General features: G+C 45.0%; 4 protein-coding genes across 36 annotated transcripts in view; 2 read left to right on the top strand and 2 right to left on the bottom strand.

Annotated features, from left to right (window-relative positions):
- The first annotated feature begins 5,816 nt into the window (after window positions 1–5,816).
- Window positions 5,817–44,933, top strand: KATNA1 (katanin catalytic subunit A1). 3 transcript variants are annotated; one of them, XM_008249907.4, is made up of 12 exons: window positions 5,873–6,119; window positions 16,862–16,922; window positions 17,428–17,602; window positions 19,550–19,707; window positions 22,357–22,537; window positions 31,618–31,739; window positions 33,143–33,248; window positions 34,013–34,171; window positions 38,996–39,122; window positions 41,723–41,857; window positions 42,179–42,305; window positions 44,580–44,933. In XM_008249907.4, the coding sequence occupies exons 2-12, from the start codon at window positions 16,891–16,893 to the stop codon at window positions 44,776–44,778; spliced, it is 1,521 nt and encodes a 506-aa protein (XP_008248129.1). In that variant the 5' UTR covers window positions 5,873–6,119; window positions 16,862–16,890; the 3' UTR covers window positions 44,779–44,933. The 3 variants fall into 3 exon arrangements, with proteins under 3 accessions (XP_017193829.1, XP_002722481.1, XP_008248129.1); XM_002722435.5 differs by lacking the exon at window positions 16,862–16,922 and having other exon boundaries at window positions 5,818–6,119; XM_017338340.3 differs by lacking the exons at window positions 16,862–16,922; window positions 17,428–17,602 and having other exon boundaries at window positions 5,817–6,119.
- On the bottom strand, window positions 5,937–15,580 carry LOC138849767 (filaggrin-like). Its single transcript, XM_070074521.1, has 2 exons — window positions 15,490–15,580; window positions 5,937–6,805 (listed from the first exon to the last, which is right to left on the bottom strand). The coding sequence occupies exons 1-2, from the start codon at window positions 15,578–15,580 to the stop codon at window positions 5,937–5,939; spliced, it is 960 nt and encodes a 319-aa protein (XP_069930622.1).
- GINM1 (glycosylated integral membrane protein 1) lies at window positions 39,401–79,451 on the bottom strand. 31 transcript variants are annotated; one of them, XR_011388459.1, is made up of 11 exons: window positions 67,380–67,586; window positions 62,165–62,224; window positions 61,556–61,652; window positions 57,555–57,752; window positions 55,754–55,905; window positions 55,122–55,278; window positions 53,941–54,074; window positions 52,305–52,468; window positions 48,567–48,670; window positions 47,494–47,623; window positions 39,401–40,268 (listed from the first exon to the last, which is right to left on the bottom strand). XR_011388459.1 is itself a non-coding variant. In XM_070073444.1 (11 exons), exons 2-11 carry the CDS (start codon window positions 64,958–64,960, stop codon window positions 40,174–40,176), a joined length of 1,227 nt encoding a protein of 408 aa, XP_069929545.1. In that variant the 5' UTR covers window positions 64,961–65,052; window positions 67,380–67,513; the 3' UTR covers window positions 39,401–40,173. The 31 variants fall into 31 exon arrangements, 29 of the variants coding, with proteins under 29 accessions (XP_069929545.1, XP_069929532.1, XP_069929552.1 ...); XM_070073444.1 differs by lacking the exon at window positions 47,494–47,623 and adding an exon at window positions 64,895–65,052 and having other exon boundaries at window positions 67,380–67,513; XM_070073438.1 differs by having other exon boundaries at window positions 39,828–40,268; window positions 47,494–47,564; window positions 53,941–54,071; window positions 67,380–67,578.
- Window positions 79,452–92,897: 13,446 nt separating this feature from the next.
- PPIL4 (peptidylprolyl isomerase like 4) overlaps window positions 92,898–142,022 on the top strand; it is a 51,900-nt gene continuing 2,775 nt past the window's right edge. The window contains exons 1-13 of the mRNA XM_002722436.5: window positions 92,898–93,072; window positions 97,220–97,287; window positions 97,375–97,439; window positions 98,641–98,758; window positions 99,402–99,544; window positions 100,046–100,142; window positions 101,554–101,670; window positions 105,436–105,560; window positions 106,950–107,016; window positions 116,262–116,373; window positions 121,142–121,238; window positions 128,532–128,679; window positions 140,393–142,022. The exon at window positions 140,393–142,022 is cut by the window's right edge and continues 2,775 nt beyond it. Coding sequence (XP_002722482.2) covers window positions 93,003–93,072; window positions 97,220–97,287; window positions 97,375–97,439; window positions 98,641–98,758; window positions 99,402–99,544; window positions 100,046–100,142; window positions 101,554–101,670; window positions 105,436–105,560; window positions 106,950–107,016; window positions 116,262–116,373; window positions 121,142–121,238; window positions 128,532–128,679; window positions 140,393–140,638 — 1,473 coding nt within the window. The 5' untranslated portion in view covers window positions 92,898–93,002 and the 3' untranslated portion in view covers window positions 140,639–142,022. The remainder of the gene's footprint in view (window positions 93,073–97,219; window positions 97,288–97,374; window positions 97,440–98,640; window positions 98,759–99,401; window positions 99,545–100,045; window positions 100,143–101,553; window positions 101,671–105,435; window positions 105,561–106,949; window positions 107,017–116,261; window positions 116,374–121,141; window positions 121,239–128,531; window positions 128,680–140,392) is intronic.

Below are 142,022 nucleotides of genomic sequence, written 5' to 3' on the forward strand. Positions count from 1 at the left end.
CCGGGACAGAATCCGGCGCCCCAATCGGGACTAGAACCCGGGGTGATGGCGCTGCAGGCAGAGGATTAGCCTAGCGAGCTGCGGCGCCGGCCAAGATTCATTTTTAATTGACTTCATATACAGAAGAACAACACTATACTAGGTAAAGACTTCAAGAGTTTGCACACACATACACACAACGTAAAAAGTACTATTTGAGAACAAGTTTTGCAGTTAATTCTCATAGTACAACTCATTAGGGACAGAGGTCCTACTTAGAGAGTAAGTACACAGTGACTCCTGTCATTAATTTAACAATTGACACTCTTATTTATGACATCAGTGATCACCCGAGGCTCTTGCCATGGGCTGTCACAGCAGATGCTCCTTTTCTGATCCAGCTCGCTGCTAATGCACCTGGGAAGGCAGCAGCAGATGTCCCACGTATTTGGGCCCTCCCACCCATGTGGGAGACTGGGATGGAGTTCCTGATTCCTAGCTTCAGCCTAGCACAACCCTGGCTGTTGCAGCCAATTGAGGGGTGAACCAGTGGATGAAAAATCTCTTTCTCTTTCTCTCCTTCTCTGTGTCTTTGCCTTTCAAATAAATAAACACATCTTTTTAAAATAAACATAAAAATACAGTGACTTTAAAATAAACGTTTCCACTCCCAATTCCAACTTCTTGCTGATGTGCAGCCTGGGAGGCAGCAGGTGATGGCTCAAGTACTTGGGTCCCTGCAACCTCTGTGAAAGACCTCGACTGAGTTCAGAGTTCCTGGCTTTTAGAATGCCCAGCCCTGACTGATGCAGCCATTTGGGGAGTGAACTAACTGAAGATACCTCTTTCTCTGTCTCTCCCACTCTGCCTTTTTTTTTTTTTTTTTTTTGACAGGCAGAGTGGACAGTGAGAGAGAGAGACAGAGAGAAAGGTCTTCCTTTGCCGTTGGTTCACCCTCCAATGGCCGCCGCGGCTGGCGCGCTGCGGCCGGCGCACCGCGCTGATCCGATGGCAGGAGCCAGGAGCCAGGTGCTTTTCCTGGTCTCCCATGGGGTGCAGGGCCCAAGCACCTGGGCCATCCTCCACTGCACTCCCTGGCCACAGCAGAGGGCTGGCCTGGAAGAGGGGCAACCGGGACAGAATCCGGCGCCCCGACCGGGACTAGAACCCGGTGTGCCGGCGCCGCTAGGCGGAGGATTAGCCTATTGAGCCGCGGCGCCGGCCCCACTCTGCCTTTTTTAAAGTAAGCTACTGCCTGGGACACCGACATCCCAGAATGGAGTTTCTGGAATCAAGTCCTGCCTCCACTTCCAATCCAGCTTCTTACTGATGCATCTGAGAGGCAGCTGCAAGGCGGAAGATGATGGATTTCTTGTACCCATTTGGGAGATCCAGATAGAGTTCCTGGCCTCAGCCTGGCCCAGCCCCAGCTGTTGCAAGCATTTTGGGGGTGAACCAGCAGATAGAAGATATTTTCTCTCTGCCTTTCAAATAAATAAAACTTAAAAACAAAAATATACCAAGCCGGCGCTGCGGCTCACTAGGCTAATCCTCTGCCTTGCAGCGCCGGCACACCGGGTTCTAGTCCCGGTCTAGGCACCGGATTCTGTCCCGGTCGCCCCTCTTCCAAGCCAGCTCTCTGCTGTGGCCCGGGAGTGCAGTGGAGGATGGCCCAAGTCCTTGGGCCCTGCACCCCATGGGAGACCAGGAGAAGCACCTGGCTCCTGCCATCGGATCAGCGCGGTGTGCCGGCCGCAGCGCGCTGGCCACGGCGGCTATTGGAGGGTGAACCACGGCAAAAGGAAGACCTTTCTCTCTGTCTCTCTCTCTCTCACTGTCCACTCTGCCTGTCAAAAACAAACAAACAAAAACAAAAACAAAAACAAAAAAAAAACCAACAATATACCAAGAGTAGTGGCATAGTTTGAATGTGATTTGGCCCTAAAACTTATGAGATGAGCCAAAGGCGATCAGGTCATCTGGCCATACCCTCAGAAGTGAGTGCTCGGAAGAGGGTTGCTATGAAGCCTGAGTTCATGCCCACCTTCTTTCTCTCTGCTTCCTGGCTTGGCATGCGACCCTTCTTCCACATTGCCTCCCTCCATCATCCGCCCTAGGGCCTGCACCAGAGCCTGCATCATTCCACTTGGACTTTCTCCCTCCAAAACTCGGAGCTGAATAAACCTCTCTTTCATTCATAAGTACCCTGTGTTAGGTATTTTTTTAAACCTTGATTATTTATTTGAAAGTCAGTTACATAGAGAAAGGAGAGGCAGAGAAAGAGAGGACTTCCATCCACTGGTTCTCTCCCCAGTCGGACGCAATGGCTGGAGCTGGGCTGATCCAAAGCCAGGAGCCATCCAGGTCTCCCATGTGGGTGCAGGGGCCCAAGGACTTGGGCCATCTTCTACTGCTTTCCCAGGCCACAGCAGAGAGGTGGATCAGAAGTGGAGCAGCCAGGACTTGAATTGATGCCCATATGGGATGGCAGCACTGCAGGGGGCAGCTTTATCTGCTACACCACAGTGTCAACCCCAGGTGTGTATATATATATATATATATTTTTTAATATATATATATATTAAGATTTATTTATCTGAAAGGCAGAGTTAGAGAGAGGCAGAGGCATAGAGAGATCTTCTATCCACTGGTTCACACCCCAAATGGCCACAATAGCCAAAGCTGGGCTGATCCTAGCCAGGAGCCTGGAGCTTCTTCTGGGTCTCCCAGGTGGGCACAGGGGCCCAGGGGCCCAAGGATTTGGGCCATCCTCCACCGCTTTCCCAGGGACATTATCAGGAAGCTGGATCAGAATCAGAGCAGCTGGGACTCAAACGGGGCTTTACCCGTAAGCCACAGCATTGGCCCCTGCGTTAGGTATTTAATTGTAATAACAAAAAGCTGCCTATAGAGGTAGATATGGGGATGGACAGACATAAATGAAAGCAAGGTCACCAACAGCTTAATTGTGCAATGTAGGTAGTGGATATATAGATATCCACAATAAGATTCTTTCAATTTCCCTGTACAGTTGGAAATTTTCATAATTAAACGTTGGGAGGCAGACAAAGGGTAACTCCGAAATCTGAAGTCTGTAGAGAACGCGCCAGACTCGTCAGCCAAGGGAGTGAAATTAGTGAGTCCTGAAAGTCCCTTTTAGAGTTCTCTGATGAAGTGGAAAAAGTCTCTCACTTTCTAAATTTTATTTATTCTACAAGTATCTAACTGATGCATACAATATGCCAGATTGGTTCTCATCCAAGACTAGGGAATATTTTTTCTGCCAAGGGTCATTTGGATATTTATAATACCAACTGTAGGCCATACAAAGCAAGTGAAAAATTAGCCTGCTATAGATGTACTGCATTTTAAATCCTGCATGGTAAGTACCTTAGCAAGGCCAGAAGTGATGATTTCTTAGTTCTTCTAGGCTCATAGGCCAGACACTCCCCATTCCTGTACATCAAACAGACATATATCTGACTTCATTAAGTTTACTTAATTGGACAATAAAATATATAAATTATATGTGTGTGTGTGTGTGTGTGTGTATATATATATATATATATATATATATATATATATATAAAATGTCAAAAGGTGGTCTTGAGGCTGGTGCTGTGGTGTAGCAGATAAAGCCACTGCCTGTACGCCAGCGTCCCATATAGGCTCCTGTTCATGTCCTGGCTGTTCCAATATATCCAGCTCCCTGCAGATGGCCTGAGAACAGCAGCAGCAGATGGCCCAAGAGCTTGGATCCCCGCCACCCCTGTGGGAGACCTGCATGAAACTCCTGGCTTTGGCCTAACCCAGCCCTAGCTGTTGTGACCATCTGGGGAGAGAACCAGCAGAGGGAAGATTTCTCTTTTCTCTCTGACTTTTTAAAAAACTTAAAAAGGTGGTCTTCATGGCCATTCCACTTCTGTGTAATTCCAGCTGTCAGACAGTCTACCAATCCATTTTTCTATATTTTTGTCCTCTCCAAACCTTTCTACTCCTTGATGCCAAATTAATCTTCCTTTTGCTGTCTAATTTATATTAAAATTCTCAGTGGTTCTTTTTTGCCTACTGAATAAAGTTTACATTTTTTTGTTGTTGTTGTTAGCACCTGCCTTTCTACCACATGGGCAGCTGTGGTAGACAGAGCTGTGCCATTTATCTCTTCTGCCACTGCCGAGACTCCCAGCGCCTGCATTCACTCAGCTGTGGACATAGAGAGTGCAGAAGAGAAAAAATCCTGTTCTTTGAAGTCTCTGTGATTTAGGGATTCCTACAGAATAACCTACTCTTCTCTGAAAGTACTAAAGGTAAGCTGATCTTTTGAAAGAAAAATTTTTTTTACTTTAGAAATCTGCACAGGTATAATTTACATAATAAAATGCACGCATTTATGTGTACAGTTCTATGAGTTTTATTAAATATATACACTTGTATAACTACTACGTCAGGGAACATTTGCTCAAAACTTTTCTTCTTGCCTCTTTGCAATCAATTTCCTCTCCCTCATCTCTTGGATGCAGTTTCAGGCAATCAACTGTTTTTAAAATTTTTTAAAGAAATTTTTTAAGTTTAAAAATTTTTAAAAATCAACTATTACAATTTTTAAAGTTTTTTTAAACATTTTACTTCAGAATAGTTTTAAATTTACAAAACAAAAACTATGAGATGGTAATATAAAGAGTTCCCATATCCCTCATAGATTAGTTTAGCCTGTTTTAGAAATTTCTGTGAATGAACTCATACACTATTCATTTTTTGTAGCCTGTATCAGTCCGCTTTTTGTCACTGTAACAAATACCTGAGAGACCTACTTGGGAAGCAGGAAGATTTATTTTGGCTCATGGTTTTGAGACCAAGAGCAGGTAGCTCCAGCAGTCTGGCCCCTGATCAAGCATGGGGCCGCAGGCTCACAAGAGCAGAAAGTGGACAAACACAGCCAGCTTGCTCATCATCTATGATAGAAGCAACCAAGACCCAATCACAGAGCTCCACTCTAAGGACCTAATCCAACCTAACCAGTCTCCAGGAGTCTACCTTCAGACACCAGATCTGAACTAACCCATCTTTAACCCATTAACAAAAGACTCAGGATGGAATCCTTAACACCCGGGCCTTTGGGAGACAACTCTTACCCTAACCACAGCAGGCCCTTTAATGACTTTTTGAATTAGCATACCTTCGCATTCATATAAAGGAAGAGGGGCAACCGGGACAGAATCCGGAGCCCCGACAGGGACTAGAACCCCGAGTGCCGGCGCCGCTAAGAGGAGGATTAGCCTAGTGAGCCACGGCGCCGGCCAGAACCTATTATTTTCTACAAACCTTAGACCCCATGACACGTCCTATGTGGTGAAACACTTATATCCAGTGCTCGACACTCTGGCACCAGCAGTCGCTCCACGAACACGTGGTGCCTGAATGGATGTATTTCCCACGCACCTGTATCAGTCCTTGGGAAACGACCGGCAAGCTTTCCTGTCAGAAACTGAAGGACAGCGAGTCTGAAACGCCTCCCCCCGGCCACAGGTTCATGCCCTCTCTGTTTTATTCCTGTGGGGCCTATGAGGAATTCTGAGTCCTAACGCTGGGGTTTGTCAAAAACGAATCGCAGGACCCTTGACACTCACGGGTAAAACGGACACTCGGACTTCCTAACCTCCGAGGAAGGTGGCGGAAATCAAATGGGAGGGAAAATGAGTCAGCACTTGAAAAAAATACTGAGGCACACGAGGTACGCTAAATTAGGGTCCCCTACAGCCCCTCCTCTCAGGCTGAAGCGAGCGGCGCGGGACTGCGCAGGCGCGCGCCGGCACGGGCCACACCCCCGTCCAGGGCCCCCGCGCGGCGGCGCGCACGCCACCAGACGTGCTCGCTCTCGGGGCGTCGCGCGCGTGCGCCCGAGTGGCCCAGCCCCGCTCTGGCACCGGAAGTGGCCCTGGCGGGTTTGCCTTCAAATTCTAGGCGAGCAGAAGCAGCGCTAGGCGGTGGGGGCGGTTGGAGGGTGCAGTGCCGCTCCGGAGAGCAGAGGGCCGGGTGCCGGGTCTGTTCCGGGTCCTCCTAACACCCTGCCCGGATCTCCGCTCGGCCCTTCCGCTCCGTCTGGCTGTGGGCGGCTTCCCGAGGAGCCTGGGCCGCCGCAGGTGAGTGTTGGCCGGAGGGACTCCCGACTGCCCAGGGCCGGGTCGTCGAGGCCTTCGGGGCCGCCGCGCACCCCGCCGGGAGCCTGTCTGTGTCTGCGCCGCTGTCTGCGGTCCCTGCCGCTGTGGCTGACACTTGGGGGTCAGGTGACACTTCCCCCTGCCTGGGGAATCCTGTCTGGGGCTCCTGTCGGACCCTGGGCCAGTGCCGTCGGAGAAGTCACCGGCTGAGAGAACGTGTGTCCGGCCCGCGCCCCCTGAGAAACCCCGCAAGCCTGGACCTTGGGAAGCAGCGTGCTTGCTCCAGCGGGTTGGGTGGGCGTGCTGTCGTGCAGCACGGTGGTCTTTGGTGTTATCCCGAGCCCCGTGTCCTCGGGGAAGGCGTAGCTCCCTTCCTGGCTGAGTGTTGTTCGGCCCCTGTAGAAATCGCATCCCTCGAAACCTTCGTTTCGTACAGCGCGCGTTACAGTGACAAAGGCAGGCGCGGGTCCTTGAGAGCCTCGGGTGATCGCAAGCCCGTATCTCATCAAAGATGGTTTCCTCTTCACGGCTGTGTGTTGCCGACTCCGACAGGCCGCTTCTCCTGGAAGCACCAGCTGCCGTCAGACCTGCAGTTGCTGCTGAAATCATTCCTGATGTTGCAGAATGTGCGCGCTCGATCTTTGCTGCGTGGTCACAGTGATAGCCACCTTCGTAGGGGTCAGGAAAGAGTCGTACTAAATGTCTCGGTATACCGCCAGATTCCACCCCACCCCCAGCAGATGTGTTTTGTTTTGTTTTTAAGCCATCAGTTCTTAAGGGAAGAAATAGTAGCAAAATTCTTTGTCTTGTATTCGCAGTAACAATCCGCGTGGGCTGTATCGTGTTTTAAAAATAAGAATGCCCTGCTGATGCATTTTTTTCCACATCCCTAGACTGTGAAAAGCTGTATAAAGCTCGTTTGTGGCGCTGGTTGTTCAAGACGCCTTTCTGTTTTGTAGATTATTAGGCATTCTATATAGTCTACAAGCGGTCCTGCGTATTATTTTGAAATGTGTATCACAGTTGTGACAAGTATTGAGGGTTAGAGACTCTGTTAGAGTTTACTGTATTAACAACATTGTTAAATTTCTGTTTCTAACAAATGGTTTGGGCTTTTATTTTCTAAGCTACTTGGCTGTCTAAAAAAGATAACATATCAAAACAATGTGGACACTGGTGATAACACACTAAATAGATATTGCATGTGGTGTTGATTGTTAGGGCTTTGAATATGGCTTTTTAGTTACGTTTTAATTGTACTTACTGATTTGTTTTGTTCAGGCAAACTGAACAAAAGTTTAAAACCAGATAGACATTTGGGGGACCTTTTTTCCTGAAATTTCTTTTTGGTGGTTTTTTTTTTTTTTTTTTTTTTGTAAAATAATAATAATTTTTGTCTTGCGTGACTATTCATGATATGATTGTAAAGGTTAAGAGAAATGTATGCCATGCTGTGATTGGTCATGGGCCGTTCATTTGTTGAACGTATTTATAATTAGCAGTGACTGACTGCAGTTCACATGTGCTTGCTTTCGTGGCCCAGAGATGAATGCTCTGAAAATTGTTTACTAACGTATTGCCACTTGGAAAGCCACACACGATTTGTTCACTGAAATGCTGGGAAGCTGTGTGATCTGTTATTTTTTTGTTTTAGGAGATCAGTTTTGCAGATAAATATTGTTTAAACACCTCCAGACTTCCGACATTGATGCTGATTAATAGTAGTCTATCCTTGTCTCCTCTCACGAAGCAAAGAAACAAATCTATCTAGAATAAAATGGCATCCTGTCCAGTAAACAAAAAGGGTTTCAAGGGCTGGTTCTGAATTTATTTTGTCTGTTGTGCATTTACTTGCAATTCAGTGAGTGCTTCTTGCCTATTTCCTGAATGAATGACCTGTGAATTTTACAGTAGAAGCTACAATATAGTGGAACCCAGCCTGAGGTCTCTTGTTAAATGGGTGAAGTAGTCTTCTTATATGTGGAATAGAGAGGCACCCATTATTTGATGTTTAGGAAGAGAATGGGAATCATGAACGCAAATATTTGCCTGTTCCTGTTCAGTCTCTTTGATCACTTCTTTAGAAAAACAGTACTTCAAGTCTCTTTGTGGCCTCACTGTACTGCATCACATCTTAAGTTTGCTAGAAATTTTGCTGAAAAATTCAATTTTTAGTATTTAATTTTAAGAAGATGGCTGTTATTGAATTAAAAGTTCATAGTGCAACTTGATCAGTTTAAGTAAATTAATTTAACCATTAGGTAAATCATAAATACTCAAGTCATGTAAGCAGAAGGGTGGTCCTGTAAGAAAAATGTGTAGGAAAAGCTGGCTATGAGATAGAGCAGGCATGGTCTGTGATTATTTTTTTCTCTAGTATGTGTAACCAAGGGTCCGAATTTGAGACAGTCTCATCTTCGTGAGTGTTCTATTAACCCATTGAGTTCCAGGTTTTCAGTTCTGTGACTATTTCAACAAAATTGATCCTGGTGCTTTAAAGTAGGTTAGAAATCATAATCTAGAGTTTTTATATTCTTTATTACCATTAAGAATGAAAATACAGATTGTCCTATAAGAGGGCACTGGGACAATATGGTATCCTTTACACAAATAAGCTGGCTATAAATAACAAAAAAGTGACTTTCATGACTTGTCCAATTATTTTTGGTGGAAAGAAGCAGATGAAGGGACGGGCTATATTCCATTTTTGACAGTGTGTTGTTGGTTTCACATGACATGACTTACTTTGACATCATCATTGTTCTTACTGTTTGGGGATAATGCAGCCTCTCATATCAAATATGATATCATCTGGGACAGTGGTAGGTCTGCGAGGGTTACACTTTCTTCCTCCTGATGGTTTTCAGTGCATCATTTCAGATACACTGAGCAGATATATCTCTCTCTCTCCCTCTCTCTCTCTTTCTCTTTCTCTCTTTTTTTTTTTTTAATATTTTTTATTTATCTGAAAGAGTTACACAGAGAGCGAAAAGGAGGCAGAGAGAGAGGTCTTCCATCCGCTGGTTCGCTCCTCAGTTAGCTGCAACAGCCAGAGCTGCACCAATCCGAAGCCAGGAGCAGGAGCTTCTTCCAGGTCTCCCACATGGGTTCAGGGGCCCAAGTACTTGGGCATCTTCCACTCCTTTCCCAGGCCATAGCAGAGAGCTGGATCGGAAGATGAGCAGCTGGGACCCAAACCAGCGCCTATTTGGGATGTCAGCACTGCAGGCGGCAGCTTTACCTGCTATGCCACAGAGCCAGCCCTGCGGATGTCTCTTGAAATCCAACAATTTTATGAGATCATTCTTGTCTTTGTTTACAAATTTGTGAATAATCCATGCATTTATTATATCAATTATTTGAGTGAACAAAAGCCAGTAACATCTTTTTACTTTTTTTTAAGACCTTTATTAGCAGGTGCTTGGAGTTTGTTGACTTTTTTGAAAAAGTCAAGTTGTAAACTTTTATTACAAATTAAAAATGAGATTCTTAAAAATCTCATCTTGGGCCGGTGCCGCGGCTCACTTGGCTAATCTTCCGCCTGTGGCGCATTCACCCCGGGTTCTAGTCCAAGTCAGGGTGCTAGATTCTGTTCCAGTTACTCCTCTTCCAGTCTAGCTCTCTGCTGTGGCTCGGGAGTGCAGTGGAAGATGGCCCAAGTGCTTGGGCCCTGCACCTGCATAGGAGACCAGGAAGAAGTTCCTGGCTGCGGCCAGTGCAGCCGTAGCGGCCATTTGGCGGGTGAACCAACTGGAAAGGAAGACCTTTCTCTCTGTCTCTCTCTCTGTCTCTTTCTCTCTCTCTCTCTCTCTCACTGTCTAAATCTGCCTGTCAAAAAAAAAAAAAATCTCATTTTGACCAGATATGAAACAATTTAAAAACCTTTACAGGTGTATTGAGAAAAACCAGGCTATTTTTTAAAGGTTTTATTTATTTGTTTGAAAGGCAGAGTTACACAGAGAGAGAAGGAGAGGCAAAGACAGAGAGAGAGAGGTCTTTGATCTGCTGGTTCTCTCCCCAATTGGCCACAACAGCCGGAGCTGCACTGATTTGAAGCCAGGAGCTTCCTCCGGGTCTTCTCACTGCTTTCCCAGGCCATAGCAGAGGGCTGGATCAGAAATGGAGCAGCTGGGACTTGAACCAGTGCCCTTATGGGATGCCAGCAGTGCAGGCAGCGGCTTTACCTGCTATGCCACAGCTCTGGCTCCAAAACCAGGCTTTTTTATAAAAAAAAAATGTTTGTCATTACCAAAAAGAGACATAATTTTTTTACTTCTTTAATAGAAGTGGAATATTTGGAAGACAACCAATCGTGTATGTCCGCTCCACCACTGAAATTGTTACCAGTTCACAGTACCTTTGGTTGAGGCATATGGGCTCTACTCTATTTCTTTTTTTCCATAGTTGAACTTTGCCAGATGGTTCCACTGTACTGTAATTCATTCTAGCAATGTTACATTTATTTTCTAACCATGAGAATCTCATTATTTATATTAAGGCTATAATCATACTACTCTCTTGTCAGTTTCATAAAACACTTGTTTAGTCTGCTTTCCCTTGTGGCACCTGTAGTATGGAATCGAGTACTTCCAGGTTGTACCAGCAAGTCATAACTAGTGAATAGGTAGTCAAAAAAAAAAAAAAATAGAATGTTATTGTGGATTCTCTGACACTATAGGGATTTGTAGAACTACCATATTCCCAAGTGCATAGGCCACAGCTTATCAGTACATAACCAGAAGTCGTAACACATTAGAGTTTGTCGGACAGCAAGGTAGTATACTACACAATGCTGAGCAGTTTACATTGTCCCAGGGTCCTCACTACAGGATTGTAGGACAGTTATTTTTAAATACTGATATTTGAAATGCAGGGAATTCCCAGAAGTAAAATGACAACCTAGGGGCCGGCGCTATGGTGCAGCGGGTTAACACCCTGGCCTAAAGCACCGGCATCCCATATGGATGCTGGTTCGAGACCAAGCTGCTCCACTTCTGATCCAGCTCTCTGCTATGGCCTGGCTATCGCATGGTAGACCAGGAAGAAGCTCCTGGCTCCTGGCTTTGGATTGGCGCAGCTCTGGCTATTGCGGCCATTTGGGGAGTGAACCAGCAGATGGAGGACCTCTCTCTCTCTCTCTGCCTCTCCTCTCTCTGTGTAACTCTGACTTTCAAATAAATAAATAAATCTTAAAAAAAAAATGACAACCTAATCGTAGAAGATACTTTGATGAAATGCATTTCTTTTCTTCTTCTTCGTCTTCTTTTTTTTAAGATTTGTTTTGTTGCTTGACAGGCAGGGTTAGCAAGAGGGAGAGACTGAGAAAGAGATCATCTATCCTCAGGTTCATTCCCCAAGTGGTCCTGGTGACCTAGGGCTGGGCCAGTACACAGCCAGAATGCCTGGAACTCCATCTAGGTCTCCACGTGGGTGCAGGGGTCCAGGCACTTGGGCCATCTTCCACTGCTTTCTCAGGCACATTAGCAGGGAGCTAGATCAGAAATGGAGCAGAGCCATGACTGTAGCCAGCATGCATATGGGATGCTGATATCACAGGCAACAGCTTAACCCACTGTGCCATCACATAAATGCATTTCTTTATATTACATATCAGTTTGTTCAGTTAAACATTAAGTAAAAGTAACTTTTGCAGTAAAGTTTATGCCATTTTTGGAATGAATTTAAAAATAATTTCAGTTGCTCTAATCACAGATTACTTTTCTCAAAAGAAGAGAATTTTAAAAACACATGATTTCAAATGGTATATTTATTGTTCAATTTTAAGATTTTATGCATGTCCTATGTATAGGTCTGTGGGATATAATGAGTTAATATTGAACTAGTAGGTAATGTTTGTAGTTCATACTTGCTAAAAGTTGGTCTACTAGCTTTTTAAAGATGTATTTTATTTATTTGAAAATCAGAGTGACACAGAGAGGGGGAGAGCAGAGAGAGATCTTCTGTCTGCTGGTTCATTCCCCAAATGGCTACATGGGTGGGGTTGGGCCAGGGCCAGGCTGCATCTAGGAACCTAGAACTCCATCTATGTCTTCCACATGGGTGGCAGGGACCCAAGTACTTGGACTATCTTCTGCTGCCTTCTCAGGCACATTAGCAAGGAGCTGGATCAGAAACAGAGCAACCAGGACTCCAACTAGTGCTCTGATATGGAGTGCCTGGGTTGCAGGCTGAGGCTTAACCTAATGTTCCGCAATACTGTCCCCTATTGGCTTTTTTTTCCCCAATAGAGAAATTCGGAAACAGCCAACCAGGACTCAGACCAGTGCTCTGATATGGGGTGCCTGCGTTGCAGGCTGAGGCTTAATCTGGTGTTCCACAATACTGTCCCCTACCAGCTTTTTTTCCCCAATAGAGAAATTTCTTCAAGTATTTCCAGATATGGTAGTATGGTAGTTTTTGTCCTCCAGTGTAATGTTAGGAATGATAGGATATATTCTTGAAAATTGGAGGATCTCATAAATATGTAGTACGGACATTGATTTGAGAAGAAGGATGTTTTAGGTTTAAAGAGTATTAAAGAAATGAGAAAAATCACTTTTGTCTATCATTTAGTGTACTATGGCTACTTTCATACTGTATTCTTTTAACACCTTGTTTCTTTGATAACGAAGAATGTTTCAGGTCCTTTGTTAATGTAACCTTGGATTGACTTTATGTTTCTGTTTGCTGGAAATGTCAGTCCATTGACTCCTAAGGAGTTTTTTCTGACAAGAAAGGAGCTTAAATACAGAAGGCCTAGAGCGATTTCTACAAGGTAGGGGCCATTGAACCAGGGCCCTGGAAAAAAAACAAGAAGACTGCCTGTATATAAGTAACAACTAATTACAATTTTTGTTAAGTAGGAGAAAGAGAAAAAAGATAGGGATATGGAGGGGGTCCGTTAAGGAAGAGAGGGGAAAGAATGAGACGCTTGATATTGAAGCTCGTCTGGATCAACCCTGTACTTCCAGCAGCTAGCCCCAGTCACACTCTTCTAACACTTGCCCAGACTAAGTGTCACTGTGAGGCGTGGACAGAAGTAGTCACACGGGGATCAAGTGGAAATCCTAGCTTCATAGGGATGAACAGGGATCAAGGAACATAATAGTGCTAGGTCAGGAGCTGGGCAAAAGCAAGAAATCTTGGTAGTTAAGACAGCAGCCTGGCAGTGCTCATTCTTTCAAAGATTTATGGACAAGCATGGTTCTAGCTGCTAAGGATACGTCAGTAAATGACAGAGACACATAGGTCCTGACCATGAAGCTTTTATTTAGATGGAATATTATCAGTGGTCATGAGAGCGTCAAGAGAGTCATCATTTAGGTCATGGGATTTCTCTCCTTCTCTTTTGGACCTCAGATGCCTGGTCTTTGAGTTACTCATAGACTTCTGTTCATAGTTGTACTGCTTCATAATAAATTACTCCATAACTTAGTGTCTTGGACATTTATTACCCCACAGTTTCTTTGGGTCAGGAATCTGGGCACAGGCTGTAATCAGTCATCAGCCAGGGCTGTAGTCACGTCAGGGCTAAAGAAGGATTCACTTCCAAGTTCGTTCACAGGCTGTTGGAAGGATTCAGTTCCTCACTCTTTGTTGGTCTGAAGCTTCCCTCAGTTTTTTGCCACGTGAACCTTTGCGCTCGGCAGCTCGCTACATGTTACCTGCTTTCCCATTGAGTGGGCCAGCAAGAGACAGCAAGTAAGTTGGAAATCACAGTGAGAAACAGCATTCTATTATTTTTGTGTACATGTTAGAAGCCGACATTCAAGAGAAGGTAGTTACATATGGGCATGGAAACCAAGAAGCAGAGGTCACTGAGAGCTATCTGGGAGGCTCACTGTGACAGTCCATATATATAAAGTTCTTTTGTTGTATTTATATACTTTCTGCAGCAAAAGACTTTATTAATGACTATGGGATGCCTGGTAGGCCAAAACTTGTATATATTTTTAGTTTCTCTGTTACTCTTCATCCAATTTCTATGTTCAGATTTCATCTTATTTTTTTCTCTATGTACTTTTTGGGTTGTTCTTAGTCTTTTTCTTTCTAGCTTCCTAAGAGGATGACTTGCTCAGTTATATTCACTCTTTTATGATGGTGAGTCGTGGTGAGTCTCCACTGAAGTGTTCAATGACTCCCCAGCATTTTGATATTGTGCTCTCACCCCAGTCCTACCACGTGGGGATCCTTAGCCTGGGAACTGCTCTTTGCTAAGAACAGTGTTTCTTGGTTGTTATCTGTGAGTGGAGTGGCAGCGAGACCACTCTGAAGAGCTACTGGGTTGACCTCGCCCCTCTATCCAGGCAGAGGTTTGGCCCGAGTTGCCCTGCTGTCTGTGTCTGATACTGGGCTAGCACTGCTGATTTTTGGCTCTAAAATGGGAAAGGAATAGGGTGAACAATGATTGGCCAGGGCAAAAAAAGTCAGAAAGGACACAGTTAGAAAACTCTGGCCTGTTTCTCTCTGGGCTGCGAGGTATCCTCCCCACACACTAGCATCCAGCTGCCCCCATCATTTCAGTGGTTTTTCATCAATCTTCCTTAACTGCCTGGGACTCTTCTAGGATTGGTTTTCAGAGAGAGCATTAACAGCTCTCTTGGTTTCTTTTCTTATACGTGAAAATTGAACCTGATACTGAGATGAAAGATGTTGGGTTTAATGATCTTAATACATTATCCTAATACATAGCTTGTGACATGTATTCATCAAGCCTAACGAGGTAAAGAATCCATAGTTATAATTTAGCTGGTTAGAGAAGAAAACTACCTAAGGCTGGCAGAGAGTGGAAACCTGAGGTGGCTGTTGTGATTTTGATGTCCCTGCTTCTCCACTGAGGTGGTGGCGCCATCTCCCACTAATCTGTCTAATAAGGAGTATATGCCTTTTTCTGCTCTGGGAATGCAGTGCTGATTTTTAGCTCCTCACCAGTCAGTGTTTCTTGTCTATTAATTTTGCATCCTATAATCTTCTTAATTCTAGGTTGTAGCTACATGACTACCTTCTCTTGTCTTTTTGGTCCTAACAAATAGTGCATCTGACTGAAATTCCTGTTTGGCCTGTCATCATCATCTTTGCCCTGCCTCCTGGTCAGATATTCTACTTAAACTCAAGAAATATATTTGGCATGCTTTTTTCACAGGAACTCCCTTCTAAGAGTGAAGAGTTTAAATACATAGAATGTAAGAACTGTAGTCTCTCTCAGATTTAGCTCTGTTGCATAACTTGATCTTAACCATGGTGGGGCAGGAGGGAATATCCAAAAACATCATTTTGGAAAAGTTCTGACTAGATAGTTCTGACCAGGTAGAGGGGTCTCCATGGAAGTTATTTCTGTTCATCTGAGACACACCTCTTTGGATATCCTCTTGATGTACAACAGAAGTCAAAGTCTCATTTACTTCATACTTTTTCCTCTTCTCAGCTTTCTGGTGATCTCTCATGATTAGTTTCCCAGGCTTGAAACTTCACTTTCAATGTCTCCCTACACAGTGAGTTCCTAAATACACAGTAATCTCAACAGTTCTTTCACCATAAGGATTTCAGATTTGCTTCTTTTTATCCCCTTAGCCTCAATCCTAATCAAAATTGTTGCCATCTTTTAAAAGCACTTAGATCTTCCTGAACTTCACTCTACTATTTACAGTTAATACATACTGGCACTCACTGTCAACGTTAACAGAAGTCATATCAGGTGCATCTTTCTGGTGCTGTGTATGCATGTCCATATCCTACTGAGTTCAGCGGTTAGGCTTGGATCTTGTATATGGAAAATAATGGATAGCCTGTATTGAAGAACTACTTGTGGCAAGATTATGGTAGGTACTTTGAATAGTCATTTATTCTTTACAATAAAACTCCTGGAAGTAGTTAAGTAGTTACTATCCTTGTTTTACAGATTTTAAAACTGAAGCATTGGGCTGGTGCTGTGGCGTAGCAGGTTAAAGTCCCATATGGGCACCAGTTCTACTCCCAGCTGTTCCACCCAATCCAGCTCCCTGCTAATGCATCTGGGAAAGCAGTAGAAGGTGGCCCAAGTGCTTGAGTCCCTGCACCCACGTGGGAAATCCAGAAGAAGCTCCTGGCTTTGGCCTGGCCAAGCCCAGTGCTGTTGTAGCCATTTGAGGAGTGAACTAGCAAATGGAAGACTTCTCTCCCTGTCTGTCTCTACCTCTGTAACTCTGTCTCTCAAATAAATGAAATAAATGTTAAAAAAAAAAAAACTGAAGCATAGAAAAAAGTTAGGGAAATTGACTAACTGGAAGAATTATAATTCTTTTTTTAAAAGGTTTATTTTTAATTCATTTTGAAAAGCAGAAAAATTTATTTGAAAAACAGGGAGAGAGAGAGAGAAGGAAACACAGAGCGAGATCTTCTATCCACTGGTTCATTCCCCAACTGGTTTACTCCAGCAACTACTGAAGCTGTGCTATGCCCAAACCAGGAAACTGGAAACAAGAGCTTCTTCCAGGTCTCCCACGTGGGTGCAGGGGCCAAGCACTTGGGCCGGCCATCTGCTGCTTTCCCAGGCACATTACCAGGGAGCTGAATCAGAAGTGGAGTAGCTGGGACTCGAATCCGTTGTAGACAGCAGTTTAATCCACTGTACCACAATGTTGGCCCCAGAATTATAATTCTAACCAAAGTGTTTCTAATTTCAGAACACATGTGTTTTCTTTAATACCTCCAAAGTATGTATCTAACTTTCAACATTCATTCTGCAGATGTTTAATAAGACTGATACATCTTTTAGATGCAAATCCTGCTGTCAAAGAACTTAGTCAAGTAAGTAGAGAGACGTGAACAGATGCCTTGAGAGGAAAGTCCCAGTGACATGCCAGGGGACGTTAGAAGAGGAAGAGTTTATTTTGATCCGCAGAGTTCAGGAGGATGTCCTGGAAGCACTGCTGTCTGGGCTGGGCTTTGACACAGAGGGAAGGTTTGGATGAGGCAACTGAAGTGCTGTTTTGAAGAAGTAGACCAGGAGAAGCACCTGGCTCCTGCCATCGGATCAGCACGGTGTGCTGGCCGCGGCGGCCATTGGAGGGTGAACCAACGGCAAAGGAAGACCTTTCTTTCTGTCTCTCTCACTGTCCACTCTGCCTGTCAAAAAAAAAAAAAAAAAAAAAAAAAAGAAGTAGAGATACAGGAATGAGGCGCAGAGATGGGAAGTGAGGTCCACGTGGACGTGACTTCCCTGACGGAGCCCTGGAAGGCTACTTTGAAAAAACTTTTTGGAACTTATTTTTAAGAGATACACAATATGAAAATGTTTTTTTTTCTTTTTTAGCTTACAGTTGAGCATGAGTCTTCTCATGATTAGTGAGAATGTAAAGTTGGCTCGTGAATATGCGTTGCTGGGAAACTATGATTCTGCCATGGTCTATTATCAGGGAGTTCTTGACCAGATGAACAAGTATCTATACTCAGTGAAAGATACATACCTTCAGCAGAAATGGCAACAGGTAAGACTCTGGGCTGCTGTACCTTTTAATTGTGTTAACAAGAGAAGATTGAGATCCATTGCCGGTGGAACATGCAATTATACCTTAAGAATGTGATTTGTTACATGGATTTGTATTTAATGTTACTTGAAACTCGGTTAATAAGCACCCACTCTCACTGTCAGCAGATTAAATATATACGTGTGTATATATTTAATGGTTATACATTATAAATGTATTTAATACCACCAAACTGTACACTCAAGAATACACACACACACATATACACACACAATTTAAAAGGCAGAGAGACAGAGTAAATCTGCTGGTTCACTCCCTAGATATCTGTAATAGCCAGGACTGGGCCAGGCTAACTCCAGGAGCCCAGAACTTAATCTGGGTTTCCCACATGGGTGGCAGGAACCCAATTGCTTAAGCTGCTTATTGAACCAAGGTATTGTGATGTGGAATGCAAGTGTTCTAACTACTCCAACTACTTAACTACTAGACTGAACATCTGCCCTTATATGTGGTTTTAAAATTGAGCCATGGGAGCTGGTGTTGTAGCATAATGGTTTAAGCTGCTGCCTGCAGTGCCAGCATGCCATATGGGTGCTGGTTTGTGTCCTGGCTGCTCCACTTCCAATCCAGCTCCCTGCTAATGCACCTGGAAAAACTGAAGTCCTTTGGCCCCTTTACCGACATGGGAAACCCAAATGAAGCTCCTGGCTTTGGCCTGGCCCAGCCCTGGCCATTGTGGCCATTCAGAGTGAACCAGCAGATAGAAGATCTCTCTCTGTCTCTCCCTCTGTAACTCTGTTACAGATGAATCCTTTTCTTAAAAAAAAAAAAAAAAAAAAGCCATGGGGCCAGCGCTGTGGCGTAGCGGGTAAAGCCGCCGCCTGCAGTGCCAGCATCCCATATGGCCACCAGTTCAAGTCCCGGCTGCTCCGCTTCCAATCCAGCTCTCTGGTATGGCCTAGGAAAGCAGTGGAAGATGACCCAAGTGCTTGGGCGTCTGCACCCTGGTGGGAGACCTGAAGAAGCTCCTGGCTCTTAGTTTCTGATTGGTGCAGCTCCGGCTGTTGCAGCCAGTTGGGGAGTAAACCAGTGGATGGAAGACCTGTCTGTCTGTGTGTGTCTCTCTCTCTCTCCTGCCTCTCCATCTTTCTCTGTGTAACTCTGACTTTCAGATACCTTGGTTGGGGCCAGTGTTGTAACATAAGTAGGTTAAGCTACCAACTGTGACTGCAGTATCCATATGGTCCCCAGTTCATATCCTGACTGCTCTACTTCCCATCCAGCTACCTGCTAATGTGCCTGGGAAAGCAGTGGAAAATGGCCCTGTCTTTGGCCCTTCTACCCATGTGGAAGACCTGAAGAAGCTTCAGGCTCCTGGCTTCAGCATTGCCCAGCCCCCACTGTTGCAGCCATTTAGGGACTAAGCCAACAGATGGAAGATCTCTTTATCTCTGTTTTTCCCTCTCTGCCTTTCAGATAAATAATTTTTTTAAAAAAATATTGGTTGTATGTGAATTGAGTCCTTTGTCCTTTGAAGCTATAAAATATAAAGCTATAGGTTGTGATCCATTATTGTGTTGTAGGTTCTGATCAGCGTTTTAAATTATGTAGCATAGAAACCATTAAAAAACAATGTTTAAAAGTTTTATTTTTGTCAAATTTTAAAATTATAGCTGCCTTTTAACTTATATTATTTGAGTAAGAATTATTAGTAATGTGATTTAATTATCCAAGTTATTTAATTCATTTTTCATAATAATTTTGCATTTGAAGACAAAGAAGAAATAAACCATTGTGAAAAATTTGACAGAATAGCTTTGTGTGGTTTACTAGATATCTGATGCCAAAATGGAGGTTTCTGACATCTCTAATAAGTGGCCCTACTTTAATCTTAGTTGTGATTTGTAAATTGTGGAGATGTAAAAGGACCTTCTTCTTTGAAACCAGGTGTGGCAGGAAATAAACGTGGAGGCCAAGCATGTGAAGGATATCATGAAAACGCTGGAGAGCTTTAGACTGGACAGCACTCCCTTGAAAGCAGCACAGCATGAAGCTCCAGCTTCTGAGGGCGAAGTCTGGTCCTTGCCTGTACCTGTGGAACGAAGGTAAGTGGAGACTTTATAAGAAACCAGTTGGCTCAGAAAACAACAGTGGTTCTGTCTAGGAGGAAGTCTGCGAGACTGAGAGGAAGGGGAGGAAGTTTTTTACTGAATATCTGTTTATAACTCTTGAGTTTTGTATCATGTGATTCTGTGCCCTATTTTGATAAATAAAATATAGGTGGAAATAAGCTAAAAATATGCTTTCGTGAATGAGCTGAAAGTAGTCAAGACAGCATTATCATATAGGAGAATGGAGCTGGGAATTGAAGTTATCTAGGCTTTTTACCCTTATCTGTAGCTTTTGGGAAATATTGATGCCTTCTGGGCTTTGAGTTTTCCTTATGTGATGTGAGGCAGTTAAACTCACTGGATCTCAAACAAGATGTCCCAGAATACTACTATTAAGCCATACAGCTGCTAACATTGAAAAATGGCTTTTTTAATTCACAGAGAAAAATTAAAAATAAAATATTCTAAATTTTCAGATTTTTCTTTGGCATTTCCTCCCCCCCACCACCACCAGCTTCTTACTACTGAGTACCACCGAATGAGCTCTTAATGAAACTGACATTTGCAAAATGCTCTAAACAGCCAGTCATGCTTAGTTAGTTTCACTGCATGTTTTTTAACTGACAAGTATGCAGGTGGATGCTTATTCTCTATCTCACTTAATAGATTTCTTAGTATTGTGGATTCACATGCATGACTTACCGTGGCTTTCTAGAAAGAGCAGTTATGACTTCAGGTTCTTTGTTTTCTGACCAGTTAGAGAACCTTGTATTAAGATGTTGCTAAGGCCGGCGCCGTGGCTCAATAGGCTAATCCTCCACCTTGCGGCGCCGGCACACCGGGTTCTAGTCCCGGTTGGGGCGCCGGATTCTGTCCCGGTTGCCCCTCTTCCAGGCCAGCTCTGTGCTATGGCCAGGGAGTGCAGTGGAGGATGGCCCAGGTGCTTGGGCCCTGCACCCCATAGGAGACCAGGAAAAGCACCTGGATCCTGGCTCCTGCCATCGGATCAGCGCGGTGCGCCGGCTGCAGCGGCGGCCATTGGAGGGTGAACCAACGGCAAAGGAAGACCTTTCTCTCTCTGTCTCTCTCTCTCACTGTCCACTCTGCCTGTCAAAAAAAAAAAAAAAAAAAAAAAAAAAGATGTTGCTAAGAGGTTTTTTAGTTTCAGCGTTCTGTCATTGTAACTGTAAAGTTTGGATTTTATTTTGTAATAGGAGCTGAATATTTAGCACCCAAAGTGTTGTGAGCATGTTAGGCTACATATATTTATTCATTTGTTCCTCGATGAGCCTTCTCTATAAGCCATGTTGTCCCTATATATGAGATAAAATAGGTGCAGTGAGGTTAGCAGTTTGTCCCCAGGATCACTAAGCTAGTGATGCTGATGATTGATCTGCGGATGATTCTGGTGGAGATAGAATTTGAACCCAGTTCTGGAGCCTGGGAAATCCAGCGTCGGGCTGCTGCCCAGTTTGGTACTTGGTGAGGATTCTCTTCCTGAGTAGATGGCCACCTTCACTGCCTGCTCACGCGGCAGAGAGTGATCTCTTTGGTGACGGGGTAGGACACTAACCTGTCCTGACTCACCTTTATTTCATTTTGCCTTGGTTACTTTCTTACTCCAAATAGTCATATTGGGAGTTGAAGCTTTAAGATAATGCATTCTGGAGGTATGCAGTTAGTCTGGAACAACTCTATTTCTTTTCTTTATGTAATTGGTAAGATCTTTCCAATGCATTGATGTGCCCAGTAAAAGATCAGTTGATTTTTAGTGAAGTATTTGATCACATCGGCCTCACAAGCAGAAGCAGTAGGATTCTCTTTCAGGGGTAAGGGGATGTTAAGCCCTAAATAGGGTCCCTTCTTTTTGCTTGATTTGTTTCTTTTTTTTTTTCTTACTTTGTTGTTGTTGTTAAGATTTATTTATTTGAAAGGCAGAGGGATACAGAGAGAAAGAGAGAGAGAGAGTTCTTCCATCCACTGATTCATTGTCTAAATGCCTACAACAGCCAGTTGCTGGGCCAGGCTGAAATCTGGAGCCAGAATTTTCATCCGAGTCTCCCTCATGGGTAGCAAGGACCCAAGCACTTGGACCATCATCCTCTGCTTTCCCAGATGTGTTAGCAGGAGGCTGGATCAGGAGCTGCAGTGTCTGAGGCCCGTATCACAAGCAGCAGCGTGGCCCACTGCACCGCAGTGCCAACCCCATTTCCTGATTTCTCTGATCTCTTTTCCTCTCCCTGATTTTTGAATGCTCTGAATTACTGTGCAGTTCTCTGACTTTATTTGTTGATTATATCCGCTCCTTCTTGTAATGTATTTAACTTGCTTCTTTTCAAAGCTGTTATTTTTCTATTTGTCTTCATCTGTACTCATGCCTGGGAGAATCATTCTTTCTTCAGCTGTGTTGGTGATTCTCACTGGTAATCACCTGAACTGTATTCTCGTTAAATCCCCACAGCAGGCATGTCAGATTTAAATTTTAGATCTAGCCTTCACCGTCCTGAAATTCGTTCACTACGATCTTGTTCAGTTATTGCCTCTATAGACTCATAGATGCTAACTTACACACTATGTGTGTTTACCCATATCTGGACCAAAAGCCAGAGGTGCTTACAACTTTAATACCTTGTGTTTGATTAGACCATCACCAGGACCTAGAAAACGCCAGTCTCCTCAGTACAGTGATCCGAAACCACATGCTAACCGGCCAAGTACAGCTGTCAGAGTTCACCGTCCCTCCGCACAAAATCTTCACAATGACAGAGGGAAAGCTGTTCGTTGTCGTGAAAAGAAAGAACAGAATAAAGGAAGAGAGGAAAAGGTAAATGTTACTGATTTTCATAAATGAGAGTTACTTACAAACCACAAAATGAAGGCTACAAATTTCTGTAAGTTTTAGTCATCAGTGTGCAAGTGTTGTCACAAAACCTTAGCTGTACTGCATGTGCGTGGGCTGGAATCAGTCAACAGATAGTTTTGGCTGTTTGTAACTTTATATTCTGATGTAATTTCAAACTGGTGAACAAGTCCCTGGAATGGTATCAGGAGCTTCCTTACATTCTTTGCCTAGTTTTAATGGTTATTAATCCCTTGGATTTGCCTCTCTGATTTTTTCATTATATTCTCCGGATGCCTCTATTTTCCTAAGTTGAGAATAACTTGTAGGTGTAATGCCCTTTACCTTTTAGTATTTCAGTGTATATGTCCTTATGTACTGGGATATTCTTTTACATAAACACAACACAATTATTAAAGATAGAAGTGTTATGTTGATATTGAACTGTTAACTAATGCTCAGACTCTGATGAAATTTGCCTGTCATCCCAGTAGTGTCATTTATAGCTGTCTACCCCTTCCTCCTTCCCGGATCATGACCCAACACAGAATCACAGATTACCTGTCCAATATCTGTAGTCTCTTTTAAATGTAAACACTTCTTTGGCCTTTGTCTTTTTTGGTCTGGCATTTTCAAAGAGTATTTTTATATTTTTATTTGTTTTAAGAGGTAGATGGCCGGCGCCGTGGCTCACTAGGCTAATCCTCTGCCTGCAACGCCGGTACACCGGGTTCTAGTCGCGGTTGGGGTGCCAGATTCTGTCCCGGTTGCTCCTCTTCCAGTCCAGCTCTCTGCTGTGGCCCGGGAGTGCAGTGGAGGATGGCCCAGGTCCTTGGGCCCTGCACCCGCGTGAGAGACCAGGAGGAAGCACCTGGCTCCTGGCTTCAGATCAGCGCGGTGCACCTGCCATAGCGTGCCAGCCGGAGCGGCCATTGTGGGGTGAACCAACGGAAAAGGAAGAACTTTCTCTCTGTCTCTCTCTCACTGTCCACTCTGCCTGTCAAAAAAAAAAAAAAGTAGAGTTACAGAGGGAGATACAGAGAGAGACATCTTCCCTTTGCTGATTCACTCCCCAAATGGCAGCAGAGGCCAGAGCCGAGCTGATCGGAAGCCAGGAGCCAGGAGCTTCTTCCAAGTCTCCCACGTGGGTGTAGGGGCTCAAGCACCTGGGCCATCCTCTACTGCTTTCCCAGGCCATAACAGAGAGCTGGATCAGAAGAATAGCAGCGGGGACTTGGACCGGCACCCATATGGGATGCTGGTACCACAGGCAGAGGCTTTAGCCCACTATGCCACAGCGCCAGCCCCATGGGCTATGTATTTTGTAGAATGTCCTCAGTTTGGGTTTTTTCTGATGGCTGGACATGATTAGATCAAGATTGTGCGCTTTTGGCGGGAACACCCTTGCAATGGTCTTCTGTTCTGTCCATGTATCTCATAGGATGGCACAGGGTGTCTCTTCTATTATTGGTGATAATTTGGATTACTTGGTTTTGATAGTATTTGCCAGGTGTCTCCTCTATAAAGTTACCATTTTTTCTTTGTAATGATTTAGGAAAAGATGCTTTGAGGTTGATAATTATTCTGTTTCTCATCAATATCCAGTCTATTTGTTTTAGTATCCAGTAATTCTAGTATGAATCAATCATTCCTTTCTGATTGCAAAAATCATGATTTTCTAATGCTGCTATTCTAGTTGAGTTTTTTAGCGTTCTATAAAGAAAAACTTTGTCTTCTTCCCCTTTGTACTTACATAAGTATGGACTTGTGGGCTCTTACTGTATACAGTAAGTTACAATCTGGTACTATCATTATTTTGATTTGAGGAATAGGGGATCTTCGATGCTGGATCCTGTGTCTTTTTGATATGTACCCATCATTCTCTGAGCGCCTTCTTCTTTTCTGACCCCATGTGATGTTCCAGGCTCAACCTGTATCTTGTCTGCCCTATTCCTGGGAGGCTTGGTTCCTATTCATGAGAAATAGTATTTAGAGACCAAGATTTTGATGCTAGTGAATTTCTTTGAGGGTTTATTAGTAATAAGGAGCGCATCGGAATCTAGGAACTTAGCTTCTGTCTTCTCTACTTCTACCACTTCTCCCTCTCCTCCCCTCTCCTGCCCAAATAGCCACCACATATGGAGCTGGGCCAGGCTGAAGCCAGGAACCTGGAACTCTTATCAGGATCTCCCACATGGGTGGCAGAGACCCAAGCACTCAGGCCATCTCCTGCTGCCTACTCAGGCACATAGTGACCTGGATCAGAAGTGAAACAGCCAGGACTTGAACCAGCACTCATATGGGATGAGTGGCAGCTTAACTGGCTGCACCACAACGCCAACTCCAAAGTAACATTTTCTGCTACATAGGAAGTGCTCAGTAAGCATTAGCTATTATTTCCCCCAAACATTCCAGGTAACTTAGAGTTTACTGTGTTTGCCGTTAGATTACACAGGTTTTCCATTATGTTGAGGTTTTTTTTGTTTTGTTTTGTTTTGTTTTTTAATTTAATTTATTTGAGAGGCAGAGTTACAGACAGAGGGAGAGACAGAGATAAAGGTCTTCCATCTGCTTGTTCACTCCCCAAATGGCCACAACAGCTGGAGGTGAGCCGATCCCAAGCCAGGAGCCAGGAGCTTCCTCCAGGTCTCCGGCATGGGTGCAGGGGCCCAAGCACTTGGGCCATTTTTTATCACTTTCTCAGGCCATTAGCAGAGGGCTGGATCAAAAGAGGAGCAGCTGGGACACAAACCAGCACCCATATGGGATGCTGGCACCACAGGCGTAGGCTTAGCCTACTATGCCACAGCACCAGCCTCCCACACCAAACCCTCCTTTTTTTATTTTAACATTTTATTTATTTGAAAGACAGAGGTGTATACACACACACACACACACACACACACACACACACAGAGAGAGAGAGAGAGAGAGAGAGAGAGAGAGAGAAAGTTCTTCCATCTGCTGGTTCACTCCCCACATGGCTGCAACAGCTGTAGCTGGGCCAGGCTGAAGCCAGGAGCCAGGAGCTTCTTCAGGTCTCCCATGTTGCTGACAGGAGCCCAGGACTTGGGCATCTTCTACAGCTTTCCCAGGCACATTGGGAGCTGCATCAGAAGTGGAGCAGCTTAGTCTGGTATGCCATACCAGGCTCAGTGAAGTATTAGCTGTTAGTTGGAAACATAATTTTTCTGTTGCCCTTTAGTTTCGGTTTCTCCAGAATAGAGCAGAGGAAGAATGGATGCTAGAAAAGAGTCCCTCGGCAGCGGTCAGAGGAAGTCTTCTGTCCAGCTGCAGTTCCAGCATCTAGATGGTAGAATTATCCTGGTAGAAGGAGTCAGAAACTTCCTTCTACTGAGTGCAGGTCTGTCTTTGTTACTTGTAAAATTCTGCTTAGGACTTAAAGCAAGGGGCATATGAAGGCAGAGAACAAGTGTATAGAATAGATTTTCTTCCAAGTTAGCGTGTGGAACTCAGTCTGGGTCTCCTACATGAGTGACAAGGACCTAACAAGTTGAGGCATCACCTGCTGCCTTCCAGGGTACACATTAGGAGGAAACTGGATTGGAAGTTGAGGCAGTCATTGAACCCCAGGCACCCCAAGTGGCAGCTTAATCATCACATCACTGTTTTCACCCCAGTATCTCTTTATTGGTGTGTTTAGATGTTAACAAAATTGTTAAGACTTAAATCTGCCATTTTTTGTTTTCTGATCAGTGTTTCTTTTTTTTTTTTCTGTGTTCTTTCCCACCTTCTTATGAGTTACTTGAATATTATTTAGAACTCTACTTTATCTGTAGTGTTTTTTAATATGTCTCTGTATTGCCTTTTTTAGTGGTTCTTCTAGATATTTTGTAAACTTAAGGAACTTAGAGTGGTTTATTGTTGGTGTCATTGGATCATTGGATAGGTTTGAGTGAAGTACAGAAATCTTATCTTTGTATCTTTCTACCCTTCCCACTTGTAATTATCCTAAATTCTTTTTTCTCTATCATTCAGAAACACATCAGACAGTACTGTAACTTTTATTGTAGTTGTCAAACATAATTTAAATCTAAGGAGAGGAGAGAAGGCCTGTTGTTTGAGAGGGCTTCAAGAAAATCAGGGAGGGGCCAGTGCTGTGGCATAGCAGGTAAAGCTGCCACCTGTAGCACAGCATCCTAAATGTGTGCTGTTTCAAAACCTGTCTATTCCACTTCCTTTTTTTTTTTTTTTTTTTAAAGAATTATTTATTTATTTGAAAGGCAGAGCTAGAGAGAAGCAGAGGCAGAGAGAGAGAGGGGTCTTCCATCCACTGGTTCACTACCCAGATGGCCATAATGGCCGGAGTTTAGTCTGTTCGAAGTCAGGAGCCAGGTCTCCCACGTGGGTGCAGGGGCCCAAGAACTTGGGCCATCTTCCGCTGCTTTTCCAGGCTATAGCAGGGAGCTGGATTGGAAGAGAAACAGCTGGGACTAGAACTGGCACCCATGTAGGATGCCAGCACTTCAGGCTGAAGCTTTAACCCACAGTGCCCGCCCCTGTTCCACTTCTGATTCAGCTCCCTGCTAATGTGCCTGGGAAAGGGGAGGAAGATGGCCTAAGTGCTCAGGCCCCTGCATCCATGTGGGAGACGCTGAAGAAATTCCTGATTCCTAGTTTTGGCCTAGCTCAGGCCTGGTATGGCTGTAGCAGCCATTTGGGGAATGAACCAGCAGATGGAAGATCTCAATATCTCTTTTTCTCTCTTCTCTCTCTCCTTCTCCCTCCCTCCCTCCCTCCCTCCCACCCTCCCTCTCTCCCTCTCTCTCTCTCTCTCTCTTCCCCCCTCTCCTCCCCGCCATTCCCCTTCTCTCCCTGTAACTCTCTGCCTTTCAAATAAAAAAAATTTAATGGGCGCCGGGTTCTAGTCCCGGTTGCTCCTCTTCCAATCCAGCTCTCTGCTGTGGCCCTGGAGGGTAGTGGAGGATGGCCCAAGTGCTTGGCCTCTGCACCCGCATGGGAGACCAGGAAGAAGCAGCTGGTTCCTGTCTTCGGATTAGCACAGCGCCAGCCGCAGCGGCCATTTGGGGAGTGAACCAACAGAAGGAAGACCCTTCTATCTGTCTCTCTCTCTCACTGTCTGTAACTCTACCTGTAAAATAAATTTTTTAAAAAAAATTCAGTGTTCTCAATTTGGGGAATTTAAAAAAAAATTTAAAAGAAGGATCATGGAAAAATGAAATTTTTTAAACCCTCCCTTGTACTTATCTATATTTTTGCTTACTCTATTGTTTTTCCCTGGTGTTTAAGGTTCTTTCTTACATTGTTTGTTTTCTGTTTAGAGAGTTTCAGCCATTTATTGTGGGTTGGTCTTCTGGCAACGAAATTTTCTTTGATTTTGTTAATCTAAAAAAATTTTATTTCCTCTTAATTTCTGAAGGATATTTTTTGCTGGGTATGGTATTCTGGGTTGATGGCTGTTTTCTTTCTGCAACTGAAAAATATTGTCCTATATTCTCCTGGTTCCCTGATTTTGTAAGGAGAACGAAATCTACTTTCATTAGAATTGTTTTTCTGTATAGGCAAGGCATTGACTTTCTTTCCTTTTCTATTTTTAAGATTTTATTTATTTATTTGGAAGTCAGAGTTACACAGAGAGAGGAGAGGCAGAAAGAGAGAGGTCTTCCATCCGTTGATTCACTCCCCAATTGGCTGCAATGGCCAGAGCTGTGCCGATCCAAAGCCAAGAGCCAGGAGCTTCCTCTGGATCTCCTACGTGGGTGTAGGGGCCCAAGGACTTGGGCCATCCTCTACTGCCTTCCCAGGCCACAGCAGAGAGCAGGATCGGAAGTAGAGCAGCCAGGTCTCGAACCGGCGCTCATATGGGATGCTGGCACTTCAGGCCAGGGTGTTAACCCCCTGCGCTGCTGCGTCACAGTGCTGACCCCAACACATTGATTTTCCCTAGCTGCTTTCAGTTTTTCCTTTATCTTTGGTCTTCAGGTGTTTAATTATAATGTGTCTTGACATGAATTTCTTTGGGGTCTTCTGTTTGTTTCTGAGGATTTCTGCTTTTATTTATATCAAGAATATTCATCATTGCTTGAAATCTGTCAAAAAACTCCAAAATCTGTCATTTGGTCTTGGCATCTATTAGTTGTCTTTTTTCATTAAGTTTGAGATCTTCTTACTTCGTGGTATGGTGATTTTCAGTTGAAACCTAGACATTTTCTATTTTTTAAAAAATTTATTTATTTATTTGAAAGGCAGAGCTACAGAGAGATATTTTCCATCCACTGGTTCACTCTCCAAATGGCCACAATGGCAGGAGCTGGGCCAATCCAAAGCCAGGAGCCAGGAGCTTCCCAGCTCTCCCAAGTAGGTGCAAGGGCCCAAGGACTTAGGCCATCGTCTGCTCTTTCCTGGGCGCATTAGCAGGGATCTCGATTGGAAGTGGAGCAGCCAGGTCTCAAACTGGCGCCCATATGAGATGCTATTCTACTATGAGTCTGAAATCATGTGTTTTTAAAATCAGTAGGTTTAATTCCTACATTATGGTAAATACAGTATTTTAGCAGTACTGCTAAAAGGTGAGCATCATAAGTAGGTGTGGAACTTAGAACACCTCTGATCTATTACCTGTACCAAATACCTGAGTTTAATGACCCAGTCATTGGGTTAAGTTCTTCGCTTCTTTAGTTTCATTGGCTTTATCTACTATGCCACAGCACTGGCCCCTAGACGTTTTTTCATATTATAAGGCTAGATGTTCTGTTTAACTAACTTCTGACATTTTGACAAGGAAAGTAGGGGTGGCACTGTTGGCAGGTGGAGGTAGAAGTCCAGGTTTTGACACCAGGGTACAGACAGGGGCCCTTTCTGTGCTGGCAGGCTGTGGTGCAAGTTCTCCATGTGATCTCCAGTTTGTGGTTGGGTGGCCTTTTCTGATTCTCCACAAGTACTCCTCTGACACCTCCCAGTGCCTCAGGAACTCCTGGGTCAGGGTGGAAGTCCAGGTGCGTGCTTGCCACTGACTAGTGGGGTTGGTGCGGGGGAGGTGGTTAAGGACCAGCTTTCTCTTTGGACTGTGGTAGCACCCTGCTGGGGATTGAGTGCCTCATTACAGGTTCACAAAGGTGGGAAGTCTAGGTTCCCCACTTGGCCTTTGCTGGCCTGGGCCACACCCAGGCTACCGCTCCTCTGAGGTGTTTGAGTAGAATAGAGTGTTGTTGCTATAACTTCTCTCTTACAAGGACTTGAACCAGCACCCATATGGGATGCCAGCTGTGCAGGGGCAGCTTTGCTTGTTACACCACAGCACTGGCCCCTTGACTGAGCTTTTGTAGCTCTGTTTCTCCTTTCTGTCTAGTTTAGGTTTGTTTTGCTTTGCCCATCAGGGTTGTGTTCTATGGGAGAAAGGAAAGAGGGCTGAGCAGTGCCTTCTGTTTGTGTCTTCCTTGGTGCACATTATGTGTCCCTGATAGAGACAGTCTTCTTTATGTTCCTCATAGTTGCTAGCGTAGAACAGATAGTTTTCACTCCCCAAAGTTTGTAACAGGGCTGGGTCAGGAACTAGGAATTCTATCCAGGTGTCCCACGTGGGTGGCAAGAATTCACCTACTTGGGCCATCACCCACTGCCTTCCAGGCTGTGTTAGCAGAAAGCTAGTATCGGGGAGAGGGGCTGGTGTGGAGCAGTGGGTTAGCCGCTGATCTGCAATGCCAGCATCCCAATCCAGCTCCCTGCCAATACACCTGGGAACACAGCAGAAGATGGCCCAAGTAGTTGGACCCCTGCCACCTATGTGGGAGTCTTGGATGGAGTTCCAGGCTCCTGGCTTCAGCCTGGCCCAGCCCCAGCCATTATGGCCATTTGGGTAGTGAACCAGCAGATGGAAGATACCTCCCCCCTCATCTCACCCTCCTTCCCCATCTTTCCCTCTTTCTAACTCTGCCTTTTAAATAAATAAATAAGGGGCCGGCGCTGTGGCGCAGCAGGTTAACGCCCTGGCCTGAAGCACCAGCATCCTATATGGACGCCATTCGAGTCCAGGCTGCTCCTCTTCCAATCCAGCTCTCTGCTATGGCCTGGGATAGCAGTAGAAGATGGCCCAAGTCCTTGGGCCCCTGCACCTGTGTGGGAGACCCAGAGGAGGCTCCTGGTTCTTGGCTTCGGATCGGCACAGCTCCGGTCGTTGCAGCCAATTGGGGAATAAAAGTGAATCATCAGATGGAAGACCTCTCTCTCTCTCTGCCTCTCCCATCTCTCCCAGGTCTCCCATGTGGGTGCAGGGGCCCAGGCACCCAGGCCATCCTCCACTGCTTTCCTAGGCACGCTAGCAGGGAGCTGGATCTGAAGTGGAGCAGCCCGCGGGACTCAAACTGCCGGCATCATAGGCAGTGGTGTAACGTCTACACCACAGTGCCAGCCCCATCACCATGTCTTTCATCACAGAGATTATCAGATACCCAGCTCACAACAGTGGCTCGTTACTGAAGGGAGATAGCAGTCTTAATGTAGGAACTGTGAACTGTTTCGAGCTGGCAGCTTAAGCAGTGTTCAACAGTTGACGCTGTGTTTCTCAGAAATCTGAACATCCCATAGTATCTTGTGAATTTGCCATGATGCCCTGGGCACTGCAGTAAAGGTTGGGAACTGGCCCTAATGACCATCATCATGGAGCATGAGAGGAGTCTCACCTAAGGCCTAAGGTGTCTTCAGGAGGGTCATGGGAGTAGTGAGAAGGGCTGCTTTTAGGAGCACTGATGAGAACCAAGTAGATAGCTAAAGACTGAGCTGTAGCCTTGCTAAATAAACTATATGTCCTTGATCTCGTCTTCTTGAAAGTGTTGAGATAAATGTCACTTACCTGATATTCACTAGTCACCACAGTCAGTCAATCTATGAATTTTTTGATGCTGGCCAGTTCATATGCATGGTCATTTTTGTTACTTTAACTCTTGTCATACATTTAGCTAAAAATGAAAATTGAGTATAAAACTGATGTTGATAGAGAAAGATGACTTAGAGTCTTTGTTGCTATTTTTATCACTTGTTTCATTTGTATTTGAATCAATCAAAATCTCTTTTTTTCCCTCATGTAGAACAAATCTCCTGCAGCAGTTACAGAACCAGAAACAAATAAATTTGATAGTACTGGATATGATAAGGACTTAGTGGAAGCTCTGGAAAGAGATATAATTTCTCAGAATCCCAATGTTCGATGGTAAGTCCCATTACAATAAAATAATTCGATGTTGATAATGTTCTTTGGAACAGAAAATGGAGCAGATGTGGGCATTCACTGAAGATTGTCCCTGGGCAAGAGCAAGATTGTATGCACTATGAGCAGCACATAAATGAAAAACTGTACTTTGCTTCAGCATGTACCAATTTTTTTGTGTGAGTTTTTTTAATAAATAAATTATATACAAAATGAGGGGGCCAACGCTATGGCGTAGCGGGTAAAACACCACCTGCAGTGCTGGCAACCCATATGGTCGCCGGTTCAAGCCCCGGTTGCTCCACTTCCAATCTAGCTCTCTTCTGTGGCCTGGGAAAGCAATAGATGATGCCTAAGTCCTTGGGCCCCTGCACCTGCGAGGGAGACCTGGACAAAGCTCCTAGCTCCTGGCTTCAGATCAGCACAGCTCCAGGCATTGTGGTCAATTGGGGAGTGAACCAGTGGATGGAAGACCTTTCTCTGCCTCACCTTCTGTCTCTGTGTAACTCTGACTTTCAAATAAACATTTAAAAGAAAATGAGAATAAGAGAAATTTCATGATCTTTCTGAGTCACACAGTGGTGAAAAGGCAATGATTGTAATACATGGATGTTATGTATTATCTATAATATCGTATGGATGTTGGTTTTATTTCCTATTTTATTAATATTTCTAATCAAAAATTGCATTTTAATGATGCAATAAAAGAACTATTGATTTAGGGAGAAAAAGATTTGTAGTTTATCACAATAATTATAAAATCTCACTTTCCCACCATGTTAGAAACATTCTATTACATATTTTCTGGTTGAACCTTGGTGATTATTTCGATAGTTTTGGGTAATACATAAGTTTTTTGGTGGTTGATATTTATACAATGAAGATATGTTTTCATTTGCCATGTGTATCAGTAGTTGTAGAGTTCTAATGGTAGGGATGACCTCGCTGCAGTCTTGATGTTATTCTGTGACTTTGGTGTCTACCCCATAATAGAGTTGGGGCCAAAGCAGCAGTCTGGTAGTCTGTTCTACTTTATGCCCTCTTTATTTATTTATTTTTAATGGCTTATTGTTGCTAAGTCATGGAGCTTATGGAATGAGCACTATAAGAGAAGGAATTCCAAGTGAGATGGCAAAATAGTACTTCAGAGTGGGCCTACAGACCTGCACCCTCATGAGCCAAGCTGAAAACCAATACTGTCTAAAAATGAAGACACATATTGTGCTCTCTGAATACGTTGGTTGGCAGGGCGGGCCTTTACAGGGTACTGTGCACTTGTGTCCAGAGAGGGGCTTGGTGTTTGGTCAGCAGTGTGAAATCCTGCACTTCCCGTGGTTCTCAAGAGGGGCTACATGGAGTTCACTATGTAATCTAAGGGGTTTTTGATAAAATGTCCTCTTTTTCAGGGATGATATTGCCGATTTAGTAGAAGCTAAGAAGTTGCTTAAGGAAGCTGTGGTGTTACCAATGTGGATGCCAGAATTCTTTAAGGGCATTCGGAGACCATGGAAAGTAAGTTTATCACTGTCACTGCATCATCAAAGTGAATCACAGTACACTGCTGGAGAGAGCCAGTATTAATCTGTGTTGGGGAAGTGCAGGGAGAAAAGGAAGTAAAAAAAAAAAAATTAAAAGGTGTATGTTATATTATTCAAAATTTTGTTTAGTATTTAAACTGTTGCAGGGTTCCCAGAATAAGCAGTAGATGCAGTGTGATCTTTGGAAGTTACTGCACAGCAGAGTAGAATGAGCTCATTTGCCAGTGTGCCTCGTTAGCCAATGCAGATTGGATTTGTACTGGAGAAACCCGACGTGCATGCACTTTAATGAGTGCTTTTTAAGGTCATGGGCTAATCTGAAAGAGACTCAAAAAGTTTCTTGGATTTGGAAAATGTGCTAATGGGTAACTCTGCACTGACTGATATTTTAAAAATCCTTCAAAGACTAAGTGGTACAGAATTACAGACAAATTTTGTGTAAACTATTTGAGAATAATAACCTAATTTGCCTAAACATGAAATGTATGCAGATACCATTGATATCTATCTTACAGTATTAATATTATAACTACTCCTTCTCAGCTCTGAGTTCCAAATCTTTAATAATGTGGTTATCTTCCTTTTGTAATGGAAAAAGTAAGTTTGTGTTGAAATAGCCTTCTGCTTATCTGTTTGTCTTTTGTCTTAATGTATACATTGGTTGAAATTTGATACTTAGTAATGAAATTCTCATGAAGTAGAACAGTAGCAGTGCTTACAGTATTATATTCCCAATAGGGAGTACTGATGGTTGGCCCACCCGGCACAGGAAAGACCCTCCTTGCTAAAGCAGTAGCTACAGAATGCAAGACAACATTCTTCAACGTCTCTTCATCAACTCTGACTTCCAAATACAGAGGAGAGTCCGAGAAGCTTGTCCGTCTTCTGTTTGAAATGGTGAATGTTTGAGACAGCTCTACTGGTTCCTTACCTCTGAAAGGGGAGAGAGTGAGTTGTAGCTATCTCCAGTGTACTGGGAAGCAGGCAGGGTGACATTCTCTAATGGTTCCTTACCTCTGAAAGGAGAGAGTGAGTTGTAGCTATCTCCAGTGTACTGGGAAGCAGGCAGGGTGACCTTCTGCCCAGGATGTGAGATGCCTGTGCTCTTGAAGTCTTGAGTTTCTTTCTCCTTTCCGCCAGAGTAGACTCCTGTCTGTTGGTTTATTGACCACTCACATTATGGGATCAGCATTACTAATGTACTATGATTCTGAAAGTGTGTGCTTTTAAAATCAGTAGGCTTAGTTCCTACATTATAGTAAATACAGTATTTTAGCAGTACTGCTAAAAGGTGAGCATCATAAGTAGGTGTGGAACTTAGAACACCTCTGATCTATTACCTGTACCAAATACCTGAGCTTAATGACCCAACCACTGGGTTAAGTTCTCTGTTTTAGTCTCTCTTTCTCTCACCACCACAAATCTTAGTTCAAGGTAATTTAACACGTTCTGTTAGACTTTAATGATTACTTCAGTCTGCCTCTAATAGTATAGTTATATGTAAAAGGACAGAGACTGTTACATGGACACTGACAGAGATGTGAATTCTTGGTTATAGTAAGCAAAACTGAGATGCCTGTGCTAATATTCCAGACCTTCCTTCTTAAGCTCAGAATAAAAGGAGACTAAAATTTTCACAATTTCAGGTTATCCATTTTCTGAAAAAGCTTTTGACTATTTCACTCCCCATTTTCTTTCAAATTCATAACCCATAAGGCAAATTATCACATGTTCTTAATGGCATGTTAGTAGTCCATGGCACAATAGGCATCTGATAGAGGATCTCTTAGATTTTCAGAAGATAGTTTGTCCATTAGTTGAAATAAAACTACATTGTCAGGGCTGGTGCTGTGGTGTAGTGAGCTAATAAGCCTCTACCTGCAGCACCGGCATCCCATACGGGCACCAGTTCTAGTCCCAGCTGCTCCTCTTCCGATCCAGATCTCTGCTGTGGCCTGGGAAAGCAGTAGAAGATGTCCCACGTGCTTGGGCCTTTGCACTCATGTGGGAGACCCAGAAGAAGCTCCTGGCTTCTGATTGGCCCAGTTCCAGCCGTTGTGGCCATTTGGGGACTGAACCAGTGTATGGAAGACCTTTTTCTCTTTCCCTTCCTCTTTCTTTCTGTAACTCTACCTCTCAAATAAATAAATAAATAAATAATCTTCAAACAAACAAACATAAACAACATTGTCAATATTCCAGAATAACTAGGCCTTTGGAAAAGCAAAAAATCTAAATAGAGTGAATGGTTAAGTGTAGGTTCTTGAGTCAGGTGACCTGGATTCAACTCCCACCTCAATCACTTTCCTGTCTGGTGAGCTGTGGGCAGATTCCTGGCTTTTCCCATCTTCAGTTACTTTATCTGCAAGAGGGCCTACTGTAACATCTGGAGGTTAAACAAGCTCATGTGTGTAAGTTGCTTAATTCAAAACCTGACTCAATAAACATCAGCTGTTACTGTTGTTAAATTTTCTAACGTAGGATTTATATTTAAGAATACTAAGTCGTTTTCTGCTATGGAAGACTTTTTTTTTTTTTTAAAGATTTATTTATTTATTTGAAAGTCAGCTACACAGAGAGAGGAGAGAAAGAGGTCTTCCATCCGGTGGTTCAGTCCCCAATTGGCTGCAACGGCTGGAGCTGCGCCAATCCGAAGCCAGGAGCCCCGGGCCTCCAGGCCTCCCACGTGAGTGCAGCGGCCCAAGCACTTGGGACATCTTGTACTGCGTTCCCAGGCCATAGCAGAGAGCTGGATCGGAAGTAGAGCAACCGGAGCCAGCGCCGTGGCTCACTAGGCTAATCCTACACCTTGTGGCGCTGGTACACCGGGTTCTAGTCCCGGTCGGGGCACCAGATTCTGTCCCGGTTGCCCCTCTTCCAACCAGCTCTCTGCTGTGGCCAGGGAGTGCAGTGGAGGATGGCCCAAGTCCTTGGGCCCTGCACCCGCGTGGGAGACCAGGATAAGTACCTGGCTCCTGCCATCGGATCAGCGTGGTGCGCCAGCCACAGCGCAGCGGCCATTGGAGGGTGAACCAACGGCAAAAGGAAGACCTTTCTCCCTGTCTCTCTCTCTCTCTCACTGTCCACTCTACCTGTCAAAAAATAAAAAATAAATTAAAAAAAAGGAAGTAGAGCAACCGGGACACGAACCAGCACCCATATGGGATGCCAGCGCCTCAGGCCAGGGCATTAACCCACTGTGCCACAGCGGAAGACTTATTTACTTACTTGAAAGTCAGAGTTACACAGAGAAGGAAGGAAGGAGAGGCAGAGAGAGGGAGAGGTCTTCCATCTGCTGGCTCACTCCCCAACTGGCCACAACGGCTGGAGCTGTGCCAATCTGAAGCCAGGAGCCAGGAGCTTCCTCTGGGTCTCCCACGCAGATGCAGGGGCCCAAGAACTTGGGCCACCTTCTACTGCTATCCCAGGTAGCAGAGAGCTGGATGGGAAGTGTAGCAGCCGGGACTCGAACTGGCGCCCATATGGGATGCCGGCACTTCAGGCCAGGGTATTAACCTGCTGTGCCACAGCACCGATGGCCTATATTTTAAGATGACTTAAATTTGATGAAAATGTGTCTAGGACTACTCATGTAATGTGTAAGTACATACAAAAACTTATTTTTGCTGTACTGTCAAGAACTTTTACTTTTTAAAGATGTATCCATTTATTTGAAAGGCAGAGTTAGCACAATCTTCCATCTGCTGGTTGACTCCCCAGATGTCTGCAATGCCTAGGGCTGGTCCAGGCTGAAGAAAAGCTTGGTTGAGGGTATTTGGCACAGCAGTTAATAAGACACCATTTGAGAAACTCACATTCCACATTGGTGTGCCTGGGCTGAGTCCCTGTTGTGCTTCGGATTCAAGTTTCCTGCCTATGTGCACCCTGAGTGGCAGCAAGTGATAGCTTCAGTATTTGGAGCCACTCCACACATACGGGAGACCCACATGGACTTCCTGGCTTCTGGCTTCAGCCTGGCCCAACCCTAGCTATTGCCGGCATTTAGGGAATTAAGTCAGTGGATGGGAATTCTCTCTGCCTTTCTGCCTTTCGGAATAAAAACAACAACAAATCACAAAAACAAATCCCCCTTGGGACACAGAAATTAAATTGCTAATTGACCAAAACTTTAAAGCTCTTTAATAGTAAAGGGAAAAAATGGCAATTAGAATTTCTTAGAGGGGCAGGCACTTTGGCACAATGGTTAAGACACTGCATAAGGGGGCTGGCGCTGTGGCGTAGCTGGTAAAGCTGCCATCTGCAGTGCCAGCATCCTATATGGACGCTGGGTTGAGTCCTGGCTGCTCCACTTCTGATTCAGCTCCCTGCTAATGTGCCTGGAAAATAGTATAGGATGGCCCTAGTGCTTGGGCCCCTGTAGCCAAGTGGGAGTCTGGGAAAGAAACTCCTGGCTCCTGGCTTTGGGTTGGCCCAGCTCTGGCTGTTGAGGCCATTTGGGGAGTGAACCAGCAGATGGGAAATCTCTGTAATTCTGCCTTTCAAATAAGTAAATCTTAAAAGACACTACATAGGATGCCTGCATCCCAGGAGTACCTGTGCATAAGTCCCAGCTCTGTTTCTGGTTCCACCTTCCTGTTAATGCACACCCTGGGAGGCAGCAGGTGATGACTCAAGTACTTTGGTCCCTGCCACCCACATGGGAGTTCTGAATTGAATTCCTGGCTTTGGCCTGTCCCAGCCTTAGCTGGTAGGGGCATTTGCAGTGTGAACTAGTGAATGGGAGATCGGTCTCTGCATTTCAAATATAGTAAATAAAAAGAATTTCTTGGAGGCAGCCTATATGATTTTATTTAAGGTAATTTTTTTAACCATTTTTATAGAAGTTTAGAATACCAGCTAGTATCTGTAAATGTTATCCCACCATAGTTACCCACATTATACAGTGTACAGAATAATCTGTGTAAAGGATAATCTTGAATTTATATCAAATATTCACTTATTGAAAAATCAAAAATATATTTGAATAGCTAAGTCTGCATTAGAAGCTCTATTTTGGGGCTGATGTTGTGGCGTACCAGATTAAGCTGCTGCCTGCATTCCTGGCAGCCCATATAGGCAATTGTTTGAGTCCTGGCTGCTCCACTTCTGATCCAGCTCCCTGCTAATGTGCCTGGAAAAGCAGCAGAGCATGGCACAAGGGCTTGGGCCCGTGTACCCACAAGACCTAGAAGAAGCTCCTGGCTTCAGTCTGGCCCTGCCTTGGTAGTCTTTTGGGGAGTGAACCAGTGGATGAAAGGTGTCTCTCTCTCTCTCTCTCTCTCTGTTCTTCTAATTCTTTCAAGTAAATAAATAAATCTTAAAAAATATACATATTGTATGTTAGTCAAAATCCATTCTCCCCCCATATTAGGGCAAGAGAATGATGCATAGAATGGCAGCCTTCTCATGTGTTTTCTGATAGGTGACTTATGGCTGCAGTGGCCAGAGATGGGCCAATCTAAAACCAGGAGCCTCTTCCACATCTCCCATGTGGGTGCAGGGGCCGAGGTGCCTGGGCTGTCTTCCAGATGTTTTCCCAGGTGCATTAGCAGAGAGCTGGATCGGAAGTGGAACAGCCAGGACTCAAACTAGTGCCCACATGGGATGCTGGCGCTGGTGCCACAGATGGCAGCTTAACCCACTACACCACAGCGCCAGCCCCACTTGTAGGTTATTTTAAAAGGAAACAAAAACTTAGTGCTGCATGGTTTCTTCTTTTAGGCTCGATTTTATTCTCCAGCCACCATATTTATTGATGAGATAGATTCCATTTGTAGTCGCAGGGGGACCTCTGAAGAACACGAAGCAAGCAGAAGGGTGAAAGCAGAGCTGCTGGTGCAGATGGACGGTACGTACGCGGGCTGGCCGGGCGGGGCTCGTGCCGCCCCGGTGGGTCAGCTCTCCCCACAGTGTCCCACCTCCGAGGCTTCTAAGGCTTGTTCCTCACTCCACGTACATCAAAGGGGGCTGGTGCACAGTGCCCGCACACACAGTTCTAAATTTAGTACACTGCCAGTGGCAACCTGTCAGAAATAGTGACCATCTCCAGGGCACCTTTTGACATATATGGTGATCTCTTTTTTAGCCATGGTGAAATAGAAATAAATACAAATAAAGCAGCCTTGATTTTATATCTTTTGAAAAACACTTTAATAGGTAGCTTTTTTTTTCTTAAAAAATTCATTATTTATTTATTTGAAAGAGTTACAAAGGAAGAGGGAGAGACATAGAGAAAGAGATCTTCAGTCCCGCTGTTTCACTCCCCAGATGACTTCATCAGCCAGAGCTGGGCCAGGCAAGAAGCCAGGAGTCGGGAGCTTCATCCAGGTCTCCCACACGGGTGCAGGGACCCAACCACTTGGGCCGTCTTGTGCTGCTTTTCCCAGGCCATTAGCAGGGAACTGTATGGGAAGTGGAGCAGCCAGGACATGAACTGGCACCCATGGGGGATTCTGGCATTGCAGGTGGTGACTTTTACTCTCTATGCCACAACGCCAGCCTCAATGATGAAATCCATTGTGAGCCATAGTTTTAGCATATCACAGAAACCCAATTCTCTCTCTTTTTTTTTTATTTGAAAGAGTTACACAGAGAAAGAAGAAGAGGCAGAAGAAGAATCCGCTGATTCACTCCCCAACCGGCTGCAATGTTTAGAGTTGTGCAGATCCGAAGCTAAGAGGGTTACAGAGCAAAGTAGAGCCAGAGAGCCTGGGCTAGGGCGGGGCGGGGTGGGGGGTCTTCCAGCCGATGGATCACTCTCCAATTGGCTGCAATGGCTGGAGCTGTGCCAATCCGAAGGCAATGGTCTTCCAGTCCATTGGTTCACTCCCCAATTGGCTACAATGGCCAGAGCTGCGTTGATCCGAAGCCAGGAGCCTCCTCTGTGTCTTCCCACAGATTCAGGGGACCAAGGACTTGGGCCATCTTCCACTGCTTTCCCAGGCCATAGTAGAGAGCTGGATCGGAAGTGGAGCAGCGGGACTCAAACCAGCACCTGTATGGGATGCCGGCATTGCAGACAGTGGTTTACCTGCTACGCCAGAGCTCCAGCCCCTCAATTTTTTTAGATTACAATATCATATAAAAGGGAGCTTAAAAAAGTTCATGGAAAATTCATTCAGGTTATCTTTTTTTTTTTTTAAAGATTTATTTTATTTATTTGAAAAACGAGAGTTACAGAGAGAGGTAGAGACAAAGAGAGAGGTCCTCCATCCGCTAGCTCACTCCTCAGATGGCCACAGCTGCGCAGATCTGAAGTCAGGAGTTTCCTCCGGGTCTCCCACACGGGCGCAGGGGCCCAAGGACTTGGGCCATCTTCCACTGCTTTCCCAGGCCATGAGAGAGCTGGACCGGAAGAGGAGCAGCCAGGACAAGAACTGGCGCCCATATGGGATGCCAGCGCTTCAGGCCTGGGCTTCAACCTGCTGCACCACAGCGCCAGCCCCTACGTTATATATATATATTTTTAAGATTTATTTGAAAGTCAGAGTTACACAGAGAAAGGAGAGGCAGAGGGGTCTTCCAATCTGTTGGTTCACTCCCCAATTGGCCACAATGGCCAGAGCTGCACCGATCTGAAGCCAGGAACCAGGTGCTTCTTCCGGGTCTCTTCTACTGCTTTCCCAGGCCATAGCAGAGAGCTGGATGGGAAGTGGAGCAGCCAGGATTAGAACCGACACCCATAAGGGATGCGGTGCTTCAGGCCAGGGTGTTAACCCACTGCACCACAGCGCTGTCCCTGCCCCTAGGTTATCTTTTAATTTCATATTCTGTGAATGGGTTTTTTTTAAAGGTTTATTTACTTATTTATTTGAAAGTCAGAGTTACACAGAGAAGAGGCAGAGAAATGTCTTCCATCCGCTGATTCACTCCCCAACCGGCTGCAATGTTTAGAGTTGTGCAGATCCGAAGCCAAGAGGGTTACAGAGCAAAGTAGAGCCAGAGAGCCTGGGCTGGGGTGGGGGGTGGGGGTCTTCCAGCCGATAGATCACTCTCCAATTGGCTGCAATGGCTGGAGCTGTGCCAATCCGAAGGCAAGAACCAGGAGCTTCCTCCGGGTCTCCCATGTGGGGGCACAGCGCCAGCCCACCCTCTGTGAACTTTTAAAAATTATTTATTTAAGCCGAGAAAGAGCTACCATTGCTGGTGGGTTGCAGGAACTCAGCTACTTGATCCATCACTGCTCACTCCCAGGATCTCCATTAGCTGGAAGCTGGAATCCAGAGCCAGAACTGGAATTGAACCCACACCTGTATAGGAATTGCAGGCATCATTACCGTCAGGCTAAATGTAAATGTGCCCCCTGACCAGCTGCGGACAGTTGGCTTTCTAAGTCTTAAGGGGCTTGTAAACTATACTCCTATAATTGCTGTACTAAATACTTGATAATTTTTAAATGCTGAACTTTATTTTGCATCATTTTATTTTCTCCCCTTATCCTTCTTTTAGGTGTTGGAGGTGCTTCTGAAAATGATGACCCTTCCAAAATGGTTATGGTTCTGGCAGCCACTAATTTTCCCTGGGACATAGATGAGGCTTTAAGACGACGTCTTGAAAAGCGCATCTATATTCCTTTACCATCAGGTCTGTTCATCTGTATCTTATCGGGAGAGCTCCTGTAAATCCTCAGCTTGTTTTGCTTAATTTAATGTCTGGTATAAAGTAGCTGTCCTTAGACAGGTAAGAAAGGCCAGCTGTCTTCCCTCATTTTACTACTTTGGCTCTATCTAGAGCCTGCGAGCCTTGATACTAAATATTAAAAATTCAGTGAGGAATGGCTCTTGAAATTTCAGGCAAATCAGCTTTTAAGAACTGGAAAATAACTCCTCACACAAAGCAGAGGAGAAAAAACAATACACTGTTTTTATGTTGAAGGCTTACATTTTAAAATGTTTCTACCATTAGCAAAAGGCAGGGAGGAGCTACTACGAATAAGTCTGCGTGAGCTGGAATTGGCTGATGATGTTGACCTTGCAAGTATAGCCGAAAAAATGGAAGGTTATTCAGGTGCGGACATTACCAATGTGTGCAGGTACGTATCATTTCGGAAGCATAGGTTTTTGTGGGTATATACTTCTATGACACGTTTCTGGCAAATTAAGATAGATGAAGAGTCGAGATCCACACTACAGTCTGTAGTCGGGTCATGAAAGTTTTTTTTTTTTTTTTAATTTATTTATTTTTGATAGACAGAGTGGACAGTGAGAGAGAAAGAGAGAAAGGTCTTCCTTTGCCGTTGGTTCACCCTCCAGTGGCTGCCGCGGCCGGCGCACTGTGGCCGGCGCACCGCACTGATCCGATGGCAGGAGCCAGGTACTTATCCTGGTCTCCCATGGGGTGCAGGGCCCAAGGACTTGGGCCATCCTCCACTGCACTCCCTGGCCACAGCAGAGAGCTGGCCTGGAAGAGGGGCAACCGGGACAGAATCCGGTGCCCCAACCGGGACTAGAACCCGGTGTGCCGGCGCTGCAAGGCGGAGGATTAGCCTAGTGAGCCGCGGAGCCGGCCATGAAAGTTAACTGTGAGCAGGTGTTAGTGTGATATTTGGGGATCTTTCATGGCCGTGAAGTCTGTAGTATATCTGGAAGCTACAGATTCAAGAAACTAAATTGAGAACATTCTGGAAAATGTGGAAAATCAGTAATTCTCTTAGATTTTAGGTTATTGGTGCGTTCTGTACTGTAATATAGGAAATGACTGTAATAACTACATTGATTTGGCCTACCTGGACAGTCTCGTTTTCAGTTAACGTATCCTAAATGTGACAGGTAAAGAGATTTAGTAGGCTTCATCCTAATCTGAGGTATTGGCTCAGATTAGCAAGGGGCTTGACTGTACTGGTTTTTCTCTCAAGACAGGATACTACAGAGAGTTACCAGGATTAGCAATAACATGTATACATAAAGCAGCTGTAAACAGTGCTTCAACACAGTTGTAGAAGACAGTAGGAAAAATAAATTTGGGGCAAGTGTTTGGACTTGCAGTTAAGATGCTGGTTAAGATGGCCATATTCCATATCAAAGTGTCTGAGTTTGATTCCCAGCTCCCAACTTCACCTTCCTGCTAATGAAGACTGGGGAGGCAGCAGTGAGGGCCCAGGTGATGGGGTGAGGAAGGCCTAGGTCGACTTCCTGCCCCAGGCTTTCCTTGCAGGCATTTGGGGAGTGAACCAGTGCCTGGCAGCTCCATTGGTCTCTCTGCCTCTCATGTGTTTATTTTGATGCCAAAAAATGTTGAGACCCAGGCATATAAGTGGTCTTCAAAAAATTTATGAATTAAGAACCCCATGCATGGATTTGAAAGTTTTTACACTGGTACAGGCACTTAAGATGCCCACATGCCCTGTCAGAGTACCTGGGTTTGAAAACCAGCTCCAGCTGATTCCAGCTTCCTGCTAATGCAGAGCCCTGAGAGCCAGCGCTGAAGGCCCAAGTAATTGAGTTATGCCGCTCACGTGGGAGACCTGGATTGCATTCCCAAGCTCCCACCTTTGCCCCAGCCCAGCCCTGGCCACTGTGAGCATCTGAGGAGTAAATCAGCAGATGGGAGCTCTGTAGTTTTTGCATCAAATTGAGCATTTCTTAATTTCACTTTTCCATGAACTTTTTGAGGTGCCCTTGTACTAGAGTGTGAAGTTCCTCTAACAGAGCAGGAAAGGAGAAACCTCCTTCCTTGATGAGCTGGCTTTCACGCTCCCTGGAGAAAATAATTTCCTACCAGCAGGTGGTCTTTTGCCTTTGTGATGCCTACTCCTGATTTCAGTTAACACTTGTAATGAAATTCACTTGCTAGTTCTTTATTGCACCTTTTCTCCTTGGGCTTTATGCTAATTAATTACTTACATTGATTAGAATCCTCCTCATTTCATCCTGGAAGATTTAACTGCTGAAACACAACTCAGACCAGGCCTTGTATTCCAATATACAATTCTGAGCAATACACATATATAAATATAAAAGATTTCAAAATCTTACTTGAGAGTCAGACAGACTCACTCCTCAGATGCTCACAATGGCTATGGCTGGGCTGGGCTGGGCCAGGCTGGGCTGGAGCCAGGAGCTCCACCCAGGTCTCCCATCTGGGTGGCAGGAACCTCACTGAGCCATTGCTGCTGCCTTCCACCATCTGCATAGTAGGAAGCTAGAGTCAGGAGCCCTAAGTGTGACCCAGGTACTGCAGCGGAGCACACAGGCATCTGAACATCTGCCCCTTTAATAGCATCTCAGCTGGACCATTTTACAGTGCATGCATTGAGAATTCTTATATCTCGTCAAAATAATAACTTGTGATTTTAACTTACAACTAGGGATGCATCCTTGATGGCTATGAGAAGGCGTATTGAAGGTCTGACTCCAGAAGAAATCCGGAATCTTTCAAGAGAAGAAATGCACATGCCTACAACTATGGAAGATTTTGAAATGGCTTTAAAAAAGGTTTCTAAGTCAGTGTCGGCTGCAGACATTGAAAGATACGAGAAATGGATATTTGAGTTTGGATCATGCTAAATTCTCACATGCAAATTGTGAGAAATCTGCCTTAAGTCTTTGGAAAATAATTAAATGTAGTATTTCATTGCACTGAGTGCTATATTTTTTTAAACTTTCATAATGATAAGATTTAAAAAAAGATTCTGAATAAAGGCAATTTTTTAAGCTGAAAATTTGTTTTAATTTTTCATTACCTGATTTCTCTTCCAGTGGCTACAAATGCTGCAGCACAAATATTGTTAGTTAATTAGCTTGGAAAATGGTCTGGCTTTATTCCTGTAAGTATAGCATCTTCTCTCCCACAGTGAACTGCCAGCATTTCTTCCAGGGAGTACAGTAATGCCGACTCCAGCTTCCTAGGCAAGCCAGTGGGCAGCTGAAGACTCCTGAACACTTTACACGAGCAGTGAATACGGCTCAGTCCATGCCCCATATGTGCCTCCTTCCCACCTGCTCTCAGCACACTTTCCCTCCTCTTCTGACCAACCTCATTTTACTGTGCTTTTTTAAGAGAGGAAAATACAATCTTGTCTGCTTTATTCTACCCACATAAATGGCTGTGCTGCAGGCAAGTAGGTGTTTTTAAGCCAATGCTGCTCATTGCACTCTAATCAGACTCATTAGCTCATTCACTGAAGGTGCTACTTTAACTAAAATAGTTAATGGTAAAAAATAAAATATATAAAAGTTAGTGGTTTAAAATTTTCATTAGGATTTCCACTTACAATTACTTATAGAAAATCGCTGGGGCTGGCATTGTAGCACAGGTCAAGCTGCCACTTGTGACACTGGCATCCCATTTGAGTGCTGATGCGAGTCCCAGCTGCCCCACTTCCGATCCAGCTCCCTGCTAATGCAGCTGGGAAAGCAGCAGAGGATGGCCCAGATGCTCGGGCCTTGCACTCATGTGGGAGACCCAGAAGAAGCTCCAGGCTTCTGACTTCAGCCTGGCCCAGCTCTGGCTATTGTGGCTATTTGGAGAGTGAACCAGCAGATGGAGGATCTCACTTTCTCCCTCTTGTCTCCCGCTCTCCCTTTCAACTCTTTCAAGTCAGTCAATCTTTAAAAAAAAAAAAAAAAAAAAGCCACCCAGCCATAGAAGAGATTAGAGATTGAGCACTTTGCTGTGGTCAAGTCTTAGTGGCAAGAAAAAAAACCCAGATAGGAATCTGTTGATGGCAAAGCCTACAGGTTTTTTTTTTTTTTTTTTTTTTTGACAGCGTTATAGACAGTGAAGCGGGGGGGGGGGGGGGGGGAGGTCTTCCCTCTGTTGGTTCATTCCCCAAATGGCTGCCATGGCTGGCAGAGAGGAGGGGGAGAGAGAGAGAGAGATTGTGAATCTTCCCTCCATTGGTTCACTCCCCAAATGGCCGCCCCTATAATTTTCAATAGATCATTTGGCTTCCTCAGTTTTTTTCTTTGCTAGAATCTAGTTACGGTTAATGGGAGAATTGAGACCCTGTCATCATTTGGCGTACTGCTCCTTTCTAATAACATGCAGGCCAGCGCCGCGGCTCACTAGACTAATCCTCCACCTAGCGGCGCTGGCACACCGGGTTCTAGTCCCGGTTGGGGCGCCGGATTCTGTCCCAGTTGTCCCTCTTCCAGGCCAGCTCTCTGCTGTTGCCCGGGAGTGCTGTGGAGGATGGCCCAAGTCCTTGGGCCCTGCACCCCATGGGAGACCAGGAGAAGCACCTGGCTCCTGCCATCGGATCAGCGCGGTGCACCAGCCACAGTGCGCCGGCCATTGGAGTGTAAACCAACGGCAAAAAGGAAAACCTTTCTCTCTGTCTGTCTCTCTCACTATCTACTCTGTCAAAATAATAATAATAATAAACTTATGCAATGAGGAAGAAAATAAAAGATTTTCTACTTTAAGATCAACTTATGAATTGTATGCCATTATTTATTCTTCTAACAATAAGAAGATAGGAACAGTCACCTTGTGAAAAGTACTAATTAAAAGTAAAACGAGGGGCCAGCGCCGTGGCTCACTAGGTTAATCCTCCACCTGTGGCACCAGCATCCCACATGGGTGCCAGTTCTAGTCCCGTTGCTCCTCTTCCAGTCCAGCTCTCTGCTTTGGCCTGGGAAAGCAGTGGAGGATGGCCCAAGTGTGGGCCCCTGCACCCGCGTGGGAGACCAGGAAGAGACACCTGGCTCCTGGCTTTGGATCGGCGCAGTGCCGGCCGTGGCAGCCATTTGGGGGTGAACCAACGGAAGGAAGACCTTTCTCTCTCTCTCACTGTCTGTAACTCTACTTGTCAAATAAATAAATATTTTAGGGAAAAAAAAAAGCAAAATGAATCATCAGGTGCAGGCATTTGACCTAGCAGTTACAAACACTCACATCTTGTATCAGCGTGCCTGGGTTTGAGTACTGGCTCTGCTCCTGATTCCAGCTTCCTGCTAATGTGGTCCCAGGAGGCAACAGGTGCTGGCTTAAGTGAGTAGGTCCCTGCCTTTCAGGTGGAGAACCTGGATTGGGGTTTTGGCTCCTGGTGGGCATCTGGAGAGTAAGCTAGAAGATGGGGACTGTTTCTCAAAAAATTTCAGATTAAAGAAGTTTTCTTTAAAAAAAAGTTTATTAAAAAAACGAAATCACTCCTTCATTCTAGTACCTGTCACCCTTCCCTGCAACACACACACACCTATTTAGCCTAAGTAGTAGAGTGGCTTAGGGGTACCCGTTTGGCCTGGCAATCAAGATGCCCACTTCCCACATCAGAGTACCTGGGTTCAAGTCCCATCTCAGCTCTCAATTCCAGCTTCCTCCTAATGCAGACCCTGGGAGGCATGCGTGTCTGGGGAGTGAACCAGCAGATCGAGCAGATAAGAACATGTGCTCTGTGTCTTCATCGCCCTGTCAAAAAACTACACTTAAAAAAAAAAGTGTACAAAACTAGCCATTGCTTATGGGACAATGTTTTTAAAATGATGGCTGCAATCAAAATGTTTTTAATGAAATAAAGTATCACATGGAATAAAGTTAAATGTACTAGGCCATAATATAAAGCAGTATACATAGAACTGTAAGACCACACACACACACACACACACACACTCTCTCTCTCTCCCCATGACACTGATGGACTCATTAACTCGTCTGAGCCCTGGTTTCAGCCAGTATAAGTGATAGGAGCTATCCTTGCATCTGTGCATAAGTAATTCTCATATAGGTAATTCTCACTAGGTTTTATATAAATTTGTACCAAAATGGCTATACTTTTTCCTCAAAACAGTTTAGAGTGACAAGATGTCACTACTTTTAAATCCTGGCATGTTTGAGGGTAAGGGGTCGTGGTACAGGATACAATCAAATAATAATACATTTTAGTGGTTTTTATACCAAGTCACAAACTTAATAGGCACACTGTACTGAATAAAAAAATAAGTGTTAAGTTTTTGAGCTTTTAAATTAGAATTTCATAAAGTGCTTTTCATAAAGTTGTATATATTACAGTAAATAAGTGGAGATCATTTTCTTAGCAAAGGCACCTTGAAAAGTTATTGGCACACTGGCATTTTGTCTTGCCTTTTTCTTTTTGGTAATTTCAAAGTCTCTTCACATGCCTTCCACTTTGTTCAGATTTTCCTTAACAATTCATCTGAGCAACTACCCCTTTTATAGAGTAAGGTGAATTTTAACTTGGCACCATGAAGTGAATTTTCAAGCCCTCTTAGGAATTTAGCAAGTTCTCTCTCTATAAACTGGTTCTTAATGACTTAAAGAAAATTATATTCAAATGGCAGATTTCAAGCCAACAGACGAATTCAGAGTGCATGATTTGAGATGTTTTCAGTACATGCTTTGTCTTCAAGGTTTTCCACTTTTTTCTCCAGTCCATCAGGATATAAGTTGACAGCTGTCATGGGTATAACATTCACTTGATCCAACTGAAGAATTCCTCTGAAATATAAGGTGATTATTTGCTATAAAAATATTTCCTCCACTTAGAAAGATGCTATATTATAATATATCCCTAAGGTAAGGTACTTTTGTTTCATTTGTACAAACTCTGAGCCCCAAGTTCACTTTCATCAGACTGACTGAGGGAATAGAAAGGTACAGAGGAAGTGTATTTACTTGGTACTACAAGAAAGCAAGGGATGGAGTAAGCACAGATCTCCAAGGATTTCCACAGGTTGGGCAAAAACATAAGCACGGACTGCTTCAATTTTTTTTAAAGATGTATTTATTTATTTGAAAGGCAGAGTTCCAGAGAGGCAGAGATGTAGGCAGAGGGAAGGAGGGAGGGAGGGAGGGAGAGAGGGAGATAGGGAGGGAGAGAGAGGTGTCTTCCATTCCCTGGTTCACTCCCAAGATGGCCACAACGACTGGAGCTGTGCCAGTCTGAAGCCAGCAGCAAGGAGCTTCCTCTGGGTCTCCCAAGCAGGTACAGGGGCCCTGTACTTGGTGCCTTCCCAGGCACCAAGTGGACTAGATCTCTCTTCTTTGTCTCTCCCTCTCTCTTTGTAACTCTACCTTTCAAATAAATCTTAAAAAAAATTAGTAATTAACTGTGCTAATGGCACAGGAACAAATAGAACAGTGGAACAGAAGAGAGACTAATGTACATGAGAATTTATAAGAAGGTGACACTCCAAGTCAGTGCAGATCACTAATGACAATGTTAGCAGAGAAGAGTGGAATAGGTTCTGGTCTTCACGTAAGAAAGGATTCAGACGTGAGAGAGCAGTGGGAAGCAGGGTAGCAAGGTTTAATGAGGTAGGGCATCGTTGGAATGGATGGGACAGAAGCTGAGAGTGCCCAGTCACTCAGGGGAAGGCAAGGTTACGTGGTTTAAAGGAGACCATACGCCGGGCTCCTGAGTGTGGGCTGGGTGAAATTCCTCCCGGCCTCACTGCTCGGTGCTGTCGGACCAGGCAGTCCACCTGGCGCTGGGCAGAGGCGCCTCCCCTGGGCTGTGAGGGGTTTTGCCCAATGTTAGGCCAGGTAACCCATCTGGTGCTGAGGAGGGAGGATTCTCCTGGGGAGCTTCCCTTGGGGGAAGGCTGAGACCACCGTTACCGGGGTCTGGGCAGACTTTGGAGTGTAAAATACTGGGCTGCTTCCCAGCTTCTGCCGACGCTTTGTTTCCCCTAGGCCCCTCACACACAGGCTAATTTCTAACTTCCTACCTAACATGCCCCCCTCAAGAGAAGAGACCCATGCTCTTACGCGTACAGAATGGGGGAAGGTCTCAGTTTCTGTATCTCCCTCCAGCTGACAGATGGACGTAAAGAGGGGTGGGGAGGGAAGGGGGCAGGCTGGATGTTGAGCTGATCACCAATGGTCAATGACCTAATCAGTTAGACCCATGCAATGGAGCCTCTATTACATAAGCAGAAGGGCTGGGCTGGGCTGAGAGCGCCACACAGCTGATCACGTGAAGTTCCAGGGGGGAGGGCATGAAAGCCCAGCCCCCCCTGCTCACCATCCCTCACCCTGTGCATCTTACCCATCCAGCCGCTCATCTTTAACAGCCTTCATAATAATAAACAGTCAACAGCTCCCCAAGTTCTGTGAGCTGTCCTCGCAAATTAATCAAACTAGAAGAAGGGCTCGTGGGAACCTCAGTTTACAGCCAGTTGGTCAGAAGCACAGGCTACAGCCTGAGGCATGCAATCTGCTATTACCCCAGGTAGACAGTGTCAGAACTGAATTGAATTCGAGGACACCCAGCTGGTATCCACTGGAGAACCAGCTGGCAGGGAGAGGTAGAGAAATCCCTATCCTCACACTGGTGACCAGTGGCAAAGTAGAGAACAGGGAAAATACTGGTTTTTCCTATCTCTTAAAACTATACAGCTCTAAAAAGACTAGGGAAGCCATATGCTATTAGGATTTGTCCATTAAAAAAAAAAAAAACACTAATCTGGGGCTGGTGCTGTGGCATAGTGGGCAAAGCCATCATCTGCAGTGCTGGCATCCCATATGGGCACCAGTTCAAGACCCAGCTGCTCCTCTTTCAATCCAGCTCTCTGCTAAGTCCTGGGAAAGCAGTAGAAGATGGCCCAAGTCCTTGGGCCCTTGTAGCCACGTGGGAGACCCAGAAAAAGCTCCTGGCTCCTGGCTTCTGATCAGCCCAGCTCTGGCCATCGCAGTCATTTGGGGAGTGAACCAGCAGATGGAAGACTCTCTCTCTGGCTCACGCTCTCGCTTTCTCTCTCTCTCTTTGCCTCTGCCTTTCTGTAACTTTGCCTTTCAAATAAATAAATCTTTTTTATAAAAACAACTAATTTAAAAATTGAAATTAAAAAAAAAAAAGAATAAGTACGCCTGTAAGTGCCCTGATAGGGAAAGATCTGAAGTAGCTGGTTCCCAAACGCCCTGGGTCCCCTAGGCTGGAGAGCAGACTCACAGAGGGACCACGGAGTGTCTCTCCATCTCTGCACAGCTGGGTTTCGGGTGATTGCAATCTTGACTGTAGGGTTACTGTGCAAAAGCTTATGTTGAACAGGAAATGAGGGTGACAGTGTCCCATGTAAGATAACAAGGTATTACGTAGTGCCCTATAGGCATACACATCCCATGAGTAAGCAATTTAAGAATAAAAATTTCGTTAGGCCTGGATAGGGGCATCGAAAGATAATTACTGACATGCTAGGGATGCTATGAACCAGGGAAGTTTGGGTACCACTGTCTTAAGTGAAAAAAGGAAACAGCAGGACAATTAACAGAGTCCAGTAGGAAGAACAAGTGTTGTGACACGGCAGGTGAAGCCAGCACCTGGGATTCCCACGTCTCCTATCGGGGTGCCAGTCTGAGTCCCGGCTACTCTGCCTGCAAGGCAGCTTTCTGCTAATGCCTCCTGGAGGGCAGCAGATGAGGGCTCAAGCGCCTGGGGCCCCACCACCCCACGGCAGACCCGGCTGGAGTTCCAGGCCCAGCCCCGACTGGTGCAGTCATTTGCGGAGTGAACCAGTGGAAGATCTCTCTCCATGTGTCTCGGTCACTCTGCCTTTCGAATAAATAGTCTTTTTAAAAAAGAGTCTAGGATGGGTATAGGAGAGGGAGGAGGAAGAGGGGTGGGAGTGTGGGTGGGAGGGCGGGCATGGCAGGAAGAATCACTATATTCTTAAAGGTGTATTTATAAAAATAATTATTATACATTAAAAAAAGAATCTAGGTTGATAAATAATTTTAATTATCTAGTAATACATAGACCTGAAATAAAAGATATCCAGCATCTTTTAGTTGACAATGACAAATACTACACGCAAAAATGAGAACTGAAGAACGGAGACGGAGAGGGATGCTTTCTCCTAACTGCTCCTCGTGGATCTACACTGACTAAACCTTTTATTACAAGAAAGCAGCCACAGTGCCCTGCTATTGATAAAGTACATTGCAAAATTGTTAAAGGACTTATTTATTTGAAAGAGAGGAGGTGAACAGCAGGAAAGTAAGAGAGAGAGAATAAAAGAGAGAGAGAGAGAAATCTAGTTCACTCCCCGAATTTCATTAAAATAAAAGTAAGCATAAATCACTTTTTAAGCATTGGAAACATTAACATTATAAAAATAAGAGAAATACTCACTTGTAATCAAACCATGGGAAGAGCACCTTTAGGATGGTTATTACCACAGCTGCTCCCATAATTCCAACCACCACGACGTTCAGAAACATGAAGAAGAGTGGGAAGACACTGCCCCAGAACCCACACAGATCCTTCCTGAACTTTTCCATCCACTGACACATCACCTACAAAAGGAGCTGTAGTTAAATATGCGAGTTCCACTGAACTCTAAGAATAAACCTAACGTGTTCTGGGGTAACTGGATTTTCTATTTCGATTGTGGTGGTTACATGGGTACCCACATTGATCAAAACTGGGTGCACTTTATTCTAAACAGTACCTCAACATTTTTTACAATTAGAAAGACTGTGTTCTAACAATACAAAGAAATGTTAACATCCTTTAAAACTATTTTTACTGCTGTCTTGACTACAAATCAAGTGAAGATAACAGCTACTTGATGAGGTGAGTTAGGCTGGCCTAAACAAAATGGAGCCACATCAACAGTCTGTTTCTAGTAGTAGCCACCCGACAAGAGAAGACTCAAACATCGGTAGCTTTTGGAATGGACTGCAAGTTCACTGTGAACAAAATACATTTCTGTACTTTGAGAGAGAGAAGAAAGCTCAGGTGAAATTGATGGCCCTAGCTGTGGAGCCTGTTCTGGGCTGGGCTGCTGAGGGTGGTGGGACAGACAGGATCAGGGGACCACAGGCCAGACCACTAAAGTGACCTGGATTCCTCCAGCAACCCCAACCTTCCATGAGAACTTGTTCTTTGAGACTAACCCTAGACTCTGGTCACTTAAGGAGACATTATTTTGGGAATAATGTGCCTGGAAAAGCAGCAGAGGATGGCCCCAGTGCTTGGGCCCCTGCACCCATGTAGGAGACCCAGATGAAGCGTCTGGCTCCTGGATTCAGCCTGGCCTAGCATTGACCATTGCAGCCAGTGATGGTTTCTACCCCATCTTAAACATTTATTTATTTGATTGACAGGGAGAGACAGAAAGATCTTCCATCCCCTGGTTCACTTCCCAGGCCAAAGCCAGAAGCCCAGAATTCCATCTGAGTCTTCCACGTGGGTGGCAGGGACCCAAGCACTTGGGCCATCCTCTGCTGCTTTCCAGGGGCATTAGCAGGAAGCTGGATGCAAAACGGAGAAGCTGGGACTCCAATATGGGAGGCCAAGATCACAACTGGCAGCTAAGCCACCAAGCCACAACACTGGCACCTCCAAGTCATTTTATATGCCAGTGTCTGTGCCTCACCATAACCATAAATGCTTATGATAACATCAGGAAAAGGTAACACTAAAGAGGCAGACACTGTGCCACAAGCTGTTACGCCGCTGCTTGGAATAACCACCTCCCACATCCGAGTGCTGGTTTGGGTCCGCACTCCCTGCTAATGTGTCCTAGGAGGCAGAGGATGGCTCAAGGGCTCAGGGTTCTGCCACCCACATGGGAGACCCGGATGGAGTTCCGGGCTCCGGGCCCCAGCCCGGCCCAGCCTTGGCTGCTACAGACATTTAGGGAAGGAAGCAGCAGATGGTGGATCCATGTGTGTGTGTATCTTTCTGTTGCTTTGCCTTTAAAGTAAGTGAAAATAAACAAAGAGTTAAAAACAGAAAGAGTGCCACTACACACTGGGCTCACCTTATATGAAGACGGAGGCTCCGCTCTGAGAGGAGTCTCGGGTAACTTGCCAGGTAGTGCGTCTCCATCCACGGTGGTCTCCACGTTCCTGATGAGGTACTGGCTGGTGGTCTGCAGGGAAGCAGCACTTTCTACCGAGGAGGAAGAGCAAGGTCATCGGGGAGCAGGGGACGCGCTGGGGCCTCTCCCGCCATGACGTTTAGGACAGAAAGGGCAAATATTGTCCCATGGGAGGAGAAGTAAACATATTTGATTATGCACTGATTTAAATGCCAGAAGGTGTAAACTAAGGAAGTTAGAAGGGGATACAACAGTTACGATTTTATCACATAAATTGGCGACATTTTTTAAATTCTATGAAAAAAACTATGAAATAAAAAGTGCTATGGAACAGTAGAAAACGGAACAGTTCTTCCTCTAAATGAACCTCTGCCATATTCTTCCTACATATTTGTGGTGAGAGCCAGGGTAAGTGTGAGAGTCCTGAATCCACACAGGTCCGAGACCGCCCCCCCACTCCTGGAATCAGGAAGACAAAAACACACGGGTGCTGTGGCCTGGACAGTCTCACCCTTCCCACAGTTTGTCTCAGCTGCAAATCAGGGAAACACCCTGCGCCTCCCGGTCCCCGTCACTGCCCCAGCGACTGGCAGCACCTGTCTCACGGTGTCTGGGGTCCTCTCCCACTGCTCTAGCCCGCATCCCACATCCCACACCCCACATGCCTTTGTTCGGCCGCTCCAACCCCTCTCCACCCATCTCCACTTCCTTCACACAAATCCCTACAAAGCCCCAGCCCTACACAGGAGCCCCGAGCTCCTCTCCCTCTGAGGCTGCTCCCAGCAGTTCTTCGCCCTAGAAACTTCTTTGCTCAGCGTGGTCTTGGGCGTCGCTCTCGGTTGTGGCTGAAACCCCTAACAGTTAGGATGACCGGTTACTGGACAAAGGCACCACACAACCAGAATCATCACATTCTACCGGGGCTCGGAATGGACTTCGAGTCCTCGAATGCACATAAAGTGACACACATACACAGCATTTTTAAAAGCAGCTTGTTTCCAAACGTGTTGGCTACAACTGAGCTGTCACCAATGGAGTAGACATTACGAAGTCGAGGACTCTACAAAGCTACCAACTGAAAACATAACTTGCTTAATTCTTCAAGGAGCGACCCCCAGTACCTTTCTTGGAGAGGCTGGGAAGGGTGAAGAGAGCGTCGCCGCCCCGCGACAGAGAGTGCAGCACGCTTGCCTCCAGCGGGCGCGTGTAGCTTGAACGTCTGAGTGTCTGCTGATTCTTAACTAAAATAGCAACTTCGGTAACGTCCTTTGGTTGAGCCTATGAAGGAAAAACTAGGTTCACTACTGTTTAAATAATGGCACAGCCCCGTAAGATTTTAAAAGCCAATTTTTTCCTCCCTGTAACTAAGAAACTTGTCTTCCTCCCCTCACCTCCAGGTTGGGGCACTGGATTAGGACTTTCACCACTTTCTGTGTTAGCACTCTCTCTGGCAGGCTGAACCTGCTTCATCCCATTACGCATGGACACTTAGAGAGACAGCAGCAGGACTAGGAACCAAGTGCTGTCTCTCTTGAATGGTGTTCACAATATCTTTAAAGTGATACACACATGTAGGGATATGAGCAATTTCTAAAAAATTAACACTTCAATTGCTAAAGTAAGTACACAAAAATTCTAAATGTTTGGATCCAGGCAACACATGGGTAACTTTTTTACTTTTACTGAACACATGCATGACACCTGGCACAGACGTACATCCTCACAAGCTCAGTTGAAAAGCATGCTTTCTTACTTGCTTGCCATCAAGCTCCACGACCTCTGCTTGAATGACAAGCAGTTGCAAACCGGAACCAGAGGTCATAGGCCACTCGTGAACTACAATCCTCACACTGACCACTCCAAAACACTCTTTCTGCTTCAGGCTTTCCAGACTCTCATTCTTCACTGTAAGAAAAGGGGGGGGGGCAGTAAGAGCTCTGAACAAAAACTGCACTAAATCTGATGCTGAATTTGATTATTTTGATGACGTTTACATGGAACAAAACAGTTATAAACCAATTTCTTTGATTTCTTTATTTAGCCCTGACTTCTGCTGCCAGAAGACAAACTCGACCTCAAGTTTTAGCAAAATAAGTGCAGTCATTCATCCACAAAATCCAGGGAGAGAGGGGTCCGGGCAGTAAGGATGCGAGTTCTCCTCTCCGTGCCTCCCCCAGTGAGTGGTTTGTTACTGTTGGAAAGGACAGGGATGGAGAATAGGGTGGGGGAAGCCGGTCTCTACTCCCTAGTTACGGGTAATGGGGTAGGACTAGCTTCTGGGCAGTGGTCCACTCTCGCTAGGAAGCCTCCATCCCCACCCCAGTGGAGAGGGGGTATAGTAGTTGCAGCTGTTCAGAGAACCAGTGGTTAGTCTATGAAGTGCAACATACACCAGTAAAACTGCCACAAAAGGAGGATTCCGCCTCTGGCCCTTAAATAACAAGCATTATTTGCCAAGAAGGAACCAGATGTATGTCCTGAATGCAAACCAGCTGTTTAAATGGACGCTGTACCCTCACAGGACTATTTCTTCTATCTGGCAGCATTTGAGAAGTCACAGGAAGCAGCTAACTGAGGTGAGCACAGTAGCAAAAGCTAGGGGCTGGCCCTGTGTGGCTCAGGTGTTAAGTCACTGCCTCTGATGCAAGCATCCCGCGTCAGAGCGTCAGCTTAAGTCCTGGCTGCTCTGCTTCCAATCCACCTCCCTGCTCATGTGCCTGGGAAAGTAGAAGGTGACCCAAATCCCTGGGCCCTGGCACTCATGAGTGAGACCCGGATGCAGTCCCAGGCTTGTGGCCCTGGCCCTCTCCTTGTCACTGCCCTTTCAAATCAATAAAAATAGATCTTAAAAAAAAAAAAACCATAGGCTCTGCTACTCTTCCCCACAGCCATGTGCCAATTCTCATTGCCAAAGCCGAACGGTAGAGAAGCTCAGAACCTGAGCAGAAAGCAGTGACTAAGAGGCGGAGAAGCCAAACGAAGCATCTGCTGTCTCATGCAGCCGGGGATAAAATGCAGCTCGACTCTGAAGCAAAGATGCTCACTTGGGGAGGGCATCCGGCCTACGGGAAGAGACCCCCACACCCCACACCCCACACCCCACACCCCACACCCCACATCCCGTCTTGGAGCGCCTGGGTTCAGCACGCGCCTCCAGCCTCCCTGCCAGCGGCACACCCTGGGAGGCAGCAGGGGTGGCTCAGTAGCTGGGTCCCTGCCACTCACACACGAGACCCGGATTGAGTTCCTCGCTTCCAGCTTCAGCCTGGCCCAGCCTGGGCCGCTGTGGGCCGCTGTGGGCCTTTGGGCAGTGAGCCAGCTGATGGGAGCGGGCACACTCTCTGCTTCTCAACACAGAAACCTACAGCCTACTTTTTTATTTGAGAGGGAGAGGGAGAGGGAGGGAGGGAGAGAGGGGGGGGGGAGATGTAGAAACAGAAAGAGAGAGAGCTCTTCCATTGGTTGGTTTACTCCCCAAATGACCACAATGGCCAGGAGTGGGCCAGGCCAAAGCGAGGAGCCTGAGCTCCATCTAGCTCTCCCACGTGGAGTACCTGGGCCGTCTTCCACTGCTTTCCTGGGCACATTAACAGGGAGTTGGACTGGAAGTCGAGTAGTTGGACCCGCACCAGCGCTCCTAGAGGATACTGGCACGGAATAACCCATTGCGTCACAACGCTGGCTACGCCAGCTCCCGCGATATACTTCTAAAAATGCTAAGCTATGATTCCATGTCCAGCAAAAATATTCTTCTAAAATGAAGGAAAAATGAATATGTTTTAGTTTTCATATGATTCCCTTCTAACATACTTACACTAAAAGTACTAAGAAAGAAAGACAATTTTAAATATTAAAGGGAATTATTTAGGCAGAAGTAAAATGGCCCCAGAGCAGAGCACAGATATTTAAGAGGGATGGAAGAGCAATGGAAAGAGTAACATGAGAGTCCACAAATAAATACTGGACTATATAAAACATTACAAACAATTACATCCCATAATATGCTTAAGAATGCAAAGAGTAAAAATTCACGATAATAATAATGCAAAGACAAAAAGGGAATAAATGAAAGCTAAGTATTCTTTGCTTCTTTTTTTTAAGATTTATTTTATTTGAAAGTCAGAGTTACACAGAGATAGGACAAGCAGAGAGAGAGGGGTCTTCCATCCACTGGTTCACTCCCCAGATGGCCACAATGGACGGAGCTGCACTGATCTGAAGCCAGGAGCCAAGAGCTTCTTCCTGGTCTCCCACACGGGTGCAGGGGCCCAAGGACCTGGGCCATCTTCTACTGCTTTCCCAGGCCATAGCAGAGAGATGGGTCGAAAGTGGAACAGCTGGGACTTAAACTGACACCCATATGGGATGCCGGCATTGCAGGCAGCTGCTTTACCCACTATGCCACAGCGCCGGCCCCCTTTGGTTTTTACATTATTTGGGAAGCATTAAAAGTGATAACTTGGGGCAAGTGTTGTGGTTCAGTGTGTTAAGATGTTCCTTGGGAAGCCTGCACTCCACATCAGAGTGCCAGTACGAGTCCCAGCTACTCCTCTTTTGATCCAGCTTCCTGCTAATGTACCTGGGGAGGCAACAGATGAAGGTTATCGTGTTTGGGCCCCTGCCACTCATGTGGGAGACCTGGATGGAATTTCTTGCTTTTGGCTTCAGGCTTGCCCAGACCTGGCTGCTGTAGGCATTTGGGGGAGTGAAACAGCACATGGAATATCATATCTATCTTTCCTCTTTCTGTCACTCTGTCTTTCAAATAAATAAATCGTTCACAACAACAAAAAATCACGAATTCACTGACATCAAGAGTAACCACTAAAAGTTCAATAAAGTGACGTAAAACCAGGGGAACTACAAAACAGACAAGCCCAGGGGAACTACAAGCCCAGGGGAACTGCAAAACAAAAAATAATCCAGAAAGGGGCAAAAAAGGGAGTGGGGGAGGGGAGACACAGACTATATGAGACAAACAGAAAACAATGAACATGGAGGACTTGCATTCAAATATATCATAATTACATGAATGTAAACAAAATCCCAGTTTAAAATCAGAATGACACACTGAAGTAAAAAGAAACAACAGGGCCGATGTGTGACAAAGCAGGTTAAGCCGCTGCCTGCAGTGCTGGCATCCCATATGGGCGCTGTTTCAGGTCCCTACTGCTCCACTTCTGATCCAGCTCCCTGCTGATGCGCCTGGGAAGGCAGTGGAAGATGGCCCAAGTAGTGTGGCCCCTGCACCCACATGGGAGACCCAAATGAGGCTACTGGTTTCAGCCTGGACCAGCCCTGGCTGTTGCAGCCGTTTGAGAAGTGAGCCAGTGGACAGAAAATCTCTCTCTCTCTCTCAAATAAACAAATAAATAAATCTTTAAAAAAAAGAGGAGGGGGCAATAATAAATGTTAACTGCTCATGAGAGATTTACCTTAAATACAAGGCCCCAGAAAAACTGAAAGAAAATGGAAAGATACACCCACATCCACCCCTCCTCTTGCCCCCCCAAAAGGCAGTTATTGCTAAAGTAATAGAGATGAGTTTGACTTTCAAGCAAGAACATAACTAGAGATAAAGAGGGACATACTATAACGATAAGAGAGTAAACTGCCAGGAAGACCTAACAGTTGTAAACATGTGTGCATTAGTAATACTGTGTCAAATAAAACAAAAACTAATAGAACTGAAAGGAGAACAGAAAAATCCACAGAATGGAGTTTTCTGTTTGTTTTTTGTTGTTTTTTTGTTTGTTTGTTTGTTTGTTTGTTTGTTTTGGACAGGCAGAGTTAGTGAGAGAGAGAGACAAAGAGAAAGGTCTTCCTTCCATTGGTTCACCCCCTAAACGGCTCCGAAGCCAGGAGCCAGGTGCTTCCTCCTGGTCTCCCATGTGGGTGCAGGGCCCACGCACTTGGGCCATCCTCCACTGCCTTCCCGGGCCACAGCAGAGAGCTGGCCTGGAAGAGGAGCAACTGGGACAGAATCCGGCACCCCAACCGGGACTAGAACCCGGGGTGCCGGTGCCGCAAGTGGAGGATTAGCCTAGTGAGCCGCGGCGCTAGCCAGAACAGAGATTTTAACACTCAATAATCAACAGAGTAAGAAAACCATCAAAAACATCAGTAACTGCACAGGATTAAATATTTGATCTGGCACACAAAGAACATAATATCCAAATAATAACATAATTCACTTTCTTTTCAAACACACTTGGAAAGACATTTACAAAAATTGTCATACTAAGCCATAAATCAAGTCCAATTTCAGAGGACTGAAATTACATAGAATACAAGGCCCCAAAAAAACTGAAAGAAAATGGCTTAACCTGCTTTGTCACACATTGGCCATGTTGTTTCTTTTTAATTCAATGTGTCATTCTGATTTTAAACTGGGATTTTGTTTACATTAATGTAATTATGATATATTTGAATGTAAGTCCTCCATGTTCATTGTTTTCTGTTTGTCTCATATATTTTGTGTCTCCCCTCCCCCACCCCCTTTTTTGCCCCTTTCTGGATTATTTTTTGTTTTGCAGTTCCCCTGGTCTTGTAGTTCCCCTGGTCTTACGTCACTTTACTGAACTGTCAATATGCTATCAACGGCAGTGGAATCAGTAAAGAGTCCCAAACATTTGGAAAAGAGGCAGGGTACTTCCAAATGATGCACAGGACAAAGAAAGAGCAAAACAAATAATTAGGAAACATTTTGAACTCAACAGAAATTGAAATATATAATAAATCAAGTATAGGACAGAAGTTCTTAGGGTATAATTTATGGCCTTAAATGCAAAAAAAAGATTCCTATATATATTTCTCATTTTGGTCCTTCCATTCAAATAATATGGTATATTACAAAGTAACATATCTGCTTATCTTTAAACAAATCAAAACATTTTTAAAAATTTTTATTTATTTTCACTTGAAAGGTAGACGTATGGACAGAAGACAGTGAGATCACTCCCCAAATGCCTACAACAGCTTGGGCTGGGCCAGGCAGAACCAGGAGCCCAGCATTCAATCCAGGTCTCCCATGAGTGTCAGGGATCCAATTACTGAAGTCAGCTGTGGCCTCCAAGTGTGCATTCGTAGGAAGTTAGAACTGCTAGCAGAACTGGAACTCGAACCCAGGCATGCCAAAATGATAGACAGGCATCCCAAAGAGTGCTCACCCCAGCAGCTCAAAATTTTAAAAGACTAAAAAGAAAAACGTTTTACTAACATAAGGGTAGAAGAAGGTGAAAACTAGAGAACCACACAGACAATTCATTTTCTCTTTATTTTCTACAACTGAAGTAAGTGCTCCTCCATGACTTTGGTTCTCCCTACCCTACTTCTATGCACATTTTTATATATTGATATCAACCTGCCATCGATGCTAATCTCATGAAAGAAAAAAATGAATATTCCATCAACTGCTAATATAAAGAATACAGTTTTAAACATGAGCATTATGAACTATAGTAATGATGTTTATATACTTTTAAGTAAAAATGTATGATTTCTAAGAAACATTTTACTAAAAACAACAATTATGGAAGTAATTAATAGTACTCACCTATCAAAGTCTGACAGCTTATTCGGGTTACACCACTACTTACAGGTAAGTCATTTATATATACCTGTCCAGTCTCATAGGTTACGTTAAGGACAACCTTCAAATAAAGCAGCATACACATTAATTCCAATGGTTTATAAAAGGTGACAAACTTCATGTCAAAAATACGTTATGTACCCACGTTGGATGTGCAGGTGCCATGGTATGGATGTGACTTGGCCCCTACAAGTTCACGTTAGAGACCTGGGCCTCAACTGCAGGTGCTGGGGTGGAGGGCCTGAAGAGGCAGGGGCTCCTTAAGTCACTGAGGACATCTCTCACTCTCCCTGGCTTTGTGTCTGGTAGTGTGATATAACCGCTGGCTCCTGCCACTGTGGTGCCATCTGCCCATCTGCAGGGCTGATGTCAACACCATGCCTCTGAACCTCCAGAACCATGAGCTAAATAATCCATTTCTTTATAAAATAGTCTGCCTCAGGTGTCTTGTTACAGTAACAGAAACCAAAGTACTATAGTAGGTAAACATAAAATAGGTTTTAGAATACAAATAATATACTAAATAATTTAAGATATAAATAATATACTAAAAACAATCAAAAGGAGACAAACCTGTGCTTCAGATATCTCTCCATCATCCTTCAAGGTAGTTACATTAATCCTGATACTGTCCTGCAAAATAAATATTATATAAATTGGACAGGTATGCATTTCACAAAGTTAGACTAATTCAGTCCTTCTCCTTTTCCCTTTGATTATATTGTACTATCACTTAAATATGAAAAGAATGTGTTATAGACCATCATTTTCATTTTTGCAGCTTTTATTATGCTCTTATTCAAAATTCCAAATTTTTATAATCTATACTTTTCCTATTTCATTGTGAAATATCACATCTATAAGCACAGAATATGCAAATGTGGGGTTTAAAAGATTTATCCTCATGTACCTCTTAACCTACCTTGAGATCTGCAACTTCAACAGTGCCCTGGAAGTCTCAACAGGACAATCACATTGCCCTCAGGCTCCCTGGAAGGAATCCCTATACTGACTTCTGGGTTAATCGTTTCCTGCTTGCCTTTATAATGTGACTCCCCGTGTATCTCTGTGGACACACACTGCTTAGCTTTACTGGTTTCTGAGCGTTACATAAACAGCAGCTGTTAAAGCATTCTTCCGCAACTTCTCTTTCCTTCAATTGTTGATGGATGCAGCTGCAGTCACTGGTTTGCAGCACTGCGTAACATCCCATCCTATGATTGCCAACGGACTTCATCGTTCCGCTACCCATGGACATATGCTTCTCCCAACATTTTGCTATTCTCTGCCCTGTGAATGTGTCTCTTGGATAAGTATCTGTTGTGCAGTTTTATTGTTTCTCAAGGTAGATAAAAAACAGTCCACCCAAATATTTAAGTTTACTGATGGCATGCTTTCTGTACAGAAGAAAGCACTGTTTTCAATATTCATCACTGACCACAGAAACCACAATCTGCCATTTGTAAACCAAATTCTTCCCTCAGGTTTTCAAAGATATTGTTACCCCACAATAAAAATACTTTCTTTTTAAAGATTCATTTATTTACTTGAAAGACAGAGAGAGAGAGAGAGAGAGAGAGGTCTTCCATCCGCTGGTTCACTCCCCAGATGGCTGCATGGGCTGGAGCTGAGCCAGGAGCCAGGAGCTTCTTCCAGATCTCCCATGCAGGTGTAGGGGCCAAAGGACTTGGGCCACCTTCTACTGCTTTCCCAGGCCATAGCAGAGAGCTGGATCAGAAGTGGAGCAGCCAGGACTCAAACTGGTGCCCCCATATGGGATGCCGGCACTGCAGGCAGCAGCTTTAGCCACAACGCCAAAGCACCAGCCCCTAAAAATACTTTTAAAATACTTGTCTTGGGGCTGTATTCTTAATTTTAAAAATAGGAAAATTATTCATAAGCATAAAAAATAATATGCAAGTATATTTCTTGGCATTGTGAGTATCCTTAATACCTCATATAAAGTCACATAACAACATTTTGTTAATGACGGAACCCATATAGACAGTGGCCCCATGAACGTACATTGCATTGTAAAGACACAGCGCTCTTAGTCTGTGTAAGTACACTCCATGATGTTCCCAGGATGCATTTCTCAGCATGTATCCCTGTCCTTCAGCGACACATGACTCTAATTTCTGACGAAAGAGAGAATAAGACTGACCCGATTTCATGAGGGTGAGCTGGTTGGAGGGATAACTTGTGGAACAGGATTCACACCACGGGTTCACACCACGTAAGGCCCACCTCACACATGCGAGCTGATTTTGGTGCACCTCCCAACTCCCCTTAGGAACCGAGGAAGGTTTCCAACTAGTTACCTCTCAGAACTAGCCCAGCATTTCTCCTGGTCCACCCAGATCGAGAGAAAGCTGAAGTTAGAACACAGTCCCTCTAAAACAAGCCAACATGCAATAAGCCATCAAGCTAGAAGCTACATCGTTTTGTGTCTGAAGACCAATCAGATGTTCCTCTTCCCAAATTAGAGAAGGACTTGAATGCTGGCTTTTGTCCTAACAGTCCTGACAAAGTATCCAGTGATGTTCTCAGGCATTTTTTATAGCTTCAGCCTGCAGCAGTGAGCATATGCTATATTGTTAGTAACTTACTGCAGTTACTTACGTATGTAACACTTGCAACACTTGCCTAGTGAAATACAAGCTTCACAAAAGACAACAGTATTTTCCATTGAACCAACTTTAACTAAATTCTGCTCTGGCCTTCTAACAATTCCACTGTAGATGGGCACTCCAATTCTCACTGTCTGCTGACATAAAAGATCAGAGCTTGGTCATGTTTCTTGCTCTTCCTGAGAATCTCTGGTTGAACTGGAAGTGCAGGCTTGGGAGTCAAGTTTGTACATGCTAAGAAAGTGGGCGGTGAGGGGCCGGCGCTGTGGCACAGTGGATTAGGGCCCTGGCATCCAGGTGCCACTGAAGCATGGACTATTGTAAAATTCTTTCAAGTTTTTTGCACATGTGAATATTTTTCACTATAAAACACTGGAAAAAAAAAAAACTTAGATCAAGGGGCTTCAGCTTCCAACACATATATTCCAAGTAATGAGAACAATTCCTCCTTCTCAGATTGTTACAGAACACCAAAACCTGGGGCCGGGGTTGCAGCTCAGCAGGTAAAGTCACAACCTGCATCACCAGCATCCCCTACCAGACTACAGGTCAGAGTCCTGGCTACTCCCCTTCTGATCCGGCTCCCTGCTAACACACCTGGGAAAGCACAGGAGGATGGCCCGCAATCACATGGGAGACCGCCAGGATGGAGTTCCTGGCTCCTGGCTCTCACCTGGCACGGACCCAGCTGTTGTGGCCACTGTGGGATGAACCAGAGGATGAAAGTTCTCACCCACATGGGCAGCCGACATCACAGGCGGTGGTTTAACCTGCTGCGCCACAGCACCGGCCCCATCGCCACTCAGGCAGCTACTGCTCATTTCTTGAGCTCTGTGGGGAACAATGACAGTGAATTTTACACATTAAAGTAGATCTCAAGCAGTGTCTCATCAGCTCATGTCGGGGGTTCCTGGTGGGTCCATGAAGGTCATGGCCTTCCTTTGGTTTCTCTTGTAGTGGGAAAGTAGTCTCCAGCCTATCTGGGGTCTCCAGGTAGCTTGGGTACCCCTTTATTTGATCAAGGGCTGCAAGTTCCTGTCAAGCTCTCAGAAGAGTCTGATAGTGGGATATCACCTAGAGAAGCGATCCCTGAATTCTGAGCGTGACTCTGTAGGACCTACTCTTCTTCCACACCCTTAATTTTGAGTTGCCTTGCAATCATCAAAGGGAATATACAGAAACTGGGGCTGGTGCTGTGGCACAGCAGGTTAGAGCCCTGGCCTGCAGCGCTGGCATCTCATATGGGGCCAGTTCAAGTCCTGGCTGCTCCATTTCTGATCCAGCTCCCTTCTAACGCGCCTGGTAATGCAGCAAAGGATGGCCCAAGTCCTTGGACCCCTGCACCCACGAGGGAGACCCAGAAGAAACTCCTGGCTCCTGGCTTTGGATCAGCTCAGTTCTGGCCATTGCGGCCATTTGGGGAGTGAACCAGTGGATGGAAGACCTCTCTCTCTGCCTCTGCCTTTCTGTATAACTCTTTCAAATAAATAAAAAAATAAATCCTTTTTTTTTAAAGATAGAAATTGTAAGTTGAGGGAAGATACCGGAGCCTCATACAGTATACATCAAAAGCACTGGGGGGCCGGCGCCATGGCTCACTAGGCTAATCCTCCACCTAGCGGCACCGGCACACTGGGTTCTAGTCCCGGTCGGGGTGCCGGATTCTGTCCCGGTTGCCCCTCTTCCAGTCCAGCTCTCTGCTGTGGCCCGGGAAGGCAGTGGAGGATGGCCCAAGTACTTGGGCCCTGCACCCCATGGGAGACAAGGAGAAGCACCTGGCTCCTGCCTTCGGATCAGCGCAGTGCGCCCGCCGCAGCACGCCAGCCATGGCGGCCATTGGAGGGTGAACCAACGGCAAAAGGAAGACCTTTCTCTCTGTCTCTCTCACTGTCCACTCTGCCTGTCAAAAAAAAGCACTGGGGGTAAGGGCCCAGTTTCAAGATTATATGGTCAGGGGCCGGCTCTGTGGAGTGGCGAGTAAAGCCACCGCCTGCAGTGTCGGCATCCCATATGGGCGCTGTTTGGTGTCCCGACTGCTCCTCTTCGAGTCCAGCTCTCTGCTATGGCCTGGGAAAGCAGAGGAAGATGGCTCAAGTATTTGGGTCCTGCCACCCATGTGGGATTCGGAAGAAGCTCCTGGCTCCTGGCTTTGGCCTGGCCCAGCTCCAGTGAACCAGTGGGTGAAGATCAATCTCTCTTTCCTCCTCCCCTACCTTTCAAATAACTAAATCTTTTTTTAAAAAATTTCAAATACATAAATATTTGAAAAGATTATATGGTCAGATTCAAAGGTCTCCTGGGTTCACAAGTAAGCATGTCTTTCGAAGTGGCAAAGGAGGAGGAAGAATGTGCATTTCTCTAGAACTTTAAGAATGTTTGGTTTTTATTTGGTTTCTTGGTGCTTGCCCGCAGCATTGCGGGGGCGCCCGGGCAGAACTGAGACAGACAAGCCTTCACTTTCAGAGCCACGGAGAGCAAGGGCTCGGATCTAAAACACTGAAAGTGGCTTCCAGCGAACCGGTCGCCCCCGTGTTTAGTGCATCCCCAGCCAAGCCTCCACTAGTAAGAAAAGGGGGCCTCCCTAGCTTCCTGTCACTCACAGCGAAACAGTTCAAACTTTCCCCGCCGGACAACTGGAGAAGGCTGGCTTGGTTCGGCAGACTCCGCCGCGGAAACCGAGGCGCGCAGGGGTGCGGTTCTCGCACCTGGGCGCTCCCGAATCACCTGCAGGGGCGGCGGCTACCGAGCGCGGGTCCCGCCCGCAGCAAGGCCGCACCGAGCTCCCGCCGCCCGGCGTCCCGGGCCGTGGGCCTCTGCCCCGAGCCGACACAGCTGGCCGGGCTCTCCCCAAGTGGGCAACCTCCACGCTGCCCGAGCACGGCGCCATTAGCGGAGCCCGAGGTCAGGGCGACCGGGCGCTTCCGACGGCGGAGCCCCTGGGCAGCGGCGAGGCTGGACCGCTCGGAAGACCCGAGTTTCGTAGTCCCTTCCCCACCCTCGAGGGCTTCGCGCCCTCGTCCCCACCACAGGCTGCCCCCACTTCCCTGGCTGCTCCCCACTCCTCTTTGGGGGCCTGCTGGAAGCGGCGAGGAGGCATCGATGCTCACGACCCCGGCCTCCCGGACCCAGGAGTGACAGCCGCGACCGCCCGGCCCTACCTGCGGGGCTCGGGACGGCGTCTCCGGGGCGCTGGGCGCCAACCACCCGGCGGCCGGCAGCGCCACGAACACGAGCAGCCGGAGGGCCAGCGGCGCCGGCGGAGCGCCCTCCATCTTGTACAACCCGAGGGCGGGTGGGGAGGGCGGAGCCGGCAGGAGGGCCGGACGATCGATCTTCCGGGAACCGGGCTGGGGCGGAGGGGAGCGGCGGGGCGAAAGGCGAGAGGAGGGGCGGGAGGGGAGAGGCGTGCCGGGGCTGAAGCGAGAGGGGAGAAGCGGAGTGGGAGGGGAGAGGCGTGGCTGGGGCGGGGAGAGGCGTGGCTGGGGCGTGGCTGGGGCGGAGGCAGGAGGAGAGAGGCGGGGTGGGGCTGGGGCGGGAGGCGAGAGGCGTGGCTGTGGCTGGAGGGGAGAGAAGGAGTGGGAGAGGCCTGGCTGGGGCGGGAGAAGAGAGGAAGAGTGGGAGGGGAGAGGCGTGGCTGTGGCTGGAGGGGAGAGGAGGAGTGGGAGGGGAGAAGCGTGGCTGGGGCGTGGCTGGGGCGTGGCTGGGGCGGGGGAGCAGGAAGGGAGAGGCGTGGCTGGGGCGGAGGCAGGAGGAGAGAGGCCGGGCTGGGGCGGGAGAGAAGAGTGGGAGGCAGAGGGGTGGCTGGGAGGGCTGGGGCTGAACCAGGAGGAGAGAGGCGTGGCAGGGGCGGAGGCAGAAAGAGAGACGGAGGCAGAGAGGGAGAGGCGTGGCAGGGAGGACTGGGGCGGAGCCAGAAGGCGAGAGGCGTGGCTGGGGCGGGGGAATGGGTATGGCTGCGCATGGGCGGAGAGAGGCGTGGCTGGGGCGGAGGCAGGAGGGGAGAGGCGTGGCTGGGGAGGCGGGGGCAGGAGGGGAGAGGCGTGGCTGGGGTGAACTTCGCAGAGGTGCGGGGAGCGGCCAAAGTGTTGAACGCCAGAAAGCAAATGAGATCAGCAGCGGATTCAAATCTGGGAGAGTAGAAGCCCGGGATTAGAACGGAGCTCCGAACCGGTGTAAAGGTTCGGTGGCTATATATATTTTTTTAATTAGTGTTAGGGAGTAGAGGACGTCTTCAGCTCTCGGTTCTTTACCGAGACGCCTCCCTGGCCTGATAGGTGTACTCTTCTCTTCGTTAACGTTTGCTAGCTTGCTTGCCGCTACTGTGTCTCAAGTCTGAAAGCTTTCTTGCACAAAGACCACCAAGCAGCCGATCCCGGAAATATTTGGCGACCCAGGGAGGATGATAAAGAGGACCAGTAACGGGAAATTGACTTTCTACTCCATGGGACCCTCCACTAGGACATGTTCGCAAAATTGGCTGCAGTTTGAGCCCCAGGAAAAAAAAAAAGTACAAGCCATCCAGTTCCCGATGGTCATGAGACAAGGCTTCCAGTCTACCGCACCGGTCCTGCGGACCTCCCAAGACAATCTTTTCCCAGCCACCCCCCAGGACAGACAGCAAGAGAGGGATACTCATAACCAGCTCGACACCCATCCACCAGCTCTGAAGGAAATACAGAAGATGGATCTTCTGCCTTGATAAAATTTTTTTAACTATTTATTTGCAAGGCAGAGTTACAGAGAGGCAGACACACACACACACACACACACACACACACACACGTATTCCATCCACTGGTTCACTCCCCAGATGGCCGCAACGGCCAGAGCTGAGCTGGGCTGATCCAAAGCCAGGAGCCAGGAGCTTCTTCCAGGTCTCCCTCATGGATGTAGGGGTCCAAGGACTTGGGCCATCTTCTACAGCTTTCCCAGGCCATAGCAGAGAGCTGAATTGGAAGTGGAGCAGCCGGGACTTGAACCAGCACCCAAATGGGATGCAGGCACTGTAGGCAGTGCTTTGCCTGCTACGCCACAGCACCGGACCCCTTCCTCCCCTTCTGATCTTTCCCTACACTCCCTCTTCCCTTCCCAGAAATCCTGTCCCACTCCTCCTCCTCAGTCACCCCATTCCTCCCCATACTCAAAATGGCCAGCCTTTCTACCTCTCACCCCTAACTTCCCTTTTGTGAAGTGGCTGCTGCCAAGGACATCGTTTGGGTCCATGTTCCCTTCTTTATGTCTGACCTCTCCCAGATCTAGTCTAAGCTTGGTTCCTTCTCCAGTGATCCCTCTAGCTTCACTAAGGAATTTGAGTACTGGGGCTGGCGCTGTGGCATAGCAGGTAAAGCCACCTGCAGTGCCGGCATCCTATATGCACATCGGTTGGAGACCCGGCTGCACCACTTCTGACCCAGCTCTCTGCTATGGCCTGGGAAAGCAGTAGAAAATGGCCCAGGTGCTTGGGCCCCTGCACCCACGTGGGAGACCCGGAGGAAGCTCCTGTCTCCTGACTCCAGATGGGCACAGCTCTGGCCATTGTGGCCATTTGAGGAGTGAACCATTGGATGGAAGACCTCTCTCTCTCTCTCTCTCTCTCTCTCTCTCTCTGCCTCTCCTTCTCTCTCTGTGTAACTCTTTCAAAGTAAATAAATAAATCTTTTTTTTAAAGGAATTTGAGTACTTTTTCTTATGAGTTGACTTGGCAAAGTATCTGTTATTTTTTCCACCTGTACTACCTCTGACAAGCACAACTAAATTTGAGAAGTAAGCCAAAAGTTCACAGATGACCTTAATATACAGGACCTCCAATGACATCAATACAGACTGATGCCATCCCCCACCAAGAAGCTAACTGGGACTACCAACTTCACTCCCCTGATCATCTTCAAAGCATCTGTATGCTGGCTTGCCTTCTTGGGGGCCTTAAATCCCCATCCATAAACCTGGCAATTACAACAAACTGAAGTCAGTCACCCAGGGGCTTGATGAAAATCCTGCCCTCTTCCCCTCTTGCCTCTCTTCCACTCTTTCCACCTTCTCCTTGACTCCCCTAAGGGTATCCCTCTGACAAATAATACATTTCATCTCTCAGTGCCAGACATCAACCACAAGCTTTAGAAATTTAAGGGCAGACCCCAAATCCCCCCAGAGCTCCTCCATATGGCTTTTAGGATCTTCAACAAGAGACAGGGAATGAAGATAGAAAAACAACATTGAAAAAAATAAACAGGCCCAAGTGCAGCTCCCAGCCTTCCAACTTTTCCTCTTGGCTGTCTCTTTTGCCCTTCCTCCCAAAAGAAAGAAGTTCCCCCAGGGGCCCATCAAGAGGGACAAAATCCACCCCTCCCCTGCAACCATTTCAAGTGCAGACAGCCCGGACAGTAGAGTAAGTCCTGCACTAGCTGTGGCCTCCTCCTGGACCACATCCTAATTGCTGCCAGGTTGGCCATGGGAAGTCTGAATACCCAATGGCCCTTCAAGTTGGTCGGGCATCACTTTCTGGGCCTTCACTCAGAAACTTGCCATGGACTCAGCTGATCTGGAGCTGGGCCTCTGGGACTACCTGGCAAAGACTGAAGAAGCCCAGCGCTTCCAAAGGCCTCTGTCTCCACCCTTCAGTTGACAGAGCTCTGGGTAACTCTCTCAGTTATGATTAAGACCGTGTCATTTCTTTCTTTTAAAAAAAAAAAGACTTATTTACTTATTTAGTTTTTTAAATTAATTATTTATTTGAAAATCAGAGATACATAGAGAAGAAGAGACAGAAAGAGAGAGAGAGAGAGAGAGAGAGAGAGAAAGTCCTCCATCCACTGGTTCACTTTCCAATTGGCCAAATGGCCAGAGCTGCACCGATCAGGAGCCAGGAGCTTCTTCCAGGTCTCCCATGCGGGTGCAGGGGCCCAAGGAATCAGGTCACCCCCACTGCTTTCCCAGGCCATGGCAGACAGCTGGATCAGAAGTGGAGCAGCTGGGACACGAGCTGGCACCCATATGGGATGCTGGCACTGCAGGCAGCAGCTTCACCCACTACGCCACAGTGCAAGCCCCTATTTATTTATTTTGAGAGGTAGAATTACAGACAGACAGAGGGAGAGACAGAGAGAAAGGTCTTCCATCCACTGATTCACTCTCAAAATGGCTGTAATGGCCAGAGCTGAGCCAATCCAAGGCCAGGAACCAGTAGCTTCTCCCAGGTCTCCCATGTGAGTGCAAGGGCCCAAATGCTTCGGCCATCTTCCACTGCTTTCCCAGGCCATAAACAGAGAGCTAGATTGGAAGAGGAGCAGCCAGGACATGAACCAGCACCCATATGGAGTGCTGGCGTGGCAGGCAGAGGCTTAGCCTACTACACCACAGTGCCAGCCCCAACAGCATCGTTTCTTATTGACTTAGAAGGGAGCACCTACTTCCTAGAGCCTGAATTCCCAAGACCTCTCTCCAGGTCTTCCATCTCTATTGTTGGGGTCGATAGGATGACCTCATGCGCCAGAGACCCCAATTCTCCCTTGTTGCTTTGGGAGTCACCTTTTCCAGCATTCCTACTTGGTTCTTCCCCACTCTGCAGTCCCTCTCCCTCTCTTGGTACTTTCCTCGTTGGTCTCCTCTCCACACCTCCCCCTGACTTCTCTTTTCTAGCCTTTCCTTTCCTGTTTTCCCTGATCTGGTCCACCCCTAAAGTCTGGGATACCTCCCATCCAATTATAACCCAACACCATGCTACCAACTAGATCAGATTTAAAAACCTTGGCTATTTCTCTTCCAAACCACAATACCCTGTTCCCTTCCCCAAACTACAAGGTCTCGAGCCCCTGTTGTTAAATTTCTCAAGGCACATACTCTCCAAACTGATGTCTTCCCTTTACAACACTCCCATTGCCCCTGCCAAAAAGCCAGACAGCTCCTTCTGCTTTGTCCAAGATTTTTGAATCATCAATGATGCTGCTGTTTCATTGCCCCCCATCACACCTAATCGCTACACCCTTCTTTCCCTCCCAGCCCCTGAAACCCAGTACCATACGATCCTGGATCTTAAGGATGCTTTCTTTACTGTTCCCCTCGATTCCCCTACTCAAGACCTCTTTGCTTTTACTTGGACAGAACCAGATACACATCACTCACAACAACTCACATGCAACAGTTCTCCTCCATGGGATTCAGGGACAGCTCCCACCTTTTAAGTCAGGCATTAGCTGAAGACTTTTCCTCTCCCTCCCAAGGAGCACCCTCCACCTATATTGATGACCTCCTCCCGTGCTGCCCTGCCTTACAGACTTCCCTATCAAATACCATCTCAGCCTTCAATCACCTCAGAAACCTGGGATATCAGGTCTCTTCCTCCAATGCCCAACTTAATCAACCCTCTATCACCTGCCTCGGGTTCATTCTATTTCTAGGAGAAAGGGAAATAACTAGAAAACAAACACACCTAATTTCTTCTCTTCCTATGCCCACTATTAAAAACACCTCTGCCCTTATTAGTGCTGGCAAGATATTTCCACAGCTGGATCCCAAACGGTGGTCTTATTGTCAAGCCCGTATGTGGGGAGCAACCCGGACTAGACTAAGTTACTGGAATTAAGACTTATTCTATGCATCTGCTCTCCCACAATATGGCGCTGGGAGAGGAGAAAACAGCTTCTACACAGCTGCCTTTCACCAACTTGACAAGCTGCAGGAGCTGCTCCTGATTGGAGGAGAGCAGCGTACTCGGCGTGTGGGCAGCCGAGTTGGGATTGGCAGAGGAGGACTATAAAGGAGGAGAGAGACGGCATGCACCAGGAACATCTAAGGGGAACATCTAGCTGAAGGAACACCTGTGCAGCCCCCGAGAGAGCCGGCCGGCGGTGTGCCGCTCCCCTGCGGAAGTGGGGAATGTGGCCAGGGGGAACTGCCCTTCCACGGAGGTGGAAGGGACAGTAGCCAACCCGGGAAGAACCAGCAGCAAACCCGAGGAGGGCCGAGCAGACGAAAGAACAGCGCAGGGTCCTGTGTCGTTCCTCCACGAAGACGGGGAGCGACATAATGGTGCCGTGACTCGGATAGGAAACTTAGGAGGGAAGAAACGGGAAGAAGTGGAAAATACCGGAGAGAGAGACTAGCAAACAGCCTAGGGAAAAGCCGGACAAAAAAGGTGCCGGAAGAAGCTATTGAAAACCTAGGCATAGACTCAGATACGGACTACGGGGGGAAGCTGGGAGAAATCTCTAAGATCGAAAGCGAAAGTGAAAGCTAGAACAAACAGACTCGGATGCGGACTGTGGGGAGAGGCCAGGAGAAATGAGGGAGGAGTATTGTTGGAGGAAAGCTTGGGGAAACATACCGGGTAGAGAAAAATGTTAGGGAGGATGAAGCCGCAAGTGCAGGCCGAGGTGGAGACGAAAGCCAGCTTGGAATTCTTCAAGTCAGCCCGGGGAGCAAGAGGCGAAGATCTGGAACCAGAGGCAGAGACGTGGGCCACCAGGTTGGAATTCGCCAGGTTAGTCTGGGGAACTTGGATTGAATGCTAGTGGCGGAAACGTGAGCTGGGGCTGTGTGACTCGCGGAGGCTGCCGCGCGCAGAGAGAGCGTGCGGGGCACAAGTAGATAGGGAACGCTGGGCTAGTGCGAGGCCGTGGTGTGGGCACGAAGCCGGGAAGCCGCGCAGATGAGAGAAGCTGGCTGAAGCGGCTCAGAGCCGGGAAGCCGCTGAGAAGCCGCCGAGAAGCAGCCTCGGGGCGGGCGCCGGGAAGCCGCAGGGATAAGAGAAACAGAAGTTTTAGAAGTAAAATGAGAGAAATAGGAATGCTGGTAGATAGAAATAAAATAGGAGAAATAGGAATGCCTGGAGATAGAGAAATAGAGAAAGGCCTCCCCACAACACAGCAATGAGAGAGCTTGGATTCGGTCTGCCTGATTAGGATGATAAGCACCTGTGGGCGGCTAGCAGCTTATGCGCCGCAGGTCACTGAAGACAGGCACGTTATTAACATCAATAGTCTCCCCACAATACTGCAATGAGAAGGCTTGGATTCGGTCTGCCTGATTAGTGAGGCGATGAGCACCTGCGGGCGGCTAGCAGCTTATGCGCCGCAGGTCACCGAAAACAGGCACGTTATCAACACCAATAAGTCACCCCACAACATGGCAATGAGAGAGCTTGGATTCAGTCTGCCTGATTAGGGCGGTAAGCACCAACAGGCGGCTCGACCAGAGTATGAGCTGCAGGTCACCGAAGATAGGCACGAATCAACACCAATAAGCCTCCCCACAATATGGCGCTGAGAAGGCTTGGATTCGGTTTGCCTGATTGCTAGGTTTTGTAAGCACCTGCAGGCAGAGCAGAGCATGCGCTGCAGGGCACTGAACACAGGCACGCATCAGCGCCTAAAAACCTCCTCACAACATGGCAAAGAGAGGACCCGTATTCGGTTTGCCTGATTGATAGGACTTGTAAGAACCTGTGGCAACTCTAGCAAGCAGAGCAGAGTGTGTGCCGCGGGGCACCGAAGACAGGCGCGTATCAACGCCAACGAAGAGGGGGAGCGACACCCGTATATGAGGCCAGGCCACTTCAGGGTCACTTCAAGAGCCTCTCCCTACTTCAGCTGACTTATCTTCCTCTTTCACTCAATTAAAAAATACCTTCCTGGGGCTGGTATAGTGGGTAAAGCCACTGCCTGTAATGCCTGTAGCCCACATGGGTGCTGATTCATGGTCTGGCTGCTACACTTCCAATCCAGCTCCCTCCTAATGTGCCTGAGAAAAGTGGCAGAAGATGGCCCAAATGTTTGGGTCCATGCCACCCATGTGGGAGAACTGGCTGAAGCTCCTAGCTCCTGGCTTCAGCCCGGCACACTCTGGGCCATTGCAGCCATTTGGGTAGTGAACCAGCAGATGAAAGATCTCTCTCTCTCTCTCTCTCTCTCTCTCTCTGTGTGTGTGTATGTGTGTGTGTGTGTGTGTCTCCCTATCTCTGTTGACTGTGACTTACAAATAAATGAATCTTAAAACAAAAAGCCCTCCTTCCATCCCCAGTCTTCTCTCTTCCTTACCTCAGTAAGTCATTCTTTCTCTACACCCATGAAAACTGAAGTTTGGCCCTTAGCCTGTTGGCCCAAAAATCAGGTTATCTTTCCAAACAGATCCTATGGCTTGTGAATGGCCTCCCTGCCTATGAGCCTTGGCCTATACAGCTCTTCAAATAGTGGAAGATTGCAGACTAACCTATTCCCTGCCCATCCAGATATTCTCTCCTCACTTGTTTCTGGATCTCTTAAACAACAAGGCCTCGGGGCCGGTGCTGTGGCATAGTAAGCTAAACCTTTGCCTGTGGTGCCAGCATCCTATATGGGTTCTTGTTGTAGTCCCAGCTGCTCCTCTTCTGATCCAGTTCTCTTTTCTCCTGGGACAGCAGTGGAAGATGGCCCAGATGCTTGGGTTTCTGCACCTGCATAGGAGACCCAGAAGAATATCCTGGCTCTTGGCTTTGGATCAGCTCAGCTCCAGCTGTTGCAGCCATTTGGGGAGTGAATCAGTGGATGGAAGACCTTTCTCTCTGTCTCTCCTTTCTGTTACTCTACCTCTCAAATAAATAAATAAATAAAATATAAAAACAAAAAACAAAAAGGCCTTATCCTACCTCAACTGCAGTTGCCTGATCCAGTATCAGCTCTCTCTCCTTCAACTTCCCAATGTCACTATCTCCCGCTACATCTCCTCAACCCCTCCACCATCCTCCTAACCTCAATCTCCTCAGAATGTTCTTATTCCTAAGAACTTGAATACACGTATATCCTCAGATCAGACCTCATAGACACTCCTAACCCCAATCCCAACTTCACTTGGCTTGTGGATAGGAGGAGTTATGTCCACAATGGCCAATGATACTCCAGCTACACTGTCACTATCAACAACCAACTCATTGAGTCCTCTCCATCTCTCCCCACACACTTAAACCCAAAAAGTCAAACTCACTGTACTTACTCCGGCCCTCATATTGGCCTCAGGGGCTTATGTCAACACTTACACCGAGTCTAAGCATACCTTTCACCACATCACGGATCCCCATGCTGCCATCTGGGCAGAGTGGGGCTATCTTACCACCCCTTGGTACTCCCCAATCGCCCACGCACCTGTGATTCTTGATCTGATCCAGGTCATCCTCCTCCCTAAATGGGTTGCCATCATCCACTACTTCTATCATCAGAAGGGAGATGGTCTTGAGAAACAGTAAACAACAGAAACCAGAATGGCTACCTTTTTGGCCCTCACCTCAACCCCAACTATTAGTTAGCTATTCCACATCTTGAACCCAAAAAGGAACCCTCCCAAGTATGCCTATCTCCTCACAAAAGGAGTCGTTAAAGAAGGTCCTTAGCTGACCTCCAAGGGCTGCCTCATTCTCCCAATCAATGGGTGGAAACCATCCTGACCTATTTACACAGTGCCCTACATATTGGGCACCACCCACATCTAAAATATCTTCAACCAAGGATCGCCTATCCTCACTTGTTTAAGTTCCTTAACCACGGTTACTCAGGCATGCTGTACTTGTCAGGTTTCCAACCCTCAGTGCCCCTACCTCTGACCTCTCACCTTCCCTACCCTCTCATCAGGCATAGGGAAACCCCAGATAGGAGTGGCAGACTGACTTTACACATTTACCCAAGTTCAGATCTTACAAACACTTGCTGACCTTCTGAGACACCTTCACTGAACGATTAGAGGTTATTCTGGGCAAAGCTGAAAAGGCCTCTGATGTTTTCACTGCCCTTTTCCAACAGATCATTCCCCCATTTCAGCCTACCAAGTTCCACCCAACTGGACCATGGCTCAGCTTTTGTCTCCCAGGTCACCCAACAAATCTCTGCTTCCCTTAGTGTCTATGGAGATTTCATACCCCTCACAGACCCCGGTCCTCAGTGAAAACTGAAAAGGCTCATTCTTCTCTTAAACTTCAACTAAACAACTCTCCCTTGAGATAAGACAAGACTAGGCTTCCCTTCTTCCCAAGGCCCTGGCTCAACTTTAAGAACAACCCCAAGTTCCCTTCTACCTTAGCCCTTTTGAGCTCATGTATGGCAGACTCTTCCTCCAGGGCAACCTTCGCCCTCCAACCACTGCACCAGTGGGCGACTACCTCCTGGCCTTTTGCCTTACATGGCACCTCCTGTGAGATCACACCGATAAATTCCTCACTGGACCACAGACCAAAATGTATATTCCTGTTGCCCTACTGGAATCTGGGGACTGGGTCTAGGTAAAGAAACTCCCAAACCAGGTCCACCCTCTTCAATCCGACTGAGGTGCTCCTATCATCTTATCCTAGCCACGCCCACAGTGGCCAAACTACTGGGACTGGATTCACCTATCCTGACTCAAGCCTGCCCCTCCACCACTAAGACAAAGCATCCACTCATCTGACAACCTGGGACTGGATGCCTACAATGGGCACCACTAGGTGACCTCAAGTAGCTTTTCACAAGAGTAAAGGACCCCACATGTCAAACAAAGCAGAGCTCTCCTATGACAGTATCTTAGAGCACCTCTGCCAATACCCCTCAAAGACTTTAACTGGCAAATCAGAAGAACAAATCAGGGAGACCAGGAGAAGTACCTGGCTCCTGCCATCGGATCAGCGCGGTACGCCAGCCGCAGCGCGCTGGCCACGGTGGCCATTGGAGGGTGAACCAACGGCAAAGGAAGACCTTTCTCTCTGTCTCTCTCACTGTCCACTCTGCCTGTAAAAAAAAATAATAATAATAATAATAAATTTAGCCCTTATTAGATATAAAATCCTCCAGAGACTTTCAGGATTTTTCTCATGAAGAGGTATGGTTATGCCTAGAAGTTCCCTCTTTTTCACTCTTTTATCATGCCTAAGACAGGCCACCAAGCTCCACAACACCTCTAATTTGGATTCTTTTTCTGCCACGGGTCCTTATAATTACAGTCTATTGGTGCATAAAACCCTGCATACTCCCTGATGGCTGGAATCACCTTCTTTGCAGCCATCCCATTAACCTTTCTCCGTCTCTCAACCCATGTGTTTCACATGCTTATCTCTTTCCACTATCCAGGAGACCCTCAACCTCTTCAATAAAAGACTCAATAATCCTCACAATATTGTTGGATCTGTGCTATTCCCTACCTACCCAGCACAGACATATTGTAATCATAGCTTCCCCTGCTGATTGGAGCCCCTTCCTATTTTGACTTACCAGGTTGGTCCATCAGTCCCAGAGTCAAGTCCACCATCTCATATTCTCCTCAGATACTTGGAAGACAAGCCATAATTCAGTCTCTGGGTACTCTCCACAGAGTCTGTCCAGACAAGCCCTTCTTTGTGTCTCTTCTACCTCCTGACCAGGATACCCAGTAGGAACTTTCCCAACATTAAAGGTTTGTAATCAGTCCTTTACCCTCTCTCCCAGGTGACAATGGGTCCAGTTTGTCACCAGTGACCAACCCAATTACCCATATACATGTTACTCAGAGTCCCTTTTTTAGAATTTATTCTTCCTGATGCCTCACAATCTCATCACCACCTGGAGGTTAAGTTATTTGGGCATCACCATTTCCCCAGGTCCTCACCCAAGCTGCCCCTTCAAGGGCCATAATCTCTGGACCAAGCAGCATAAAGCAAACTGATTGCAAGAGGTTACAATACCCTAAGAACCATCAAATATGACAGAATCCCACCAATATGTCCTTCACATGGGCATACAATCCTTCCACCCTGTCTCCTACAACAGCCTGTTCACACTCTTTAGCCAGGATGACCCTTGCTCTACTTACGAAGGGATCAAAGATTCCTCACATTACCCATCTAAGGCTTATTTCAACATAAATGTTGATACATGTTTAGATCCCTTCAATCGCACTTACTTCTTTGTGGAACCAGCACTTACTTAAGCTTCCCAGGCAACTAGACTGGGACCCACACCCTTGCTTACATCACCCTCAAGTCTTCATTAACCAATGAACATATGCCACTTCCAGTTTATTCACAGACTCCATACATCAAGTAAGCAATCTTACCTTCCACAGCTTCTGTGGATATCCTGGTGAAAATAGTCCAAGATTGGGTAGACTCTTCAATTCCATATTTGCAGCCAAGTACTTCTCACTTGAGCTAAGCCAACTAAGTGATGACCTAGCAGCCAAGGTCAGCTCCTTGCAGGAGCAGCTCACCTCCATGGTAGGGGGTAGTATTACTGGACCTTCTGACTGCTAATTGAGGGGGAACTTGCGCATGCTAGAAGGAAAGTATTGCTTTTTCAATCAGTTTTGTAAGGTACACACCAACCTAAAAATATTATCAAAAGTGCCAATGAATTCTATAAACAGCATTTTCAGGGGTTTCTGACTGTTGGAGTTTCAAGACCAACCTTTGGTCACAGTTCTCCTGGCTAACTCCACTTTTGTTTTTAAGATTTATTTACGTATTTGAAAGGCAGAGTTACAGAGAGGCAGAGGCAGACAGAGAGAGAGAGGAAGAGAGAGAGGGAGAGGGAGAGAGAAAGTCTTCCATCTGCTGATTCACTCTCCAATTGGCTGCAACAGTAGGAGCTGTGCTGATCCGAAGCCAGGAGCCAGGAACTTCTTCCAGGTCTCCCACAAGGGTGCAGGTGCCCTAGGTCTTGGGCCATCTTCTACCTCTTTCCCTAGCCACAGCAGAGAGCTGGACCGGAAGTGGAACAGTCAGGACTTGAACCGGCACCCATATGGGATGCCGGCGCCGCTAACCCCTTTTTGAAGCCCAATAGCAGCTTTCCTCCTCTTCCTTCTCCTGGGATCCTGTCTCCTAGAATGCCTACTTTCTTCTATCCAAGGATGGGTCCAGGCTCTTGGGAAAGCTTTACAAAGGCAACAGTACAATCAAGAACTGATGTGCCAAGGTATCTACTATCAACCAATCCCTCCCAACTTTCCTCCCCTCTACTGACGAAAGCTTGAAGACCTCACTCAGCGGGAAGTATTTACAGAAGACTGATGATCACGCCATCCATAAGAACACTCACCAGAGAGAAGAGGAAGTGATGTTAGGGAAGAAAGGACCTCTTCAATTCAAAATGCTACATACAGTCAACTAAGGTCCTTTTGAGAACTCTTTATAGGAGCTCCTCAAACCTGGCTGCCTTTGGAGACTTCCTCAGAACAAAACATCTTGCTTTACCTGTACCCCAACCCTGAGATCACCACTTTGGTTGGTGCAGAGTTTCCTCCCTGGCTGACGCATGTACTGCAAGACACTGCAAGACGTGCAAGACACCATTGTTAGCTTGAGCTTATGCAACCATAAATCAGAATATATAAACACATCCTCCAAGCCCTCTTGGGGCTGTTGCTTTTTTTTTTTTTTAAGATTTATGTATTTATTTGAAAGTCAGAATTACACAGAGAGAGAGGAGAGGCAGAGAGAGGTCTTCCATCTGCTGGTTCACTTCCCAATTGGCCGCAATGGCCGGAGCTGCGCTGATCCGAAGCCAGGAGCCAGGAGCTTCTTCCGGATCTCCCACACAGGTGCAGGGGTCCAAGGACTTGGGCCATCTTCTACTGCTTTCCCAGGCCATAGCAGAGAGCTGGATAAGTGGAGCAGCTGGGACTAGAACTGGCGCCCATATGGAATGCGGGCGCTTCAGGCCAGGGCATTAACCGACTGCGCCACAGCACCGGTCCCAGGGCTGTTGCTTCTTGAGGCACTTCCTTTCCTCTGTGATATAAAACTTTGCCAATAAATTGCTGATACTTAATTTTGTTTGTCCTGTGTACTTTGGCCTGCCAAATACTTATCAATTATATATGCACATGTATATGTATATGTAAAATGAAGACAATAGTAATATTTCACAATACTATTACACATTAAAAACTAAAGATACTTGGAAAATTTTTTTTCCTAAATCAGTAGCTTTAAAAAGCACTGGAGTTTCTTTCTTTCTGTCTTTCCTGCTCACTGTCTGTAACTCTACCACTCAAGTAAATAAATAAAATCTTAAATGGGGGGATAGGGCTTGTGCTGTGGCACAGTAGGCTAAGCCTCCACTTGTGATGTCAGCATCCCATGTGTGCGCTGGTTCATGTCCTGGCTGCTCCTCGTCCGATCAAGCTCTCTGCCATGGCCTGGGAAAGCAGTAGAAGGTGGCCTAAGCACTTGGGTCCCTGCACCTGTGCAGGAGAACCGGAAGAAGCTCCTGGCTCCTGGCTTCAGATCAGCCCAGCTCTGGCCATTGCGGCCATTTGGGGAGTGAACCAGTGGATAGAAGACCTTTCTCTCATCTCTGCCTTTCCCTGTCTGTAATTCTACCTCTCAAATAAATAAATAAAATCTTAATCAAAATAAAAACAGCACTGGAATCTTTCTAGGACACCAGATTTCTTCTGATTTAATTAGTTTGGGCTGCTTCTGGGGCATCAACAGTTTTAAAGTTCCTGCTGTGATTTATTGTGCAGTCATGGTTGAGGATCAAAGAGGCATTAATGTTTAATGTTCAGCCCATCCCTGAAGGGTGTGCAGACAGTGCTTTGAACCAGAAGCCATCCATTTAGGTTTTCTTTCTTTTTTTATGATTTATTTATTTACTTGAGAGGCATAGTTATAGAGAGAGGGAGAGACAGAGAGAGGGGTCTTCCATTGCTGGTTCACTCCCCAGTTGACTGCAATAGCCAGGGCTGGGTCAGGCCAAAGCCAGGAGCCAGAAGCTTCTTCCAGGTCTCCTACCTGGGTACAGGGGCCTAAGCATTTGGATCACCCTCTGCTGCTTTCCTAGGCACAGTATCAGGGAGCTGGACCATAAATGGAGCAGCCAGGACTTGAACCAACACCCATATGGGATACTGGTGTCACAGGCAGCGGCTTTACCCACTGCACCACAATGCTGACCCCACTTAGGTTTCTAATTAGTTCCCTGTTAAATGAAGGGATTAGATGTTTCTTCTTTCTTTTTGTTGCTGTTGTTTGTTTTTAATTTTATGAAACCATCTAGAGCAAAGAGCACCAAGAAATCCAGGCATAACAGAATTGCATATTGATTGAGAATAACTTGGAGACATATCCATCCAGACAGAATAAAAGTCTGTATTTCCCACCCAGCCCTTTCAATAGTCTTATCATCCATTCATTCACTCTCTCCTCAACTCCAGGAAGGGAGTAGCTAAGCCTAAAAGAACATAGCCTACTGGGATAGGCCCTCAGTACAGGTCTGCAGGACAAATAATGGTTGAGTAGATGGTAGTATTATTAGATAATGACAACTTTACTATTTTGTATGACATGGTTCTCTCTAAGCCACGGTTTTGGCTATATGTAATGTAAACACTATGGAATTTTATGTTAAATTGTCCCATAATTGGCGCCGGATTCTGTCCTGGTTGCTCCTCTTCCAGTCCAGCTCTCTGCTGTGGCCCGGGAAGGCAGTGGAGGATGGCCCAGGTCCTTGGGCCCTGCACCCACATGGGAGACCGGGAGAGGCACCTGGCTCCTGCCATCAGATCAGCCAGTGCGCCGGCCGCAGCGGCCATTGGGGGGTGAACCAACGGAAAAGGAGGACCTTCCTCTCTGTCTCTCTCTCTCACTGTCCACTCTGCCTGTAAAAAAAAAAAAATTGTCCCATAATTTCCAAAAACCACCATACCATAACTAAGATGAGTTATAAAAAACTTCAAACAAACTTTGTTGCAGGTTCCACCCACTTGTTATCCATTAGAAGACTTAGCTTGGTACATCTGAGTTCACATTAATCTGTAAAACAGAAATAACTTGGGAGTTGCTCATATGACCAAAAAAGAGCCAACAATGTCAATACAGCATGTCTTTTGATGTTCTTTCGAGTTAGCTCATGTCAACTTGATTTCTTTGATCATAAAACTCAACCAGATGAGTTCCATTGCCTAACATAGCAAATAACATGGCACATAACATTATGTGTTCATTAGATATTTTCTCCTCTTACAATAATCTTTCTTTTTTTTTTATTTTTTATTTTTTTGACAGGCAGAGTGGACAGTGAGAGAGAGAGACAGAGAGAAAGGTCTTCCTTTGCCGTTGGTTCACCCTCCAATGGCCGCCGCGGCCGGCGCGCTGCGGCCGGCGCACCGCGCTGATCCGATGGCAGGAGCCAGGAGTCAGGTGCTTTTCCTGGTCTCCCATGGGGTGCAGGGCCCAAGCACCTGGGCCATCCTCCACTGCACTCCCTGGCCACAGCAGAGGGCTGGCCTGGAAGAGGGGCAACCGGGACAGAATCCGGCGCCCCGACCGGGACTAGAACCCGGTGTGCCGGCGCCGCTAGGCGGAGGATTAGCCTAGTGAGCCGCGGCGCCAGCCACAATAATCTTTCATAAAGCAGATGTTCTTTGAAAATTCTTAATACTATAGAAAATAAAATATGTAAGATGTATAAAAATGTCTCTATACTCTTTTTTTTTTTTTTGACAGGCAGAGTGGACAGTGAGAGAGAGAGAGAGAGAGAGACAGAGAGAAAGGTCTTCCTTTTTGCCATTGGTTCACCCTCCAATGGCCCTGTACCCGGCGTGCTGTGGCCGGCGCATTGCGCTGATCCGAAGGCAGGAGCCAGGTGCTTCTCCTGGTCTCCCATGGGGTGCAGGGCCCAAGTACTTGGGCCATCCTCCACTGCGCTCCCTGGCCACAGCAGAGAGCTGGCCTGGAAGAGGGGCAACCGGGACAGAATCTGGTGCCCTGACTGGGACTAGAACCCGGTGTGCTGGCGCCGCAAGGTGGAGGATTAGCCTATTGAGCCACGGCGCTGGCCCCTCTACACTCTTAACCAATAATATACTTTGATCCAAATCCTGACTTATTTCCTTCTTCAGCAACCAATTTCATTGTTATCTTCCTCATTCCCATAATCAAAATCTGGATTTCACCTTTTCTGCAGTTCAAAGTAGGCTTGACACCACAGGGAAATATAGGCCATGCTCTATAAGTTTCCAGCTTCTGGAATGCATCTTTTTACTTGTGTTACTACTCCTATATTTTCCAGAGTTAATCATCTACATAATTTTTAACTTTCTAAAGACCCCCAGAACATGACAGGAGGGAGCACAAGGACCTAAGATGTCCTTTTTTACATCTCCAAGATAATTCACAAAAGTTACACTATCTTTTATAAGATATTCTTTTTTATATTCTTTAAAGATTTATTTATTTTACATGAAAGTCACAGTTACACAAAGAGAGAGGAGGAGAGGCAGAGAGAGAGAGAGAAAGGTCTTCCATCCACTGGATCACTCTCCAGTTGGCTGCAATGGCCGGAGCTGTGCTGATCCAAAGCCGGGAGCCAGGAGCTTCTTCCAGGTCTCTCTCATGGGTGCAGAGTCCCAAGGACTTGAGCCATCTTCCACTGCTTTCCCAGGCTATAGCAGAGAGCTGGATTGGAGGTGGAGCAGCTGGGACCCGAACCAGCGCCCATATGGGATGCCAGCACTGCAGGCGGCAGCTTTACTCATTACGCCACAGCCCCGGCCCCTTTTATAAGATATTTAAAAATAATTTTATCTTCTTGCAAGTGTATTTAGAAATGAATTTTATTAGACTCAGCATGATTGGTGATGCTTCACCTACGAACAACAAACTCATAGAAATATCATTGGGGGCCGGCGCTGTGGCACAGCAGGTTAATGCCCTGGCCTGAAGCGCCAGTATCTCAAATGGGTGCCAGTTCGAGACCCAGCTGCTCCACTTCTGATCCAGCTCTCTGCTATGGCCTGGGAAAGCAGTAGAAGATGACCAAAGACCTTGGCTCCCTGCACCCATGTGGGAGACCCGGAAGACGCTCTTGGCTCCTGGCTTTGGATTGGCACAGCTCCAGCCATTGTGGCCATTGGGGAGTGAACCATCGGATGGGAAGACCTCTCTCTCTCTCTCTCTCTCTCTCTCTCTGCCTCTCCTCTCTGTGTAATATGACTTTCAAATAAATAATTAAAAAAAAAAAGAAATATCATTGCAGGCGCTAGCATTGTGGCATAGTGGGTAAAGCCGCTGCCTGCAATGCCTGTATCCCTGATGGGTGCTGATTTATGTCTGGGCTGCTCCATTTCTGACCCAGTTCTCTGCTGATGGCCTGGGAAAAGCAGCGGAAGGTGGCCCAAATGCTTGGGCCCCTGCCACCCATGCAGGAGACCTGGAAGAAGCTCCTGGCTCCTGGCTCTGGCCTGGTACAGGCCCAGCCATAGGGCTATCTGGGGAGTGAGTCAGCAGATGGAAGATCTTTATCTCTCCCTCTCTTTCTGTAACCCTTTCAAATAAATAAATATTTTAAAAAATCATTGTAGAGGCCAGCGCCACGGCTCACTAGGCTAATCCTCCGCCTTGCGGCACTGGCACACCGGGTTCTAGTCCCGGTTGGGACACCGGATTCTGTCCCGGTTGCCCCTCTTCCAAGCCAGCTCTCTGCTATGGCCTGGGAGTGCAGTGGAGGATGGCCCAAGTCCTTGGGCCCTGCACCCCATGGGAGACCAGGAGAAGTACCTGGCTCCTGCCATCGGATCAGCACGGTGCTCCGGCCGTGGCGGCCATTGGAGGGTGAACCAATGGCAAAGGAAACCTTTCTCTCTGTCTCTCTCTCTCACTGTCCACTCTGCCTGTCAAAAAAAAAAAAATCATTGTAACAGAATTTATTATTTTAAATGCTTTATTACTTACATTTCAAAAATACCTAATGACATGATTACAATTTATCCTCTCATTAAAAATATTTACTTATTTTTATTTGCAGGCATAGAGGAGAGAGAGAGAGATTTTCCATCTGTTATTCACTCCCCAAATGTCCACAATAGCAAGGACGAGGCAGGCCAAAGCCAGGAGGCAGGAGGCAGGAGGCAGGAGGCAGGAGGCAGGAGGCAGGAGGCAGGAGCCAGGAATTCAATCCAGGTCTCCCACATGTGTGGCAGTCCCCAAGCACTTGGGCAATCACGTGCTGTCTCCTGGGGTCCATAATAGCTGAAAGCTGGAATCAGAAGCAGATCCAGGATGTGGACCCAGGCACTCTGATATAGGATGTAGGTGTCCCTAGCGGTACCTTAACTACTGTAGCAAGTGCCTGCCCTAATCATCCCATTCTCTATATACAAAACAGACACTTGCAGAGATTAGGGGCTTTGCCCTGAATTACAAGATAGTAAGTGATAGGATCACAATTTTTAACCTTTGCATTATAAACCAACATGCTATGCTGGCTCATAATAAATAAAGGCAGGGGCAGATATATGGTGCAATGGTTAAGATGCCCACTAGGCCACCCATCTCACACATTGTAGTGCCTATGTTTGAGTCCTGGCTTGACTCCCCTTCCAGCTTCCTGCTAATAGAAATCCTTGGAAGCATCCATGATGGCTCAAATAGTTTTGTCCCTGTCATCAACATGGGAGATCTGGATTGAGCAGCCTGGCCAGTTCCAGCTGTTGCAGGCAATTGGGAAGTGAACCAGCAGATGGATGGGAAATCTCTGTCTTGTCTCTCCGTCTATCCCTCTTTCTCTCTCTCTGCCTTCCAAATAAAATTTAAAAATTGGAAAAAGGGGCCGGCGTTGACTCACTTGGTTAATCCTCTGCTTGCGGCGCCAGCATCCCATATGGGTGCCGGTTCTAGTCCCGGCTGCTCCTCTTCCGGTCCAGCTCTCTGCTGTAGCCCAGGAAGGCAGTGGAGGATAGCCCAGGTGTTTGGGCTCCTGCACCTGCATGGGAGACCAGGAAGAAGCACCTGGCTCCTGGCTTCGGATCAGCGCAGCGCCGGCCATAGCGGCCATTTGGGGAGTGAACCAACGGAAGGAAGATCTTTCTCCGTCTCTCTCACTGTCTATAACTCTGTCAAATAAAAATAAAAGAAAAAAAATTGGAAGAAACATTTAAAATGTCATAATTTATTTTATATGTTTATAGAGATGATTATAAAATGTTCCATTCATTGAATTCCTAATTCAATGAATTAGCTGGGTTGGAAGAAGCTGAGAAATAAGAAAGGGTGGGAAACCTTTGCCTGTATGTCACAAGTGACCTCCTGGGACTCATGCTATAAAACCAGCAATTAAAATTCCCCACAGGAAGACTGGGTAATGTCCTGACCCGATAAAGGAGCACGTTTACCTCCCTGTCTGCCTCCACAGAATCCCCGATTTTCAGGTGTGTGTGTGTGTGTGTGTGTGTGTGTTTCTCCTCCAGGCCTGCATGTACCATCAGGACTCTTAAGTAATAAAATCTTGATTTCTATTTTGTGCCTCATCTTGTCTAATCATTAGAGGGGTACTCTTCATCTGATTCAGAAATGGGCAGCTGAATCTTGAACCAACACCCATATGGGATGCCAGTATTGCAGGCAACAGTTTAACCCACTACATAATGCTGGCGCCAATTTTCTGTAATTCTAAAAAAATGTATTTATGTTATCTGAAAAAAAAAGGCGATATCTGCTGATTCACTCCCTTAACACTTGAACAGCAAGGGCCGGGCCAGCCCAAAACCAAAAACTGGGAATTCAATACAGGTTTCCCACATGAGTGACAGGGCCCCAATTCCTTGGGCTATCACCTACTGCCTCTTAGGGTCTGCAGTAGCAGGAAGCTGGAAGCAGGCACAGAGCTAGGCCTTGAACCCAAGGACTCCCATAGGGGGTGCAGGTGTCCTAAGCAGTGGCTTAACTGCTGCTCCAAACACCCATCCCTTCCTTCCATTTTCTGAGTTTTTGATGCTATGCTGACCATGGTGAGACTGCACCCCCACAGCTAGCTAATTCCCTGGGGGTGCACTTTCCTACACAACTGCACTGACGCAGGGTCCCTGTTCTGAACCACCTCCGTTACCGGACTCTGTTCCAGGGACCAGTATCCCTCTTCCCTGATCACACCAGGGCCAGGTACCAGACAACTGGAGACTGTTCCAATATCCCAGAGCCTGCTGGAATTATGCTAGCCAGCCAGCCAGTCCTGAACTGCCTTACTCTGCCTAAATTTGCTTTCCCTTGGAAACCACAACAATGGCACCTGCTCATGGTCTCACCTCGCTGCCTCTGCCTCCTCACTAACCTCCATGCTTCTTCAAGTGACCGTGTATGTGTGTGTGTGTGTGTGTGCGCATGTGTGTGGTGCCCTCTCCTCCCAGAAACTGTAACAAACTACTTTTTCAGTGGGAAGCGTCTCCTGATCTGTTGGCGTCAATACCAGAATAATTATAATATATCCATATTTTAAAGCACAATACCAGTATGTACTGAAAAGGTAAAAGACAGAATAATCACAACAAAGAAAGGACAGTTAACATATTTGACAAGAACAGACAGATGAAGACACAGGCCAATATTATTTCTTGCAGCCATTGTTTGGCACTGCAGTTAAGCCACAACGTGGGGGGTCTGCATTCCATGTCAAAGTGTTAGGTCCAAGTGCCAGCTGCACTCTCAATTCCGGCTTCCTGCTAATGCACACCCTGGAAGGTAGCAGGTGATGGTTCAAGTATATTTGGATCCCTGGCACCCATGTGGGAGACTTGAATCGTATTCTGGGCTCCTGGCTTAGGCCTGGCCCAGCCTTCACTGTTATACACATTGAGGCATGAATCAATGAGTGGGAGATCTCTCTTTATTTCTGTATCTCTTCTTTTCAAGTAAATCATAAAGTAAAATAATAAAAATTAAAGTTTCCTTAAGAAGAAATTTTTTTTTCCAGAAAGGGCAGAATATTTTGCTTTCCAGCCAACCAAAATATTTTCTTAAGCCTCTACACCTGCCACTGTCCCAAAGCGATGACAGCAGTGCAAGGGCGAATCCTAGTGCACCAAACTGGGATTCCTCAAGGTGCAAGAGGAGAAGGCAGGAAGAAGGGCATGAGGTAAATAAAGGCCATGATACTGCACGTGTCAACATGTTAATACCTCTGCACCATATGTTAACATAGGAGCACAAACACGTTTCTGTTGTATATACAGTTAGGTAAAAGAGAGCTCATTTAATGCAATATCAGGACTATACTTTGTATGATTTCACCAAGGCTATAATCATCTGAACATGTCAATATATGATAAATTAGTCATGATAGCTGGTGATGCTGACATCTGGAAAACAATAAATATTTGCTAATCCTGCTGTCTATACTAATCTACTTTAGTATTTACATGTAGTACAATTGTGAAGGACAAAACACTTCATTTTACCTATGTAACTGCTGTATTCATACAAACCACTTAAATCTACGTAAATACTTATATCATTAGAAATTCAAAGTGTGGGGCTGGCACTGTGGCATAGCAGGTAAAGCCACCGCCTGCAGTGCTGGCATCCCATATGGGCGCCAGTTGGAGACCCGGCTGCTCCACTTGGGCCCCTGCACCCACATGGGAGAACCGGGGGAAGCTCCTGGCTCCTGGCTTTGGATCAGCAAGCTCTGGCCATTGCGGCTAACTAGAGAGTGAACCAGTGGATGGAAGACTTTTCTCTCTTTCTCCCTGCCTCTCCTTCTCTCTCTCTGTGTAACTCTTTCAAATAAATAAATAAATATTTTTTAAAAAAAGAAATTAAAATTGTAGGAAGATAGAAATAAGCATAAACTGTAAAATTATCACAAAATATTTTTCTTATGGAAGTAGAACATTTTATATTTAGTGAAATAACTGAATATAGCCTAATTTAGAGATTCTGTAAATTATACACTGAATAATGTATAAAGTATTCTGTCTTGGGTTTAAGATATCCATTCATGGGTCTGAATTCTCCAAAAGAATCTGGCAATAACACACATCTTTGTTAAAGAATTACTCCATATGTGAAATTATTTTTCACATTCATCATGTCACTTTAATAGATCAAATTATTCTTTAGAAAGTATTCGGTTTTTCCAAATCCTCTTTTTTTCTTGAATCTATACTTCTTTTAAAGGTATACAGAATGTTATAAAATATTACTCTTTCATACCATCCCTATTCTTATAGTTCAAGATCACAATGGGAAAATATTAAATTAGAGGCAGTGGTTTAGCCTAGTGGCTAAGACACTGGTGTCCCCACTCAGAGTGCCAGAGTCCGTTTCCCAGCTTCGGCTTCTGATTTTAGCTTAGGCAGATGCAGACCTGGGGGCGGCAGGGTGGGTCCCAGCCACCTACATGGGAGACCTGGATTAAGCTCCCAGCTCCTGGCTTCAGCCTGGCCCAGCTGCAGCTATCTGGGCTGTGAAGCAGTAGATGGAAGATCTGTCTGTCTCTGTTTCTCTCTCCTCAAATAAATAAATAGAAAGGAAAAATCAGTGTTTCATTTCCTTTTTAAAGATTTATTTATTTGAAAGGAAGAGTGAGAGAGAAAGGAGAGAGAGGGAGAGACAGAGAGAGAAAATCTTCTATCCATTGGTTCACTCTCCAAATGGCCACAACAGCCACGGCTAGGCCAGTTTGAAGGTAGCAGGCAAGAACTCCATCCTGGTCTCTCACATGGGTAGCAGGGAGGGGCCCAGCTACTTGGGCCATTTTCCACTGCCTTCCCAGGTGCATTAGCAGGGTGCTGGATTGGGAGTGGAGCAGTGTAGCTGACTGTGTAGATATCATCTGGACCCTCCATGGACCTTCCATGGAACTTAGGGAAATGGAACTGGTGCAAATATTCTGATACTCATGAAGCTAGCCATGCTGTGAATAAAAAATTATCCTGCGTCTCTGATCTGTGATTCTTACATCTTCTACCAGCATCCAGGAACTGTGGTAGGTTAATTTGTTGTTTTCATTTGCATTTCTTCAATTGCCATTAGATTTTTAAAAGAGAAGCAGAAGCAGAGAGAACGAGAGAGATCTTCCATCCACTGCTTCAATCCCCAAATGGCTGCAATGGTCAGAGCTGGGCTGATCTGAAGCCAGGAGCCAGGAGCTTCTTCTGGGTCTCCCATGTGGACACAGGGGCCCAAGGACTTGGGCCATCTTCCATAGATTTCCCAGACCATAGCAGAGAACTGGATCAGAGGTGGAGTAGCCAGGATTCAAACTGCTTTACCCCTTACGCCACAGTGCCAGCCCCCAATTACCAATACTAATTCAGTCAATACATATTCACCTATGTGCAAGGCTGTCACAGGCACTAGGGATACAGCAGCAAATACAATTAACTGTCCTTCCAGAGTATACATCCTAGCGACAATAAATACATATGTAAATAAATTTTAATTAGCATGTTAAATGAAATTACTGTGGAGAAAAAGCTGTGTGGAGAAAGCTAGAACTGCACACGTGTGGGGCTAATTTAAATTACGGTGGCCAGGGAAGTCCTCACGGAGAGGATGACACCCGGGCAAAGCATCTTATGGAGGTGAAGAACCAATAACTGGAAGAGGCTTAACTAGAGGGAGAGCAAGGGAAAAGGCAGAAGTTCGACATGGATGTGGCTTCAAGGGAAGGTCGGGGAGGAGAGGCTCAGGGGAAGCCTTGTAAACCACTGTAAAAACTCTGGTTTGGGGGCCGGTGCTGTGGCGTAGTGGGTAAAGCCACTGCCTGCAGTGCTGGCATCCCATATGGGCACCTGCTCTATTCCTGCTGCTCCTTTTCCGATCCAGCTCTCTGCTATGCCCTGGGAAAGCAGTGGAAGATGGCCCAACTTCTTGGGCCCCTGTGTCCATGTGGGAGGCCCAGAAGAGGCAGCTGAGGAGTGAACCAGTGAATAGAAGACCTCTCTCTCTCTCTGCCTCTGCCTCTCTGTGCCTGCCTTTCAAATAAATCAACCAATCTTAAAAAAAAAAAAAAAGAAAAAGAAAACCTCTGGTTTGTAGTCAGATAAGAAGTTATTGGAAGTTATCGGATGTTATGACCATGTGTAAAGTTACATTAAGTAGAGGCCGGCGCCATGGCTCAATAGGCTAATCCTCTGCCTAGTGGCACCGGCACACCAGGTTCCAGTCCGGGTCAGGACGCCGGATTCTGTCTCGGTTGCCCCTCTTCCAGGCCAGCTCTCTGCTGTGGCCAGGGAGTGCAGTGGAGGATGGCCCAAGTGCTGGGCCCTGCACCCCATGGGAGACCAGGAGAAGCACCTGGCTCCTGCCTTCGGATCAGTGCGATGTGCTGGCCGCAGCGCACCAGCCGCGGCGGCCATTGGAGGGTGAACCAATGGCAAAGGAAGACCTGTCTCTCTCTCTCTCTCTCTCTCTCTCTCTCTCACTATCCACTCTGCCTGCCCCCCCAAAAAAAAAAAAAGATTGTAACTGGTATTGTTCAATTATAATGAATTATTAGTTTTGCATAGGCTTTGGGTTAGCTTGAGCCATGTATTCCCCTCCCTTCCTTGGGTTTTTGCCTTTATAAACCCTGTTGCTTTGAGCCTCGGGGTTTAGAGTTCTTTGGGGCATGGGCCCACTCCCAAATTCATCAGTGTGTGGCGCGCTTGTCAGCACTCGCTCAGGCGCGACCCTGTAATAGGCACAGTCCCTGCTAAACAGCCTCCCTGGAGCTCAAGGTGTGACATTTTCCCTCAGGTGGACGCGAAAGGTGGATCCCTCTGGGCGGCGGAAAAGGGGCACCGACCCTACGAAGACTTCCTTCTGAGCAACAGGCTTCCCGGGAAGTCGCCACTGGCCGACTAGCACTTTCAAAAACAGCCGGGCAAAGAGGCAGGACCCAAGAGGACCGCACGTCGGGGGCGGGGCCGGGGGCGGGGGCGGGGCGGGGGCGGGGCGGGGCCGGCAGGCCGGAAGCAGCTGCCCGGAAGGGGGCGGTGGCGTCCGCGGCGTGACGCAAGCGCGCGTCGCGCCGCGAGTGACGCGTGGCGCAGAAGGCGACGGGCTGCGCCTGTCACCGCCCCCGTCGGCTGGTTGCAGAGGAGGAGCCGGCGCCATGGCGGTTCTGCTGGAGACCACTCTGGGCGACGTCGTCATCGACCTGTACACCGAGGAGCGGCCGCGCGGTGAGGCCCGCGCCCCGCTGCGCTCGCTTTGCCTGCTTTCCCTTCTCAGCACAGTCCCGGGCAGGAGTCGGCTCCAGCGGCGGGGCTGCTGGTGCCCGCGACCGCGCTGATGTCGTTAGCGGGCTTTGGTTAGAAAAGTTTTAGTGAGGAGATTCGGCTTGGGCCGGGTAGGTGGTGTCGGCCGCCGGTCGGGTGGTCGGCCTCGAGGGCTGCGTGCGGTCGTGGGACGCGGGCTGCCTGTGCCGTGCCGTAGCTTTCGTGGCTTTCTTCACTCGTGAGAGGAACAACCACAAATGGTGCTCGGTGGTGTCATCGGTGGAGTTGGGTGAAGCAGGTGGGACGTGCTGGGCGCGGCGAGTGTGGACATCCGCAGGTGTGGAAAGAGGCTGCCAGGGGCTAGGCGGCTCCTGATTTTCCGTTAGGGGAGACCGACGCGGGAGCCCATTTTAACTTTGGAAGTGTTGTGGTGGACTGTGTAGGTTGCCGTGGAAACCGGCAGAGCGAGTAAATTTTCCCCGGGCGGGGGTGGGCAGAAGCGAAGCGAGCAGCCGGTGGGACACTCGTGCTGGCGCGCTTTCACAGAGCGCGGGGAGTGGGCTGTTTCTTAGCCGTCTGCTCGGAATTTTCTGGAAACGGCCGGCAGGTCGATAGGGCTGGAAGGAAGGCTAAGGGACGTGCAGTGGCAGTCTGATTGTTGTGGGCGCTGCCGATGACCAGAGTCTTTGACGGGTTTCAGAGCACGGTTGAAGCGTGTTTGGGGAAGATAATAGGCAGCAGGGTGGGGAGACGGAAGACGAGAGTAGTCAGCAGTCAGGGGCTGCCCCCTTGGCACGCAGTCTATCGAGCAGGAGTCCAGCTGCAGCTCTGTGCAGGGCGTGCATCCTGCTGCTGTGCGCGTGCCTCCCACATCCTCACCCCACCAGCTTCCGAAAGTGGCCCTTGTCTTCTGTTATCCTTCCCCCAGACTCCCTACTCAGGATTCAGACCTCAGCTCAAGCGCGGTTTCCTCCGTCCCTAAGCAGAGTTAGCGCTGTTTCCTAAGGGTCTCAAGTCTTTTCTGTACATCACATGGCATGTACTTTATTGTGACATTTACCTGTTATCCTGATTTATTTGCAAGTCTTGTCTCAAGAATGTAAACTCCCGTGAGAGAAGAGACTGTACCTTAACTGTCTCTATCTGGAGTAGCTGGAACAATGCCTGCCACTCTGAGGGCACACGCAGGGATCTGTTACATTGATTGATGCGTATCAGCGTGTTATGTGAGTTGTGACTCTGCAAGTGGTAGAAACCCTATTCGATTGGCTTAAACAAATAAGTGATTGATTGTCTCATGGGTACAAGGTAATCTGGGCTTTATGGATGGCTATATCCAAGGGTTCAAAGGATGTTATGGGGAATTTTATTTTTTATCTTTTGTTTTTATTTTCCTTTGAGATCTTTTGACACTCCCTTGACCCATTCTCCATCTAGAGCAGCACCTAGTAAAATGAGTGGATCTCTTTCTCTAAAGTTGTAAGGAGCTAAATGGGAGGTAGTGTTATTCCACCTAATTAAACAGTCAGTGGTTCTGCAAAAAAACAAACCTGGAACAACGAAACCAAGTCCACTTATTGCATATATATTTGTAAGTATATGATTGGACATCTACTTACGAATATGTGTACCTCCTTATCAACATATTGTAAGTTTTTACAGGCCTACCTCTTTTCCTTTCTTTTTGTTTGTTGCTTTATAAAGAAAATGTGAAACAGAAGCAGAGAGAATCCAATCAATAAATCCTCATGCATCTATGTCTAGCTTCGTTTAACAGTTGTCAACACATATCCATCTTATTTATAATACCCCGACCTTCACTGGAATTATTATTTAAATTATTTAATGTAGTTACTTTAAAGATGAGGATTTCATGGGACTGGTATTGTGGTGCAGAGGGTTAAGCCACCACTTCTGATGCCCGCATCCCATATTGGAGTGCTAGTTTGAGTCCCAGCTACTCTACTTTCTGATCCAGCTTTCTGCAAGTGTGCCTGGGAAAGCAGCAGAGGATGGCCCAAGTGCTTAGACCCCTGCCATCCATGTAGGAGACCTGGATGGAGTACTTATCTCCAGCTTTGGCCTGGCCCAGCCTCAGCCATCTGGGAAGTGAACCACTGGATGAAAGATCTCCCTCTTTGTCTTGTACTCTTGCTCTGTTGCCTGCCTTTTACATAAATAAATGAATGTTTTTTAAAAGATTTATTTATTTGAAAGAGTTACACAGAGAGAAGGAGAGGCAACGAGAGAGAAAGAGAGAGGTCTTCCATCTGCTGGTTAACTCCCAATTGGCTGCAACAGCTGGAGCAGCGCCGATCTGAGGCCAGAAGCCAGGAGCTTCCTCTGGGTCTTCCCACATGGGTACAGGGGCCCAAGGACTTGGGCCATCTTCTACTGCTTTCCCAGGCCATAGCAGAGCGCTGGATTGGAAATGGAGCAGCTGGGACTCGAACTGGCGCCCATATGGGATGCCGGCACTGCAGGCGGCAGCTTTACCTCCTACGCCACAGCACTGGCCCCATGAATATTTTTTTTAAAAAAGGTAAGGACTTAAAAAAAGCCCAGAAACACAAATCATTGTCATACCTTAAAAAATTAGCAATCATTCCTTGGTATTATTTGAATTTTCCTTTGATTTTTTTTTTCTGATTTATTTTATTTATTTGAAAGAATTACAGAGAGAGCTAGAGACAGAGAGGTCTTCCATCCACTGGTTCATTCCCCAGATGGCCGCAACTGCGCTGATCGGAAGCCAGGAGCCAGGAGCATTTGGTCTCCCAAGTGGCTGCAGGACCACAAGCATTTGGGCCATCCTCTGCTGCTTTTTCAGGCACATTAGCAGGGAGCTAGATCAGAAGTGGAGAACCCAGGACACGAACTGGCGCCCAGATGGGATGCTGGTGCTGCAGATGGCAGCTTAACGCAGTGTGCCACAGTGCTAGCCTCTATTTTGATTTCTAATAGAAGGACTACTCTCTGTTTAACAGAAAGCCCAGAAGTGCATGCAAGAAACACAACTGAAACCTAATATTCAAGATTCTCCAACAGGTCGGCCCCCTTTTCCCTGTGTTTTCACTCTCCATTACTCTGATACGAGGTTATTACAGAACTTAGACTGATCTTTTGGACCCTCCCCTTCCTCTTACCTATCCAATATAAATTTTCTCTTTCAGGCTTGAATTTTATGTCTCCCAGTGTGGAACACTAACTTTCTTATCTGCCAATCATTTTTTAATTGCATGTAAAAATTGACATATGAAAGTATTTATGGAGTGTTATGTGATGTTTTGATACAATCAGTTTCAATTCTTGCTTTAAGCTTCCATTGGGTCTTCTAATTTCCTCAGCCAGAAAGTCTCTCTTTAACTTGTAGCATTTTTTTAAAACCAGCTTTTGCCATTTTGCTATTTGAGTGGCACAAATGGTATTATTAGATACGCCCAGTATTATAACTGCTTGGTGATGTAAGGACTCCTCTTTAATGTAAGTTCCTTGAGGGCAGGGACTGCCACGTGTATCTAATTCTGTGTCTTGGTGCCTTAAGGACTTATTAGCATGTCTTTCCACAGCTTGGCCATGAACTTGTTGAGGTCAGTGAGCATGGTTTAAATGGCGTTTGTGTTGGCAGTGCCAAGTATTTAGAAGGTAGATGGTCAGTGTTTGTTGCAAAAATGAGTGAATTTCTATGCGAAAGCTTGTTCATGATAAGTGTGTGGGTTTTTGTGAGGTGTTCTTCAGTCGTAAAAAAAGGTCTCTAAATATTTGGTTTAATCTGTACCCACTTTGATATATTCTACTAGGTCCTTTTCTATCGTTGTGTCTTCTGTAATTGTCTTTTCTCTTCGCAAAACTAATCCATCAATAAATGATTATTTTTGCTAGATAAATGTCAATTTCCTGTGTTAGTTCAGAAGCCAAAAAATCCTGAGAAAAGGGAAATAAAATGAAAATGTAAAATATGTAGCCTTTTTCTAGACATACCTCCCTTTTTTATGGCTTTGGACATTTGTTTCTTTTAACAGTAATTTAGAAATTATAATCACTGTGCCTTTATTTGTTTAAATGTTTATTTGTGGAGAATGGTGATAATTTATTGTTTATTTTATTTCAGCCTGTTTGAATTTCTTGAAGTTGTGCAAAATAAAATATTATAATTATTGCCTTATTCACAATGTACAGGTAAGTTGGGGTATATTAGTCATGTATGTCCTTTGTTGTTGGAACTTTTTAGCAAACTGAAATAACAAAGAATCCTCTATTTTATAGAGGGATTTTATCATACAAACTGGTGATCCTACAGGCACTGGTCGTGGAGGAGAGTCTATTTTTGGGTAAGTTCTTTTAATTTATACTTAATTTTTATTTTCATTTATTTCAGAGACAGACAGATGGAGAAAGATCTGTGCACTGGTTTACTCCCAAAATGCCCACAATTGCCAGGACTGGGCCTGGCCAAGGTCAGGAGCTCAGAATTCTCTCTAGGTCTCCCACATGGATTCAGGAGCCCAGTTACTTGTTACCACTGCTGCTTCACAGGTTCTGTGTTAGCAGGAAGCTGGAGTCAGGAGCCACAGCTGGGGGTTGAACTTAGATTATTAGATGTAGGGTATGGGTATCTTAACCTGGGTCTTAGCTGCTAGGCTCAACTCCTGCTCTTTACTTTTTTCAATAAACATTCTTACAACTTTAATTTATTCAGAGAGAGCGAGAGCAAGCTCCTATTTTCTGGTTTACTCTCCAAGAACCCACAATGACTGAAGCTGGGCCAGGCTTAATCCAGGAGCCAGGAACTCAATCCAGGTCTTCAGTGTGTATGGCAGGGATCTAGTTATTTCAGCCTTTATTTCTGCCACCCATTAGCAGGAAGTTGGAGTCAGGAGCTGGAGCTAGGCATTGAGCCCAGGTATTTATTATTATTATTATTTTATTATTATTTTGACAGGTAGAGTTAGAGAGAGAGAGTCAGGGAGGAAGGTTTTCCTTTTTCCATTGGATCACCTGCCAAGTGGCTGCTACAGCTGGCGCGCTGCGCCGATCCGAAGCCAGGAGCCAGGTGCTTCCTCCTGGTCTCCCATGCGGGTGCATGGCCCGAGGATCTGGGTCATCCTCCACTGCACTCCCGGGCCACAGCAGAGAGCTGGCCTGGAAGAGGAGCAACCGGGACAGAATCCGGCGCCCCAACCAGGACTAGAACCGGGGGTGCCAGTGCCACAGGCAGAGGATTAACCTATTGAGCCGCGGCGCTGGCCAAACCCAGGTATTCTTGATACGTGACTTAGGCCTCCCAACCAGCATCTTAACCCCTAGACCAAATATCCATCACACACACATACACACAAACACACACAACCCACCTGTTAAAATATGGTTCAAGTGTAGATTTTTTTCTCTCAAGTTCTGTGAATGTAGCAAAAAAGAGGAATGCTTTGAATCACAGTGTCATTTCTATACAGAGGTAGTTGATAGCTATTTGTTAATAATACTTTTGCATTTGAGAGTACTGATAGTTTATAACCTTATGTACATTTTCAGTCAACTGTACGGTGATCAAGCAAGCTTTTTTGAGGCGGAAAAAGTGCCAAGAATTAAACACAAGAAGAAAGGCACTGTGTCCATGGTGAACAATGGCAGTGATCAGCATGGATCTCAGGTGAGCAGATGCGTGAGAGGATGAGCTTTGCCTAGAAATGAAGGACTTGAAGGAATCCACATAGTTATCCTTTAAACTATCCAGGAAGGAGAGAATTTCAATCAAAGTTATTTGTTAGGAGAATAATATTACATTATTGTTTTTTATAATAAAATATATATTTTTTAAAAAATTATGAGCCATGCCCAGTGTGAGGAATTTAGAAAATACAGAGAAGTACATAGAAAAAAATGTTACTTACAATTCCAGCACCCTTGATTGTCACTCTTCACCTTTGTGGCCCATTTCCTTTTGATATTTTTACTTATTTTAAAACATTGTATTGAGTACCTTTCTTTCATTGCCTTGTTTAATCCTCACAACAACCCCATTAGGGTAGGTGCTTTTATTTTCCATTGTTTGCATGTGAAAAAACAGCCATAGTTTGTCAAATTATTTTAAACAATCAGGGAAACATCTGTGTATGTATTAATATTTTATTATATTTTATACATAAGCTTTGTACATTTTACTGAGTTCCAGTAATGTGTAAATGTAGTCTTATGTATTTTTTTGTCAGTCTGTTCAGTTACCAAAATCGTATAGATACTGAAATATATAGTTTGTATATTTTTTATTTTACATTACATGTTTTTCTGTACAGTTTCTTATTACTACAGGAGAAAATCTGGATTACCTTGATGGTGTTCATACAGTGTTTGGCGAGGTGACGGAAGGCATGGACATAGTTAAGAAAATTAATGAGACCTTTGTTGACAAGGACTTTGTACCATATCAAGATATCAGGTATGGCTACAGTTAGTATCTTGAATGTACTAGAGTGTTTTAATACTGTGATGTTTGACTTGAGTGAAATGAATAAAACTAATAAGCCTTGACTGGTTTCTGGATAATTCCAAAATGGAATTTAATAACAAGCTGATACAAATCTTCATAATATAACTTTTTGTATTTTTACACTAGTGCCAATTATTTGTAATTGTTTCTGTTGGGAAGAATTATTAATACTTTAGTCTTTTTAAATACATTTTAAGAAATAAGGAAAAAGTACTAAGATTTTACATTTATATTTCTCAATAATGTAGAATAATATGATATTGAATAATGAAAAACAATTACATTCATTGTGAAACTATACTATAGACTACTAACATAGCCTTATGTGATACGGATTTTTTTGGCATTTGAGATACCTAAGTTTTCTGTCATAATGTATGAAAGTAAGATATAGATTCTGAAATAAATAATAAATGAGATGAAACATTTGACTTGGATTTGTTTTATAAGGATAAATCATACAGTGATTTTAGATGATCCATTTGATGACCCTCCTGATTTATTAATTCCTGATCGATCACCAGAACCCACAAGGGAACAATTAGATGTAAGTAGAGCCTTCTTGTGATAGAATGTGTATGTATATTCATGATTTTCATAGATTTAGGTCTCCCATGTGAGTGGCAGGGATCCAAGTACTTGAGCCACATCTGCCACCTCCCTGGGTGCTAATTACCAGGAGCTGGATCAGAAGTGAGGAGCCAGGACTCCAACCTTACACTCTGATATGGAATGTGGGCATCTCAAGTGGCTTAACTGCTGTACTATCCCACGCACTACCACCACCACCACCACCACCACTGCCACCACTATTTTTTCCTTTTTTAAATTTTTTTAAAGATTTTATTTATTTATTTGAGAGGCAAAGTTACAGACAGAGAGGGAGAGACAGAGATCTTCCATCCACTGGTTCTCTTCCCAAGTGGCCACAAAGGCTGGAGCTGGGCAGATTGAAGCCAGGAGCTTCTTCCAGGTCTCTCACATGAGTGCAAGGGCCTAAGCACTTGCGCCATCTTTCACTGTCTTCTCAGGCCATAGCAGAGAGCTGGATTGGAAGAGGACAACCGGGACACTAACAAGCACCATGTTTTCCTTTCTTTAGTTTCGGTTCCACCAAAACAGCCTTAAGTCTGGAAGATTACATGAAAAATGTTTCTCTTATCACCTGGGTCTAGTTAGGAAAATAGCTCCAAAGCCAAATAAAATAATTCTTTTTGTAAAAAAGGATTTATTTATTTACATGAGAGGCATAGTTAGAGAGAGAGGTCTTCCATCTGCTGGTTCATTTCCCAAATGGCTGTGTTGGCCAGAGCTGGGCCTATCTGAAGCTAGAAGCCAGGAGCTGCTTCAGGTCTCACACAGGTGCGGGGCCAAGGACTTGGACCATCTTCCACTGCCTTCCCAGGCTTATTAGCAGGGATCTGGATGGAAAGTGGAGCAGCCAGAACTCTAACTGGTGCGCATGTGGGATTGCAGGGTGGCAGGTGGGAGGTTACCCTACTGTGCCACAGCGCTGCAGTGCTGGCCTCCAGTCATCTTATGAGAGCACTTCTCAACTGGGAATGCTCTGGAGCCAGGCACCACCCAGGAATTTCTGTGGCACAGTGCAGGTTTCTCCCCAGGTATTTTAAGATAAAAATTCTGCTTATGAGGTTTCTTGAAAGCCAAATTTATCTTTTTGGTTGTGATTAGTGCTTCATTCCAAGACACTTATCTACTCATTCAGCACTGAGTTGGGTGACAGATCTTTCTCTTTCTAAATGTTCATTTTGATTTTTCAGTAGATTTGAAGCTTAGTCTGGCGAATATTACAGTTAATTTAAGATTGTTTTCAGAGTTTTGTAGGTTTGTTTCAGCTGCTTTTGTAACACTTTTGATGGAACTAAAATAGAGCATGATGTCTTCCAGGTTTCTCCGATTTTTAATTAAATTTATGTGTCATAATGTCTGCCTTACAGAGTGGCCGAATAGGAGCAGATGAAGAAATTGATGATTTTAAAGGAAGATCAGCTGAAGAAGTAGAAGAAATAAAGGCAGAAAAAGAAGCCAAAACTCAAGCTATTCTTCTAGAGATGGTAGGATCATTATCTTCATTCAAAAACATCGGCAATGTATTTATTTATTTATATTTTTAAAAATTTCTCTTAAGTATTTGTTTATTTGAAAGGCAGAATTAAAGATACAGAGAAGGGGAGACAGAGATATCTTCCATCCTCCGGTTCACTCCCCAAATGGCTGCAGTGGACATGGTTGGGCCAGGCCAAAGCCAGGAAGCCTGGAATTCCTTCTGGGTCTCCCACATGAGTGGCAGGGGCCCAAGTTGTTGGGCCATCATCTGCTTTCCTAAGTGCATTAGCAGAGATCTGGATTGGAAGTGGAGCAGCAGGTACCTGAACTGGTGCTCATTTGAGATACCTATGCCCCAGGCTGCAGCTTAACACACTACACTACAATGCCAGCCCCCTGCAATATATTTAATACATGTCATTATGAGTTTATATCTGGCTCTTTGATAGTCTTACAATATAAAAAAATTAGTTAAAAGGGAGTTTTTTTAAATTAAATTTTTAAAAAATATTTATTTATTTATTTGAAAGAGTTACACAGAGAGAGGAGAGGCAGAGAGAGAAAGAGTTGTCTTCGATCCGATGGTTCACTCCCCAGTTGGCTATAATGGCTGGAGCAGTGCCGATCCGAAGCCAGGAGCCAGAGGCTTCTTCTGGGTTTCTCACATGGGTGCAGGGGCCCAAGGACTTGGGCCATCTTCTACTGCTTTCCCAGGCCATGGCAGAGAGCTGAATCGGAAGTGGAGCAGGGGGTCTTGAACTGGTGCCCATATGGGATGCTGACGCTTCAGGCCAGGGTATTAACCCACTGCGCCACAGTGCCAGCCCCATGCCAACTACCTTTTTAAAAAACACGGAATAGATGCCTAGCTTATAAATAGATAAGATTTCAGTTGATTTTTTTTTTAAAGATTCATTCTGTATCTTTTTTAAAAAAATGATTTATTTATTTGAAAGAGTTATAGAAAGAGGTAGAGACAAGGAGGGAGAGATCTTCCATCCACTGGTTCACTCTCCAAATGGCCCCAATGGCTGGAGCTGGGCCAATACAAAGCCAGGAGCCAGCAGCTTCTTTTGGGTCTCCCATGTGGGTGCAGGGGCCCAAGGATTTGGGTCATGCTCCTTCATCCAGGCACATTAGCGGGGAGCTGGATTGGAAGTAAAGCAACCAGGACTTGAACTGGCACCCATATGAGATGCTGGCACTGCAGGCCTGGGCTTTAACCTGCTGTGCTACGGGCTCTGGCCCCTCAATGGATTAAATTAATCTCATTTTTTGAGGTTGTTTATTAGATTCAGTTTTATGTGTATTAAGGGTTGATTGTTATACGCAACCTGTTGAGAAAAGGCAGTAGAATAGTAATCGAAGGGTGAAACAAACCTGGGTGGAAATTGAGCATTCTAAAATATACTCATTATAGTAGATCAGTAAATATTTGGATGAGTGGATGTAATTATATTTTTATCATTTTACGTTAAAGCATTCAGATTTGTGGTGTATTTTAAAATTTGTATTAGTGTCGCTAGTTTGAATGAACAAATATTAAATGCTGTGATTCAAGAGAACTTTACTGGAATTAAAAAAAAATTAACATACACAATTTAATGCGTGCACTGTCAGAATACTGACCCAGAAAAACACCACCAAGAAAAATTCTAAGAAAATCACTAAACTTAAAAGAAAGATCTTTTGAGCTGCTGGGCAAAAGAAATAGGTAACTGATGAGGGGAAAAAAAATTCATTATCAACCTTTTAAATTTCTTAACTCTGTCTATTTTTTGTGACATATTTCTGAATAGTACTGATCATGTATTTTATATTCTCCAACTTAAGTGTGATTAAATTCAGGTTATATACCCACAACTGAAACAGTACACAAGTGATATGTCCACTGTATCTGGAGGTATACAATATCCATTTAACCCTCTTTGGAAAATGAAATTTTTAATTTCTTGGTAATCCACTGCCTGATGTCTCCATGCATAGTTTCTGTTTTTCCCCTAGCAACCAGTAAACAGTCTGTGGCAAGACACTTTTGAGAGCTTTCAAATATCTTGTCCCTTGTCAAACTTCCCACCCAGGTTTCTCAGTCATACATGATTCTTTCCTGAACTATTCTTGACTCTGGTGTGTACCAGGTGGTGATTTTCCAGTTCTACCTCTCCTACCCCTACCAGCCTGTAAGGAGGAGCCCTCTTTTCTTACTGCTTTTTCCTCCATTCATTGCCAATATGGATTCCTTCTTCATGTTTTGTTTTCCATAACTATATATTTTGAAGTGGTTTTAGGTTTGTAGAAAAATTGAACAGAAAATACAGAGAAATATCATTTTCTTTTCCAACAGTGAAACTGTCCTCAGTGGCTCTGTCTCACTGTCTCCTTCTCCGGACTTCAGTAGAAAGTGATATTGCTCGGTTCAGTGCAGTAGTTGAGTGTGAGGTTGACTTCAACTTGGTTGTAGTAAAAAGCTAAAAGAGAGGGTGAGAGCAAAAAGCTAGAACACTGCCCAGGATTGTAATTGTTGTTGTTCACTATTGAACAATAATGTAGAAAGAAATAGGCATTGCAAATTGTGAAAGGCTAGATTCCATATGATAATATTTAACAAAACTTCAAAAGCAAAACCAGGCACAATAATGGTTAGGGTTGCTTTAATACATGAAGAGTGGCCACAAAGGAAAACCAAAAAGTAGGATGTTCATTATTTCATAGGGAAGAAGAGGGGTAATGGGATCAGGGACATTTTAGTTAAGCTAGGTGATAGCTTCATGGATGGTTTTTAATTCTCATGCTTCATCACTTAGATATACTTTATATAAACTCTTCCCTTTCCCTTTCCCTTTCCCTTTCCCTTTCCCTTTCCCTTTCCCTTTCCCTTTCCCTTTCCCTTTCCCTTTCCCTTTCCCTTCCTTCCTTCCTTCCTTCCTTCCTTCCTTCCTTCCTTCCTTCCTTCCTTCCTCTCTCTCTCTCTCTCTCTCTCTCTCTCTCTCTTTCTTTCTTTCTTTCTTTCTTTCTTTCTTTCTTTCTTTCTTTCACAGGCAGAGTGGACAGTGAGAGAGAGAGACAGAGAGAAAGGTCTTCCTTTTGCCATTGGTTCACCCTCCAATGGCCGCCGCGCCCGGCGCACTGCGCTGATCCGAAGCCAGGAGCCAGGTGCTTCTCCTGGTCTCCCATGTGGGTGCAGAGCCCAAGCACTTGGGCCATCCTCCACTGCACTCCCGGGCCACAGCAGAGAGCTGGCCTGGAAGAGGGGCAGCCGGGACAGAATCCAGCACCCCGACTGGGACTAGAACCCAGTGTGCCAGGTTCTCAATAGGATTAGCCTATTGAGCCGTGGCGCCGGCCATAAACTCTTTCTTAAAAACAGTTGTATGACAAATACTTAAAAAAAAAAGGGGGGGGGGGATAAAACTGGGGCTTTGAAACCAAATAGTTGTGGTTTCAAATCTAAGCTCTTAGGCTTCCCACTGTATTTCTTTGGGCAAATTACTTGTTTAACCTTTTGAATTTCACTTATCTTTAAAATGGAAATTGCAAGATGTTTTAAGAATTAAGCACAGGGTTCACACAAAGTATTGGTTAGGTAAACGTTAGCTGTTCATATTGTTAATACTAGGAACAGCTTCAGATTTTGAATCTTATTTAGACCTCTTACCTGAGCCTGAAATTTATAATGGAATTTAGATGTTTTAAAGGAAATCACGGCTTGGATAGGATATTTAGAGTGGTAACTGAATAAAATAATTGATTTATGTCCTCTGTTTATAATTTAGGTGGGAGACCTACCTGATGCAGATATTAAACCTCCAGAAAATGTGCTCTTTGTTTGTAAATTGAATCCAGTGACCACAGATGAGGATCTGGAAATAATATTCTCAAGATTTGGGCCAATAAGAAGGTAATCTCTAGAATTTGTAAAGGAGAAATTTAGAAATACTAAGTATTAGTTCATCATTTTTAATGGTAGTTTTTGGTGAGTCTGTGAACTCTGGGTGAATGTTTTTTACTGCTTAAATTTTTATCTGAGTCTCTGGACGGTAGGAAAGAAAAATGTATGATAAGTAATTGGATAATTTAAATAATTACAAGTAATTATTAAAGTTAATTAATCCCACTCCCAACACATTTTCACCCTAAAAGAGGAAATGAATAGTTTGCCTAATTCCATAATTCTATAACTTTTTTTAATATTTTTTAATATTTAAAATATTTATCTCAGTTAAACTCTTCCTAGCAGTCTATGTCAAAATGTATTTAAATTTTCCATGATTTTTCTTTTTACTACATTGTTAATGTAAAAGTCTATAAAGCTGGTATATCAGTGAGAAATTTTGTAATTGATGTAAAAGGTTTAGGACTTTTTTTTCCTAAAGATTTCTTTTATTTATTATTTGAAGGAGTTAGAGAGAGAGAGAGGGAGAGACTAAGGAGAGGGGTCTTCCATCTGTTGATTTACTCCCCAAATGGCTGCAATGGCCTGGGCTGGACCAGACCGAAGCCAGGAGCCAGGAGCCAAGAGCTTCTTCCAGGTCTCCCACGTGGGTGTGGTGGCCCAAGCACTTGGGCCATCCTCCACTGCTTTCCTAGGTGCATTAGGAGGGAGCTGGATTGGAAATGGAGCAGCCAGGCTAGAACAGTGCCCATACGTGATGCCAGCACTGCAAGTGGTGGCTTAACGTGCTACACCACAGTGCTGCCAGTAGGACTTCCTTTCTTAAATGTTTGTAAATGAAACTGTGATACATGGGGAGATGTGATACATGTGAAACAGAGGCTTGGAACTCCAGCTGATTGACCCTCCCACTGGGTTTTTACATGGTAGATTCTGTGTGGCAGTTGTACTTACAAAGTTTGAGCTTAGTTTACACTAAAAATAAAAAATTTCAAAGCATAAACTTACTAAAAAAATCTTTTTTAAAGATTTATTAATTGAGAGGCAGAGTTATAGACAGAGAGGGAGAGACAGAAAGAGAGGTCTTCCATCTGCAGGTTCACTCCCCAAATGGCCAGAGCTGGGCCAATCTGAAGCCAAGAGCCAGGAACTTCTTCTGGCTCTCCCAGGTGCATTAGCAAGGGAACTGGATCAGAAATGGAGCATCTGGAACTCAAACCGGCACCATATGGATGCTGGTGCCACGATGCCAGTCCCTACTGAAGAAATTTTGAGAAATATAGTTCTTTGAGTCTAGCTTTGCCTTTTAATAACTAGCTTGTTTTGGTCTTCAGTTTTGAAAGGTGAGAGTGAATGCTTATTGTTTTGAATCACTTTTCAAAAATTTCCTTTCAGTTGTGAGGTTATCCGGGATTGGAAGACAGGAGAGTCCCTCTGTTATGCTTTTATTGAATTTGAAAAGGTATGTCATAATATACTTTTATTTATTTTGTTGTTATGATATTGAAATGAGAAATTATAGAATGTTTTTTCTGGTTTCTAGGATGGCCCTTTTCTTTGAGCAATCAAAAAAATTTTTATTATATCCAAGTAGGCGAAAAATTCAGCATCTCTTTATGTTAATATGTATATTTTACTTTACATTTGGGTGCAGTCTGCATGAATGTGTCTTCAGTACTTGTTAAGTTTCACATAACAATCTTCACAGGCTATTAATGGATTTTTGTGTGATATATGTAGAGCTATAGTTTAGTAATAGGAGGAGACGTGGACTTTGTTAAGATATAGGGATTCATCCAAGCTATGTCACAGGCCAGCTGTTAAGTGATATTGGGTAGTTTATTTAATCTTTCTTTCTAGGCTTTCCCTTCTCAAAGGTAAAACTTGAGTATTGGATTAGATGGTCCCTTCTGGATCTATAATAATGATGATAGCTTATGTTACTTGAAACTTGAACCCGTTCATTAAGTTAATTTTCCTTCATGTAGTCCTCATAATACTGTAACATAGAAATTATGCTGTCGCTCCCCGACTCGCGGAGGAACGACACTGGACCCTGCGCTGTTCTCTTTCCCTGGTCCTTCCCGGGTTTGCTGCCGGCTCCCCCGCCCCCCCGCCGCGGAGGGGTGGAGGGGTGGCACCCCTGCCACTTCCCCCGCTTCCGCGGAGGAGCGGCACACTGCCGGCCGGCTCTCTCGGGTTGCTCAGATGTTCCTGCTGTATGTTCTCTCTCTCCTCCTTTATAGTCCTTTTCCACCAATCCCAACTCTGCTGGCGTTCTCTCCCCACGCTCTGAGCACGCTGCTCTCCTCCAATCAGGAGCAGGATCAGCTCCTGCAGCTTGTTAGTCGAATTGGTGAGGCAGCTGTGTGGAAGTTGTTTATTCCCTCTCAGCGCCATATGGTGGGAGATCAGATGCACAGAATTAGTCCTAGCAGTTCCAGTAATTTAGTCTAGTCTCGGTTGCTCCCCACACTATGCTCCTTTTCCAAATTAGTAAACTAAGGCACATTGTGGTTAACATGACTTATTCAAACTCATGTACCTAGTAAGTGTCACAGCTGGGATACAAATTTAGATATGTGACACTGTTGAGTTTAGCTACTTTGCAATACTATTTTTTTTTTTAAACCCAACACTAATGATGTGTGCAGTAGCAGGTTGTGGTAAGTTTTAGTTGTTCCAAAGCATTTATTGAATACCTTCTGTGCTTTAGGCACTATGCTAAGTACTAGGGATGCAAGTTACATACTGAAGGATTGAGGAATACAGATACTATATAACAAGTTACACCTAGAAACTGTGTCAGATGTACCAGAAATGATACTTACAAGGTGTTGCTCCCCCTCTTCACGGAGGAACGACACAGGACCCTGCGCTGTTCTTTCGTCTGCTCGGCCCTCCCCGGGTTTGCTGCTGGTTCTTCCTGGGTTGGCTACCGGGTTCCCCCTAGCCACTTTCCCCACTTCCGCGGGGGAGCGGCACACCGCCAGCCGGCTCTCTCGGGGGCTGCTCAGATGTTCCTCAGGTGTTCCTTGTGCATGTTGTCTCTCTCCTCCTTTATAGTCCTCTTCCACCAATCCCAACTCTGCTACCCACACACCGAGTACGCTGCTCTCCTCCAATCAGGAGCAGGTCCTGCTGTTTATTGGTTGAACTGGAGGCAGCTGTGTAGAAGCTGTTTCCTCCTCTCCCAGCGCCATATTGTGGGAGAGCAGATGCATAGAATAAGTCTTAATTCCAGTAACTTAGTCTAGTCCGAGTTGCTCCCAGTTGCTCCCCACACAAGGTACATTGGTACCAGCATAAAGGAGATCTTTAGCAAATATTTATTTATTTTTATTTATTTGAAAGCAGAGTGACAGCAAGAGAACGAGAGGGAGGGAGAGAGAGAATCTTCAATCTGCTGGTTCACTCCCTAATGGCCTTAACAGGGTCTGGGCCTGGATGAAGCCAGGAGCCAGAAATTTCATTCTAGTCTTCCACATGAGTGGCAGGGTCCCAAGTACTTGCACCATCATCCACTGCCTTCCCAGGCACATTAGCATGGAGCAGGATCGGCAACAGAGTAGCTGGAACTGGAACCAGCACTCTAATCGGGGATGCCAGCATAGGAGTTGGCGGCTTGACCTGCTGTTCTACAACATCAACCTCTAAGTGTAAGAGCAAAATACATACGGAAAATGTACAGATCCTAAATGAACAGATTGCTGCTTTTTCTAATATCATAGGTTAATTTTGTGTAATTAAAAAAATTTTTTTGTTTCTTACTTATTTGAGAGAGAGCGTTACAGAGAGGGAGAGACAGAGAGAGGTCTTCCATCTGCTGGTTCACTCCCCAATTGCTGCAACGGCTGGAGCTGGGCTGATCCGAAGCCAGCAGCTAGGAGCTTCTTCCTGGTCTCCTATGTGGGTGCAGGGCAAGCACTTGGGCCACCTTCCACTGTTTTCCCGGGCTATAAGCAGAGAGCTGGATCAGAAGAGGAGCAGCTGGACATGAACCGGCAACCATAGGGGATGCTGGCGCCATAGGCACAGGCTTTGCCTACTATGCCACAGTGCCAACCCCAGTTTTGTCTAATCTTAAACTTTTAAAAAAAAAAAATTTTTTTTTTTGACAGGTAGAGTGGACAATGAGAGAGACAGAGAGAAAGGTCTTCCTTTGCCGTTGGTTCACCCTCCAATGGCCGCCGCGGCTGGCGCACTGTGGCCAGCGCACCGCGCTGATCCGATGGTAGGAGCCAGGTGCTTCTGGTCTCCCATGGGGTGCAGGGCCCAAGTACTTGGGCCATCCTCCACTGCACTCCCAGGCCACTCTGGCCTGGAAGAGGGGCAACTGGGACAGAATCCGGCGCCCCAACTGGGACTAGAACCCGGTGTGCTGGTGCCGCAAGGCGGAGGATTAGCCTAGTGAGCCGTGGTGCCGGCCTAATCTTAAACTTGATTCAAATGGAATATACTGTGTGTTCTTTTATGTCTCGCTTCTTTTGCTCAGTGTTATATTGGTAAGATTTTTTTTTAAAGATTTAAAAAAAAATTTGTTTGAAAGGAAGACTTACAGAGAGGGAGACACAGAGATCTTCCATCCACTGGTTCACTCTCCAGATGGCTACAATGGTCAGGGCTGGTTGAAGCCAGGAGCTTCTTCCAGATCCCCATTGTGGGTGCAGGGGACCAAGTTCTTGAGCTGTGTTTTGCTGCTTTTTCCCTGGCCATTTGCAGGGAGCTGGATTGGAAGTAAAGTAGCCAGGACTTCATCCGGTGCCCATTTGGGATACTGGTGTTGCAGGTGGCAGCTCTGTTTCGCTACAATGCTAGCCCCTTATTTGTATGATATGTACATGTTACTGTATGTACCTTTTAACAGTACTTTTAGTTAATTTTCACTAGTGTATAGTATTTCATTGTATGTATGTGAAACAGTTTAAGTTACATTCTGCTGTTAGTATACACTTGAGCCCTTTGAAATTTTTGTGTTATGAATGGTGCCTACTATAAACAGTTTCTGTACATGTCTTTTGGTGTATATAAATAAGCATACATTTCTGTTGAATATCTAGAAGTGTATTGCTGAGTCATAAGTATAGAGGCAGTCACTGTGATGCAGAGGGTTAAGCTGCTTCTTGGGATGCCCACATCCCATATCAGGCTGCTGGTTCAAGTTCTGGCTATCTGCTTCCAGCAAGCAACAAATGATAGCTCAAGTATTTGAGTCACTGCTACCCCTGTGGGAGACCTAGATGGAATTCCTGGCTCCTGGCTTCTGCCTGGCCCAGCCCTGGCTATTGTGGACATTTGGGGAGTGAACCAAAGGATGGAAGATCAATTTCTCTCTTTCACTCTGCCTTTCAAAGGAATAAAGAAATTTTTTAAAAAAATAAGATGGGTGTAACTTTGATAATTCTACTCATTTTTCCAAAATGATATACTGATTTTATTTTCATTAGTAGTGTGTGGCAGTTCCTTTTCTGTATCTTTACTGACTCTTGGTAGAGTTGATCTTTTAAATTTGTCCATTCTGTTTTGTGTGTAATGGTATCTTACCAGGGTTTTATTTTACATTTCTGATCCTTTTGCATATGTTTATTACCATTTGTTTTATGAAGTACCTGTTCAAGATTTGCGCATTTAAAAATTGTGTATTTATTTATTTGTAAGGCAAAGTGATCAAGAGAGAAACACAGAGAGATCTTGCATCTGCTGGTTCACTCCCCAGATGCCTGCAATAGCCAGAGCTAAGCCAGGCTGAAGCCAGGAGCAGTAACAACATCTGGTCTCCCATGTGAGTGGCAGGTGCCCAAGTATTTGGGCTATTATTTGCCACCTCCCAGGCATGTTAGCAGGAGGCTGCATCAGAAGCATGGAACAGCTGGAACTTGAACTGGGCTCTGACATAGGATGCAGGCATCCTCAGTGGTGGCTAAACCCACTGTACCATAGCACCTACCCCTGTCTGCTTCCTTTTTATTGACTTGTGGGAATTTTTTCTAGTGTTTGGATGCAAGCTGTGCTTTGGTTTTATGTGATGCAAATTTCTTCTGCTCTGAGGATTACCTTTTCTCCTTTTTATTGGTGGCTTTTGGTAAACAGAAGTTTTTCATTTTAATTTAGTTCAACTCATCAGTATTTTCCTTCTTTTTTATGGCCTGCTTAAAAATCTCCAAACTTATGAATATATTCTGTGCTATTTGTAGAAGCTTTGATGTGAGGTTATGTTTCTGATTTGTAATTTGATTTTTGTGTAGTATATTAAATTCCATTTTTCTTACATTGAATAGCCAAGTGACTGTCTGGGGCAGTTGCTCTGGGGCAGGTCTTGTGGACAACAAGTTTAGCTGCTGCTTGTGACAAATCCTGTACTGGAGTGCCAGTTTGAGTCCTTGCTGTTCCACTTCTGATCCAACTTCTCTCTAATGCATCTGGGAAGGCAGCTGATGATGGCCAAAGTAGTTGGATCCCTGCCACCCATGTGGTAGACCTGGATGGAGTTTCTGGCTCCTGGCTTTGGCTTGGCCTAGCCCTGCTATCGTGGCCATTTAGGGAGTAAACCTGGATGGAAGATATCTCACTGTCACTCTGCCTTTCAAATAAGAAATCTTTTAAAAAGCAAAAATAAAAAAATTGTCTTCTTTCTACAGTTCTGCAGTCCCATGTTTGTTACAAATCAGGTGTCCATCATGTATATATAAAGTCTGTTTATAAATGTGGTACTGTTGCAGTGGTCTTTTTGTCTCTTCTTATGCTATAATTACATTATGTTAATTGTTACAAGTTTATAATGTCTGATACTTGTAACATGGATTTGCCAACTTTGTTGTTCTTGAAGATTATCTTGGCTATTTTTGCCCTTTACATTTTCAAATTAATTTCTCAGTGAAGTTTTTTTTTGTTTTGTTTTGTTTTGTTTTTTAATTTTCATTTTATTTGAGAGGCAGAGCGAAATCTTCCATCCGCTGGTTCACTCCCTGAATTTCCACAACAGCTGGGACTGGACTAGGCCAAAGCCAGGAGCCTGGAGTACAATCTAGGTTTCCCACATGGGTGGCAGGGAACCAGGTAATTACCAGGTAATTGAGTCATCATCTGCTGTCTCCCAGGGTGCTCATTAGCAGGGAAGAGGAACCAGGACTTAAACCAGATACTGATACAGGATATGGGCATCCCAAGCAGTATTTTAACCGTGACACCAAATTGCTGCACCAAAGAGATTCTGTAACTGTTGTTTGGATATAAATCAGTTGAGTACATTAAGCTGCTATCTTTGTGAAAAACGATATGAGAGATTTCTCTTTGGGAAAAGGGACGGTGATGGAATGATGTGCACCCCATGTAAACAGATTTATCAGACATTCACTGATAAAGTGCCACATGGCAGATGATACTCTGAATGATGTAGATGTAAGATGAATAAATCTTTGTATCTTCATGAACTTTATAACCCATTTAATTCTTTTTTTTTTTTAACCTTTATTTAGTAAATATAAATTTCCAAAGTACAGTTTATGGATTACATTGGCTTCCCCCTCCCATAACTTCCCTCCCACTCGCACTCCTCCCATCTCCCACTCCCTCTCCCATTCCATTCACATAATCCATTTAATTCTTAGCACATATGTAAATGATTATATCTAGCTTTTTTTTTAATCTCTGTTTTTTTGTGTCCAGTAAGTTGTAGGCAGACGAAAAGAGTAAGTTTCAGAAAAATCGATCAATACCAGACTGGAATGTGTCACTTTAGTTTTCAGAAACAGAGATATCTTAGAATTTATATAACATTTTCCTGATGTTAGTGATATTGAGCATTTTTTCGTATATTAGTCATTTCAATTTCCTTCTTTTGAAATGTCTGTTCAGGTCCTTAGCCCATTTTTAGATTTTATTTTTTTTCCTTCTCTTTAATGATTTTTAGTTTTATTTATTTATTTGAGAGGCAGGAAGACAGCAGGTTCCTCTTTCTGGCTCACCCCAGGTGCCTGCAATGAGCTGGGGCTGGGCTGAGGGCAGGAGCCAGGACCCCATCAGGATCTCCTGTGTGGTTTTCAGGGACCCACCTAGGGCGAGCATTAGCAGGAAGCTGGAATCAGCAGTGGAGCCGAGACTTAAATCCAGGCATTTCAATATGGGATGCAGGTGTTACAACTGATGTTTTAACTTGTAGGCCACAAACCTGCCCCCTCTTTGCATATTTCTTAACTCCAGGTAGAATGGCTATTGTCAAAGTGACAAAAAAAATAGGTACCAGTGCTGTGGTATAGCCAATATAGTCTCCGCCTGTGATACCAGCATCCCATATGGGCGCCAGTTTAAGACCTGATTGCTCCACTTTCAATCCAACTCCCTGCTAATGTGCCTGGGAAAGCAGTGAAAAATGGCCCAAGTGCCTGATCTCTTGCACCCATGTGGGAGACCTGAAGAAGCTTCTGGCTCCTGGTTTCAGATTGGCCCAGCTCTGGCCATTGTGACAATTTTGGGAGTGAACCAGTGGATGGAAAATCTCTCTGTATCTTCCTCTCTCTCTATAACTCTGCCTTTCAAGTAAATAAATGCACCTTTTTTTAATAATTGACAAAAAATAACATGCTGACAATGATGTGGAGAAAAGGGAACTCTTAGATACTATTGGGTCTTCAAAATATTGTTAATAGACCTATATGTATGACTCAGCCATCCTAATTCTGGTATATATCTGAAGAAAATGAAATCAGCATGTGAAAGCCATCCTTGCACCACCATGTTTATTGTGGCCCAGTTCACAATAACCAAGATATGGAAAAGACGATGGATTAATGGATAAAGAAAACATGGTGTGTATAGGTTATAGATACAAATATAAAATGGAGTATTATTCAGCCATAAAAATAATGAAATCTTGATTTTGCAGCAAACTGGATGAGCTGGAGGTTAAGTGAAATAAGCCAGAGAAAGACAAATACTGTTTTCTCTTGCACATGTGGAAATTTAAAGAAGTTGTTGATCTGAATTTAAAATGATGATTATTAGAGGCTGAGAAGGGTAGGAGGAAGGGTACTAAAACACAGCCAGATAGAAGTAACAAGCTCTAGTGTTTCACACACAGCACAGTGGGGTGACTGTAGCTCACTGGCTAGGTAAGAGATACTGGATAAACGACCAAAGAGAGTTGCTGGTAGGTTCCTAATCCAGAGTAGATAAGTAAATACAAAGGCTAATTGCCTAGTTTGATCAGTTTATAGTATGTGTATGTGTTGAAATATTGTACAATACCCTGTAAAAAATTTGCGAGTATTACATGTTAATAAAAAAAATCTTTTTAAAGGAACAGGCATTTGGCCTAGCAATACCTGTATCCCATATCAGAGTGTCAGGGTTCAATTCTTGACACTGGCACCTGATTCCAGCATATAGTAGCTGTAGACTCTGAGGGGCAGCAAGTGATGACTTAAGTAGTTAGGTCCTTGCCACCTTGTGGGAAACCTGGATTGAGTTTCTGGTTTCCAGCTTTAGTCCAACTCAGTCCTGGCTTTTGGGGACATTTAGGGATTGAACCAAGAGATGGGAGCTCTCTCTCTTGTTTTCCTGCTTTCTATTGGTTTCTCTCTGCCTCTTGAATAAATTTAAAGAAAAATTAACATATACACATACACATATACATTCACAAAAAGGAATTTATGAAGTTTCTCACTGGAAGGGTATTTGCATAGCAAAGAATTTAGTGTCACAGGCCCACACCCATTATGCACAATGGTTGTGCTTCCTGATTTCAAATTTTACAGAATTTTTGGGGGAGAGATTCATTTTATTTATTTGAAAGGCAGAGTGACAAGAGAAAGGGAGAGACAAAGAAAGAAATCTTCCATCTACTGGTTCACTCCTCAAATGGCTGCAATGACCAGGGCTGGGGCACACCGAAGCCAGGAGCCTGGAATTCCATCTGGGTCTGTCACTTGGGTGACACGGGCCCAGGTACTTTGGCTATCTGCTGCTTTCCCAGGAGCATGAGCAGGGATCTGGATCAGAAGCAGAGCAGCCAGAACTCAATGCAAACGGTTGGTCTGATACGGGATGCTGGTATTGTGAGCAGTGACTTAACCTGCTCCACCTAGTCTTGGGTCCAGAATTTTTCAGAATTTAAAAAGATAGTATTTTGTATGTTGATATGTGTATGTAATCTACACATTATATCTAAAAACTATTTAATACTCCTGGTTCAGCATTCTCTAATCAGTCACACAAATATTTCTGCAGTGAAATGAATGAGTGAATATTCATGCATGGTGGGGGGAGGCCATAGCTTCCCATTAGGTCAGGTATTGCTGCCAAATTGATTTTGATACCAGATTTATGAAAACTGCTTTCATTCTTCAGGATATTTTTAGGTTCTAAGTTAAAAGAACTGTGGACTCACATCATGCAGTCAGTGTGTATGTCTGCTGCCTTCAGACTGACCTGATTCAGAATCCTGCCTATGACTCTTGTCAACTTTGTGACCTTCAGCAACTTAGACAACTCTCAATATTTTTCTCATTGACAAAATAGAAATAATAATAAATAGTAGCGCATAGGATTGTTACCAGGGTTAATTGAGATAATAGATATGAAGCATTTAACAGCATGTGATGTATAAATAAATATTAATTTTAGTAACAGTAATACTTTTTTTCCTGTATTCTAGCTTATAGAAATCTTTTTCATAAAGATTTATGCATGAGTTTTTATCATTACTATCAGGAAGAAGATTGTGAGAAAGCGTTCTTTAAAATGGACAATGTACTTATAGATGACAGAAGAATACACGTGGATTTTAGCCAGTCTGTTGCAAAGGTTAAGTGGAAAGGAAAGGGTATGTTGGTTTATATTCCCTTATTGCAGTTCTGCTTTGTATTCTTGTGTATGTAGCCTTTACTTGGTGCTATTAATTAGGAGAAATGTTAATTGATGTAATTCCTGACACTGATGGTTTTACAAAGCTGCTATCTGAAATCTAAGGTAGGGGGAGTGTGTATGTTGTATATTTTAAGCAGATGAAAAATATTTGTTACATAATTTATTCACTGCAGAAGTAAAGTTTTTCCAAAGTAATTACTATGACTTTATGGCTTTTTAAAAAAGTTTTTGTTTTGTATGTCATATGGTACATTCCAAAACTATTGAACCAGTTCTACTAATGAACACTCAGGTGTTTTTAATCTTTTACTCTTTGTGTCCTTTGTACCTAATGCTATGTAATATGCCTGTATTTATGATAATTCCTACAATTGCATATATGATTGTCAAATTCCTGGTAGTGACATGCCAAAAAGTTAAATTTGTGATGCAGTTTTTTTTTTTTTTTTTTTTTTTTTGCAGTGTTTTTAAAAGGTTTTACATCACATGTAACGCTGAATTTTATCAGGAATTTTATGATCACTTTCTTCCCCTATAATGCTTTTGTTTATTTTCCGTGATTTTAATTTATATAATAACACTTTTATTTCTGTGTTTTTGTTTAATTATAAACAGTGTGAGGGAGACAGAGATAATGAGAGAAAGATTGATTTACTGATTCACTCCCCAAATGTCTGCAATAGCTGGGGTTGGGCCATGCCAAAGTCAAGAATTTGGAACTCAGTCTGGGCCTCTTAGATGAGAGGCATAGACCCATGTACTTGAGCTGTTACCTGCTACCTTCCAGGGTGTGCATGAGCAAGAAACCAGAATCAAGCAGAGCTGGGACTGCCACCTGGGCACTCCAGTATGAAATATGGCATCCCCAGTGGCTTTTTTTTTTTTTTTTTTTAAGATTTATTTTTTTGAGAGGCAGAGTTACAGAGAGAGGGAGAGACACAGAGAGGTCTTCCATCCTCTGGTTCATTCCCCAAATGGCTGCAGTGCCTGGAGCTGGGCTGATCCAGAGCCAGGAACCTCTTCTGGGTATCCCACTTGGGTATAGGGGCCTAAGCACTTGGGCCATCTTCCATTGCTTTCCCAGGCCATAAATAGAGAGCTGGATCAGAAGAGGAGCAGTGGGACATGAACCTATGCCCACATGGGATGTTAGTGCTGTTGTAGGCAGGCAGAGCCACAGTGCTGGCCCCCACTCCCCACTGGCATCTTAACTGCTAGGCTTCCTCCTGCCTTCTAATAAGATAACAGAGAATACTGGCAGTGATGTATTGAATTGTTTCATAGATTATGTTATTTTATGGGAATATAGGGAAAGAAATTATTAATGACTGGCGCAGACAGATACAGAAGGTCTTCTAGGAGTGATCTCCAGTAGAAGAGAGCACATTGGATTGAGATTCTACCTACTATTAGTTTCTCCCATGAAACCATCCTGGCAGTCAGAACCCATGACTAGTTTTGTTTGTTTTTGTTTGTTTGTTTGTTTGTTTTTTTGACAGGCAGAGTTAGACAATGAGAGAGAGAGACAGAGAGAAAGGTCTTCCTTCTGTTGGTTCACCCCCCAAATAGCCGTTCTGGCCAGCGCGCTGCGCCAATCTGAAGCCAGAAGCCAGGTGCTTCTCCTGGTCTCCCATGCGGATGCAGGGCCCAAGCACTTGGGCCATCCACCACTGCCTTCCCAGGCCACAGCAGAGAGCTAGACTGGAAGAGGAGCAACCGGGACAGAACCGGCGCCCCAACTGGGACTAGAACCGGGTGTGCCGGCGCCGCTAGGCGGAGGATTAGCCTATTGAGCCGCGGCACCAGCCTTAAGTGAATTTTTTAAAGATCTATTTATTTATTTTGAAAGTCAGAGTTACAGAGAGAAACAAATCTTCCATCTGCTGGTTTACTTGCCAAATGGCTGCAATGGCCAATGCTGGGTCAGGCAGAAGCCAGGAAACAGGAGCTTCATGTAGGTTTCCCAGACACTTGGACCATCTTGTACTTTTCCCATGCCATTAGTAGGGAGGTGTATTGGCAGTGTAGTAGCTGTGACGTGAACTGGTGCCCATTTGGGATGCTGGTATCGCAGGTGTTGGCTTAACTGACTGTGCCGTAATGCTGGTCCCCTCTTCTTTTTTTAATTTTGTAATTTTTTTATAAAGATTTTTATTTATTTATTTGAGAGGCAGAGAGACAGAGAGAAAGGTCTTCCATTCACTGGTTCACTCCCCAGATGGCCGCAGTGGCAGGAGCTGAGTTGAGCTGAGCTGATCCGAGGCCAGGGGCCCAGAGACCTGGGCCATCTTCTACTGCTTTCCCAGACCATAGCAGAGAGCTGGATTGGAAGAGGAGCAGCCAGGACTTGAACTGGTGCCCATATGGGATTCTTATGCCCCAGGCGGAGGCCTAGACCACTATGCCACAGAGCCAGCCCTGGCCCCTCTTTTTAAAAATATATTTATTTGTTATTTATTTGAAAGGCAGAGAGAAAAAGACAGGCAGAGGCAGTGATCTTTCATTTACTGGTTTGTTTTCAGCTTTCAGTTTACACACGAAGGCAGTGAGTTGCAGAGGAGTGAAGCATCTAACCTAGGACCTGCCAGTAGTCTATTTGAATGTATAGTCTCCCACTTCAGTCAGTGGCCTTTCTATTGTACCATTTCTGCCTCATCCATAGGGAACACGTGCTGTCAGGCTCATGGCACATCATTTTCCAGTGATAAAATGATGCATGGCCAGCGCTGTGGCGCAGCGGGTTAATGCCCTGGCTTGAAGTGCTGGCATCCCATATGGGCGCCAGTTCAAGACCCAGCTGCTCCACTTCTGACCCAGCTCTCTGCTATGGCCTGGGAAAGCAGTAGAGGATGGCCCAAATCCTTGGGCCCCTGCATCCAAGTAGGAGACCCAGAAGAAACTCCTGGTTCCTGGCTTCAGCTTGGTGCAGCTGTGGCTTTTGCCCCCAACTGGGGAATGAATCACTGGATGGAAGACCTTTCTCTCTCTCTGCCTCTCCTCTCTCTGTGTAACTCTGACTTTCAAATAAATAAATCTTTCAAAAAAAGAAATGATCCTTGCTTGTTACTGTCATCAGTTACTTTATGTCTTGAAGTAGTCTCTTCAGCATTTATATGAAAACTGCTGCCTCTGGAATTGTCCAGTGGGTTCATCTTTTTTTTTTTTTTTTTTTTTAAAGATTTATTTATTTATTTTAAGGTCAGAGAGAGAATGAGAGGCAGATAGAGAGAGAGAGAGAGAGAGAAGTCTTACATCCACTGGTTCGCTCCCCAGTTGGCTGCAATCTGAAGCCAGGAGCCAGAAGCTTCTTCCGGGTCTCCCATGCAGGTGTAGGGGCCCAAAGACTTGAACCATCTTCTACTGCTTTCCCAGGCCATAGCAGAGAGCTGGATTGGAAGTGGAGCAGCTGAGACTCGAATTGGTGCCCGTAGAAGATGCCGGCACTGCAGGTGGTGGCTTTACCCACTATGCCACACCATCTGCCCCTTTAGGTTCATCTTATCTTTAATAGTTAACCCTCTTTTTTCATTCCTTTTTCTTTCTTCTTTAAAAACCTGACATTTAGGGTCTATTAGGATTGATAAGCAGAGAATCTCTCTGTGTACCTTCAGTTCGCTTTACTTGTACCCTAATCCAGGACCCTTCAGTAGGAAAAGTTCCCACAGGAGTCATTCTAGTGGTAGCGGAGTGCAGTAGGAAAGGCAGACAGCAGCTCTGGTCCATGGAAGAAGTATTACCCTCATCTGGCAGGAGAGCAGACTGGAGAGCAGAGGGACTGTACAGTGCCCTGCCTTTTGGCTCTGCATGATTGGCTAGTGAGGATGTAACACTAGTCCTGTTTTCTGGAAGGTACTGGTAATTACAGTTTGGGCACATGGAAGGGATGTAACTGCCAATAAGCCAGGATTTCAAAGCAGAGACAGTTTGTCTTTGGTACTGTCACCAACTCCTCTCTACATGCATCTGCAGTCTCCTATCTGCATGGTGCTCTGGTGAGAGAATGTCAGAGTCTATAGAGCCTCACATCTGGGGCCAGCCCTGTGGTGTAGTAGGACAAGCCTCTGCCTGCAGAGCTGGTATCCCACATAGGTGCCGGCTCATGTTCTGGCTGCTCCTCTTCCAATCCAGCTCTCTACTTATGGCCTGGGAAAGCAGTGAAAGATGGCCCAAGTGCTTGGGCCCCTGTGCCCACATGGGAGACTGGCAGAAGCTCCTGGCTCCTGGCCGTGGATCGGCTCAGCTCTAGCCATTACGGCCATTTGGGGAGTGAACCAAAGGATGGAAGACCTTTTTCTCTGTCTCTCCCTCTCTCTGTAACTCTGTCTCAAATAAATAAAATCTTTAGAAAAAAAAAAAAAAAAAGCCTCACTTCTCCCAAACTTGGAAGTCTTTGAGGTTTCAAACTCAGTTCCCAAATCTTCAATATTTCCACTGAACTTAGTGTTATCATGGACATAATAGCTGTACTCATACTGAATTATGTGCATGTAATTTATTTTAAAGTTTGCTGTTGTAATATTCATATGTATCATTAGATGGCAGCATAAGGCTACCTAACAAAACGTGTATCTGACTTAAGTTAAAATTGTCATAGAGATTGAATTACTATGATTCTTGTGTTCTCCTCTTACCTTTTTTGTCTCTTGATACATACAATTTATAAAGGAGTTCATCTTTTATAAAATACTTACTGTTCTTAACTTTTCTTTCTCTTTTCTTATTAGGTGGGAAATACACTAAGAGTGATTTCAAGGAGTATGAAAAGGAACAGGATAAACGCTCTAATTTGGTCCTGAAAGATAAAGTAAAACCCAAACAGGAGTATCCTTAACAAGAATCTGTCAGTGTGTTTCAAGCATCCACTGTGCGTTGAGCGCCATGTAACGGGCCCTGGGAGACAAGGTTCTGGTCCAGGTTATGATCATTTCTTTTCAGCATCTTACATATGCTTTGCTCTGTCATTATACTCTATTATATGGAGAGAGTTAGGGTTGAAGGAAATAGTAAGCCTAATTCCTTTACATTCCTACTGTTGTTAAGTGCTTTCCTGCTTATATTTTCAGAAGACCTAAAGGTAAGATTTACATTTTCTTTAGATAATTGTAATGTTTTAATTCTTCATAATCAAAAATATAACCAAGCTAAATCATTTGTGCTTACCATTCTCTTATGTTTAACTTTCTTATCTAGATAATAATATACTATAGTTTTTGTGTTACAAGATAAGGTTGCTTTTTTCTATATGAGATATAATATACTGTCACTTTAGCAAGTATTGGACTCCTAAGAGCTGACTTTTATAGGATTTAAGAGAAGTCCATTGATTTGACCATTTAATTCAATTTCTTCCAAGATTTAGGTTGAGACAAGTAAAAAGCAGTGAAACATACTGCTCCTATTATGTCATTTTAATTTGTTCACTGATTTTCCCCGTTATAAATTGATCACTCCTCACATTGCTAAGGTTATTTCTTTTGTGATTCTTTCTGGTAAATGGCATCATTGTTTCCTAATTTCTGGTGGTGTTTCAGTGATTCTCTTTCCCATGCTGTGTAGACATTTCTCCTTCAGGTATTCATCAAGAGAAGATGAGTATCAGTTTGACCTCTTACGTGTTGTAAAATGTGTTGACTGTCTGCAATGCCTGGAGCATTACAAGGTCTTAGAGCTTGACAAAGCCTGCAGGAGACTGACTAAAGCGGCACAGGAGAGGCTTTCCTACCCAGGCAGGCCAAACCAGAGGCTGAGATAGGATCTGAAAAGGCCAGTGTAGGAGGGCAGGTGATGCAAAGTTCAAACTCGTGACAGTGTAGATAGGGTAACTTGAGGTTTATTTACCATATCTTTGAAACTAAGTTTAGGTTAGCCTCTCATAATTCCCCTTCTGGAAGAAGGGGAACATGTAGGATAACTAAAGTAGAGGAGAGCTGCCAAGCACATAGGAAAGCTACATTTTCCCTGAAGGGGTGGTTCAGTTGAAAAGAAGGACTACTCAGTGTTAAAGTGCCCTGGATTCAAGGAGATAGATTCATACTGAGAGTGAAGAGGAAAATAGGCATGTTTGAGAATAGATCTCCCTGGTAGTCTTTACTAGAACTTTCTGCAATGATGGAAATGTACTTACTACATCCCCACTGTCCTGGGTGACTTCTAAGCATGTGTGGCTTTTTTTTTTTTTTTTTTTTTAGATTTATTTTATTTATTTGAAAGACAGAGTTAGAGAGAGAGAGAGAGGGAGAGAGGAAGAGGGAGGGGGGTCTTCCATCTGCTGGTTCACTCCCCAGATGGCTATAAAGGCCGGAGCTGCGCTGATCCGAAGTCAGGAGCCAGGAGCTTCTTCTGGGTCTCCCTCATGGGTGCAGGGGCCCAAGCACTTGGGCCATCCTCCACTACTGTCCCAGGCCATAGCAGAGAGCTGGATGGGAAGAGGAGCAGCCGGTACTAGTACTGGCACCCATATGGGATGCCGGCGCTTCATGCCAGGACTTTAACCCACTGTGCCACAGTGCTGGCCCTGGCTGCTTTTGAAATGTTTAATTTTTCTTTTTTAAGATTTATGGTATTTATTTGAAAGACAAAGCTACAGAGATTGGTAGAGACAGAGAGAGAGAGAGAGGTGTTCCATCCATTGGTTTACTCCCCAAATGGCCACAGTGGCTGGAGCTGAGCCGATCTGAAACCAGGAGCCAGGAGTTTCTTCCTGGTCTCCCATGTGGGTGCAGGGGCCCAAGGACTTGAGCCATCCTCTGCTGCTTTCCCAGGTGCATTAGCAGGGAGCTGGATCAGAAATGGAGCAGCTGGGACTTCAACTGGTGCCCATGTGAGATGACGGCACTGCAGGCTAGGGCTTTTAACTCGCTATGCTACAACACTGGCCCAAAAGTGTTTAATTTTTAAAAATTTGTTTTAAATGTATTTTATTTGACAGGTAGAAGCAGAGACCTCCCATCAACTGGTTCCCTTCTCAAATGCCCTCAACAGCTAGGCTGAAGCCAGGAGCTGGAAACTCAATGTGGATCTCCCACGTGGGTGCCAGAGAGCCAATTAATTGAGACATTACTGGGTTACATTAGCATGAAGATAGAATCAGGAGTGGAGCTGGGACTTGAACCCAGGCACTCTGATACAGGATGCAGGTGTCTCAACAGACAGCTTAGACCAAATGCCCATCCCACCTGTGACTGTCAAGCATTTGAGATGGACTGAGGAACTGAATTTAAAATTTTGTTTATTTCAGTTAAACAACCACTTAGCCTAGTCGTGAACAAGGCTGCTTCTAGGCTTTTGGAGTTGATGTAGAAGACAGACATGTTCTGGTGCCAAACCATTGTGAATAACTCTTACTGATTAACAGGATATTAAACTTGAAAGAGAAACTTCATGCATGCGACCCAGTAAGACAGTTTTTAAGTCCTTAGTATTTGATAGGTTTCATTTTAGTGAGGTATTTATGATTTTAGGTGAATAGTAGAGGGATGGAACACATATTTATAATAGGTAAGATGCACACTTTCTTATGTTCATATTATATATTGTTACTTTGTTACATACAGCGAGGGAAGGGGGGGGTATAGAGGGTAATCTAAGTGCAGATACGTTGCCTTAAGTCAGTTAAAAGGGCCTGGCAGGTATACTTTATGTGCCGTGAGAGAAAGAATAATTACTGTAAATGTGAATTTAAAAAAGGATCAAAAGTGGAAGTAAGAGAAGGAAGTTTAACTGGCCCGACTAGATCTAGGGAAGGAAATTGCAGGAACAAAGCTGAGATCATACATTCGTATTTTGTGTGAAGGATTTTGGAGGAATTTGACATCTTCTGAAAGTGTTGACTGTATTGGTCAGTAGAAGATAGATAAGCATGGAAGGTGGTACAATAACCAACAGGTATTTGCATATGCAGTTCAGCAGTGAAAGATGCTCGGTTCCTGCCCACATGGCGCTTTTATTCCTCGAGAGAGGGAAGGACAAATGTTGAATAGTCACCATTAATTAAGTATTTCTAGAGTACTACAAAGAAGTACATTTGTGGGACGTAGGAGTTACAATAGGGGTTAAGAGTTAGGAAATACGCTCATATAGCACTAATAGAAGTGATATTAAAGCTGCAGTTCAAATATGGGGGGGGAGAAGGTGGCTGAGGTTGGAAGCTATTTTTTTTTTTTTGACAGGCAGAGTTAGAGAGACAGAAAGAAAGGTCTTCCTTTGTTGGTTCACCTCCAAAATGGCCGCCACAGCCGGGACACTGCACCGATCTGAAGCCAGGAGCCAGGTGCCCCCTCCTGGTCTCCCATGCGGGTGCAGGTCCCAAGCCCTTGGGCCATCCTCCACTGCCTTCCTGGGCCACAGCAGAGAGCTGGCCTGGAAGAGGAGCAACTGGGACAGAACCGATGCCCCAACTAGGACTAGAACCCAGAGTACTGGTGCCGCTGGCGGAGGATTAGCCCAGTGAGCCATGGCACCGGCCGGAAGCTGTTTTTCTTTTTTGAAGATTTATTTATTTATTTGAAAGGCAGTGTTACAGAGAGGCAGAGGCAGAGAGAAATCTTCCATCTGCTGGTTCACTCACCAAATGGCCACAATGGCCGAAGCTGCGTCGGCTGATCTGAAGCCAGGAGCTAGGAGCTTCTTTCAGGTCTCCCATGCAGGTGCAGGGGTCCAAGTACTAGGGCCATCCTCCACCGCTTTCCCAGGCTGTAAGCAGAGAGCTGGGTGGGAAGTGGAGCAGCCAGGTCTCGAACTGGTGCCCATATGGGATTCTGGCACTGCAGGTGGCGGCTTTACCCAATATGCCACAGCGCTGGCCCCTAGCTGTTTTTTTTTTTTTTTTAACTGTGACTTATCATTTAAGAAATAAAGTTTATATCTTAATCCAGTACATAGTATAAAATTGACTGGAACAAAAATTTCATAAGATCATATTTTTATGGGGTGCCTTGCACTGTCTTACTACAAAAAAAAATTCTGGTTGTAACCCACTATATTACATGGATTTTGCACCCCCTTGATGGATTGTGATCACTATTTTGAAGCACACAGCTGTAAAGCATTTTGGACAGAGAGCAACATGTGTAAAGCATACACAGAGATGACAGCACAGGCAAGACCTGTTGAATTTATCTTGAAGAGCAGTAGAAAGGACAGAAGAAGTAGGCAGCAGACTAACAGGATGGTACAGATTGATGAGCCATCTTCAGGCATCTTAGAAAGCCACAAGGAATGATGTTTTCTTTGCTCTTAGAAGTCAGATGTCCTGGGGCCAGCGCTGTGGTGCAGTGGGTTAAAGCCCCAGCCTGCAGTGCTGGCATCCCATAGGGGTGCCAGTTTGAGACTCAACTGCTGCACTTCCAATCCAGCTCTCTCTATGGCCTGGGAAGGCAGTAGAAGATGACTCAAGTCTTTGGGGCTCTGCCACCTGTGTGGGAGACCCAGAGGAAGCTCCTGGCTCCTATCCCCTGACTCCTGGCTTCAGATTGGCTCAACTCAGACTGTTGTGGCCTTTTGGGGAGTGAACCAGCACATGGAAGACTTCTCTCTCTCTGTCTCTACCTCTCTCTATAACTCTGTCTTTCAAATAAATAACATAAATCTTAAAAAATAAAAAAGGCATGCTGAGGAAAGCCTTGAGCCGTGGCAATGGAGAGAGACGTTGGACACGAGTCCTGAGGGAAGTGGTGTCTGTGTTTTCTCCACTCTCACATGCGGCTAAAATAGTGCCACATGTTGGGCTTTCTTTAGAAAACCACTGTTCTAGCCCAAGTCAGCCTTTCTCAGAAATCCATTTTAGTGTTTGAGATTTTTCAGCAGAGGTTAGGATAATTTTGTGTTTTTCTCTCTTTTTTAAAAGATTTGTTTATTTACTTTGAAAGGCAGAGTTAGAGATGGCAGTGAAAGATGCTCAGTGCCTGCCCACAGGAAGCTTTTTTTCTAGGAGTGGGGGAAGGACATATGTTGAATAATTAGCATTAATTAAATGTCTCTGGAGTATTTCAAAGAAGTACATTTGTGGGACATAGGGGTTACAGTAGGGGTCAAGGATCAGGAAATACTCTCATATAGTACTGAAAGAACTGGAATTAAAGCTGCAATTCAAAAATGGGGGAGGAGGCACAATTGCCAGGGCTGGCCCAAGCTGAAACCAGGTCCTGGAACTCTATCCACGTCTCCGAGATTGGTGGCAGGGCCCAAGTCCTTAGGCCATCTTCTGCTACTTTCCCAGATGCATTAGCAGGGAGCTGGATTGGAAGTGGAACAGCAGGGACTTGAACTGGTGCCCCTGTGGGATTCTGCCATCACATGCGGTAGCTTAACCCACTAGGCCCCAATACCAGCCCTAATATTTTTTCTTAATTCTAAGGTATATAGTGATCTCTGAGTTAAAATACTTTAAAAATGTTTATTATGCAAAATTTAGAAAAGGTTCACTTATAGTTCTGTCACCTCGACAAATGATACCTACTATTTCTTTCAAATCTTTTTTTTCAATAAAGTTATAATCACTATATGGTACTCATATATACAGTTTTTACTTCAATCTTTTCACCTTCAGTTTCCATAGACACATTTCCAGGTTCTTTTGATAGCTTTTTTTTTTCTTAAAGATTATATTTATTTGGGAGGTAGAGTTATAGTCAGAGAGAGGGAGAGACAGAGAAAAAGGGTTACTTCCTCTGGTTTACTTCCCAAATGGCTGCAACGGCTAGAGCTAGGCTGATTCAAAGCCAGGAGCCAGAAGCTTCTTCCAGGTCTCCCACATGGGTGCAGGGGCCCAAGCAGTGGCCATTTTCTACTGCTTTCCCAGGCCACAGCAGAGAGCTGGATCAGAAGAGGAGCCAGCACACAAAGTGGCATTCATATGGGATGCTGGGACTGCAGGCAGTGCCGCAGTGCCACAGTGTCAGCCCGCATGGCATTTATTATTTTTAATAATTGCCTGTGTATTGCATTATGTTGAAGCAAGTTTTATCTTTATTACTAGATATTCTGTTGTTCAACTTTCTTATTTTAAAAAATAGTCCTAGGGGCCTGCTCTGTGGCGTAATGGGTTAAGACGCTGTCTGAGTGCCAGCATCCCATATGGGTACCTGTTTGAATCTTAACTGCTCTACTGACAATCCAGCTCCCTGCTACTGTGCCTGGGAAAATAGCAAAAGATGGCCCAAGTCCTTGGGCCCCTGCACCCATATGGGAGACTTAGAAGAAGGTCCTGGCTCCTGGCTTCTGATTGGTTCAGCTCCAGCTGTTGAGGCAATTTGGGAAATGAACCAATGGATGGAAGATCTTTTTCTCTGACTCCCCCTCTCCTCCTTTCTCTCTGTAACTTTGCCTTTCAAATAAATGATCAAATATTTTTCTTTCTTTTTTTTTTTTTTTTGACAGGCAGAGTTAGAGAGACAGACAGAAAGGTCCTCCTTCCATTGGTTCACCCCCAAAATGGCCGCTACGGCTGATGTGCTCCGCCGATCCAAAGCCAGGAGCCAGGCGCTTCCTCCTGGTCTCCCATGCGGGTGCAGGGCCCCAAGCACTTGGACCATCCTGATTAAATCTTAAAAAAAATCCTGTTAGGTTTATTTTCTTTTGTTTAACTTAGTACTATAATTTCTCTTGTTAAACTTACTACTTTTTTAATAAATTTCTGTTAGAATCATATGCATTGCTGAATTTTTTTCTTTTAGTATTGAATTAAAAGAATTAGGATTGAATTAAAAGAACAGTTGTATGCATGTGTTTATTTTATATAGCTTTTCTGGAATTCGGGTTTATAGTATATTAGTTTTAAAGATGTGCCTCATTTTCTAAATTTCATTTTTTCATAATTGACAAGTTTCCTTATTTTTTATGCTACTTGTATTTTCACTTGGGATGCAGTTTTATTTTCTCCCCCAAACTTTGCCTACTAGTTGTTAACCGTTTAAGATCACAGTTCTTTTGATTTTTCCTGACTATAAAATGAAAAAAATGTTATTTTTATTTTAGAAGTGTATTATGTGCTTTTGAGATTCTTTTGCTTTAAAAAAATTACCTTTAGCCTTTTGGCTTCCTTTGATTACCATATTTGTAGGTGGTGGTGTCTTACCCATGTCATTTATCCTATTTGTCCTTAACTAACTGCCGCAGTGCAAAATACGATCTAATCCTAGATGAGGAGGCAGAAGACTCAAAGTCCAGTCACTCACACACCAGTAAAAAACACAAGAAGAAAACCCGACACTGCTCTGAAGAGAAGGAAGATGAGGACTACATGCCGGTCAAAAATACTAACCAGGTACTTCTGAAGTCCAGTCTAAGATGTGGAGAAATCAGTATTTTATCCCTTTGTAAATTACATGTTAGTGATGTAACTTAGAAGGTAAGGAATAGTTCCGCATAGACAGAGATGTGTTCCTGATTTTAAAATGTAAAATGGTTATCCTGGGGCCAGCATTGTGGCATAGCAGGTAAAGCCACTGCCTGTGACACCAGCATCCCATGTGGGCACCTGTTCGTGTCTCAGCTGCTCTGCTTGCAACCCTGCTCTCTGCTATGGCCTGGGAAAGCAGTAGAAGATGGCCCAAATGCTTGGTCCCCTGCACCCATGTGGAAGACCTGGAAGAAGCTCCTGGTTCCTGGCTTTGGCCTGCCCCAGCCCTGGCTGTTGTGGCCTTCTTGGGGATTAGCCAGTGAATGGAAGATCTTTGTCTGTCTGTCTCTTCCTCTTTCTGTAACTCTTGACTTGCAAATAAACAAACAAATCTTAAAAAAAAAAATGGTTACACTGGGGTGAAGGATTTTAGTTTTTAAAAGAAATCATAAGTTAACAAAAGATTATTTTTGAAGTAACTTAATGTATCTTATATTTCCACATCAGGAAGCAAGAATGATTTACATACCTATAGATGGTCATTTCTGCCCACCAAAAACCAATGTGGTTATGTTGAAAAAGTTCTTCTCGTTTATCAGCTTTCACTATCGCCTTACAGCTCTTTAGATTTTACAGCCTATAAAACACTTAGGCTTTTCCATATGTTTATATGAAAGGCAAACAGCACTAGTAATTCACTTGATTACCTAAAAGCTCTTTTGAACACGGTAATAAAAATGCACCAAAGAAAATTGAGTATAAAGAGAAGAAATCATTTCCATCCTGCATCTTGGCTCTCAGTTAAATAAAAAGCAAATTCCTTCAAAGCTCCTTGCTTTGATTTTACCGCACAGAAGACATTTGAGCTGGGCCCTTGAGAATCAGAAGGCTGTCACTAGGCGGAGTTATGAAGGTAGGGAACCCAAGAAAGAGAACGAGGCCAGTGTTGCGGTGCAGCGGGTTAAGAGGCCTTCTGTGACATCTGTTTCGCATATGAGCGCCAGTTGAAGTCCTGGCTGTTCCGCTTGTGGTCCAGCTCCCTGCTAATGTGCCTGGGAAAGCAACGGAAGATGGCCCAAGGACCCCGGTGTGGGAGACCCAGATGGAGTTCCAGGCCCTTGGATTTAGCCTGACCCAGCCCCAGTTGTTGCGGCATTTGGGAAGTGAACCAGCAAATGGACCGCCTTCCCCCCGACCCCACCCCTGTCTTTCAAATAGTTAAATACATCATAAAAAGAGAAACAAAGGTGGGAATTTCAAGACAGAGATTTAGTTCACTAGGCAAAGTGAGGGATTGACTGTCAGGAGAGCTGGGTTACAGTTCTACACTGCTCCTCATTGATGTGACCTTGACTAGTTATTTAGCTTTCTGAGAGCCACAGTCTCTTCCTCTATAAGACTAATACAATTTCACAGGTGTGTTGTTAAGATTAAGTGGAAAAAAAATGTGCATGCAGACATTTTTTGCACTGACTATTCTTGTTAACTACTTTTACTATTATAGTCAAATTACTGTTTTAGAGTTACTGTAAGTTTTTTCCTACAGTTATACCATAACTAAATTCATATCCCAGTTTGTTTCATTTTCTTTTCAATGTTAAAGAATTACTTTTAAAGTTTTTTGTTTTGTAAATTAAAAAAAATTTTTTTATTTGTTTATTTGAAAGAGACAGTGATTTTCCATCTGCCAATTCCCTTGTCAAATATCTGCAACAGTTGGAACTGGGCCAAGTTCAAGACAGGAGCCTGGACCTCAGTCCTGGATCTCCTACATGGATGGCAGAGATCAGAGTCTTTGAGCCATCATCTATTTCCTTTTTTTTTTTTTTTTAAGATTTATTTATTTAGGCCGGCGCCGCGGCTCACTAGGCTAATCCTCCGCCTAGCGGCGCCGGCACACCGGGTTCTAGTCCCGGTCGGGGCGCCGGATTCTGTCCCGGTTGCCCCTCTTCCAGGCCAGCCCTCTGCTGTGGCCAGGGAGTGCAGTGGAGGATGGCCCAAGTGCTTGGGCCCTGCACCCCATGGGAGACCAGGAAAAGCACCTGGCTCCTGGCTCCTGCCATCGGATCAGCGCGCTGCGCCGGCCGCAGCGCGCCGGCCGCGGCGGCCATTGGAGGGTGAACCAACGGCAAAGGAAGACCTTTCTCTCTGTCTCTCTCTCTCACTGTCCACTCTGCCTGTCAAAATAAAAAAAAAAAAAAAAAAAAAAAAAAAAAGATTTATTTATTTACTTGAAAGGCAGAATTACAGAGAGGCAGAGGCAGGGAGAGAGAAGTCTTCCATCTGCTGATTCACTCCCCAAATGGGCTCAACAGCCAGAGCTGGGCCAGTCTGAAGCCAGGAGCCAGGAACTTTTTCTGGGTCTCGCATGTGCGTGCAGGGGCTTGAGCTTTCTTGTACTGCTTTCCCATGCCATAGCAGAGAACTGAATCAGAAATGGAGCAGCCTGGACTCGAACCAGCACCCATATGGGATGCTGGCACTGTAGGCTGCTGCTTTACTCCCTGTGCCACAGCACCAGCCCCACATCTACTGCTTTTCAGAGTGCACATTAGCAGGAAGCTGGAATCAGAAATGGAGCCAGGACTCAAACCCAGGACTCAAACCCACTAAGGGGTGTGGTTGTTCTCTGTAGTGTCTTAACCACTGTGCCAAAGGCCTACCCTGTTTTATAGTTTTGTTTATTTTTTAACGATTTATTTTCACTGAATAAAGGCAGAGCCACAGAAAGAGATGAGAGCGAGCTTCTATGAATTGGTCAACTCCCCAAATGGCTCCAACAGCTAGACTGGACCAGGCTAGGCCAAGCCAAAGCCAGGAACTAGGAACTCCATCCTGACTTCCCATATAGATAATGGGGGCCCAAGTACTTGGGCCATCATTGGCTGCTTTCTGAGGCACATTAACAGGGGGCTGAATTGAAACAGAGCAGCTGGGACTTAAAGTGGGCTTAACCCCAAATTTCCAATTCGGGATGCTAGCATCACAAGAGTAACTTGACCTGTTGTGCCCCTGTTTTGTAGTTGTAAGAACTATATGATTCCAAAGTGCAGTGCACAGATTAACGTTACATACAGAGAGTTCAGCTTCTGTCCCTGTCCCCTTCCTCCTTCTACAGGTAACTTGTGTTTTATGGTTTATATTCATTTTTAAAAGAATTTCAGCAACTATATATTTTACATATATTCTCAGCTCCCTATTTTCTAGATGGCATACGTTCTGATTCTTTGTTGTCGTCTAGCAGAGATGTATAATTTCTCCTCTTTCCACAGTCCATTAGCCATTTAATGCCTTCCCCCAGTTTTGAAGCTATACCTTTGATGGTTCCTTCGAATATTCCTCACATGAACCAGTGATGGAAACAGTAATAGGTGACATCTTTTTTGTCCTTCAAATGTGAGATAGATTCTTTCATCATTTTACTAGTTTTACATAGCCAGTAAATGATGGAACCACAATTCAAATAGATTTGTCCTCCTGCTGTTCTTCATGCCTGAAATATATTCCTGTCAGTTTTTCCTCAAAATCTTATTGTTATTCTAATATAACTTGTCCCAAAGTATTCTAGTGTGAGCCATGGAACATCTCCTTAATTTCTGCATTTATTAACTTAGTCTAAGATCTTTTCAGCCTTTTCTTTTTTAAAATTTTTAATTGAAAGGTACAGAAAGCTCTCATCTACTGGTTCACTTCCCAAATGCCCACAATGGCTGGGGGCAGGGAAGAGCAGCCAAAGCCAAGAGCCCAGAATTCAGTTCAGATCTCCCATGTGGGTGGCAGGAACCCATTCAATTGAGCCATGACTGCTACCTTCCAAGCATTGGTGGGAATCTGGAGTCAGGAGCCTGAACTGGGAGTAGAAGCCAAGTACATCAGTGTAGGACATGGGCATCTTAACTGCTAAGCGAAATAGCCTCTCTGCCTCAGTCTTTTTATTATTTTTTAAATTTTTTATTTGCATATGTTTAAAATATTTGAGAGGCAGAGAGACAGTGTTAGAGAGCTTGCATCTGCTGGTTCACTCCCCAGATGCCTACAACATCCAGCAGGACTGAAGCTGGGAGCCAGGAACTCAATCCAGATCTTCCATTGTGTGGCTGGAACCCACCTGCTTGAGCCATCACTGCTGCTACCCAGAGTCTTCATTGAGAATCAGGAGCCAGAGCCAGGAATTGAACCCAAGCACTCTGATGTGGAACACCGGGGCCTCAGCTACTAGGCCAATGCTCACTCCTTCCCCAGTCTTTTAAAATGGTGCTTATATTCTAATAAATAGCTTGTCTTCCACTAAAAGTGCTTAATTCTCCTTGGCCATGTGCTGCTTTTAGTTACAGCTTTTTCATCCTCCACTTAGACATGGAATCTTCAGTGAATCGAGGCCTGAAATAGTCATTTGTGTGCTTTGAGATAATCAGAGATCTTAAAAAAACTCAAAGGCTGCCTGCATTTTAAATCTTATCTCTACTTCCCTCTTTTGTGAATCTTTTCAATCATGCTGCTTGATTACTTAAAACTTCATAGTAGCAAATATTCTCTTTGGCATGTAGTAAAGAACATCAGATTTTGGGGGGATGCTGTTAGTGTTTTTCTTCAAGATTTATTTATTTATTTGAAAGGCAGAGTGGCAGAGACAGAAAGAGATCTCCATTTGCTGGTTCACTCCCCCATGGTTGCAACAGCGAGGTCTGGACTATAGGAGCCAGGAACTCCATCCTGGTCTCAATGGGTAGTAGGGTCCAAGTCTTTCACTGCTTTCTCAGGCACATTAGAAGGAAGCTGGATTGGAAGCCTAGTAGCATTGACTCATATCAGCACACCAACACATTGATGTGGTATGCTGGTGTCACAAGTGGTAGTTCTTCACCCACTGTACCACAGTGCTGGCCCCTGCTACTTGTTTTTTTCCTATTTTTTTTTTCTAAAGATTTATTTTATTTAAAAGGCAGAGTGTTAGAGGGAAAGACAGAGAAAGAGAGAACTTCTATCCCTTGGTTCACTCCCCAAATGGCCACACCCAGACCAAAACCAGGAGCCTGGAACTCCATCTGGGTCTCCCATGTGGGTGACAAGGGCCCAAGTATTTTGGTTAGCTTCCACTGCTTTCCCAGGTGCATTAGCAGGGAGCTGAGTAGGACTTGAACCAGCACCCATATGGGAGCTGTTGGATGTGGCATTGTAGGCAGGGCTTAATCCGCTGCATCTCAGTGCTGGCCCCAGTATTTGTTTTATTTTTTAAAAGATTTATTTATTTATTTTTTTTACTTGAAAGAGTTAGAAAGGAGGAGAGAGAGAGAATCTTCCATTCGCTAGTTCACTCCCCAAATGGCCACAAGGCCTGGCCTGGGCCAGGCCAAAGCCAGGAGCCCAGAGCTCCTTCTGGGTCTCCCACATGGGTGCAGGGGCCCAACGGCTTGGGTCATCCTCTGCTGCTTTCCCAGGTGCATTAGCAGGGAGCTGAGTAAGAAGTGGAGCAGCCAGGTCTGGAAGTGGTGCTCATATGGGATGCCAGCACTGCAGGAGGAGGCTTAACCTGCTACACCACAATGCTAGGCCCTATTTATTTTTAAAGATTGATGTATTTACTTGAAAGTAGAGTTACAGAGAGAGGCAGAGGCATAGAGAGATCTTCCATCCACTGGTTCACTCCCCAAATGGCCATGATGGCTGGGGCCCAAGCACTTGGGTCATCTTCTGCTGCTTTCCCAGGTGTATTAGCAGGGAGCTAGATTGGAAGAGGAGCAGCTGGGACTTAAACCAGTGCCCATATGGGATTCTGATGTTGCAGGTGGCTGTTTAACCTGCTGTGCCACCACGCTGGCCCTGGGATTATTTATTTATTTGAAAGTCAGAGTTAGAAGGAGAGATGGGGCGGGGTGGGGGTGGGGCTTCTGTCTACTGGTTTACTTCCCAGATGGCCACAAAGGCCACAGTGGCCAAGGCTGAGTGAGGCCAAAGCCAGGAGCCAAGAACTGCATCTAGGTCTTCCATGTGGATGTTGGGGACCTACACACGTAGGGGCCATCTTCCCAGGCCATTAGCAGGGAGCTAGATTGGAAGTAGAGAAGCTGAGATATGAACCAGTGCCCATATGGGATGCCAGCATTGCAGGCAGCATCTTTATCTACTACGCCACAACACTAACCCTAGCCCTGACCATTTTTTTTAAAGATTTTATTTATTTGAAAGTCAGAGTTACACAGAGAGAGAAAGAGAAGCAAAGAAAGAGAGAGAGAGGTCTTCCACATGCTGGTTCACTCCCCAAGTGTCTGCAATGGCCAGAGCTTTGCCAGTCCGAAGCCAAGAGCAAGGAGCTTCTTCCGGGTCTCCCATGGGGGTGCAGGGGCTTAAGGACTTGGGCCATCTTCTGCTACTTTCTCAGGCCATAGCAGAGAGCGAGATTGGAAGTGGAGCAGCTGGAACCCAAACTCACACCCACATAGGATGCCAGCACTGCAGTAGGCAGCTTTACCCACTACACCACAGTGCCAGCCCCAGCCCCAGCCCCAGCCCTGAGTATTTTTTTTAATATTTATTTATTTTTACTTGAAAGTCATAGTTACACAGGGAGAGGCAGAGAGGCAGAGAGGCGAGAGAGAGAGAGAGAGAGAGAGAGAGAGAGGTCTTCCATCCGCTGATTCACTCCCCAGTTGGCCTCAATGGTCGGAGTTGCGCCGATCTGAAGCCAGGAACCAGGAGCTTCCTCTGGGTCTCCCATGCAGGTGCAGGGGCCCAAGGACTTGGACATCTTCTACTGCAATCTCCCTGATTATTACTATTATTCTATTTTTTATTTTTGACAGGCAGAGTGGACAGTGAGAGAGAGAGACAGAGAGAAAGGTCTTCCTTTGCTATTGGTTCACCCTCCAATGGCCGCTGCGGCCAGTGCATCGTGCTGATCCGAAGCCAGGAGCCAGGTGCTTCTCCTGGTCTCCCATGGGGTGCAGGGCCCAAGGACTCTCTGCCCACAGCAGAGAGCTGGCCTGGAAGAGGAGCAACCAGGACAGAATCTGGTGCCCCGACCGGGACTAGAACCCGGTGTGCCGGCGCGGCAAGGCGGAGGATTAGCCTATTGAGCCGTGGTGCCGGCCCCTCCCTGATTATTTTTTAAAAAAATTTTAAAGTAGTTGGCAGTGAGAGCATTTTTAAGTTTTGGGGAAAAAAAAAAAAAACTCTCCTTGAAATAAAGTGTTTTTCAATACTTTGATTTAATAACATAGCAGGATTCATTTTCTCTTTATTTTCTTTCCGATAAAATAGCTGCAAATTTAAGATTTCAATGTGTCCTAATTTTTTGTATTTTTATTATTTTCCTCTTGATTTCAGTCTCAAAATGTAATCACTAAAGGGAATTTTTCAGTATTGATTAAATTTCAGGTGTAGCTCAACTTCTGGCAGGTCTGTTTTCCTAAGAACATTTTAGTTTATTTCTTCAAATGTTTCATTTTTCATTGAGTAGCAACCTTACTATTCAATCTCAAAACCTCTCTTCAGTTTTCCACTTCATGACTTAATTCCAAAGATGATTTTTTGTGTGGTTGAGGTTGGGTTTTGGGAAATGAGTACTTAGCTGTGGGCTGCTGGTAGAGGAAGTGTTCATACTGGTTTTTATCAGTGCTTGTTTTTGCCATGTTTTTGTTTGTAATATGAGACTCTATTTTTGTTGTCATTTTAATAATTTAATGTTTCTTTAGTGATTTAGATTAAACTAAATTTTTTTATTTATTCCCAAAGACCTGAACGAGGATTGTTTTTAGTTAGACTTCATGTTATCTGCTTTACATCAGTTATTTGTGAGGTTAATCGACTATTCTTTTAAAAGATTTATTTATTTATTTGAAAGTCAGAGTTATGCACAGAGAGAAAAAGGCAGAGAGGAAGAGAGGTCTTCCATCTGCTGGTTTACTCCCCAATTGGCTGCAACAGCAGGAGCTGTGCCAAACCGAAGCTAGGTGCCAAGAGCTTCCTCCAGGTCTCCCATGTGGGTGCAGGGGGCCAGACTTGGGCCATCTTCTGCTGCTTTCCCAGGCCACAGCAGAGAGCTGGATTGGAAGTTTAGCAGCCGGGATTCGAACTGGTGCCCATATGGGATGCCGGCACTGCAGGCGGTGGCTTTACCCGCTACGCCACAACACCGGCCCCATGTTTATTTTTTAAATTGACCATTATGTGTGTATGTCTATGTTCTTCTCTTTTGGCCACATGCCCCTTTCATCATTTTGTCTTATGTCTTAAATGTATAAACACTTTTTTAAAAAAATGTTTATTTATTCATTTGTAAGATTTATTTATAAGGCAGAGTCAGAAGGAGTGAGAGAGAGAGATCTTCCATCTACTCGTTCACTTCTGAAATGGCCACAACAGCCAAGGCTGGGTTCAGGACTAAGCCAGGAGTCCAGAACTCCATCCTAGTCCCCGACATGGGTGGCAGGGCCCAGGAACTTTTGGGCTGTCCTCTGCTGTCCTCCCAGGCACATTGTTAGGAAGCCAAATTGGGAGCAGAGTAGCTGGATTTGATCTAGCACTTCTGTTTGGGATGCCAACAAGTCTGTATTAGAAGGGACTTAGAGCTCAGGTGGTTCATTTCTTTTATTTTTAGAATGAAGCTATCCCCTTAGGCCCTTAGCCCTTTATGGTTTAGTGGGAAGCCAAGAACTTTAGAATTTATTTTGATTTCATTCAGTGTTGGTTGTCCTCCCACCCCATACTGTGTCACTTCTCTCTTTCGAGTCTGAAACTTACTGATCAATACAATAATTATCTCCAACCTGTGTGTATCTCTTGAGTCTGTTTCCTTATTTCTGGAATGATGATCACTTGCACTCCTGAAGCACTCAGTACTGTGCAGGCACATACTTAGAGGCCCTACTTTGATATGCCTGCACCAGCCATGTCAACTTTCCTCCTCCATATCACAGAGCTCGTTCTTCCTTGCCTCTGAGTTCTCACTTGCATTACTTCCATTTGTCTTCTTGCATTCAGTCTGAACCCAAACCCAGTTGTCCTTTGAGGCTCATCTCAAATCCTAATTTCTCCATAAAACCTCTGATGAATCTAACCTTGAGGACTTTCTATTGGACATACTGCCTAACCTGCCTGGCTTCAGAGCTTGTATAGCTTTGAAAACTACTCCAAGTCAATGATTTTATTTTATTTTTTAAGATTTATTTTAGGGGCTGGCGCTGTGGTGTAGCAGGTAAAGCCATGACCTGCAGCGTCAGCATCCCATTTGGGCACCAGTTTGAGACCCAGCTGCTCCACTTCCAATCCAGCTCTCTGCTACGGCCTGGGAAAGCAGTAGAGGATGGCCCAAGGTCTTGGGCCCCTGCACCCACGTGGGAGCTCCTGGCTCCTGATCGGTGCTGTTCCAGCAGTTCCGGCCATTGCAGCCATCTGAGGAGTGAACCAGTGCTTGGAAGACCTCTTACTCTCTCCCCCTCTCTCTGCCTCTGCCTCTCTGAAACTCTACATTTCTTTTTTGCAAAAGGCAGAGTGATTTTAAAGTGTTCATACATTCCAGAGTGTCAGTGTCCTCAATTTTTTCAGAGAATTAGGTACTATATAACCTTTTATTTCTCTCTCTCTCTCTCTCTCTCTTTTTTTTTTTTTTTTATAATGTAGTGAGGATTTTATGGAGTTGTATAGGCTGACAGTCTCTGCATTTTAGAGGTCTTGTCTTGGGGCTGGCATTATGGCGTAGCAGGTAAAGCTGTGATGCCGACATCCCATATGGGTGCCAGTTTGAGTCCCAGCTGCTCCATTTCCAGTCTAGCTCCCTGCTAATGTGCCTGGGAAAGCAGCAAAGGATGGCCCAAATCTTTGGGCCTGTGCACCCACATGGGAGACCTGGAAGAAACTCCTGGCTTAGGACTAGCCCACCTCTGGCCATTGTTGCCATTCGGGGAGTGAACCAGTAGATGTAAGATTTCTCTCTCTCCTTGTCTCTCCTTCTATCTGTCCCCCTCTAATTCTGCCTTTTAAATAAATAAGTAAATTTTTTTTTTATAAAAAAGCCTATTATCTCAACAAATACAAAACTGGGTGTTAAGTATACAGAAATAGTACATAGATGTTTACATTTTGTTTTGTGTTTTAAGATTTATTTAAAGATCAGATTTACAAAGAGAGAGAGGGAGTGATAGATCTTCCATCTTGTGGTTCACTCCCTAAATGTCCACAGTGGTCAGGGCTGGGCCAGGGTGAAGTCAGGAGCCAGGAGCTTCATGCGGGTCTCCCATGTGGGTACAGGGGCCCAAGTACATGGGCCATCTTCTACTGCTTTTCCCAGGCACTATTAGCAGGGAGCTGGATCACAAGTGAAGCATCTAATACTGGAACCAGTGCCCATTTGGGATGCTGGAGTTGCAAATGGTGGCGTAACCTGTCCAATAGCATCATCCTTGATGTTTACATTTTGTATATGTTGCAGGAAATACAAAAAATCTTCATTTAGGAATGTCATATTTCTACAAAGTAGTTGGTAAAAGGCTAAACCAAAATAGCTATTTTTTTCTTCCTCATAAGACTTTTTTTTTGAAGAATTTATTTATTTATTTGAAAAATAGAGAGGGAGTGACAAAGATAGAGACAGAGACACAGAGAGAGAGATCTTTCACTCACTGTTCACTCCCCAGAATGGCTGCAGTGGCCTGGGCTGGCCCAGACTGAAGCCAGGAGTTTCATCCACGTCTCCCACATGAGTGGCTGGGACCTAAGTACTTCTTCCATTGCTTTCCCAGGCACATTAGCAGGGAACTGGAACTGAAGTGGAGCAACCAAGATTTGAACCAGCATCGATATGGGATGCTGGCATCGCTGGCAGCAGCTTACCCTGCTGTGCTATAATGTGGGCCCCCATCATAAGACTCTTACAGAATGATGAGAACTGTTGGATTTTGTGGAAATCATGAAGCAGTTTATAAAGTTGTATTCCATCAACACTGTAGTTCTAACACTCGAGTTAGATCTCTTTTTGCATACTGCAGACTTTATGCTAGGTGAAGTGTTCGGTATCGAGACATTTAAAGAATGACAAGTCACAGACCCTTCAATATTCATTACTCTAGATTTTAAACATTGACATTGATCCCACTATAATAATATCTGTAGTGATAGAATTGGGACCCTTGGGTTGGGAATTCAGTCCCCAGAATTTTGTCTTTCATTTAAGTAATCTTTTAAGAAAGTTTAATTTTACAAATGATCTCTCTTTCTTGTTTAAAGCTTTTTTATTTATTTGAAAGGCAGTTACAGAGAGGGGGAGAGAGAGAGATCTTCCATCTGCTGGTTCATTCTCCAAATTGCCAGAGCAGCCAGGGCTGGACCAGGCCCAAGCAATATTGCTCTAAAACTTTCCTTACTTCAGTTGGGCTACTTCAGTTTCATGTTTTTGGATCTGATTCTTCAGTTCAGCTGCACTAGCAGACACAAAGCAATGAGACTGATCAAAAGGACAGTTTAAATCTTTTTCTGAATTGTTTTTACTTTCTCATTTACAGGATTTTTGACATTAGCAGTTGTGTTCAAAATTGAGCTGTTAAAACAGCTTGCAAATGGTGGACTTTTCTAGGTTTTATTAATTGGCAGTGCCCACAAAGTGATTATTGATTGGCCTGTCATGTTCTTTCCATTCCTTTGACAGGATATCTACAGGGAGATGGGGTTTGGTCACTATGAAGAAGAAGAAAGCTGTTGGGAGAAACAAAAGAATGAAAAGAGAGACCGACCTCAGAACCGAAGTCGCAGCCGATCTCGAGAAAGGGATGGCGACTATAGCAATAGTCACAAGTCCAAGTACCACACTGACTCTTACGAAAGAGAGAGGGGTAAGAGGAGAGGCCGGAGCAGAAGTCCAAAGAAATCTAAAGAAAAATCTAAGTACAGATGAAAGCATGAGTGGGCGCCGTAGAGTGCCAGAAAAGCAGATGTTCAGATTGTGTTAGAGCAGTTATAGACTCCACTTGTCATTAATACTGATTCCACAGGGCAATGGGCAATGAGAGTAACAAATTGGCTGTTGTTTTTTTACATTAATTTTATTGCTATACATAAATGTCCATCTTCATTTTTAAAGTTCTTCACCGTTTTCAGTCTTTTTTAAAATTAAGTATTTCAAACTACAGAAATACACAGCCATGTATATATGAGGCATAAGGAATAATAAATGTAAATATCTGTGTAGCCATCAGCCAGCTTAAGAAATGAACCAACACCTACATTTTAGAAGTCCTCTGTGTGGCCTCCCTCCTCAGTAATTGTTACTCTGAGTTTTGTCAGTCTTGCTAGTTGTTATAGTTTCACAATGTATGTTTGTATCCCTAAATGTAATGTTAATTTTTGTATGTTTTTGAATTTTATATAAATGGCTTAATGTATATTTATTCCTGTGAATTTCTTTTTGCGATTTAGTATTTTTAGAAACTCATTTTTGCTGCATAGTGAATGAATTTACCACAACTTATACATTCTGTTGATGGACATTTGGGTTCTGTTTGTTTGTGTGTTTGCTGTTGCAAACAGTGCTGCTATGAACATTATCTGGGAGTGATACTACCGTCTCGGTCTTTACCAGACAATGCCACATTCTGTTTCAAAGTGACTATCTGGTTTTAGCCCTACCAGCACATAAGCGTTCCTTTTGTTGCCCATCATTTGTAATACTTATTAATTTCAAATTTCAACAATTTTGCCATTTAGTGGATGTTGAGATATTTTATTGTGATTTAAGGTTTTGTCACTGGTTTTAAGCAATTTGATTATGATGTGCTCAGTGTTTCTTCTTCTGTATCTGTTTACTTATGGTTTATCATCAAATGTAGAAAAAAATAGCAGATTTCTGCAGTTATGTTTTTCTGTCTCTTTGCTACCTCTCACTCTTCTGGGGTTCAATCACTGTTAGGTCACTTGACATCTCATAGCAGTTGATACTGTGTTCAATTTTGTTGTCTTTGTCCTGTCTCTGTTTTCATTGCTGTGTCAAATTCATTAATTTTTTTTTCTGAAGTACCTCATCTCCTATTCGTACTACCCATGTATTTTTTACCTCAGACTTTATATCTAATCTTTTCCTCTTTTTTGGACTTTTGGAGTATACATGTATGTATAATACCTGTTTGTTCATTCTACATCTGTATCATTCTCTTGTTTGTTTCTGTTGATTCCCACCCTAGCCCCTGACCTTCAACCTGATACTGAGTTATAATTTTTACCTATAATTTTTGTTTTTTACATTGTGCTGGAGTTTTCCATATTCCTTTAAACATCTTGAGTTT

Source organism: Oryctolagus cuniculus, chromosome 5, assembly GCF_964237555.1.
Source record: "Oryctolagus cuniculus chromosome 5, mOryCun1.1, whole genome shotgun sequence".
NCBI lineage: Eukaryota > Metazoa > Chordata > Mammalia > Lagomorpha > Leporidae > Oryctolagus > Oryctolagus cuniculus.

Coding starts and splice junctions, on each gene's coding strand:
- LOC138849767 (XM_070074521.1), bottom strand. CDS start 15,580: ATGAGAGATCACCAGAAAGCTGAGAAGAGGAAAAAGTATGAAGTAAAT. Junction 6,806..15,489: donor TCAAGAGGATATCCAAAGAG/GTGTGTCTCAGA, acceptor ACCCCTACGAAG/GTGGCTATCACTGTGACCAC.
- KATNA1 (XM_008249907.4), top strand. CDS start 16,891: ATGCAAATCCTGCTGTCAAAGAACTTAGTCAA. Junction 31,740..33,142: donor CAGAATCCCAATGTTCGATG/GTAAGTCCCATT, acceptor CCTCTTTTTCAG/GGATGATATTGCCGATTTAG. Junction 33,249..34,012: donor GCATTCGGAGACCATGGAAA/GTAAGTTTATCA, acceptor TATTCCCAATAG/GGAGTACTGATGGTTGGCCC.
- GINM1 (XM_070073431.1), bottom strand. CDS start 79,398: ATGGAGGTGAGCTGCTCCTGCAAGGAGCTGACCTTGGCTGCTAGGTCA. Junction 62,225..79,239: donor ATCCACAGAAGCTGTGGAAG/GTAAGATTGCTT, acceptor TTTATTTTGCAG/GACAGTATCAGGATTAATGT. Junction 40,269..48,566: donor AAACCTTGAAGACAAAGCAT/GTACTGAAAACA, acceptor CATCCCATACAG/GTGCTGGTTTGAGTCCCGCT.